Source organism: Myripristis murdjan, chromosome 19 (genome assembly GCF_902150065.1).
Source record: "Myripristis murdjan chromosome 19, fMyrMur1.1, whole genome shotgun sequence".
Classification (NCBI taxonomy): Eukaryota; Metazoa; Chordata; class Actinopteri; order Holocentriformes; family Holocentridae; genus Myripristis; species Myripristis murdjan.
The window spans coordinates 21,134,047-21,238,111 of NC_043998.1; the positions used below are offsets into that span (position 1 = coordinate 21,134,047).

The 104,065-nt window shown below is 40.2% G+C and overlaps 2 protein-coding genes across 5 annotated transcripts; both read right to left on the reverse strand.

Annotated features, from left to right (window-relative positions):
- Positions 1–2,322: 2,322 nt before the first annotated feature.
- cyp26a1 (cytochrome P450, family 26, subfamily A, polypeptide 1) lies at positions 2,323–9,136 on the reverse strand. The gene is made up of 7 exons (XM_030078565.1): positions 8,822–9,136; positions 7,864–8,088; positions 6,874–7,155; positions 6,058–6,207; positions 4,942–5,076; positions 4,040–4,186; positions 2,323–3,228 (listed from the first exon to the last, which is right to left on the reverse strand). The coding sequence occupies exons 1-7, from the start codon at positions 9,008–9,010 to the stop codon at positions 2,890–2,892; spliced, it is 1,467 nt and encodes a 488-aa protein (XP_029934425.1). The 5' UTR covers positions 9,011–9,136; the 3' UTR covers positions 2,323–2,889.
- A 14,302-nt stretch (positions 9,137–23,438) lies between these two features.
- exoc6 (exocyst complex component 6) lies at positions 23,439–87,899 on the reverse strand. 4 transcript variants are annotated; one of them, XM_030077154.1, is made up of 25 exons: positions 87,777–87,899; positions 76,043–76,214; positions 71,163–71,210; positions 70,865–70,955; positions 69,552–69,597; positions 67,643–67,696; positions 66,772–66,922; positions 66,132–66,290; positions 65,680–65,748; positions 62,963–63,046; positions 61,486–61,532; positions 61,230–61,350; positions 57,900–57,971; positions 57,651–57,748; positions 55,330–55,435; positions 54,291–54,400; positions 53,956–54,067; positions 51,924–52,058; positions 51,207–51,386; positions 48,989–49,018; positions 44,620–44,761; positions 39,024–39,097; positions 34,519–34,631; positions 33,466–33,477; positions 23,439–32,347 (listed from the first exon to the last, which is right to left on the reverse strand). In XM_030077154.1, exons 1-25 carry the CDS (start codon positions 87,872–87,874, stop codon positions 32,221–32,223), a joined length of 2,451 nt encoding a protein of 816 aa, XP_029933014.1. In that variant the 5' UTR covers positions 87,875–87,899; the 3' UTR covers positions 23,439–32,220. The 4 variants fall into 4 exon arrangements, with proteins under 4 accessions (XP_029933014.1, XP_029933016.1, XP_029933015.1 ...); XM_030077156.1 differs by lacking the exon at positions 48,989–49,018; XM_030077155.1 differs by lacking the exon at positions 33,466–33,477.
- Positions 87,900–104,065: the final 16,166 nt, after the last annotated feature.

A 104,065-nucleotide genomic window follows, 5' to 3' on the forward strand; every position in this document is an offset into this window, starting at 1 on the left:
GTGGTTCCACCAGCACGCAAAAAGCCGTGATGCATCATGTATGATGAAACAGTCTTTGTCTGGAACAAATAATATCTGTAGTATAATAACTGAATATCATTGTACTGTATATAATGTTGTGTTACAAAAGAACACAGCACTACCAGTAGCCCTCTTGCCTTGAATGGAATTGACCCACAGCAACATCACACAAACAACATATACTGTTCTTCTATTTAAGAGCATATTTCAGTATTTTGTTTGTTTGTTTTGTTTTTTAATTCCAGTCACAAAACCCAAATCTAAAAGTCTTTAAATGTTTAAGGCACTTTTTAATGAGCATTCCTGACTATGTTACTGATGCATATGCACCAGACTCCCAGTGATCATCTAACTGAGGCTGTGCAGGACGAGCCAGGACTTCCTCTCTGTGGCTGTGCAGCCTGACTGCTGCAGCCTCTGGCCACAGTTTCCAGCTGCTTTTCAGTCTGCGGCAGTTTTCTCTCTCTCTGCCTGGCACTCTGCAACCACAGGGGAGCTCAATACTAAAGCCACTCTTAAATGAGGTGAAAAAGCAATTCACGCACTATTTAAGGTCCTATTAGCTTTTGTACAAATTACTCTAAAATAATTTCTTAAGGATTTTTACATTTTTACTTGATTTCCAAATTGAGGTTATTATAGAATCACCTAAGCAAGGTACCTGTTCAGGTAGCTAGCTCCTTTACTCAGCACCCAGACTAAAATGTGACAGAGCTATCTATAAAAGCAGCTGCAGTGTGCAGATATTTCAGACATTTGTCTGTGGTAACTGGTGAAAGCTGACATTTTTCAGACAGTGAGCTGTGTCCCACCCTGCAGCAGGATGCAGGCTTACAGGTGGGAGCCCCTCTGACATCCCACCTGGACAGGTGGAATGTGTGTTTTTTGAAACTTTTGAGAAAACTGAAAATTGAAATTGATTTTTTTTTTTAGATAAAGGACATAATGTTTTTGCAATTAGATATTAAGGACTTTGACATTTTTAATTAAAAAAAACAAACAAAAAAACAAACAAACAAACAAAAAAAAAAAACAAGAATAATACTGCTGTGTTAGTTTTAACCCACCTGAATGTTACTTTCATACTGATCAGCAGGATTGAAAGCAACGGTGTGCAACCTCCATTCAAAGTCACATTGTAACAAAGTTGTTTTGTATTTGTGCTGGTACTGATACTGATGAATACACATGTAGGTTGTTCATCACAACACACAAACTCTAATGTTATCTTTTAAAATGATATTTTCTTAAGATTGTTACTTTCATACCAGCTTGTCCCTACCCTGAGGTATGGATTGTAAATATGTAAATATGAGTTCAAAGAAGAGTGTAAAAATAGGGTTATGTTCTGTCTACAACATTCACCTCTATCAAAAGAGGTGTTATAAATTTGTATGCCAAATTTATAACACCTAGTGCATTGATAGTGACTCTTACCTTAAACCTTAGGTAGAAAAGCCACAAGCTCTAATCATGTGCAGTGCACATGTATCCAGGCTACTGCCCCCTCCACTTTACTGTTGGAGGTCTGTATTGCTGAATGCCCTGAAACTGAACTTATCTGTCTGAACTCTGTTTCACCCTCTCTGTCTGCTCATCTGTCAGGGTCATCAGCCCTCCACTGCACTTTCTCTTCTTCTATGAATTCCAGATTTCTCTGCTATTTTCCTACCTTCCTATAACTTATCGATTCTGTAAGGATAATGGAATGTGTGTGTGTGTGTGTGTGTGTGTGTGTGTGTGTGCCAGGACCACCCAGCAGGACTGTGCAGAGTAAATACATTAAGTGTCATAAGCAAACATCTTAACTTGGTGTTGTCAAATGTCTCTGTCTCTCCCCTTTCTCCTCCACCCCAGTCTGACAGCTCTCTATCAACTGTGTTCAATTAAACCTCTTTATCACTTGAAGGCTGATAATACCACTGAGACTTCTTGATCATAAAAGCAATTATCTTCGCTAACAGTCAACAAATGGAGTGGTGTAACTTAAGTGACAGTTGATCCATCTTGAAAAAGATGTAGGACAGTAATAGTGCTATCTTCCTGTCATTGTGGATCCACCCTCTAAACAACTAATACACACTCCAGAGATTTTGGCCAGAAACACCTGGTAAGGCAGCAAGTTATGGAAAGACACTGGATTGCCTCCTTTAGCTTGCTGAAGTCTTGAGGCTCATCATTGGAGATTTTTAACCTTCATGTGCTGCATGAAGACAACCCAACAACTTGTTGCAGCAGTTGCTGCTGATATACGTCTGATATATTTAAACCCACTTTGTACTCCACTGACAAAACCAAGACTCGCCACAAAAAGATTTTTATTAAATAAAAAGGCCCACACAATATATCATATGTCACTTAAATAAGTTGGGGTAAGATACAAAAGCTATATTAACAGACTCTACAAATGTACATCCATACCTTAGATACAAAGTGTTCCATGTCCGTGTATAGTGCCTCTCGTTTTGCTTGTTTATCTTTTTAAAGAAGGATATATACAAATCCTGTGTATTAACATATCAAAATATAAAATGTAATATGTTTTATCGCAATCATCTACAACTGTTCATATGTACAAGTCATGTTATGAAAAAAACAAAACAAAACACTGATTTAACTGCATTCCCTCAAGCACAAAAGGTTTGTAGATGTTTGTAAGACATTTCTCTGTCCATGTGTAAATGCAGCTTCTGTGTCTGTCATGTATTTTAAGAGCACACTGGTGCTTCCCAAAAGGGCCTCTGACTATAGTTCACCCCTGAAACTGAAGTAAAAAAAAGTGAGGGCATCCTATCTAAAGTCATCTTTTGGGAAACCAAGCACTTAGCACTACACTGCTTTTAGGAAACAACTCCTCATCATTTTGCTTTAATTTCGCACATAACTGGTGAACTTGGTTGGCAGATTGTCCACAGGATAGACTGTAGGTCCCGTTTTCATGGTGGGCGGCCCATTTAGAAGAGTCCAGTTACATTGCATAGCTACTTCCACTAGGAAGATCTTCAGCAGGACCTTGGCAAACTCCTTCCCAACACACATCCTAGACCCCCCTCCAAATGGGATGTACTGAAATCTAGAAGAGTCAGCAGAGGGTTTGCTCATGAAGCGCTCTGGCTGGAAGTCTTCCTTGTTGGGGAAGATCTCAGCAACGTCATGGGTATCACAGATGCTGTAGATGACATTCCAGCCTTTCGGAATCTGGTAGCCCTAGGTGGCAAAGAGAATTCAGTGAATGACTTGGTATGGTGTGCTTTTGTGTAATTAAAAACTTTTCCTCTCGGTTGCAACCTTGTTTTTCAGATTAGCCAAGCCAATTTTGCATGCGACTGTGTGTCGGCTAGGCATCTTGTCTGCAGTATATTATTCTGATTGCTTTTTTGCCCAAAGACCATTGTATATCATCACAACTTGCTATCAACAGTTTTCATGGAAGACAAAAAGTGACCCTGCAAACTGAAACAAAACCCATTAGCCCTGAACCATGATCCTTTGCTTGGCTGTTGACTTCCAAAAAAGGTCCTGTGCTGCTCCACAGAAAAATATACATTCAAAAGTCAGCGAGACCTATGGTGAAAACACTACATTTGTACAAATACACTATGTATTTGTAGCACGTGAAAGTAGACAAATTAAGGATTACTAACATATTTGGGTAAGTGACATTCAAATAGTTTTTTTGCCACAGGCCTCTTTCTATGGAGCAACACAGGAACCTTTGGATTTGCCTTTAGGCTTCTCAATAATTGCAGAGAAAAACTTTGTGGATACATATAAATCCCATTGAAGGCCTTAAATATGTATCACTCTGATGATGGGCTATTCAGTGATATACATTTCTATTGTGCTGGCATTTCTATCCAGAGAATCTTTAATGACAAATCACCAAAACTGTTTAACTGCTTAATGGAATCAATCCTGTGACCTTTAGGTTGGGATGATCTTGGTAACCACTCACTGCCATGCTAGTCAGTATACCACTTGGATCTATAAATATCTTGTAGTGATAATTTAAACTTACATTGAGCTCAAAAGTCTTGAGGGCCACTCTAAATCCTCCAGGGACAGGGGGGTTGATCCTCAGGGTCTCTTTTATGACACAGCCAGTGTACTTTAACTGCTCCAAGGACCCAATGTCCAGATTCTGTAGGTCCATCCCCTGCTCCTCCTGAACACAACAAGAGAGAAAGGGTAGGGGTGAGACACAGAGAGACATTGCCATTCACTGGGCTGTTTCTTGAATCACTTGCCTAGTTCAAGTTGTTTTCCTGTTAGGCTTGAGGTGCTATACTGTTAAGCAGAACTGGCTTTGTGTTCTATAAATACAGCCTGCTCTGGCAACAGAATTAATGTCACTGGTATAGTTTAAGGTCAGTGGATGAAGCCAAAGAACCACCATTTTTTATAACCAAATAACAGACTGGAGCCCACTCGCCCAGTTTCAAAAACAAAGAGAAAAGGGCAGAGAATATTGTGAAACTTAATGCTCTTGTTTACGAGTTGTTAAAATGCTGTCTAGCCAAACTAAGTTAATTGCTAGGTAGTCTAGCTTTCCTTCCAAGTTCAAAGTAGCCTAGCTCCGGGGTTTTCAGACTTTATTATTACAAGATAACTTACATTAAAACAAGGACCCCCAGTTGAAGAGATTTTACCAAAGGGACTACGATATGAGAAGATGTTTTTTTAATTGCAACAACTATTGAATTATCATGCCTACTCTATTTGTCCATGTGTCTGTCTGCGGAAGGATGTGTCATTCTGTTCACTGTAAAGCAATCTTATTGGCTAGTGTGACAAATCAGCTCATTGTTCAACTCTATTAAGTGTATATCAGATATATTTGAAAATGATCCCAGGCAGCCAGAGGACATCAAGAGATCAGGAGGTGACAAGCTGGAATTAAAGGGGATCCTGTCTATTTACCTTGTCCATGAGTTCCTGCCTCAGACGATCCACTACGTCAGGATTTAGGCCCAAGAACATGACCAGAGAGGTGGCTGTGCTGGCAGTGGTTTCATGGCCTCCAAACAAAAGCTCTGTAGCAGATTCCTTTATGGCCTACAAAGACAGAAATTGGATACACAGAATGAGTCAATGGGCTCTAAACTTCCTGACACATTGGAAGAAACATGAATATTGACAAATTCAAAGCCATTTTTGAAGAGAAAAGAGGGAAGGCACTCAGGAGGGGTGTCTTGTTTCTGAATAACAAACAGAGAGGCTACTTCCTGGTTATCATGAATAGCTACAGACAAAAATAATGGTTCTAAGATTGTTCTTTGAAAGACTGGTCCCATAAAGAACCATCACCAAAGAAACACTTTATTTAGTGGATGGTTCTTCATTTGAACCAACTGGATCCACCAAGAACTACTTGCCCAATAATCTTCAGAGAATTTTGTTGTTGCCAATCTTCCTTGAAGAACTCTTTTTGATGAGTCTTGGAGGCACTACAGATTCTGTGATGAACCATTTGAAGAACTGGTTCTTGTGGCATCAAAGGTTCTTTGTGGAATCAGAAATGATTTTGACTCCACTATGAAGAACTACTTTTGGTTTCAGTTGGCACAGACTTCTCCTATAAGAAATGTTTCTCTTAAGTCCTCTTTGAAGAACCATTGCTGACACCTCAGAGAGCCCTTTATGGTTCTTTGAATTATCATTGAAACATTTCAAGAAGTGTTTCTTTAAAGAACTGAAAGGTTTGTGGAGCCAGAAAAGCTTCCCCTATGGCACACTCTTAGGAACCATTTGTTTACAGAGCACCTTTATTTTTCTGTGTGAAACAGCTGTTACAAATAGTGAATATTACTCTACACTGCTCAGATAGTAATACCAATACAAACTTGATGACTGTATTGCTAATAAGAGAAAAAAAAAAAAAAAAAAGAATCCTCAATTTAACTTTGACTTGGTCTTAAAAACTCACACATTATTGGGCACTGTACTTCGGCAAGAAATGTTAGTGTGATTCTACAGCACAAGATATGATCTATGAGGGTTAATATAACAGACGTAATGTGATAATCCCATCATTACCTGCATGCTGAAGGGCTCCTTGTTCTTCTTGCTGCTGTCTATGAGCTGCTGCAGGGCGTCTCTGTGTTTCAACTCTTTGTCAGAGTCATGCACCTTCTTCTTGATGTTCTCCTCGATCTTTGAGTGAATGAAGTTCCTTGCTTTCAGACCCTGCAGGACAGGAAACATGGAAGGACAAGGGAAGGATAGAAGCAAGAGAGTGGAGGATGGAAGGGCGCAAATGGCAGGTAGAAATAAAGGGGAGGATGGAAATAGGGTGGATAAAAGGGATGGAGAGACAGAGTGAGATGAGTCAAAACTCAAAACCAAATTGTGCCTTCATTCAGTGTTACTCTAAGGAACATTATGGATGGATAATGGTGCCACCCCAATAACCAACTACAGCATCTGAATCAACATTAAATTGCTTTCTAAGTTTATCTGATGACCAGTGAGAAAAATTGTCTTTTTGTTGATCCCTGAATTATATTTTAGTGATCAGTTCAATCGTGACATTTCTTTGATTAAAAAAAGAGGTAAAATGTGAGAAAAAAACTGTTGTAAAAGTATTAAGTTGCTACAGAGATGCCCTGGCCCACTAATTGTATTTTCCAGACGTAAGAAAGCAAGTTTATTTGGCACCACAGCAAAAATTAGAGTAATTTTAATAGCTTTCAGTGAAAATTACAATTATGATGCAAAAAATCTTAATCATATCAGTGTTTTTTTAAATCATCATTCAGCCCCATCTTAAACTCATGATAAAATTCTGTCATTAATCTATCCATCCAAACTTTTACACATCTTCATGATTCATTTTAAATTATGAGTGCTCACCCTGTACAGCCCACTGAAAGGCACGTCGATGGGAAGGGAAAACAGATTCTTGATCATCTCTTCGAACGCCTCCACCAGCTGCTGCTCGTCGGTCTTGATCTGCTCCGGGTTGAAGCCCAGCAGGATCCTCATGGCTATGCGGAACATCAGGCGCTTCATCTCTGGGTAGACCAGCACACAGGAGTCCCTCCTCAGCCACTCCCTGACTGCAGCCTGCACCTCGTCCTGGATGACCGGGATGTAGAGCTCCAGCGCCTCCCTGGAGAACGCCCGCATGATGGCCTGGACAGAGGAGAGGAATCCTAAGAAGATGTTTTTTCAAAGTGGGGTCTGGGGACCCTTGGGGATCCTTGAGGGGCTTTAAGGGGGTCTTCAGCAAAATGAGGAACTGCTTAATTTCACTGGAATTTAATTTACTAGAAATTCTTACAATGCAGAAAATGTATGAGGGATCATTTCAACATTTTCCTCTTTCTGATTTAATCTCACCAGGATTTATCAGTGCTCTAGTATGACATCAAAACAATTTAACCCTTTGAGAGGTACCTGATATCTAAAATCACTAGTAAAAGGCAACTGCAAAACTGGCAAAAAAGTAGCAGAACACTGATTTAAAAAAATAAAAATCACAAGAAAATCATCAGAAAATGGGTGATTTTGGATCTTTGCTCTCCATTATAACAATAAAACTATAAAATAAAATTTGGATTAGTTTAATCTAAGGAGAGAGCCACATCTTCATGATAACCACAGCACAGGAGGGTCCGCGGCTTAATGACAGTCACTTTGGCGGTCCAGAGCATGAAAAAGGTTGAAAACCTCTGATCTAAACAAGTGTTGGGTCTGTGCTCAAAGACACGATTCTGGTCAAGTCAGTTGCGTGTTTTTTTTTCCTCACGAGAAAATTAAAACCGGTCCAGAACCACTATATTCTGTTAACGTCATCACTTTCTGTCTGTATGGTGAAACAAGTCTCCGGAGCAGACCAACCTTCTTTTTGCTCTTGTGCTGGGCGCCGTGCACGTTGGAGAGGGTGTCCGAGCCCAGGATAGTGCGCACGGACGCGGGCCACTGCACGGACACCAGCCTGTGTTCACCCAGGAGAATCTGCCGGACGTTCTCCGCTCCGGTCACGCGCACTGTGGGGTTTCCAAAAAGGTGCGTGCGGTAAATGTAGCCGTACTTCTGCCGTTTCATCCGCAGGAACTTTCTCCTCTGAAACATCCCAGCACACGACAAACCAACACACATCAACATACAGTGCACACCAGAGACTGGCACAGTGCTTTGAAAGCGGGCTCCTGGTCTTGAGGGGCTACCAGGGTCCTCAGCAAAATGAGAAATACGATTTTTTTTCCCACTATAATTTAATTTGAATTTCGACACCAAAAATGCATGCGTGCTTATTTTAACATTTTATTTTAGTGTCACAATTTGAATCCGTTCATCAGTGTTCCAGTGCAAACAAACCTATCTTTTCACATCAAGGACCTTAAGGCAAAAATCAGATCATATGGGAGGGGGGCGTGTCTGAATCAAAGTCAATTTGAGGGTCCAAAATATTAAAAAAGTTTGAAAAACTATTGAGTAAGAAACTGAACAGGGAGCATGACACCTCTCTTCGGGCACTCTTTGAGACTGTATGCGTCTCCGGCTAAAAATGTTAAAAAATAAGTAAATAAAAAGTACCTGTGCTTGGTAATACAGTTAAATTTAAACATCCACCCCTAGAACAGCAACCTTCGTCTTATTACCCAAGTCTATTGAGCGCAGTTTAATTAACTATGGAACAAAGTTGCATGCAAGGTTATTTTGCATCAAAAGGTAGAAAAGCATCAGTTAGGAGTCATAAGGTTTCTGGTTGCTGTCCATTCTTATCCAGGTGGATCCTGTCAGCCGTGTACGGTTTAAAAACACTGGTGAAGGTGCAGCTGAGACATGCATTTACCTGGAGAATTAGCTGCAGCGTCTCTCCAATAAAGGGTAAGCCCATGGATCCAGGCGGCAGCGGGCTGGGGCAGCTCGGGTCTCTGCCTCGGATCATATACACCTCCCACAGCTTGACCGCCACTAGAAACAACAAGACGGGCAGCACGATGGTGCAGAGGAAGGTGGCCAGCAGTGTGCTCAGAGCCATTCTGCAGGGACTTGGTGTGGAAAAAGCTGGGCGCTGCGTCGGGGAGGCTCGGCTCGCTTCAGGTGGAGCTCGGTCAGCTACTGCGGCTGCAGACCGCTCATCCAGCGCTTTTATAGGCTGCCAGGCTTGTCGACAGCCTGTTACCTTTTCCCTCAGATAAATTAGTTCACACAAAGTTCATCTTTAATTGTGGGTGTCACTCGGCCCCGCCTCCGGCCTGTGCTGGCTGGCTTGCCTCACCGTTTGTTCCAAGGGCCGCATCTTTTAATCCCTACCTCCTGTTGCACGCGGACAATCTGTGGCAGATTTCACTGTGAAAAGGTGATGATCCCCCCCCCCCACACCCAACCTCCCCCACCTCCCCCGCACAATGGGAGCGCATCCCAAGGCTTCTTTGTTGGCCATACTCTGCAAGTTTACACACTCATTACCTCGGCTTAAGCCCCGCTTGTAGGCTGAGGAGATATGCCCGGAGCAGCGTGCATATCTCCTAAGGTTTTTTTTTTTTTTTTTTTAAATACTTCTTAAAGTCGGCGTTTTTTTTATGAATAAATTAACTAAAATGACCTATGCTCAAATTCTTAGACATTCATTTTGTTTTATTAAATAATGTAGGCTATTTGAATCTGCCCCCCACCCCTCAGATTTTGAGCCTGCATTGCCTCCACAACTCGTCCCCTTTGCCTTCATCACGCAGGCCGCTCAGTGGCGATGATGGAGCGTCAGTATGATTATGAGACATGACGATGAACACCTCGGCTTGACTGCGTTTCTGCCTATCTGTCTATCAGATTGGACCTCATTCTAATCTGGAAGACTTTAACCTGCCCCGTGCCTCTGTCTGTCTCTGTCTTTCTGTTATAAAAATGATATCTCCGCTCTCAGCGGGTTCAAACTTGGGTCAGTGGAGAGAGAGAGGGAGAGAGAGTGGCAGAAGGACACACACACACACACACACACACACACACACACACACACACACACACACACACACACACGCACGCACAAGGTTATCCCCGGGCTAACGCCGCATGAAAAGTAAACACAGGGAAGGTGCTTAGCTCTCTCACCACAACCTCCCTCTGCATTTGGACTCTTGTTTTTTACAACCTGCCATAACATCAGACCTTGTGTGTGTGTGTGTGTGTGTGTGTGTGTGTGTGTGTGTGTGTGTGTGTGTGTGTGTGTCAGACACAGGGCCATTCGGTCAGTCAAATTGAGACAGCTTGGCTCCTGCTTTTACAACGACACATTACATGGATGGATGTCTGCAACTGTGTGTGTTTCAGCGAGGTGCCCAGGAGGGCGCCCTGAGGTTCACCCCGCTGGAAAAACGGCATGGAGTGGCATGGCACGGCACACCACCAAGCAGCTTAGTCAGAGCTCCCACCATGGCCTGCTGGATGTAAACTCCCAATGACTTTCCAAGAGTTTCATTTTTCTTTTCTTTTTCTTTTCTGCTTTGTTTTTCTGTGTCCACTCCACACCTACTGCAATAAAGGTGCGAAACAAGCTTGGAAATACAATCATTCAATGATAATTCATTTAAAGAGGTAGTTCATCCATTTTGAAAAATTTGGTATTATTTTATTAACCCCTCTAGCAGTGGTATCCTCATCATTATGGAATAACCTTTTTTTGTCTGTATATGCTTTGAGAAAGTTTTTTTTTTTTTTTTTTAAACATTTTTGCAGATGTTGCTTTAATATTTTTTCAGGTTTATTTAAACAATGTTGTGACGTATGTTTTCCTTGATTGTGAAAACTGTTGTGCCTGAGGCACAAAAAAAAATCATGATCAATATTGGATGTGAGAGTACTATTAGTAAAGTACTAAAAGTACTACTGTAGTATCTATCTATCTATCTATCTATCTATCTAGCCTCATGTCACTTAAGTGGACTTCCCCCGGGTAACATTCTAAAAAATAACCACCTTAAGCCTCCGAAATTGTTAAATAAGAAAAAATTAAGTTTGATGATGTGGAGCAAAATTTTAAAGCCTGAAATAGCATAAAAATGTAAACAAATGTTATCAACAGTGGAACTGTTTTCTTGTGACGTGTAAGTTCTCTGGCTGGTCCCAGTTAAAGTGGTGCCTGGCAGGTGCCTGAAAGGTTCATGTGATAGGTGGGAGCGGAGGACAAGAAGCAGCTATAGCCACAACATGACTTGCCAGGTATCTCTCAGGGGGAAGTTGTTATTTTTGTCCTCCAACATGCACACACGTGTTCAGTGAGGAAAACAACAATAGCAAACTGAAACAATCTACTTGTGTCTCTGTGGAGGCTACTGCTGCATCAGTGGTACAGGAAGTGCAGAGCAAAACTCTCCTGCATGTGCACTTCAGTTTTGGAAAGAAACATGTAAAGTGATGATAAACCTTCTTTGAGAAGAAAAGGGAGAAATACTATCCTTAAAAAAAAAAAATGGACAAACTATCCCTTTAAAGTCCATGATATGCTCTGACCTCCCCAGAGAATTGACCCAATTTAGTAACTTTTCCTGTCCAGAATACAACTCTGAGAAATGTGTGAAATTCCGCCTCCGTCTGTCCCAGAAAAGCAGGAGAGGTTCCACTAAAAAAAGTGGAGCTGTCCTCCAAGGCTGATGTGTTCGAGTACACAAAATATGTTGGTGTAGCTGGTTGAATGCAGGCAGATCATTGACCCTGACAGCTGCACACATGACAATAGTGACTCCAGTAAAGCTGGGCTGTAAACCCAGTCTGATGGAGTGTGAGTCACATCCACTGGAAACTGACCTCTGCCAGCTACAGTAAACAGACACAGACGTAAAAATCCACACTGAGAGTTTACTGTAATTTTTGTGTAATTTAATTCTCTACAAATTATTACAATGCAGATAACGTTAGAGGAATCATGTAAGTATTTTCTTCTTTCTGGTTTAATCTCACCATCTTTTGTCAGTGTTCAAGTATGACATCAAAACAATTTAACGCTTTGATTAAAAAATATGGGGAAAACGCAATTATTAAATCAGCAAAATAAATGAATAAATAAATAAATAACTACAAGAACATTAGCCCCTCACAAAAAATGACAAGAAAATAGGAAAAGAGAACTATATTTCTAATTATTAAAAATATATATAGATCAGATCAGTGATGCTTTATCAGATTTCTTGTGTTTAAATGCATTTAATATTGAGCAAAAAACGAAATATTTCTGATTATAAAGGTCCCTACAGGGTGAAATTTCAAATGGGGGTGCGCAGCTTCTTGAACGTCAGCCTGGGGGTCCAGAACAGGAGCACGTGTGCGAAGCCCTGCCGTCAGCTCCCAGGTGAGTCAGCTGGGTTTGCGGCCGCTCATGCTGCATCTCTGTGTTTTTCACATCCCGTCGTGAACGTGTGAAACAGGATTCTGCTGCTCAGGTGTGATAAAAGAGGGTGAAGGGAAGTTCAAGTGTAGAGAATCATTCTCAGCTGTTTATAGGTTTACAGGTCTTGGCCCCGTTCCATACAGTAAACAGCGATCTCCTGGTGGACTGGGAGGCCTGTTCATTATTTATCTCTTGTCTCGTCACATGCAGCCTTCTGTGTCGTCACATGCACAGTTCACTGGGCATGGCAAAATGTGATCCTTAAGACATTCAAGTCTCCAGATAGTGATTGATCCCTCCAGTGTGACACACATCTGATGTTTTTAGGGAAGTGTAGATAGAAAAAAAACAACAGAAAAACATATATGTAGCACCTTCAGCGCCTACATTCCCTGCAGACATTGGGCTGAGTGATCCCAGACTTTTATAGGGGGCGTGCAGAACTTTCAGATGTTCAGTACATTTAATCTAATCCCAAACACATTCCCACAGCGATAATCCAACCTGTCACCAAATGATGAGCTCCCTCCAGTTTGCAGTACCACAGCCATCGCAAAACTGTGGTTTGTGGTGACATTTCCACCTCAGTGTGCCTTAAAGGGATACTTCACCGATTTGAAAAATATTATATTATTTCTCTTCCCCCTGGCTGTTACCTTAATCCACTCAAAGAAGGTTTAACATCACTTTACAAGTGTTGCTTTCCAAAACTAGATGCACATATGACTACCTCACACAGAGGATAGTTTTGGTCTGCTCGTCCTGTATAACTCGCACCAGAGCAGCGGCAGCCTCCACAGCAACAGAAGCAGATTGTTTGAGGTTGCTATCATTTGTTTCCTTCAATGAGCATATTCACATTTTGCTCAAATGACTGTTCATAATCCTGTTATCAACATCCGGAAAGATCTGGTAACTAATAACTGCCTTAATCCACACAAATTGTTAAATAAAAATTTTGCCATTTTGAAGTTTTACACTTCAAAACGGCATAAAAAGGTTGATCATTTAAAAAATTATATTTTCCTCTGTGTTCTATGATCTGTGCTGCTCCTCAGTTACAGGCTGGCAGGTGCCTTTAAGTTACTGCCAGGTTTAAGTCAAAATTAATGATTTTTTTGGGAAAATAACATTAGATGAAACTTTAGTGGGGTTTGCAGCAGGAGACAGTTATAGGATAGAGCAAAGACAAGCAGAATGTGCATTAGAGCAGATGGAGGGTCATATAAAGCTGGGAAACCTGACAAATGTATGAATGGAAAGCAGGAGAAGCAGAGAGTGCAGCTCCCTGTGAGCTCATGAAGCAGCAGCAGTGGAACAAAAAGAAGCAAAGAAAAACAGCTCAAAAATACATACAATACATCAATATACCAAAATATAACCGTGTCACTGATTTCTTGCTGAACACACATCTTGTTTCACCGGGTCCCTGCGGGTCTCCTCACACCTCCTGACATCAGAGCTCCTTCATGCCCTGACTGGTTGCTACGTGCCTTCATTTAATCATTTTCTATCACTCCTTTGTGTTCATTACAGCATGCTGCTGGTTTTATTAGACATATTTTTTTTAATCACAGTTCTCACTCTTATTTGATTTGATGAATTCTGTAGAGGGGTTTTATTATTGATTATTGTTATTTGACTCTGCGTTCATGTCCTTATTCTCAGTTTATCTGCCTCGCCTGGTTGGATTTCTTTTTCTCTGAAACACTGTGTAACTTTGTTCAATAGTTAATAAGGCTGAATAATAAAGTTTGTTGTTTTATTATTCTTATTGACGCCAGTGTCAGCTGTGTGGGTCTGTGTGGTGATTATTGGTCAGGCGCTCCCTCTTACCTGTTCAGCTCTGACGTCACGCTCTACTTGACCGCGTTGCTTTGTCCATAAAGCTCATTTGAATTGAATTCAATTGAAGTGAGTAGGACACGAGCGCGCGCGAATGCCAGAGAGCGCACAGTCAGCATTTACTGCTGGAAACCTAACGCTTGTCCCGTGTGTGTGTGTGGTGTGGTGTGTGTGTGTGTGTGTGGTGTGTGTGTGTGTGTGTGGTGTGTGTGTGGTGTGTGTGTGTGTGTGTGTGTGTTTCTCCTCCCCTGCCCCCGTTCGCGAGCGCTGACCTGCTTGTGACCCTGACATCTCGGTGAACTCTCGCGCGCAACCAAGTTCACTGTCCGTCAAACGTCCGCACACACACACATACACACACACACACACACACAGAGAGAGGAGAGAGAGAGAGAGAGAGAGAGAGAGAGAGAGAGAGCAGTTGAATGAAAATACACAACAGCAATTTGGAATGTTTAGACTGTTGGATTTTGATCCTGCATTAAATAGAACCATTTAATAATTACATGTATGGTTTTCTTGCAATTTTATTATTTTATTTCAAAATTTCAGGAACACTTGCTCATGTATTTCTGGTGTTTTTTGCTGATATATTTCTTGAATTTTTTTTTTAATTTAATTTTTTTAATTTAAAAAATTATTATTAAAACTTATTTCTTTTTCTTTTCTTTTTTTTTTCCCCCTAATTTGCTAATTGCCATTTCCCCCTTGGTTTTTGGAAAAAAAAAAAAAAAAAAATCAGTTGAATTTGCTCAGGTTTGGAGTTTGTTTTTTTTTTTTTTTTCTGTGTGTTCAGTGTCGAGCAGTGACCTTCCAGGTGGACTTGGTGCTGCTGCCTGGCTCTCAGGTGCCTCGGCCTGCAGCTGCACCTGGACCTGCAGCACACACACCACAATGAATCTGCCTGAATGCTGTGTGTGTGTGTGTGTGTGTGTGTGTGTGTGTGTGTGTGTGTGTGTGAGCTGGGGGGGATGCCTCTTCTGTCTTATTATTAGATGTGCAAGTATTATCATTGCAACAACAACAACAACAATGATATGTTTTGTGTGTTTTATGTATTTGTTTATTTATTGCTTTATGTTTTCATTGGAGAGAGTTATTTTGTTCATTATAGTGACTTTAATTCATTTTTAAAAAATCTTTGGCGGCATATTAAATGACAGGGTCATGACAATGAAACAGCGTTCAATTTGAAGTGTACAGAGCAGAAGAAAGAAAGAAAGAAAGAAAGGATGAAAGAGACAAAAAGAGACAGAGAAAGACAGAGAGAGACGGAGAGTGAGAGAGAGACAGAGAGAGAGAGGGGGACACTTGGTTGGAGCTGACCTCGTGCTGAACCAGGGGCCCCGGGCCCCCCTGCCCCGGCCCCAGCAGGAGTTCACCTCAGATGTCACAGCGCTGCAGATCCCGGCACTTCAACACGACCGGAGCTTTTCTCTGTCAGCTCAGATGTGGCACATCACTTTATCTCACATCACTTTACTTTCCCTGGTCCCAGTTCAATTCAATTCAATTCCGTTTTATTTATCTATATAGCCCTGAATCACAAATTACAAATTTGTCGCAAAGGGCTTTACAAGAAATACAACATCCTCTGTCCTTAGACCCTCACATCAGATGAGTAACAAAAACCCCTTTAACAGGAAGAAAAATAGGAAGAAACCTCAGGGGAGCAGCAGAGGAGGGATCCCTCCCCAGGACGGACAGACATGCAGTGGATGTTGTAAGCACACATAAAAACACAGGTTACATGATGCTAACACAGAATCACAAAACAAATTACAAGAGCAGTAATGGTCAGCGGCTGGTGTATGATGAGTGAGACGAGGACACCGGTGTGCCGGAGCAGCCTGGGACCTGAGCCACGCCACCACCAACTCCATGGAGACCTGGATGGAGGGAGGGCAGACTACACCGGCACACAGGGGAGACTCAAAGCAAACCATTCGCACACACGGGCGAGAGACAAGGGCACGTTAGTCATATGTGATAACAAGATAATAGATATTTGGATCTCAATAATCTATAATCTCGTCGGCAGGTGAGTTCTTGGGTTACTCCATCGAGACCGAGAAGCAGCCCACCGTACCGCTAACTGTCTAACTGTCTAACCGTAAGCTAAGCTGAAGAGATGAGTTTTGAGTTTAGATTGAAAGTACTCAGCAGACTCTGATTGCCTGGCGACAGCAGGGAGGTTATTCCACTCCCCGGCTCATGTAAGAGCTTCCATTTGGATTTTCCACAATCACATCACAGAAACCGCTCTGATCAGATTCTGCTGACTTGGGTTACTTGAGCACAGGACGTCTGAGAGATCTGCTGCGTCGGTCTGGGCTTTTTCCCTCCAACCAGCCTGATGTCTGCTGGGTTGCGATCACATTTTTACATCTTATTTATTATAGTTCAACATGCAAACTGATTCTAGATTAGTGTGCGTATTAGGTCGTTTGTTCCAACCCTATAAGTCGACCCACAGGAGGGTTTCCTGAGCGAATGGACTGTCATGGGCCACACCTACTTTTCATCAAGAAGTTCATAAATAAAGTTGAAGTCTGTTTCCAAGAAATGCAGATCCTGAGGGGAGCTGGTTAAGATTATTTTTGCTCAGTTATTGTGATGTGAGCTCTAACACCTTTAATTCATCAAGATCAAGTGCTTGTGAAAGCATTTAGATCCAAGGTTTTTTTTTTTTTTTTTGAAGATGATTTTTGGCATGTCTGCTGGATTTGACAATGACAGTAGAGAGAGACAGGAAGGGCAGGGGAGAGAGAGGGGATGACACGCAGCAAAGGGCCTGAGGTCGGATTCGATCCCAGGATGCTGCGATCAGCACTCGGACGTGATAAGTGGTACACACTCCACCAATGGCCCTTTTCCACTAGTACTCGGCTCGACTCTACTTGGTTTGTAGGCTTTTCCATTAGGTGGTAGTACCTGGTGGCAGATACTATTTTGGGACCTACTTGGCCGGGGTTCCAAGCGAGCTGAGTCGAGCTGAAATGTGACGTAAACGCCGTGCAGGCCACTGATTGGATGGGGAGCGATGACACATGAGAGCGACTCCTGCATGAAAACCAAACCCGGCATTAAAAAAAATAAATAAATAAAATAAAAAAACGGCAACAGCGACCATGCGCATTGATCATCGCTGAAGTTGGCAGAGTCGGAAAATGGCAAGCAAACTGGTACCGTGGTCAAATGAAGAGGTGGAGACTTTTCTGAGCTTGGTGGCGGCCCAAAGAATCCAGAGGGAGCTGGACGGCGCGCCGCCTTGCTATGACGACTCCACCCACGGCGCGGTGCTACTCAACTGTAATGGAAAACCACCTAAACCGTATCGAGGCGAGTAGAGTCGAGCCGAGTCGAGCCGAGTAGGCACTAGTGGAAAAGGGGCACAAGTGAACTACCAGGGTGCAAAACACAACAACTTTGATGTTGATGCAGCATGATTTAATAATTACCCCGCCAGTGAAGGTGGACAGAGGCTTGTGTTTCTGCCCCACTCCGGCGGTTTGTATGTTTTTGTTTGTTAGCAGGATATCTCATAAAGTTATGAATGCATATGCACAAAACTGTGTGGAAAGGTCAGTGATGCTGAGTAAGCTGTCATGTTGGCTGGTGAGGAGCGGGCGTGGCACAAGAACCTGTAGCCAAAAACTGATCCCAGGACGGCATACACCTTGTCCACAGACTGTTCCAGCTGGATTTGGTGGACTGTGTGATGTGGAGAGGGCACCGTGTGAGTGGCATCTGTTTAGTTAGAAATATAGTTGTGTCATTTTTCATTTTTAATTAATCAACTTATTTACTTTTACTAATGTTCTGGTAATTTTTCACTCGCTGAACTTGCCAACTGAACATGAACAGATCAATGCAGATCCAAATGTACAATTTAGACTACAGTTTAAAACTAGTATTTTTTGGCTGAATTTGTGACAGTTTTCTGCTAGTTTGGAGCTGGTTGTCTTCTAATTTTGTGGCTAATTTTCCAGTAATTTTCTTGTGATTCCTTACAGATTTTTTATTTTGCTTATTTGGTTTATGCTCAGTCTATTTATTTATTTATTTTGTTATTTTTTGAGGTCATTTCTTGCTAATTTGTCCATCATCTTTTTTGCCATTTGTTTGAAAAATATAACGAATTTGAACACAAGAAATGTTAAGTTTAACAAGAAAAGAAAAGAAAAAGGTTGGTTACAGGGGCCCTGTTTGCAGGCGGGCAGGTCGCTCATGTGTCTGCGGTTGGGTTTCAGCTGAGAGTGACCTGTGTCATGGTGCTTTGTATGTGCGTGCCACATATCCAGAGATAAAACCAGCTGAGCGCCTGCACTGGCTGGGCTGTCGGCTCCTTCCTCCGCCCCTGTCTGCCTGCTGTATTGTCCCAGTGAATGGAGAGCTGTTTACTGCCCCGTCACTCTGTTTGATCCCGGCACTAAAAAACTTGTCACCCCAATTGACATGCAGGAAGGAAACGTTGTCACCACCTCCTCCGACTGCATTTACACAGGAGCGCAAAATTGGATTCAGCCTTTGAACTAAATCACTTCCCTTCAAGTATTAACGGTCAGACAACAAATGAGCCATATTTATTGATCATTTAGGGAAAATTCAGATCTGGGCAGTTTCAAATGTAATGGATATGATGCAGTTTGAATGGTTCTGAATGGCTGAATGATCTGTGGAACTGATCAGTACCACATTTGTCTGTTGGAGGGCTTTAACCTGACTTGATCCTGAAGAGGAGCTGCAGAGTCCCGTGACGTCAGAGGCGCCTGCATCCTGATCTGAATAAAATCAAGGAGCAAAAGCAATGCTGAGGTTTTGTTTTGACATGAGAACAAACAATTTCAGATCTTCAATATCAGCAAAAACTCTTCCACCAGCCGAAACCTGAGCACATTCACTTGATTTCTTTCAAAAACATGGGAAAAAGATAAAGGCAAATCAACCAAAAATTACTGGAACATTAGCACAAATAAATAAATAAATGAATGAATAACCTTTTGTGTAATGTTTCTGTACCTTATTTTGTATGTTATGGGTACTTTTGTGGCAGTTTCACACTGATTTTGTGATCAAAGTAAACTTGTTGGGTTATTCTGTCTTAACCCCAGCCAGTTAGTGTGGCTGGATCTCACGACTGTTTGAAGACTCATTTTTACAGACCAGCCTTTCCACTGATGTCTACTGAAGATCTTTGGATAGATTTAGGATCCATATGTCTGTACTTTTCTTCTTTTTTTTAACATATATTTTTATGAAGCATTTTGTAACTGAGTGTTTTTAAAAAGCTATATGAATAAAGCTTTACATACTTACTTATCGACAATTAACTGTAAATGAACAATGTGTCTACAGGGATGGAGGTGCAGGCTGAGGACTGAGCACAGCACGGCCGTCGACATTTAAAATCCTGGCTAAACGATTATTGCGACAGAAAATATTGGGACAATGATAATACTGTGGTAACTATGTTGCAATCCTTAAACTAGAGATCTCACTCAAAATTCATCTTCACCTCTTGTTCACTTGACCAAAATATGAATAAATATACCAGGAAAACTAGAAAAGCAGCCAGTCTGTCAACAGGCATCTGGGCCTAATGTAGGCCTGATGAGCGTGACAGCCCTCTGCTTAACAATCCACTAAACCTACTAGGACGTTCTCTTCCTACACTGGTAAAGCCAGCAGGGCGGAGGCTGCGGCCGGGACTTGGAAGATTTTGTGGTGCTGCATGACTCCACGCAGCCAGACTCCACACTCCCTGCACACTCGGAGGCCCGGCTCTCCGTACAAAGGCTCCATCAACATGCGTCTCAGGTGATGGGGTGGTGGCCCAATCAGACTGACCACATGGAAATACATCCAAGGCACACTGAGGACAGACTGACAGACTGTGATCCAGAGGGGCTCAGGAGCATGTGTGTCTCTAGTCCACACCCAGGGCTTCCTGTTAATGTGCTCAACTGTGACAGGACGCTGCATTTTCATTTACATCACCACTCAAGCTGCTGCAGAAAACATTGTATTATTATTGTTATGATTTTTTTTTTAAATTTCTGCTTTATTTGATAGTCACAGTAGAGAGGGAGACAGGAAGTGCAGGGGAGAGATGGGACAACGTGCAGCGAGGGGCCTGAGGTCGGATTTGCACACAGGACGCTGCAGTCAGGACTCTTATCCAGTGAGCCACCAGGATGCCCCATCACTGTTATGAATGTTACAGTTGTATTTATTGCCTCAATTCATTTGCTCTCGTGTCACTGCCAATGTGTGTGTGTTGCATCAAGTACAACTGTATCAAGTACAAAACTGGTTGGAATGAGTCTCTTGCACTTCACTCCGTCCTGTCAGAGAGCAGTGCGCCTAAATATGAAAATGAAAGTCGAACTGAAACAGGAACGCTGCTCTAACAAGCAGGCAGGTCGTTTCCTCTGGACTCAGAGCTGCTGCTGTCGCCGCGTGGAGGGACAGTTCAGCCGCAAGCCCCGCCCCCGACCAGAGGACGCGCGAACACATCACAGCTGGATCTACACGTGCACACTGCAGAGGCAGATGAATACCAGGTGTAAATGCAATTTGTCTTAAAAATATCCAGATCAGGGCTGCGCCAGATCATATCCTTCATCATAATGCCAGTGTAAATTTGTACATGGAAAAAAGTGTCATATCAACAATATGGCAGCATGATGATATGCTGATGGCCTTTGTGGCCAGCGTCACCAACAGAACCAGCACTTTGGTTTGCCCAGACAGGAAAGATTGTAATATTACCAGATGCACTGTGGATATGAGATGCATCAGGAGTAGAGGGGCCACAGTCCTCCCACAGCACGGCTCCATGACGTGTCCTCATCCACAGACATGTTTGTTTGTTTGTTTGTTTGAAAGCTCTGTGGCTCTGTGAGATGCGATGTCACCCAGGGGGAGCGGTTTGTGTCATTGTATGCAAACCCATTTATTTGTGATGTTACTGTGGCCAGGTGGTTATGCAATATTGCTGCTGAAATGTTTTAGTATTGTGCTGATGGTGAATGTTGCAGGATCATGAGAGCTGTGGTGCAGCGGTCCATGTTTGCAGATGGACGCAGCCCCCGGAGCGGAGCGGAGCAGAGCATGGTGTGATGAGACAATGCGGCTCAAAGTACACAGTGAACCTCGGAGGGCAACAGGCATGTTTTTGTGTATGTGTGGCGTCGGCAGGGTGGCCGCTACCCACTGATAATGGAGTTCTCCAAACGTCTCTCGCCTCATTACATCCCCGGCGACAGGGATCCTGGTGTGACCCAGCATTCAAACACTGACCCAGGGCAAAGTTCACAGCTTGCTTTCCCAATCTCTGTGTGTGTGTGTGTGTGTGTGTGGTGCAAGGGAGAATGAGATGCAAGGTGACAGAGGACCTTTGCATCACACATGATGGTTTTTGTGTGTGTGTGTGTGTGTGTGTGTGTGTGTGTGAGAGAGAGAGAGAGACCTGTTATCTAGATTGTGACCTTGATTGTACAGTTCAGCAGTTCAGACTGCATAAAGATGGAGGCGCCATCTCTGGGCCCCTTTGTTTCCACACAACGACCAAAAGGCTTTGAAAATCCTGCATGGAGAATTTTCACAAAGTGTAAAACATGTCCTCCGCCCCTGTCACTGCACCCCCACCACCACCACCCCACCCCGGTCAATCAGTAACAAACACCTCACCCACTTATGACCTGGACTTTTAGCGCCCCACTTGGGTGAATCTCAACTCAAAGTCCAAATCTGTCCCTAAAAATCAGGGGTGGCTGACCGTCGTCACCAGCTCCACACCCACACACGCGGGAGATCGCATTTTCCCAGATGACATGTTCGACATCCGCCCTGCAAGCATTCCAGCTGCAGCACGCCACATGCAAACAGAAAACATGGCTGAACGGCTCAAAAGCTCTTTCTACTTTTGTGGTGTTTGAAACCGAACTCGTTCACAAACAACATTGTTGTATGCAAAAACAGATTTTGCAAAATATGTTGTACAACATGTCTTTCAATGCCATGTAGGAAAAAATTCACTTGATTTCTTTCAAAATCATGGCAAAAATAATTAGCAAAAAAAAAAAAAAAAAAACAGAAAAAACAAACAAAACAAACAAAAAAATGGTAAAATAGCAGCAAATGAAAGATTTCCAGAAAATTTGCAGAAAAAAACAGAGAGAGAAAGAGGACAAACAAAAACAAAATTTGGAAACATCTATTTTTTTTTTCTTATTATTAAAAATATATTCAAACATCAGACCAGTGATGCTGGATTTTTTGTTGTAATATTTTGTAGGATTAATGCACATATGTATCCATAATGAACACAACTTTTTTTTTTTTTTTTTTTACATGCACAAGTAGGGTTAATGTACATACTTTTTCTGGTTCCTGCTAGCTGAATCTCATTAAGCCCTGGATCCACCACTTGAAATATTTTGCCCTCAAGACCATAATACTTGGGTTTGTGTTAATTATGAAATCGTCCACATAAGCAAATATTAGAGATAATGTTGTAATAATCACAAAAACATAACCCAATACATAAGAAAATTACCATGAAATTACCACATAAAGAGGACAGCAACATTAGTAAAACATTTGCCGTAATAAATAAATGAATGATAAAGAAAATGTGCAAAAACATTTTATTAGAAGTAAAATCTACATTTAGAATAATAACACTTTACAATAAGAGTACAACAATTAACGTTAGTTAATGCCGTCATGGTTAATTAACGGTTAGTTAATGATTATTATGGCATTTACTAATGTTAATAATATCTACAATAACCCTTAAATAACATATAAATTAATACCTTAGCATGAACAGCATTAGTACATGATTCTTAGACACATTAGTTAACGGTTCGTTAACTGTTACTTAATATTTATTACCTGTTAATGTTTATTATGGCATTAACTAATGTTAATTGTTGTACTCTTATTGTAAAGTGTTACCGAATAATGCCAATTTAGAATATGAACATTATATTATATCTAAGTCAGATCAGTGATGTTTAAATGCTTGTGTGAGGCTTTTCACAAGCTCAAGCACTTCAACTCTTCCTGATTGGCTGAGGAGGTGCTGGCAGGCCGTTAGGAAGCGCTGCGGGTCCCAGCCGGCCTCAGCACAGCCCCTGCCTCGGTGCACAGCTGGCTCCACACACTCTTTCTGATGCCCTGCACTGTGTTTTGTGCACCACAACAAGCAGAAAACAAGACGAACAAATGATTACTGAATGAATTTTTTTTTATTATTACAGCACACAGAACAAAAACAAAGAATCAGGAGAACATTTCAGGTGTGTATTACTCAGAAACATGACAAAAGGAAAGCAGGGATTCACTCAAATTTCAAGATGCACTTCTGTTCCTCTATGGAAGGCAAGGAAAAAGAAAAAACAAACAAAAAAAAAAAACGATTCTTTTGGTTCACTTAAAGGATCCCCAGCATACAAGAACACAACAATACAAAATTTTAGTGCCATTTCACTAGAGACTGTTTTAAAGGCTTTAAGTGATTATGTGTTGATGAATATAGTTTTGACAGCAGATCCTCCACACAAACTCTGTCGCAAAGACACAGAAGTCACCACTTTGCCTCTTTGTTCGCTGTGGATCTGTGTGGATTACAGTCTCCTGCTCTTACTAACATTTTTTTTTTTCTTTTTTGAATTTCGTCTCATCTCATCAGATGTTATGATATGTCATGAATATTAAAATGAGCATCAGGTAAGCCCCATCCATATCTCCACACCACACCACTTCACATCAGCCCCCCCACTACACTCCTAAGAAACTCAAGTAAGTGTTGCTGTGCACAGAAAACCCTTTGGCTTGAGGGATATTTCACTTTGTCAGATCATTTGCACATCTCAGCGGTTCCACAGGACTCAGGAGCGGTCGGCCTCGAACACAAACCGTCCAGGAGTGTGCTCCATCACTAATGCCCGTATTCTTTTTCCCATGTTAATGCTGATCATAAAGGCTTTGCAGAAGCATCCTAAGCCCCCATGCTGTGAGACTACGATTAGAGTCAAGCATACAATCAGACACCACAAATGCTATGGTCAGTTTTTGCTGTCTAGTTGGCAATTCCATGGAACAAAAAAGGGTGAGGGAATAATTTTACAGACTTGCAAAAATAAGAGAAAACCCCTCAAAATTGAAGATTAGAAATCACCGCCATCAAACCCAAAGATGTCATGGCAGACAGAAATCACTCAGCAGCCTCCTCAGCTCAGTTAACATGTAAGATGTATTTTGACTAGATTTCCAAATAAAAGCCTTTGTAACATGTTATAGTTTGTGTTGTGTCTCATCAAAACACATCATGTCTGAAAAGGAAACCATGCTTGCTCTGTGGCAAATGATGGTGGAGCAGAGGGTAGAGAGCTCCACCAATCAGAGACGTCGCTGTTACTCACTAGAATTGTGGGTAGTGTAGTACTTCCGAATGACATCGCGAATAAAAGACGTTTTTCTTATAACAAAGCTGATCTCATATGGACTTTGCATGTACCATCATAGCTCACGATAAGTCTACGTTCCACAGTTACGACATTATGGGTAATGATCACTATCCTTGTTTCCGAACTGCCCTGTGGAGCTCTGCTGACTCAAAGAGTTTCATGACTTCAGTCAGTTCAGACAGTATTTAGAATGCCTCTTCAAAAGGTCTATTGCAATATTAGAATGCAAATTTTGTCCTCCTGGAAAGAATGACAGCAGACACTGAATGATCATATCACCTGGGTGTTTGTAAATGTGCATGAAATACTCCTGAACCCCCATTGAAGTGTGCACTGACATGTGAAAATGCTCTGTCAAAGTGAAATCTTGCTTTATCAGGCAGTTTTTAGGTTTTTCTGACAGCTAGGAGTCACGATGGTGGTCTATGGCCTGCATGCAATCAGAATTCATTGTCCCCATGGCTGCCATTCATTTAGCTTTAGTTGTTGCCATTAAAAAAAAAACAACAACAACAAAACACCTTGAACATAAGGTGAAATCACAGGGTCAAAGAACCATCTGCATAGCACATGAAAACACAAAACAAGCAAACCAAAAACAGGACCTGTCCTTGATTTTGGATGATGATCTTCAACAGTGAGGTTGAAATCTTAAGGACTGCTCTTGTTGGAGTCTATGCTAACACACAGCATTTCCATTTCAATGATGCAAGCAAGTAGAGGGAAGGTAACAAAAGTCACTCAGCTACTTGCATTGTACTGACGGTATTTGCTAAGTAAGCAACAAACTGAAATTCAAAGTCTTATTCTTAATTACATATTTATTTTAGGTGTCAAGGGAGGCGCATGTCACAATGTCAACCTCTCACTTTGTAGCAGACAAACTGCAGTAATATTTTCTTTACAAAATATGCAGTATGTACAATGGCATTTACAAGCAACTATTTAAAAAAGGAGAAAAAAAACACGATTACGAAAGAACAAAAACTTAAATAATATTCTTCAGTGCAAAATGCCCGCTGATAGCACAGCCCCCCTACCCCCCCACCCAAAAAAAACCAACAAAAACAAACAAAAAAAACCCAACAACAACAACAACAAAGATTAGAAACAGTCTGATTATAAAATGTTTTTCATCAAGAGTCATCTGTAGGTACTTGGTAAGCGTCAGCCCGCTAGCAAGGCTGTAAATGAACCAGTTCATTATTGCTGCATTTTGTGGAAACGTATGAGACTCTAAAGCTTCACTTCACCCTGAGAAACAAAAATACAGAATTTGGGAGGCAAATTATATATATGATACATGGATGAAATAGTTTGGGTGGGTTCTACATGATAAGACTTAACTTGGAGGGAGGCTATAATTTGTTGACCCTGCTCTTGACATGATTTAGAGAGGGAACTAGGAGCGTTCCATGCAGTGTCCATTTTCACATTTTTAACTAATTTCCGCAATCAAGTTTGTGTTGACCAACAGTAAAATCCTCTTCAGGTCTTTGGAGCTTTAAATTGAAAAAAACAAAACAAAACAAAACAGAAAAACAAAAAACAAACAAACCCACAATTCCACAGACATCTACCTAGATAAGGCTATGTCATTAAAACCAGCAAACCCAGTAGATCCCAATGCTTTTTGACATATTGTTGTAGAGGCTAATTATACCAACACTGCTCAAGTTCAGATCAGGCACATCTCAGTTTTTGCATGTTTCTGCAAGACACCAGGTAGGTGGTCCGCACATTTTTCTGATTATGAACTGGTTCCCACTGTGACATTCAAGTCCAGCAAAGGCTTTCTAACAGGATTCTTGTGGCGTTGTTTGAATTCAGGGATGAAGTTGCCCCAGACCGCTGACTTGAGGCCAGCTTCATGCTCTCTACCTGCCTAATTCTCTTCAGGCTCAGGAAGGTCAGCAGCCTACAGACTCGAGACTTTTGACGGGAAAAGACAAGGTGAACACAGGTGTTAGCAATGACATTAATTAAGATTCTGTTCATGACAGTGGATCCGAGCCTTTCGAGTGAGACAGCATGCACAAGAGCTAATGGAATGGAACCATAATTAATGTCATTGGTAACACCTGTATACCTGCTATTTCATGTCAAAATGGCTGCTGTGAAAATGGTCTACTACAAAATGCATTTCACGAAGGGCAGGGAGACACCCTAGAGAGGTTGCCAGGGCTGATGCTGCAATCCCATGATGGCAGATTCACCATATAAACGAGCTGCAAACTAAGAAAAAAAAACATTTATACGAGCCTCAGGCGGTCATTTTAAGTAGTAAATATATATATTTTTTGGTAGAGATCATTATCCTTCACTTGGCATCGAGAATTGCAGAGCTGTATCAACATGAGTAGCAAACACTACACTGAATCCACCTATATCATCACAAAACGAATCACTTCTACATGTGGGCAGCAGGCAGTGTCTGCTGCAGGTTAATCTGAAAGGAACGTGTCAAAAACAACAATAGTCTTTACAACTGCCATTTTGAATGCAGCCATTCCAGTAAGTAACAACGCATGTATGTTTGTAAGTTGTAACAATGAGATGCCATCCTATTCTTTGGCCTTGTCTGATATCATATGAATGGAGAGAGAACACAGATAGGCGGTCACTCACATTATACTAATGGAAAGTTTGGTGTCTCCAATCCACCTGAGGCAGGAAAACCAGGAGAACATACAACTCAACACAGAAGGCCGAAAATTAAAGCTGAAACATTCTGGCTGTGAGGCCAGTAGGACACTGTGCCAACCATAATCACATTTTTAATATTAGTGTTATTTTAGGCCATTGTCAACACAGGACGAAAACTGTATTGAAATGCATTTTACACTAGAAGTTCAGTTCACAGAAAAATGTCACATTACTATTGTTTGCAGCCTTCATTATAACAACAGTGAACAGCTAGCTGCGCACAAAAGATTCATGCCTCTTGTGGTCTGCGTGCTCTATGCGGCAATATTACATAAGTGCAGCATGCGCAACTGTGCACGTGCCGCAGAGGGTCTCGCGACGACTGTTGATAATGCCCGTTTCATCTCTGTGGTCAACTACACTTGTACTTAGCACCATCCACTTGTGACCTGATCACCTGAAACAAATGTTAAAACCAGGTGTAAACAGGGTCTAAGGCCTTGTTCAGACTGCAGGCAAATCAGATTTGTCTCTCAAATCAGATCTTTAAGACAGACTGTTATTTGCAAGTGATCAGATTGGATTTGTGTGTCCAGACATCACCAACCTATCTAAAATGTGGTTTGGAACTGATTTGCAAAACTGCATTCCATTCCATTCCACTTTCTAAAATAAGTCTGGATAAAATGTGGATATAAAACAAAACTTATTTGGTCTGGCAGTCTGAACAGGGTATAGGCGCCTCCTTAGGTCTGGGCCAGGGACAGTGTGAGCGAGCCTCACAGACAAACTCACGACTAGCAGTGTTCACTGAATCCTGAATGTGGACCGTCAACACCGCTAGCAAGCTGCTTAGAGTAACTAAAAGACAAATGTAGAATAATCATGTCTCATGATCCAACAAGTGCACGGTGAAGAAAAATGCCTAATTAAACCCTTTATTCTTGACCAAGACTTGGGAATCTAGGAATGTTAGAAAACAGACCCTGGATCAGCATTCAAAGGCAACCTCAGCCCCTTCCGGCTTGCTCAATTGAGATGTGACTCAATGCAGACCAGAACGAACCAGACTAGACCGCGACGTGGGTCACAGAGCTAAAATGAAAAGATCGGACATCCCCATTCAAATCTTCCTATGTGAAGCACTGGTTCTGTGGCGTGTGTTCCACAGACTTTTGATGAATAAACCAGACGATTCTATTCACATATCACGGACACACTGAGAACAGTTGCTCATCATGATTATACAGCATATCCTCTCTCTCTCTCTGCTGTGTTAGACCACAGGGTTCCAGACAGTGTGTCTATGCACGGTGAGTCAGCTCCAACCATTATTGCATTGTATGAACTCTCTCTAACAATCAACCACCCTTGGTGAGCTTTTTGACCCAAAGCCTTGGTGTGCTTGGTGGCTTGCCAATTCTCTCTCCAACTGAACACTGACTAGTCACTGAAAAGGTTAACAACCTCCCAACGACTGATGGGATAGGAATACCCACATTTCATAAAGATGCCACCCTTTGTGTTGAGAAGCACAGTGGTTAGGGAGGCTGTTCTTTAACAAGAGCGGTCACAGGTTTAATCTCCAGGACTGTCGTGTTCTGTTGCAGTGGCCTTGCCCAAGACCTGCTCAGCCACTGGGAATCTCTAAGGTGTGTCAGGTTGTCAGGCTTCATTATGAAATGTCCACTGTAAGGCAGAGAACAAAATGACAAACAGCAACCAAGCCACCAAGATGTTGGACAAAACCTCCACCTTTTTCCATGAACATCAGTCTTTCTAGACGTCATCGTCCATTTATCGAATCATCCATAAATCTGTTCATTATTCATTCATTCCAGCACAACTAGAACTCTGAACGGTGTGTTTTTGCATACATACTGTACATACATACACAGAGACAATAATGTTCGTAATGGGACAATGAGATTAGTTTGTCTATATTTCCATGCTGGCCAACCTGACAATTGTTTATACTCCAGTTAAAGTTGGACCTCCATTTCAGCGAGCGTCCAGTGGAATGAAAGCGAGAGTGCAAGGCTTTTCTAGTTGTAAACACCACGTTCAACAGAAACAGTACAAAGACTCTCACTTCTATCTTTTTAAACTAGGCTTGTCTACTATTATATACCATAAAAACTGTGGAGCCAAATGTTTGCTTTTATGATCAGCCAAGTTGAATCATATGGATCTGATGTTTCCAATATTTAGGTAACAAGTGCAAAAAATAATTGCTGTGATCCATTTTGTTCAAATGCAATGGGTACACCAAAGCATTACTAAATGTTGAGTATTGTTTTGCAGGCACCCATTAAAGGGATAGTTGAAAAATGCGATATTATTTCACTTCCCCCCTAGTTGTTATGTAGGACAGTAGTGGCGCTATCTTCCTCTCTTTGTTACTGGAGGCTAACGGTTAGCATTTGAAGCACCAATCAGAGAATAAAGCATTGATTCTAATTCAACTGTGACCAGCAGTGGAGCGTTTTCCGTGGCCAGTGTTTACATGGGAGCTACTCAGGTTCATCTATTTCCATAATTTCTTTGCTCCCCTGTGATCGAAAATAGCTGTCACCATGAATAAAGTTAACAGAACATTCCAGTTCTTGTGTAGACTGAGCAATAGCAGCGTACTTCTGATGCAGGGGAAACAAATGATGGTCCACTGCTGAAAGTAAATACTACTCACCATCATGTTTTTGATTGACATCACTTTGCACCCCACTGAGAATTAAAAGTGAGGGCACTAAGAAGTCTCAACAACTGCTGAATATGGGAGAAAGCCAGACATCTTAACTGGGTTTCTCACAATCACAGTATGAGCTCAATCAGGCTTCAAATGGACAGACCAAAAACGAGGATACTGGAGTAAATCAGGTTAACAATCGATTTCTTGCTGCATGGAAACATAGTCAAAAATTTTAACCATGGAGGTAAATTAACACATAAAACTTAAAGCTGAGAACGTGCTTTTTTTTTTCTTTTTTTAAACATCCTGTTCACCTTTCAATATGAGATCCATGTTAAGGTGAGGCACCACAAGTGAAAATGGCAATTTTTGCAGGAGTGATTCATTTGGACAGACAATGCAGTTTTCATAAAATCCACAAAACAATGAAAAACAAGCAACCATACTTAGTTTACACACTTCCCAAGAGCTACAAGCACAAATAAAAATTTGTTTAAAAATGCTTCATGGTCATTTTTTTTTTTTAGAATGATACAGAACTCCACATCCCTGTTTAACATGTAGAGATGACCACTAAATTTAATATGGGGCTTCATAACACAAAAGCTGGTAATTCAGAGAGACTTGTTTAATATCTTTTTTGGTAATTTTTATTTTATTGGAGTAGTTTTACATGAAGAAAAAAAATCACCATTTGCACAGAATCTGGAGACTCCATAAAAAAAAAAAAAAAAAAAAAAAAAAAAAACCATTCTGTACAATAGCTAAAAACGACTTAGTTGTTTCTTAGAATGAAGCAGGAAAAGGCTCTCTGCCTCCACAGACTGAAGATCAAATGTTCTCTTGATGCATTTTGATATGTCAATAAATATTGTTTGGGGAAGGGAAAGTGTTTCTCCTTGTCACCTGTGGTGCCCCAGCCACCTTTAACCTCAGTGTCCCACTACCTTGGACAGTCATCTCCTCTCCTGCACCCGCCTCCCTCTGCAGCGCTACAATCATTGCACCCTCACAAATGTACAAAACATACTTTTGTCTTGTCATAGCCATTAAAAATACAATAAAAACATTTTACTGTTCATTCCTTTTTAAGATTTCAGTAAACTGTTAAGTAAGTTTGTGTGTATGTGCATTATTTACATTGAATATTCAGTCATGTATGATGAAGATGTGAATGTGAGTGTGTGCATGTATGTGTGTGCTGTGTGTGCTAGGAGTGTGTTCCCTGCATGTCTTGTTCAGTGTGTGCACTGTTGTGCCTTCTTCTGGTGTGTGCCTGCTCTCTCTCTCTGTATGCTATCTTTCCCTTTTGTGTGTGTGTGTTTTCCCTGTGTGTTTGTCATTTTGTTATGGATCCCTCCTTTGTGTGTGGGTCTGTCCATACAGTCTGTGTGTGTGCACATGCATATCTTTCAGCCTAGATGTCCGTCCTTTACACGAGGGGTTTTCAAACTCATCATGTTCACCTTCAATAAGCTGCGGACCCCCATATGAAGCTATTTTGCCCTGCAGGGAGCCTTACATTTACGGATATTTTAAAAATAAATCTGACATTGATCCAGCATCTCTGATCTGATGTTTAAATAAATGATTCAAAATAAAATCATTAAATCATTAAAAAACAAACTGATGCAATTTTTTATTTTTTTTTATTTTTCAAGGGTTTTTTATTTGCTAATTTTCTGGTACTTTTCTTTTCTTCAATTCTTTCACTAAGTTCACATGTTTTGCCAGCAAATTCCAAATTCACTTGATTTCTTTCAAAAACATGAGGAAAAAAGGCAATGCGTAAATTTGCATGAAATGTCATGAAAATGATCAAGAAATCAGTAAAAATATACAAGAAAATGACCTGAAAATTTGCAAAAACTTACCAGAACTTACCACTTATTAACAAAATAGTTTTTAAAAAATGACAAGAAAACTACATTAACAATTATTAAAATGATATCCATCAAGGTCAGATCAGTGAGGCTGGATCAGATTTCTTGTGGTTAAATGCTTGTGGCTGCATTCAGACGACTTTCACAAGCTTTTAATCTTTTCCTCATGTTGCTGAGGACTGCTGGAGGACCCTCCTTGGCGTCCTTAGACCCCAGTTTGAAAATCACTGCTTTATGTGTGTGTGTGACATATCGTTATTCATACATTTCACTCCTCCATTTGTGTGTGTGTGTGTGTGTGTGTGTGTGTATGTGTGTGTGTGTCTAGGAGGACATGCCGTTGACGAGGCTCCTCAGCTGTTTGACCACAGTCTCAATCAGCTTCTGTTTATCTCTGTCGTTCTTCCTAAACTGAGAGAAGATGTTGTTCTTCTTACTGGTGTCCTTCATCCTTGAGAGAGAAAGAAAGAGAACATGAGAGAGAGAGAGAGAGAGAGGGAGAGAGAGAGAGAGAAAGAGAGAGAGAACAAGTAGATTTGTTGAGACAAACTCCAGACTCCAGCCTTGTATAGCTTAACAACGCTGCTTAAAGGGATAGTTCACCCATTTTGAAAATTTGGATATTAAACTATGAAATGTGACATATAAAAAAGCTAAATCCACTCGAATATAAGTTTGAGCTTCATGACCTGTGGCAGAATTTTTACAGCTTGAAATGGCATAAAAAATATTATGTGTTTAAAAAAAAAGATCAACAGTAGAACTATTTTCTTCTACAGTGTAAGCTCTATGTGCTGGTCTTCAGCTACAACGGCGGCTGGCAGGTGCCTGAAAGGTACAGTATGTGAAATGTGTGTGACAGAGTGGAGCACACGTGTGTTCAATGAAGAAAACAAAAAACTCAAAATCTGCTTCTGTCACTGTGGCTGCTGCTCCTCTGATGCAGAGTGATATGAAGTGCAAGAAGTTGCCTGATCTTTCTGGATGTTTATAATAGGAAAAATACCATAATAAAACAACAATTTGACCAAAACTACTGTCCATGTACACTTGGTATGAGCATTTTAGTTTAGGAATGCACCACTTCTCAAATAATGTTAAACCTTTCTTGAGTGGATTCAGGTCGTTATTTTTAGGAATGTTAGCTGGAGGCAAGTCCAGCTCAATGGCAGGAGGCTAACAGTTAGCATTTGGATCATCCAGCACTCAGTAACAATGAGAGCAAGATAGCACGACTACTGTCCTGGCAAGGGAGGAAGTGAAATAATATCAAAATATTTTCTCAAACTGGGTAAACTACCCCTTTGAGACTAAGAATTTAAAGCTGCACAAACAGACCCTTTTTGAAGCCCCAGAATGGTAGCATGGGTGTAACTGCTCACTAGCCAGACATCTTGCAAGGAGACATCAGCTAGTGTTTGTGCTGTATAATTAAAACGGTAGGACCTAACATTTTAATTACAAAAAAAAACCCAAAAACTATTCTTTCACCCTCCACTATATGCCCATAAATCGTCCACACATGCTTGTTAACAAACCAAAAGAAACGAGTGAGGAAGCAGCACCTACCCCCTGTAGACTCTGCATGGTAGCAGTTAGCAGAACAGATCAGCAGGCAGGAAAACACAAGAGAGAAGAAGAATCAGAAGGATGAAAAGAGGAAGTGGAGCAGAGGCAAGCAGCTAAAAAAGCAGCCATACTTACAGTCATTCGTGAGTTATATGCAGGAGGAGGCTAATGACTCCTATAGACTTCAAGTCTTTGTGCTAAGCTAACATGAAATGCTATCCATAGGATCTGAACCACTGGATGCACAGAGGTTAAAATGGTATCAAACATCTTGTCTCAGTCTGGGGAAGTCGGAAAAAGGGCATGAAATGTGTTAAAATTTTTGGTTGTTCATGCTTATATAACCCTAAAAATTCTAGTTTATACTTCATGTTAATGAGCTATTTTTCTGGTGTGTTCAGTTAGTTTTTAATACCCTACACAGCTCATTAAAAAGTGCAATCTTATCAGCTATATTTTGCTCCACAGCAAAAGTTGGAGAAACCACAAGGTTACCTGAGACTTTGTACATTAATATGTTCATACAGCCATGGCAGCATTGTGTGATTGATGCAAAAATTGAAGACTGCAGTCAGGCTTGCAAGACATAATGCAGTTAGTATTTTGGGGGCAGCAGGGAGGTCTCATGTTAAGGAAGATCATCCTTCAGCCAGATGACACGATTTCAAACCCTCACCCTGCTGAAATATCACTGAGCAAGACACCGAATTGCTACCAGCTTTGTGGGTTAGGCCTGATAAGGACTTTTTAGACTTTTATTTTTTTTTACTAAATTTATTTATTACCTCTGCAAAAGTTGTTTGGACAGGGTTATGTTTTCACCTTTTTCCATCTGTTTGTTAGCAGGATACCTAAAAATGTTATCAATGGAGTTGCACAGAACTGTGTGGACAGGGTTAGTCACAGGCTAAGAAAGAGCTGATTAACTTTTCATGCTGATTGGTCAAAATGGGGCTTAACGGTAAGTGTTATGTATCACAAAAAGGTTTATTATGTTTTTGGTGAAATACCTTGTCACGTCTCTCACAGTGTATACATATCAGATGCACTCACTTTTCCAGCAGAGCCAGGGCAGTGGCTGGGTTCACTCTCAGATATTTGGAGGTTGGTTGGCCGTAGTCTGCCAGGTAGGTTGACCAGTCCCACACCATAAACAGGTCCAGGAGCTGCGAACACACACACACACACACACACACACACGCACACAAACATACCAAAATGATCAGTATTTAACCTTTAGACACACAACGGAACCTGTTATAACTTGTATGGAGAGAGGGGGCGAGAGAGAGAAAGAAAGAAAGAAAGGAGAGAGAGAGAGAGAGAGAGAGAGAGAGAGAGAGAGAGCATAGCTCTTAAAATGACAAAACATTTCCATTGAGCCCCTTCCCCCAACAACCCCTTCTTAGCCTAATGGAGATTATCCCCTAAACACACACACACACACACACACACACACACACACACACGCTTCTCAGTATATGCTAATGTCACAGGGTGAAACAGCTGGGTGTATGGGTCATGTTGAGGCATAGTGAAAGAACAACTGAGCACTAATACTATTTATCAAGTGAGATTGAGAAGGAGGCAGCAAAGAGATTAGCACTAATGCCATTATTCTCACCTGGAGTTAAATGAAAGGCCATGAACAGGCATGTAGAGTACAGGCATCCCCTACAATAGTTATTAGCGCTCATGCTTACACACACTGATGGGGACAGCGGTTAACCCTTTGAAACTTGAGCAAATTCACTAAATTTCTGTCAAAAACGAAGCACTTGTGCCACTGATCTGAAATTTGGATACGTTTATCTGCAGAATGGGTGGTTTCAGAGAGGTTTCGGATGAAGATGCGTGGGTGAAGTGGAGGGCAGAGGAGGATCTTCTTCAGACCAATACAGAAAGCTAAAACCAGGAAATAACACCAGGGTGGCTGTAAATTGTATGGTGGAAAACATACCTACAGTGATGCAAGTGCTCATTTTACAGCAAAAATGCATGTAATATTGCTCAATGTAGCTTTAGAAGCATGTAAAGTAAGAACTGACATTCTGATTTGGTCAACTATGTGACGTGGAAGTGGCATATCTTGAGAAGTGCATGGTGTCGGCGGTGGTATGCGTTGTGCTCGGTGCCATCGGTCTAGCTGCTTTGAGTTATGTTGTGTTGTGAACCTCCCCAGTATCACCTTCACATTCAGACAATAAGGCAGGGCGGCATTCTGAAACTCTAGAAACCCCTCTCTATTCCTTCTCCTTTATCTACTTCGGAGGCTTCACTTTGAACATCTCCTCTTGTATTCTTTTGTCCCACTGCCTTGTATTGTGTGGTCTAAAAGGAGATGTATTGGCAGACCTGGCTCCTGAGCTCTGCTCCATTGACTCCTGTTCACTGTGAGTTTGACAACAGAGCATAGGTCCAGTGGTGAGGAAAGGTAAAGGCTAGGTCAGACTAGATGAGTTTTTACACCACTTCAAACCCTCTGTTCAAACTCTCAGAAACTTGGTTTTTGTTGTTCCATTCTGACCAATGAGGCACAGCTTGAGAGGCTGCAGCTGCATCTATGTACTGGTTCACAGCTACAATTTTTAAAAAAGGCATGAGCATAATTTTTGATTTACATTTATTCCTATAGTCTTTGATGAAAGAATGAAAGTTGTTGAGGACTAGAAAGCTCTGAAGGGCTGTGATCAATCACATCAGTAGGGAAACACTGGCCAAAGTCAGGTGTTGACAGATTGGCCGAGTTTCCCTGGTTCCCAAGAAGTTGTTTCTTAGTACACGGTTATAAAGACCAAAGGATTTAATGAAATTATAAAGTAATAACAGTTTATGATAAAGGGCTCTCTGTATCCCCTCTCTGTCGGTGTGTACAATACTGAGATTTTTTTTTTTTTTTTTAAAGCTTTTTAAAAAATATTTTACTGTTTTATATATTTGCAATAATTTAAACTATAGATGTTCTATGGTTTAATAAACAATTACAAATAATTTATTTTTCCTATGACTGTTCAAGTGATTTGCTGTTTTAGCTATTTAAGGGATGCCCATTTTGCGCTCTAAAAAAAAATTGGGGGATATGTTGGTAATGGTCATTTTCTCAAGCCAAAAATCACAATTGTCAGTGGACCTAAATATCCCATATGGGACAGACTGTATGTGCCGTCTGTTTAATCATTCTGAACAAGGTAAACAAAGTGCTTCCGAAGAACTATAGTCAGTGTGGTCAGGAGAATTCATATTTCTGCCTGGCTCCCCTTTTCTAGTCTATGTGCGGAGCAAAACTGGGAGAGACTTAGCAGACAATTTTATTGTCAAGCGCTTTTCAAATTACAAATTAAATTCCTGTATGATTCAAATGTAATACAGTACAGAATCAAAAATAATACAGTATACCGTAAACCTCACTCTTTTTCTGCCCCTATAGGCAGTTGTCTGCCCATGTTACCTGACATTTTTTATTCCCAGGGACTACTTTTCAAGGAATGTAAAGGTTCCTTCAGCTGGTTGTTGTCTGTATTTTCACTGAAAATATTAGGCAAATTAGTCCGCTGATGAATAAAAAAGCAACACTTGTTTTACATGTCATGAGAAAGGATAAAATGTAAAAACAAAAATCATCCCTAACACATTTTCTTCACTCTAACAATTTCTAGTAAACTAAATTACACTGCAATGAAACTATTTCTTCATTTTGCTAAGGACCTCTGGAAGCCCCTCAAGGACCTCCGGGGGTCGCCACACCCCACTTTGAAAACCACTGAACTAGAGCACGGACAATAGCCGGGTTACTCTGGTATGTAAGCGCAGACATTAAGAGCGACATCTACTCAATCTAAGTTGTAGTATATACTACATTTCTGGTACCATGTGTAGTTTCCGCCACAGGATAAAGGGAAAGCAAAAAGACGACCTCTGTGTAACCTCAGCCTGTTGATGCCTCATCACACTCGGACCTGAGGCTAGGATTAACCTGTCAACCAACCATGCTACACGAAAGGGAACATGGACATATCTCTGTCTAATGAATTGGGTTACACACCCGTCAACCTAACTGCAAATACCTCTTCTTCTCTCTCACTCATCTGTTTCCATACCTTCTCTTATGTTTCTATAATTCACCTCTAAGTTGGGACACTAAGACCGACCACAGCCAAACACTGGTGTATTTTTGATTGTGGCTAGTAATTTCATCTATTCTTCAGGTAACCTGTGCTGTAGGGATGCGAATCGGATTCACAATACTTGGATGCCAATTTGACTTGTATTGTAATTCTGAAATTATTGCAATTTTCTAAGTACTATGATTCAAAACTGTGCAGTTTTGGACAGTGTTACGGACTTTTTAATTTTACAATTATTGTAATTAATGTAATAAATGTAAAAAAGTTTGTTTGTTTCTTTATTATGCAATCAATCAGGATATGTGTGCAGTCAAAAAATAGATTTTAGACCATAACTACTGACGGTGTAATCAAACAATGTTTTATTGCAAGTAAAATACATTTCTGATTCAAATGCTAATTCAAATGCTAAATCAAAAAACCTGCGAACAAAACTTTTGGATTTGCAAATACAGGTTTTTAATTTGCTTTTGATTCACACATTTATTTTACTTGCAGTAAGATTTTTTGATTGCAAACTTATTCTGTTTGATAGCATTTAAAAAAAAAAAAATCACTCCATAGTTTTCCATCCATTCCACTATGATATAAAAATGAACTTTCGGAGGCTTGATACTGTCTTGACACCAGTCCTCCATCACTGTAATGAAGTCCTCCACATTAGTTTTCCTAAACACAGCAGCACTGTTGTGTTCTGATGACTTGAAACTGGATGGAGTGAAACTGCCTCTGCCAGAAAAAAGTTTGCTTTACACAGCCAATGATCAGTTCTGTGTTGTATGAATGACTTTGTTAGCCTTAGAAGCAGGACATTACAAGGTAGGTGTTTAAACCAAAAATTCAAATGTGAAGATCAAGGGATTTTGATTATATGTTGTAAAATCTTTAGTAGCCCCCCACATGATTTGCAAAATGGTTTGTTGCAATGTAAAATGTGGGTTAATTTTAGTAAATGGGCCAAACATGGGTATGGTCTTTTGAGGAGAAATGAAAAGTGATAAAGCAAAATATAAAGAAATGAGCGGTAAAATACACAATAAACAAAACATGAAACTGTATGGGATGTAAGATATGTAAATCAGAGACATGAGATATTAGGCAAGACATGCAGGGAAGATAAGTAGAAAACCAAGCTGAAGGAAAGTAAAAGAAAAGAGAAGAGACAAGTTTAATACAAGTGCACTAGGCAATGTAACAGTGGTGTCAAAGTCCAGATGAGAAGGAAGACAGGTAACATGATAAACACATGAGAAAAATGAGACAGGAGAGTCAAGAGCACGGGCCAGGTGAGAGGCAAGACATGTCAAATGTACAAACTGTCCGTCAGCAGGGAGACAGGTGAACACTAAAAGAGAGGTTACAGGTACGTTAAGTACATTCAGGTGTGAAAGAGGCCAAGTGAGACAGGTAAGTAAACTAGATGGCATAGCTTACTTGTCGCAGGTCGATGAAGGCCAGCTGGAGTGTGTCTCCCTGGAAGCCAGGGACCGGCTCTGAGCTGGCAAACACTGAGAATGAAAACATATTCAATGAGAAAACAGTCATCATTACTTTTTTATTGTAACTTCTAACACTGTCATGGTTCTGAATTGGCCTTTTGTGTTTGGACTCTTTGGACTTGTTCCCAGTGTTTTCCTTGTGTTTTGGTGTAGCTTCCTTTGCCCTGCTGTGTCACTCACGACTAGTGTTTTCCTGTGTTACTCCTCCACACCTGCTCTGAGAGTCTTGTTTGCCTAGCCCTGTTCCACACCTGTCCTGAGTTTGTGTAATCAGCCCTGATTGTTCTGTTCCCTCCCAGTGTTCTCCTCAGCCTATCCTCTGTGTTCTCCTGTCTTGTGTTCCGGCACCTTCTCCAGCCCTGCGGTCCAATACTCATACTACCATACTATTTAGTATGCAAGAAAAAGAATTAGTATGTCCCAATACATAGTATTTCAGATGCAGTATGCCAAGAGTACCAGGATGTTCTACTACACCCGGTCAGATTTCGCAGTATGCATGTCAGCATGATTCTCTGGCCATTCTGACCCACAATCCTTTGCGCAGCGGAAGTTACGTTGCACTGACTGAGCTGCGTGTACAACCCAAGTGTGATTTGATCAGTGATTTGATTTATTTTTTTTTAAAATACGTTTTTAGCTTGCGACCAATGCTTTAGTATCACCATCAGGATTTGCCACAAACTTTAGTGCACATTGTTAAGCATGAGGATAAAGCTATGTGCCAAACTTGGTGCATTTTCTTTCCTGGGGCATCGGTTTTAGTGAGAAAGAGGAAGAATAATACATACATATACAAAAGGGCCTGGCAGCATCGATGGCAAGCCCCTAGTGACCAGTGCTCAATCTTGTTGTTTGAACCATGCCTTTCAGTTAAAGTATCACTGCCTCAACGGTGGAAACTCAGTGAATTCCCTGAAGTCAGTGCTATGATGATATGATAAACAGACCCTCTATTGCTTTGTAGGAATTCGCTAGTGTCAATGTCACATTAGAACAGAACAGAATGGAAATTAGATATTGTTTTGTTGTGACATCCTTGTGGTTTCCTGGATCGTTGAAATCACAACTGAACTTGGGGTGACCCGGACACACACAAACATACACATTTGTTCACAGTCTTCACTTAAAAGGACTCAAGGGAAAAGGTGCATACTAATGCACACAGACATATGTGTATACACGCAAATATACAGATTCTGCCTGAGTGCTCATGGAAGGGCATGTTACCCCCCTGTATCTATGTGCTGCTCCTGCTGCTACTGCTACGACCACTATAGCCCTGATACAGGACCCACTAGTAGTCTTTGGTCATTTTTAAGTTTGAGTCTGTGGGTGTCCATTCAAAACCAAACAAGTTATTGAATATATACTACAGAAACACACACACCATTAATGAGATAAATGCTGTGTGGCATGGTCCTGATGGTCCCCTTTTTTGAAGAGGAATTATGAGGACCATTAAAGGCATACAATATTTCTCGAAGAATCCAAGGGTGGAGAGGATTCTTCATAGTCCTCTCCATAGTTGCCAAATGCCAAAGCAGGTGGATGTTCTCAATGGGATGTTAGTAGTGGAGTGATCTGACATTTACCTACAACTGACTTAACTTACAATATCACCATATTACCATGTTACACATGTGCCAAATGGGAGCTGCTGATGAACAACATTATTAATGTAAAGACCTGTTTTGATCTAATGTTAGAGAAAATGCTGCATTTCTGTTGGGTTGGAATATTGTGACACTAGTTAACCTGGATGAAATATCCAGTCTGAGACCTCTACTAATGTAAATGGTTTCACTTGCTTGTGTAAAACTTGCTTGATTGGTGTAAAACTGGTATTACGCTGAAGAGGAATTTTTCTCCTCTTTTCCTCCTCTGCCTGTCTTGTCTGACTTGATGAGACACAGAGAAGCCAACTGCTGTACAAGTAAGAGAAAAGGCCTGCAGGTAGGGCTTCAGCCCTAACAAGAAAGGGAAGGACACTGGCAACCTCTCTTTTTTTGCTAGTCTCAAGGACATGCGTCTACATGCAGACATGTCTAGGAGACTGTAGTCCTTATTAAAGGTCCTTCTTACACTGCCATGTCTGGAATGTCTTTGGTAGTTACATTTATAGAGCAGCTGATTACTGCTGATGCTAGTTTTAATTGTTTCCATTGGAAGCGTGATTTTTTCATTCAAATTCCTCAGGACGGTTTATTATAAGTGTCCTGTTTCTGTGATGGTGCAACTTGTGTCATTTTTCAACACTGTTTGATAAAGGTTTTTCATATTGTTTGTTGGCCTTCATCATTGGCAGCAGAGCGTCTAAAACTGGCCCCCGTCCACTGCCTCCTCCTCAACCCGCCACCGCCAAAATCTCACTCTGAACTCAAAACTTGAGAGCCCTGTTTTTATGCCATTCTATGTCATTGTGCTCGGTGATGTAAGGCTTGCATGCAACTGCTCGGCCATGGAAACCCATGAAGCTCCCAGTGCACAGTTTTTGTGCTGATGTTAATGCCAGAGGAGATTTGGAGCTCTGCAGTTACTGAGTCAACAGATCGTTGGCCACTTTTACGCATTATGCGCCTCAGCGCTCGGCGACCCCGCTCTGTAACTTTACATGGCCTGCCATATGTGGCTGAGTTGCTGTGGTTCCTAAATGCTTCCACTTTGCAGTAATCCCACCTACAGCTGATGGTGGATTATCTAGGAGGGAAGAAACTTCACCAACTGACTTGATGCATCAGTGGCATCCTATCACATTACTATTACAGCAGCACGCTGGAATTTAGTGACCTCTTTAGAAGGAGCCATTCTTTCACAAATGTTTGTAAAGGCAGACTGCACGGCTAGCTGTTGGAGTTTATACACCTGTGGCAATGGGACTGAATAAAACACCTGAATTCAACAATTAAAAGGCCCAGTACTTTTGTCAATATAGTGTATATGTGTCCCTGTGTTTTTTGTGTAAGCAAATAAATGTTGTGTATTTTAAGGCTGCAATTAAAGCGTTTTGTGTACACTGTAGTGGCTTCCCTCTCAATTTCTCCCAGTTTACTTTTTGCCTCCATGGGAACTCTGATTTTACATTTTATGTCTTGCTTTCATCCAGTACATAAAATGACATGAAGATAGATGAACTGGGTACATATGTGTAGTTTGAGCCTTGCATGACATTGTTCATAGGACAGTATTGAAGCCGTGTTCCAACACAGTGTTGCCAGCCAACATGTCCCTCAGGTGTTTGGATCCAAAAGCTCTTCTTTTCATTGCTACATACACCATAGCCACTGCCAGTTTCTATCACCACCACAATTGCTTAAGAGTCAAGCTGACTTTTAACAGGCGACAGCTGACCGTTCTGCACCCCCTCCCGGCATGGAGTGGCATAAAAAGAAGTACACTTCTCACAGAGTATACTGGTTTCCATGACTGTTTTGTCCACTGAGCTGTTCTTTGCTTCTCTTACGCGTTTCCAAGTATACTGACAGTTTTTTCACATGTTCTCTACAATGTCTTTCTTTCCCACTCTAAAGATCACCATCCCTCTTTCTCTTTCCTTGTCTCTGTCTTTCACTTGTCAGATTTCTTTGCTCCTTAAAAGTAAAAGAAAGTGAAAAAAGAGAGAAATGAGACTAAATGAGAGGAGATTCAACCCCAAACACATCCTTTTATCAGTATTATAAGGGGTTAAGAGGCAACTGCTTAATTTAGTGCCAGTTCATGCCTAACTCATACCTGAGATAGTTTGTGACATGAGTGGAGGAGGCTTGCCTCAGAATGATTGATAAAGGTCCCAAAACTTTTTTCATAATGGAACCCATGACTAGAGATGTACTTTTCTTTATGATCCACCAACAATTTTGTGAAGCAAAGAAAGTAAGTAATACTACTTAATAAATCCAATAAAGAAGTCATGTAGCTCTTGAAAATTGAACACTGTTTGATCCTCATTCTGTGACCCACCAGGCCTGTGAGTTGGATCCACCAGTGGGTTGCAACTACTAGGTTTATAAAGGGTAGCTCAATGCCTTTGCTTGAAAAAATTAAATAAAAGTACAAATCATAAGTAATTGTGCCAGGGACTGAGATATTCAATTTTCAGTTTAATTTGGGATAAATCAAAAACTATCTTGGTTAATCATTTTATATGTCCAAAAACCTCTTTGAACTGTATAAAACAACTATCCACCATTAAAGACTTAAAGCTTTTCTTTTACCCTGTGACCAAATTAATGTGAGTAAATTTATTCTCACCCTTTCCATGTCACACACACACCTACAAACTTACAAAGAGCAGTGAGTGCTATGAGGGAGTAAGCCTTCGGGGTTAAAATTAGGGTGTGGAAATGAAAAGCGCAGATTGTGTGTTGATGGTCATGTATCCTGACATCCCTTCTGTCTCGCTGACAGCTGTAGTTATGCTCAGAAACACCTGGAAGCATCTGACCAGGTGCATGCAGGAGACACAGGGAGTAAACTAGGAGTTAAATGATTATTGTCACAATGGCTGGTGCATTCCAAAAATATCTGCCACTAATACTATTTACCAGCCATCTTCATTTTTTGGTTACTTGCCAAAGTGACTGATAGATTTTAACATATCAGTCGAAATTTGCCAGCATTTGGCAGGTGATTGAATGCAGTCACTGTGCATTTTCTTCTTTTATTCTAGGGAGAATAAAAGCACTTTTTAAAGAAACTTTCTTTCAGTCCATTGTCCAACTTTCTAAGGTAAATTATGTTGTCATTAATCAAGGTGTCATGTTATCAACTGATCCGTTTCTTAGTTAATTTTCATTCATTCATTCACTCTGGTTTTGGTTGATGAGTGATCTAAAGATGGGTTAAGCCAACAATTGAAATCCCTGCCTAGAAAAAGATGGTTTGTGGTCAGGTCAGGTATTGAGGCGAGACCTGATCTAGGAAAACAAGATTTGTCCCAATTAGGGCAATAAATATTCAGTAGAACCACAGGGGTGCCATAGAGTTTTCCAGTTATTATCACAAATCTACTGTTTGGATCAGCAGAGATATCTGAGCAGATAAAATTAATTGACTTATAAATTAAAACTGCCACACCTCTTGATCTGCTCTGAAATGATGAGTGATACACTTAGCCAACCCACCTCGTCCACAGCCTAGTATGACTGGATGGTTTAAGATGGGTTTCTTGAAGAAAAGCAATATGAACTCCCAAATGTTGAAAATGTCCAAGCACCTTACTGAGTTTAATTGGCTGATTTAAGCCTTTACAATTCCAACTGGAAACTCTGATCACTCCTCCAATCTGTTGTGAAATCTTAGGTTGGTTCATAAACTGATGCTGGGTGTTAAATGAATAGTAACATTATAAAAGATGTCCTCAGAAAAATTTAGAAAACAGTGGCCTGGCTACATACAGAACAACACAAACAACATCACTCATAGACCCACCACCCTCCCTACCCTGCTTGTGCGTCAGATGGTATTTACAAATCTGTCTATGAATCCAGATCAAATAAGGAATATTAAAAATACATTAAATTAATACTCACATTCACATTGGATGACATCCAAGTTGAACTGCTGAATGGCCCCCATACTGATCTGTTTTAGCTCTGTGTCCAGCAGCATCTGCATCAATGATGTTGACAGATGCTTACAAGCTGACATACAAGCTGTCTGGGCCACTTTACCCTGCAGAGAGAGGGACAGAAAAAGGGAAAGAGGATAGAAAGGGCGACAGGGGGTAGAGAGGGTTGGAAGGAAAAATAAAGGATGCAAAATTATAGAAGAGGAAATATGAAAAAGAGAGTGGAAGAGAACATGCGGGTAAAATAGATATGGGGGATAAAAGGCAAGAGAGGAAAAACAAATAATAACTTGTTAGCTTGCACCTCAGATTATGGGTAAACGCAGCAGAATACAGGTACAAAGATATGCCAGTCAAAGCATTCAAGCATACCATACCTGATGATCTGTCACTAATCAAGCATGACACGCCTGTCTTAGCTGTCCTCTAGATTTGGGCTAACATGCATTGGAAATCCTCACAAATACCTTCAATTATCAACAATACTATAATTTGTAAAGTCCTAAAACCTGCTTTGCTGACCATAAGTGTTTTTTTTTTACTCTTACTATGTAGTTGGGCCAGTACATGTGTCTCCAAAAGGTATCTGAGAGGATTTAAAATAACATTTCCCAGGAGTGTGTTCTCCACACGTTATAGATGAAACATTGACCACAGAAGGCCTAACGCATGCAGGGAAGACAGAGCACAAGACCAACAAATAATCCTAAACCCATAAACATCTGCAGATTTCCATTGCATCATGATTACCGCCCCAACAAAAAGAATTCTGAAAATTTCAAATGTTTGGGGTGTGTTTAGTTTTACCCATTTTACAAACTCCCGAGTTTGAATTTCCACTGGCTCCATGAGGGATAAACAGCTAAATCAAACCTCACCCCAAGTATTTGAAAAACTTAGAATGACTTTGATGGAGTCTATAATTTGTAGTTAGTGTTTGTTGTACACAGAAACAGTGCAGCATATCACCAGTGACAACTCTGGAACACACATGCAACATTTTGAAAAATCCAGGGATGATGTGATTAATCTAATTTTAAGGATGAGGCAAAACCAGTGAACTTTTTGAAATACAATGTTAAGCACCAAAACCGTTTATACTAAAGCATCAGTGAAGATACAATAGGTGACTCTTGTAGTCAGGGAGTGATTTGTGAGTCAGAAATATATAAATCACTGATTAGATCTCTTGTGTTTATTCCCCCGCTGAACATGTTTGATATAAGAAAGTCAATGTGTACATTTATCTAATGAATAGGGATACACTGCTGATGCTGGGCTAAAAGGGACTATTAATTTTGGAGACTTTAGACCAGACTAATCTAATACAAAAAAGCCCTAAATATCATCTCATTGATACAGAAAACTGTCTTCATTTTCTCCATGTCTGGTACACAGAAGCCTGTTTTTAGGAAAAAGAAGGATTTTATATCAATTAATTGGTCCCGTGACTGCAAACAAATAATCCAAGCCTACACTGTTTAGTGAGAGCATCAGTATTAGTACATGGTATCGGTATTGAAAAGGTGGACTGTGAATCCCTACTCGCAGAACAATCAAGAATCCTTTTTTGGCTTTCTTTACTTGAGCCACACAACATCCCTGGTAACATCCAACTTCATGCTGACAGCTGACTGGTAGACAGACAGCAGTGATACACGGTGCTGCAGCAGTCTGGGCTTCCCACTGACTCCAAATTAATTTGTATCATTTCATTAACTCCAAATGTGATGGAACAAACAAAGCTGCTCTCTGACTCCAAGTGGATAGGTAGTCCACTCTGAGCTGCATGCTTACTCTAAGCAGTGTATCTAAGGGTTGCTTTCACTTGTGCCATTTTCCTTCACCAACTTCCCTTAGAGGGACACAAATGAGCTATTATAAGGTTTGCACTGTCCCAGCAAATGAAAGCAGAGGATGCAATAAAGACGATTTTATCAAAATAATTTATGCTGTTACAAAATCGCTTTTCAACATCGTGGAAGTCTCCATAAGAAAAAGTGAGTGATATTATGAATGAAATTGTAAATCAAAACAAAAAAAGGAAAGGGAAAGAAAATAATAAGCAGGAAGGATAAAAACCACAAAAAGTGAAAAGCAACAGATATGGTGGGATGTTGGGGATGACCTGTCAAAAAGTGACAGATAAAATATAGCTCTTCAGATGTTTAAGAGCTGGTAGCCACATGCTGCCTTAAGGCGTCTGCAGATTTCCAGCCAACTCACTCTTGCGACATCTTTCTACCTCGCAAAGACTGAAGACACAGCGGTAATTTGACCTGGATCAACTTTGTCATCATCTTTTCCAATTTGCAGACCACCACGTCAGCAACTGCAACGTGCAATTCTCCTGTTTGTGATGACAGCACGAGAAAACTGCGTGTAGTATGCTTCACAGGACATGTCTATAAAAAAAAAATACTGGAAAGCCTGAAAAAGCTCCAACACACTATCACCTGATTCTCAAAATATCTATACTTTTGCTGGCACTGGTGCACTGCATCTTAAGGGGTGTACTGTCAGGACGATCTTCAGCAGTGTCTCCCTGTGTTACAACAGTGACTTTGCTGGAAGTCTGCAGGCGCCTTTAGGCCTCAACGGAAGCACAGTGGTGAGGGGAGAGAAAGATGCGTAGGACACAGGCTCATGACAGATATCCCACTATGCAACTGGAGAACTGGTCACACCTGTGGTGAAACAAGGAGGTGGTGCAAAGTTGTTCCAAGGCCACTACTTTAACGCCTACAAACACTAATCTACAATATTTCACAGAACTCCTTACACCGACGGCATGCATTCAGCATCATTGGGAACTGAAAGAAAATAGCATGTTCCATCTTGCTACCTTGACTATATGAAGCTTCTGCTTTGGTGGAATACAGAAAGAGAAGTCCTGAACAAGTCCTTCACTCAGACCTGCGCATTACCTCAAATCCAATTTTTTATACATTCCACAGTCTAGTGGCATGCACTCTCATAGCTCCAAATCCAACAGAGCAAAGCACGAGGGCAGATAAAAATGCATCACAACTTTAATCTCAAAAGCAAGCCAAAGAGCCAGTGTATGCAAACAAACTCCACAAGACAGTAAGACATCATTTTCAAAATCTTAACTGCAAGCACAGTTGCAATTGCCTCGTTTCTGCCTGATTTTAAAACACTGTTTGAAACCAACAAGTACTCCAACTATATACTATCCTTTTCAACTATATACTATCCTTTTCAAAATGAAAACATAGGTTAAATTATCTAAACAGTTCTGTGATTGCACTGGTATTATAACAACATTAATTAATGAATTTAAAAAAATGAGTAAGGCCTGTAAATAGGTATCACCACAAAACAATTATTACAGTCTATCCCTAGAAAACAGAAACAGTGGAAAATGCACTTGTCATGAATAATCAATAATTCATTGTGGGTTAGTCTCTGGAGTAACTGTGACTGGAAATTGGCTGCTATTCTTTGAGTTTATGCAAACAGGCTCACACAGCAAATGTGCTTGACTTGGCATTGCAATGGACTTCACCTGATGGGCAGCAACTTCAACTTTGCTGTCCCTGAGGGGAAATTCTTTCAGGATGGTACAGTGATAAGAGTCACTCTTGTGTCCAAATAAATCACAGCTTTGATTCCAAAAGATCACAGAGCCAATAGCTTAATGGAATACTTCACCCATAATGTATAATTTCTGTACCAAGTACTCACCATGTGCTGCTTTCAATCCCTGATGAAGAAAGCTTCACTCACAAGCCTTCAAGGTAAACTTGTATTCCAAAAACAGCCGGCCATCTCTGATCCAACGGATGCAAGAATTATTAACGAATTAAAATTAAAAAGCTCACACTTGTCACGCTGTATATATGTCATATGTTCAGTGCTTCCCAAACACATGTACTTTCATTCAAATCTCTCTGCTTTTTAAACAGAACTTTTGATATCATTTTGCTGTAAAATTGTAAAATTGCAAACACAATTTTTTCCCATTGGATCAGACATGGTATTTTTGGAGTATGAGTTTACATGAAGGCTTGCGAATAAAACTTTAAGTGTCAGGGACTCAAGGCAGCACACGCTGAGTACTTTATGGGGTTTATTATGCTTCTTATGGATGAAGTAACAAATAACGTGTCAAGCTGCGACACAAGTGCATTGAAGTGCCCTTGAACAAGACAATGAACCACTGATGACAACGAGTTTTACTGAAAGTGCAGGAAGAAGTTACAAGCCTGGAGAAGTGGAGGTTCCTTCAGACATGAGCATGCTTTTCATCTCCCCTCTCCCTGAATTGTGGCAGCACAGTAGTGTGACGGCTAAGCAGACATACTTACCGACATCGACGCATGGTCATTGTTGTTATTCTGAGCAGAGACACCCCCAAACCAACCAAAAATGGAAGGAGGGGGGCGGAGGGAGGGAGGAAAGGAGGAGGAAAAAAGAAGTGTGGCAACAATAAATGGACAGGAGGAGGAAGATTTCATTGAGATCTAGCATGCTAGACAGACATCAAATTAATAAATCAAATCAAATTATCAAACAAATTGGTCAGAGCAGTTAACACAGTTGTAGTAGATGAGAGGAAGCAGACATTCTTGAAAAGAGTCAAAGAACAAAAAACGGCAGAACTCATTTTGGACAGGATAAGGGAGTAGGAAAGAGAGGCAAGCAAGCAGTCCACTCAGAGAAATTAAACAGATCCAGGCCAAAGCACAGTCAGATGGTTTGCAGGTAGTTTGATATTGTTTTGCATGCAACAAAGTGTTTTGTGTACTGGTTAAGTCCTACTCACTTTGCTCACACCAAATGTGTTTTACAACCTTCTGTGCCAGAAAACATTGACGACTCAGGGCCAGGACACACCAAGTCGACATCAAACAACTAGTGCCGACCCGAGCTGATGGTCAGATTGCTCTCTGTCACCTCATCACACCACAAAGGCTACAGCTGATGCCTGACACTGCTAGAACGCTTCCCCAGTTCCTATCAAGGCCTCTGACTCAGCTTAACACAAATGAGAGGCAATGTCCTCAAAAAGCTGACTCCTTCCTATCCAGAGCTCATCTATGAAGCTAAAGTTAGCTCTTCATACTGTGGGTAGCACTGTTAATTTATAAAATTTCAGTGAACGAAAATGTTATATACATATGGGGCATTGTCTTTATGACATGAAAATGACACAGAAGACAGTTTTGCATCCATAATTCATCTGTTCAGACACCGAAGGCCTACCTCACCAAGTTGTATCCAAAAGACTTTTTTTTTTTTCAATTTTGTTTAATCCCAGATATTGTATTTAGATTCCAATGAATAGTGAACACAGAAGAGAGTACCAGCACTCTGATACCTTTTGTTGGACTTGTACAGAAAGAAATTATCCTTCCATCATTCATCCATTTATGTATTCATCTTACTACTACAATAAACGGTTAAATGACTCCTGGATACCTGTTTGAATGTGAACCAGACCAGACATTCTGTGAACTAGCACCAGGCTAGTAGTTTCTTCAGACATGTAAAGACATTCTGCACCTGCAAGAGGAGAACTTTCCATACCAAAACGGAAGCCTCAGTATCATGGAAAGATAAACACATAAACTAGTGTTAGCCCATCATTTTCATGCCACTTAAATTTCATTACATGAATTGGGATTATGTTGAAGCTCTCGCATTGCCCACTTGAAGGTTTTTTTTTTTTGTGGGAGACGGTTTTCATTTCACTTCTTGTGCCTTCATCTGAAAGGCCAAATGATGGCCAGCCCTCAGCTTAGTGTGTCAGCGGCTTTAAGAAAATATGGGGAATAATGTTTAATTAAAGATCACTCTTTTACATAAACCAGATGAGTAAAAATTGGCACATTGGTTGAAACCACATCAGCTGTGAAAAATACTATTCACGATTTATTTGCTCTGTCTACCTAACTTGTCATCACTGGGTGTCACACAAGGCCTTGTTGTACCTTCTATCAGGTTTCACATTCATACCATTGTTTGTTAGTAGGGTTTTCATTTGAAGACATCACAGTATGCAAAACCACTTCAGGTATTAATACCCGTGCGAATACAAATACATATACACAGATCACCAACGCTCAACTTCAAATGATATCGTGTAAAAAAACAAAACAAAACAAACAAACAAACAAAAAATTACACTTTAAAAAAAAAACTGCTATAGTCACAATGCACAATGAAGCGCAATACATTTTCATAAAGTTTGCATGAATTTTTATGCAGTTTTTAATGAGGGATGTGATCAGGATAACGCAAAAAAAATGCTGAAAACAAATAATGGAAAACCCTCAGTAAAAACTCACAAAACCCATAGTATGCTTCCAAAAGATTTCAAAATTTGTAGTTAAAAATAAATAAATGAACAAAAGCTCATCCCTATTTTCATTAGTAACAACACCATTAAAACGGCCACCTATATTTAAAGCAACCATTTAAAAGCAAAAACATCTAAAAATAAATGCACAGGAACACAATTTTCCCACAGGTGCCATTAAGCGGGAGTGGAGCGAGAAAGCGTCAGTGGGCGGGCCAACTCACCGGCAGGTGTGTGAAGACCTGGAAGGTGGAACGCAGGAAGTTGATGAGGTCCATGAGGTATCCAGAGGCCCGGCCATCTGACTCAGCCATGCCCCACTCGTAGTCTGCTAGCTGGATGAACTCATCGATCTTCTGGTTCAGTTTGGTATAGATCTCCCCCTCTGCAGCATGACGAGCATCCTGCAAAATAAGTGAATACAAGATTAATAAGGACTAAATATAGATATTTCCAACATAGAGCCAGGGCCAGACTACATGATTTTTTCCCAATCATGAATGACAATAAGAGGATCGAGCAACACGCATTTAATGACTGTGTCCAGGGCCACATCAATTTACGCACAAACATAACTGCTATCTTTAAGGAAAACCAATCTTAAGACCAAGTACAGTTCAGCGACATCTCTGCAGTGCGATTACATTCAACTTCCCTGGACAACCCAGGACTCTGCTCCATCTCAAACCATTGCCGAATCAGCCTTGAAAACCAGGAAGTCTGGCCCTAACTTTAGACATTATAAACATCCACCACAATCGAACAAATTAGTGGAACTTTGAAAAATGAAAGAAAAAAAAAGAAAAATGTAAAAAAAGGTACATACATAAAAGTTATATAAAAATCTGGTATTTATTTAAGAGATGCGATTAGGATTGGAGGGAAGGGCAGATTTAAGAACAAGTGCTTGGAGAACGAGTCATAAACCATTAATGTGTTACCTTGAAGGTGGACAAGCCGTAGAGTCTTGTGGTATGTACTGTCTCAGGAGAAACATTGGTGATGTTTGTTATAAACTCCTCAAGATACCTGCAGGCCTGCTCCAGGTGGGTGGTGTTGATGATGATTTGCACCAGCTATGAAAACAGAGGGAGGTGAAGGTTTGTATGAATATTGGGGCTGTGGGAGAATGATGTCTTCATAATGTCTTCAAAGAGAAATTGTACTTGGCAGAGTGTTGGGTTGTATAGTTCCCTGGGTGAGATATGAATCCACATGGTGGTGAAATATCCTCATGCTCCATGTAGAGTTCTCATCGGGCCCGAAAATTAAGACCCGACCCGACCCGGACACGACTGGGCCAGCCCGAGGCCCGACCCGACCCGACTAATTAGCCGAACTTTAGGCCCGACAGCCCGATAAAGCCCGAAAAAAAGAAAAAAAAAAAAAAAAAAATCGCCAAATTCGCCATTATTTAGCAGAGCCGGTCGGCCGCGGCACCAGGGCACCATCAGTCGGTATCAGGCGGGCCCGCCGCGGCACCGGCCAGCATCAGGCAGCTCACCTGTCAGATCCGGCAGACCTGACCGATGGGCGCGGTATCGGACGGTGCCGCGGCCGGCCCGCCTGATGCCGACTGATGGTGCCGCGGCATGTGCGGGTCAATACGGTAGTCTAGAAAACTGGAGATTTTTTTTTTTTCCCGTGCGCCCCCAGTTGCACTGCCCATAGCAAAAACCGTCCCTGCGGCCGAGTCTGCCAGCACAGCGGGATACTGCTGCAACTCTCTCTCACTTGTTTGCGCTGCGCTCGCACAGCTGGTTGTCTGTCTGTCACTGAAAGTTTAGCCTCCAAATCCAATCCAGTCTCTCACTCTCTCCACCAGTCACATAAAAATGAAACGTCACAATCAATAACAGAACACATAATTCTATTTTTTTATTTAAAAAAAAAAAAAAAAAAAAAATCCTCCACAGAACCCGAAGCCCGACCCGACCCGCCCAATTCACGTAAATTTTAGGTTCGGGCAGAATATGAGAACTCTAGCTCCATGTTCTCCTGGGTTGCTAATCCTCAATATTGGATAACTGTATCTCTTCATTCACTTCCATTATGTGACAAAACCCCAAATAACACTTTAAGCACAAAAATGAACACAGAGAAAGTAGACTAAGCCAATAAAAAAACAAGAATTTTTGGTACCCATTTTTTAAAAGAAAGTTAAACAGTTCTTTTCTTGTTATTTTCCTATTTGAATTGGAAAGTAGATCAATCAGGCAGAGTTTACAGAAAATGTCCACAAGCTTGCCCCAGGAAGAAATGACCTGGTATTACTTTCACAAATAATTAATAATAAATAACAATTGTAATTAGATTAAAAAAAAGGGTACCAGGATTTGTTGTTTTTTGTATTGGCATAAAATGTTTTGTTTGTGTTCACTTGTGTGCTAAATGTGTTATTCTGCCATGCTATGGAAATGAATAGAGCAACAGAGCTACAGTATTGTGGATTAGCAGTCCAGGGGAGCACAGAGCAAATAATGAGGATATTTCTCCACCATGTGGACTCATATCACACCCAGGGAACTAGACAACCCAACACTCTACTAAAATTCAGTTTTGCTTGAAAAAACATATATGCTACTATGTCAAACAAGTGGCAATGGTTGTCAAGATTGCAGCCACATCAGCCACATCTTGTGTGGACCACTGGATAATTGAACATGCAGATAGTGTCTGAATGTACCAACAAAGCTAGAAAAACATTTGAAAAGCTGCAAGTCAAAATTAAAAGAGCTGAATTCTGAATATTAGCCCTGGTCAGGACCTGTAACTGGTCAATCCCTATTGGACCACAATAATTGAGATTACATCCTTTTTTTCCATTGGGGAGATCTAAGATCTTTTTATGTTGACTGCTGGTACGGTTGCGTTCCAAATTATTACTAACAGTATTAACTCAGTCAATCCATGTGATGTTACTAGACAGGGTTTGTAGAATTTGAGTAGTGGCAGTAATAATAGCGTTCTTACCTCAGTCAATCCTATGTGAGGTTTTTTGATGAGGTTTTGCAGACAGCCACTGAGTGTTCTGGTCAGTAGCAGATTGGTTGACTTTCGTAGCATGTCATCAATCTCTGTTGAACTGGATAAACAAACAAAAAAGATGTTTAAGAAGTCCACATTCTGCCCAGTTGTGTTTAACATTCATGCGACAGTTTACAGCGAAGAGGGATGGGAAATGTTGAGAGAGAGAAGGAGCTGTACCACAAGTCTTAGACCAGATCGGACCCAAAATGTTGTGGTTACATGGTAGATGCCAAGTCATTGGCATCTACCATGTAACCAAATGAGTGTGTGTTGCCTACCTGCGGTGAAGCGACTCTGAGAACTTGAGGCTGGCATAGATGAACTCTTTGACCTGAGTGTAGATCTGAGGGACAGACTGGGACATCGGCAGCTTCTTAGGAAAGTCCTGCTGCTCACATGTACATGTACATGTACACACACACACACACACACACACACACACACACACACACACACACACACACACAAAATACAAAAAAAAAAAAAAAACTATATTAGGTGAAAGCTTTATTGATTTATCTGGATTAAAGCTCCAATCTGCATTCTGTGTGACACTGTAACTAACACAAAATGGCTGAAGATTATGATTATGCATGGTCCATGCCTACAGGTTGGACTCAACTACAGTGAGCAATATAGGGATTCCCAGGGCCAGATCATATCATTGGCTGGCTGTGCCCGCAAATAGTTTAAAAAAAAGGTCAGTGAAAAAAGCCTGTGCTTTTATCCAAAGCGACGTGTATAAGAGATTTTTAAACACCTCCAAAAGCAAACATCTATTCAGGAGAGAAAAACATAGTCCAAAAGACGCAATGTATAAAATGCATTTTCCACGTGAAAATGACTTTGCTATGTCACTGTCAGGAAACACTTCTTGGAAAAGTTTACCCACATCCCCATGGGACTTTCAGCAATAATGTTGTGTAAGGGTTAACAAGAGGTAAACAGCAGTTTGATTTGATGTAAATTTTACCATGGAAGACAACTACATCCACTTTGAACCAAGCTTGGTAAGTGTGAACAGCTCATTTGAGACAGTTATAAAGAAAAAATAAAATAAAATTACTGTTGTCCAATTTTAAATAACTTTTAGCATAAAAAAATGATTCACTAACATGTTTTCTGTGACTTTTCAGCACATCATTTTTATTTTACCTATTTTCAGTAATATTCAAGTGCTGGAATTTTGCCATGTTGATTTTCTATGACTTTCCAGGTTTTCCAGGACTTATACAAACCCAGTTTAGCAGTATTGTGTGGCATACATACATGTGTGTGCATGTTTAAGTGTGTGTTTGTGGTAGTGTAAGGTCCTACCTTCTCTATCTCAGCATCATGGAAAGGGAAGCGGCTTATAACCTGCTTATATTCCTCCTCTGTTTCCACTGGGATAGGACTGTAGTTGTCCAACTCAAAGATCTCCCTGCAGGAAAATAATTGCATTTAGTCTCTGTGGAGATCTATGTTTCAGGCATTTGTATAAGAATATTGAAATACTGGTCTTTTTAAATGAACAATTCTTTTATTGATTTTTAAAGCAGCAGAAAGCCATAACAACTCATATCTTACCACAAATGGAATACATGTATCCATACATTTTCTCATTTCAGTTCTTTCTGTGTTAAGTTATACTCCTGTACAAGTTTCCTTGCCCTCCCTCCTTCCTGCTCTACTCCCACCCATTGCCATTGATCCCCCCACCCTAACCCTGCCATTCCCAATTAAATAAATAAATAAATAAATAAAATGATTCATAAAAAAATCAATGATACAGGAAAAGTAAAAAAAAAAAAAAAAAAAAAAAAACCTGAGCTCCTTCAAATTCAGGTCCTCTACCAGCACAATATCTTAGCTGTTATGAGGACAGAGATCTCAGATGTTGTTCCTGGAATCTGCTGGAGCCACCCTCCCAGTTTGGGGGTCACAGCCCTGAGAGCTCCAATTACCACCGGCACCACTGTTGCCTTCACTTCCCACATCTTCTCTAGCTCTTCTCTAAGCCTTTGGTATTTTTCAAATTTCTCGTGTTCCTTCCTGATGTTGCTGTCACTCTAGATCGCTACATCTATCACTTCTGCCTTCTTGTTTGTCGACCACCACAATGTCTGGTTGATTAGCCACCACCAGTTTATCTGTCTGGATTTAGAAGTCTTACAGGTTCTGGGCTCTGTTGTTCTCAACCACCTTTGGTAGTGTCTTTCATTTTGACCCTGGGACCTCCAGCACCAATTCGTCCCAGATGTTCCTGTATGCTATGCCAGCCACTTGGTTATGGCGCTCCATGCATGCCATACCTGCCAGCATCTTGCATTCTGCTGTAATATGCTTAGGGGTTCATGCTTAGGGCCTGTTCTTAGGATGCCATGATCAGTGCCTCTGTGCTGTCTTTCAGTCCAGCCTTTTCCAGCCACTGATATCTTTTCTCAATATCAGCCATTTCTGCTATCTGTTGGCAATACATGCCATGCAGGGGCTTATCCTTCCATGATAGTGCCTCTTCCTCTCCCTCCTCTTTGGGCTTCTGCTGCCTGAGGTGTTCACTTAGCAGGTCATCACTGGGGGCCATCTTCCTGATGCATTCCTGCATCTTTGTTGTTTCATCCTGGATGGTGGCTTTGATGCTCACCAGTCCTCAGCCTCCCTCCTTCCGCATACTGTACAGCCTTAAGGTGCTAGACTTGGGGTAAAACCCTCCATGCATTGTGAGAAGCTTCCTTGTCTTGATATCAGTAGCCTCTATCTCCTCCTGTGGCCAGGATATTATACCAGCAGGGTATCTGATCATTGGCACGGCCTAGGTGCTGATGGCTTGGATTTTGCTCTGTCCATTCAGCTGGCTCTTCAGGACCTGCCTCACTCTATGGAGGTACGTATGTTGATCACATGGCAAAGAAGAACCCATTCACTTTTTGCAAAGTGCGGTGGTCGATGGGCGTCACTAACTTTAACTTTATCCAGCATGTGGAACTGGCATATATTGACAATTACATAGTGTTGGTGGAGGCATTTGCTCTAATGAGTGCTTTCTAGTTTTTGTAATTTGAACACAATGAACAGTGCAATTTTGGTTGAGCCTCTCTCCATTTTGGTTTTGCTTTGGAGCTGCTATGGTGGGTAAATAGTTAGTGCTAGTGCCGGTAAAGTTGGAAAACTGATTATTGGCAGACTGATTGTTAGAGGTATTGTTTGGTTCATGAGTTAAAACCAAAATTCACCTATCCAGTGTGGGGTCTGAGAAATCAACTACTGACTTATTTGTCACACGAGGCTCTGACTAGAATCTCTGACTAGAAAACTGATATCATATGTTTTATTTTATTGGTTTATTTGTAAGGAACAAGTACAGAGGACATTGAGAGTTGCAGAAGCAGTGTCCAATATACTGTACATGTGTGTATAGCTGAGGCTAATTTCCAACACCAGTTCCTTGATTGCCATTGATAGTTCAAGCAATCATTAAAATTACATGTACATTATTTAATCTACACGTGTTTCTACAGCAAAATATAACCTCTTTATCTACATTTTTTTTTTGCTTTAAGAAAGAGAAGTGATATTTATTGCATTTTTTTCTAGCATTTCTAACCAGAGAGCTAGAAACAGCTGTTGACTAAGAAGTACATGCAAACAAAGCCCACCTGAAAACCAGTGCCCATTTCTTGAGCAGAGTTTCGTTGTATTGATCTCTGATCTCAAATAGCAGGTCAAACAGTCGGTTCACCGGGAAGCCATAACCCTGTGTACACACACACACACACACACACACACACACACACACACACACACAAAAAACATGGCTGTTACTTTCAGTGGTTCAAAAACCCTACATGACAAGGGCTTTTAAAATAAAATAATGTTTTGACAGGGACTGAGGTATCAGAACAAACCTGTAAAGTGTCAGCGAAGATTACGATGAGGTTCTTCAGCTCCAGAACCAGGTCTGGATCATCACAGTATGACTGCACAGAAAAGGGTTTACATTGATTTACAACAACAATAACATTATTGTGTATTGTTAACGTCTATAGTCTATTAGCAGAATAAATGTAAAATGCAGTTACTAGCTGCTGTAGAGGCAGGGAAGTAAGTCAGTTTCAAACAGTTAAAGATGACAGAGTAATGAATAAGGACATTTCACCACAATAACACTCTGGTAATTATACAACCCAACAAGTTACAAGATCGTCATTTAACTAGACATATATGCGTGCTTTCTCATTATTCATTTTCATTATTCTGAAAAATCTGTGCTGTAGCTCAAAATGGCTAGCAGTTAAAATCTTTTTGCAGTTGTCTTGATGATTAATGATTTTAATGATAAAATGTTTTTGATGACTCTTGAATTTGATTATGATTGTTCTGATTATTATTAACATGCATCAACACTGGAAGTTTTGCCAATGTCTTTTCAGACTGTCAAAAATTTGATGAATTACAAGCAGTGTAGGTAAAACTATTATTCACTACTAATTTATGATCCTCAAAGCAGCATGGTTGAGTTGCTTCACAGTGACAAAAAGGGCAAGCCACAACACACAAGAGTGTGTAAATCAGCACAGCCTGAGATGTGACGCAATGCAACATCCGCCTGCCCCTTTGTTCACACACACACACACACACACACACACACACACACACACACACACACACACACACACACACGACGACTGTATCAAGTAGCCCATGCTGTGCCTTGTGGTATCAAGCCATACTGTGCTCATTGTGATTCAAAATGTCATCATTAGGAGGCAGGAGATCTATGTAGAAAGAGTTGGATAGGGTTAAAAATAGGGATTGACCGATAGTGATTATTGGTAATCCTGGACCGACCTGTATTTAGGGCCAATATTTAGTTAAGATTATATTAGTGAAAAAAATTGTAAAAACAAAACATGAAAATAAAACTGAAATGAAAATTGAAACCCTTCTGTCTTTACGGCAGGTAAGTATGGGCAACACACTACAACTTAATGTTTTTGTCTTTCTGTAAAACCAACCTAGAACAAAAATTTCTTTTACCAAGTCAATCTTAGATGGTGATACATTTAATTTGTAATATTTTGCTCAATTATTGCTATGGTGTTCTGGGTAGATGTTACGGTGTTCCTGATGGTTGCTAGGGTGTTGCAATGAGGTTGCCATGGTTTTCCTGATGGTTGCTAGAGAGCTGCAATGTGGTTGTTAGGGTGCTCAAGGTGGTTGCTAGGTGGTTGCTAGGGTGTTCGGGTAGTGGCTAAGGAGTTTCAAGGTGGTTGCAAGGGTGCTCAAGCTGGTTGCCAGGTATTTGCTACAGTGTTCTGGGTGGTTGCCAGGGCATTGCTAGGCAGTTGCTATGGTATTCATGATGGTTGCTAAGGCAGTGCTGGTTGGTTGTTGTGGTGTCTCAGGGTGTTGCTATGTGGTTGTTTTGGTGTTCTGGGTGGTTGCTAGGGCATTGCTGGGCAGTTGCATGGTGTCTGGGGGTGTTGCTATGCAATTGCTATGGTGTTCTGGCTGGTTGCTAGGCTATTGCTTGGCTGCTGCTGAGGTGTTCCTGATGGTTGCTTAGGCATTGCTAGGTGGTTGCTATGGCATTCTGAGGGATTGAAAGGGCATTGCTATGGTGTTGGTAGTGGTTGCAAGGGCGTTGCTTGGCAGTTGCTATGGAGTTGTGGGTGGCTGCTAAGGTGTTTCTAGGCGATTGCTATAGCATTTGGGGTGGTTGCTAAGGGGTTCCTGGGGTGTCTGTGGTGGTTGTTAGGCAGTTGGTAAGGTGTGTGGGGTGAATGCTGGGATGTGGTGGCAGCAGCGCTAGTGGCCACAGACAGAACAGCAGAGATACAGAGCCGTGTGTGTATCCCTGGCCCTGCCTGTGTCAGTGAGAGGGGGCCTGCTCTCTAGCTCTCTCTTCTGAACGTTCTGCCATGATCATACTTAAACAGCAATTACAAGAAATTGGTAAATCGGATTGCTTAGAAAACTGGTATCCCACTTCTCCTCAACAAGATGCGCATTTTAAGTATTTTGTGACAGAGCCAGGCAAATATTTGCAAATTCATTTGTAATGAATCACAAAAATCACATTTTAACTGGCAATGTGAAAAATCAGTGAGCAAGGAAGCTTAGACAAGTAATAGCACACCTCTTGCAATCGGGCTGCACATTTTTTGTGATTGGTGTATGGGGGTAACGACATAACTGTGGGCGAAGTTACGCGCCAAAGTTAGTAGAATAATAATCATAGAAATAGAGAATAGGATGTGTTGCAAAAGGCAAGCACATAATTTAACACAAATCCAGTAAAAATGGAAATGTTGCCCAACCCACTCACTTTTGTTCCACTGTCTTTCACACAGAGAGGTGGCATCTGAATGGTTTTCATATCAGCAGTAATGTAAATCTAAACGATACCGATTATTAAAAAATGTGTCCCAGCTAATTAACTAGGATCCATAATTGGTTGATCCATAGTTAATAACTTGACTGTATATACAATGTTCTCCACTAGCTTACAGAAACCCTGTATCTCAAAAACTAGCATTTCAGGAATTAAGAAAGGTATTGTATTTTCACACTGCCTGACATGCATTTTGGGCATTTTTATGGAAATTTTGCTATTGTGTTGGGAATGGTTTGGCTTGTCTACAGGGTCATGAAATATACTTTCTATATGTGGGAGCAGCAGCAGCAGCAGTTAATTATAACTGTAGGACACCAGTGATGTGCAGCAGTGTTCCTAGAGAATGGTCCAAACCTGAGGAGCTGCCTGTGTCCTGGGCTAGCAGAGGGGGTGCTTATGGAGGCCAGGGGGAGAACGAGGGGCTTTGTTAGTCTCCTTACCCCAGGCTGTGCACACCATTCTGGGGCCTGTTAGCATAATCCTCAGAGTGATTTACAACTGACTGGAGTCAAGCGGTGGGGAATATGCGGTCTTAATCTGCTGTTATTGTTGTAATCTGTCCCTCATTAAGCCCCAGTGACCTCTTCTTTGGCCACATGCGTGTGTGTGTTTTGACCTCTCCTATGTGTGTGAGTGCGCGACCTCTTTAGTGTGTTTGAGGGTGCAATGACCTCAACAGTGTGTGTGGGTATCATCCAGCAAATAGAGGCTCTTCCTGGCTGAATAGTTCCTCAGCAGGCTCTTATCTCTATTAACTCTCTCAACAGTCTCTTTAGCATTCAGAGTCAACTCCCTGCCTGCTCTGTGTGTGTTTTTGTGTGTGTGTGTTTGTGCCTACAGAGAGTGTGCGAAGCACGGCGATGATCTTGGACAGGGCCATATTCCACAGTTCATCAGTGAAAGCTCTGGTCACCAGCCCCCTTGTGGCGTGGAGGATATGGTCTTCCACCACAAAGAACCTGAGAACACACAAACAAACATACATAGACACACACACACAAAAGAGTGGAGTACAGTAAAATTCAAAGTTAAAACTGTGTGTGATCATCATATATAGTTGAAGGGGAAATTAGATAGAGGGAGGAACATCTTACCCCACGATCTGATTGAAGTATCTTCTATAGCCCTCCACCGTTTCATGCTGAGGACAAAAACACAAAAAGCAGACATGACAGATTATTGATAAACTAATGTACATAAAAGGGCCTCGAGGCTGACAATGCCTCTTAAAAGGGTGATCAAGCCCATATTTCTTATGGCAGAAAGGCACTGTTGCACTGGCTTCCAGAAGTTGAAAGTGTAAGCCTTCCTGTGCTTCTGGCTACACCATACGTCACTGCTAGGTCTACTCAGAATGTGCTTTGTTGCTTTTCTGACCACAACCAGCAGTGTTGTAGAAATGCCAAACAAGGCACATCTCTGCACCAAGGTGAAATTTCAACCACTAGATGCTATGAGGCCACTTTATAATGACTGACCAAACCCCAGTAAAATGAATGAATGAATGAATGAATGAAAGCTTTATTTCGAACATGTGCAAGTAGTGCAAAAAGAAAAAAAAACAGTAAAACAGCAAAAGAACAGTTGAAAACAATATTAACTTAACATGTTTGAAAAGGAGTAGGAAAAATCTCTGTGAAGACTGACATCTGATGGTCGACGGTAAAAGTAGGGAACTGAACTGGCAATCTGCCACTGGCTGGTTTTTGGTGCCAGGTGATGTCACCTTATGTAGTCCTCTTTTCAAGCTCTTTTCTTGAAATGGTTCCGTTCAGGATTCTTGATGTGCTAACAGGTGCTAACAGTATGTGTTTACATTAGTTTATAGAGGAATCACTGCGATGAAGGTGTCGCTGTGCCACTGGTCGCTGACTCCATCATTGCTGTGGCTGAATTCAGCCTCATTCTGGTTGTCAAGGAGTTCATAATCATTCTTTACACTTTACACTCCTTTCTTTATACTCTTCATACTCCTTTAATTTGTTGAACTTGCTAATAATTTGGTCTTACGTTCAAATCAACCCAGCCTTTGCCAACTCTTCAGCAATTTCGATGTATAATTCATTTTTTCCAGTACTCCCTGACATCTTTTTTATCAAAATGCTAAGAATAGTTCAAAATTAGGTTCACAACCAGGAAACAGACCCAGTTCCTTGTTGGTCAAAAAGGCCTTGAGGCGGTGACATCACCTGTCACCTAAATCCAGCCAACAGCACATGGCCATTACAGTAGCCTTCTTTTCACTGATTTCATCAGTGAATCATTCATTTCAATCATATGAAATATTGATTGGATTTCCACCTACCACCAACATGCTGGAGTTTTCACTATTTTGAGTTTCATCAAAAATTGCTTCCTCCCCAAGAGTTTTTCATTTATCAACTGATTGTCATATGGAGTGCTCACATAATTTATACAACAAGTCATTTTATCTCATTAATTTTACTGGCTGAGAGCGAGCGAGAGAGAGAGAGAGAGAGAGAGAGAGAGAGAGAGAGTGTGTGTGTGTGTGTGTGTGTGTGTGTGTGTGTGTGTGTGTGTGTGTGAGTGCGGCGCGTGTGTGTAACTCACCATGTTAGCCTGTGGCTGCAGTACCAGCCTGGCCTGTTTTTTCCTCTGTTTCCTATAGTAGTTCTCAAATGTTTCTCGGTCACCCTGCAGATACAGAAATAAAAGATAATGTCATCACATAATTCATTTTTCAATCAAAACCTTCTGCATACTTTCTTAGAACACAGCCACACTTTGTATACTCTTCAAATATCAGGATAACTTAGAAGAGCACAGATCCTTGACCAATCTGGAAAACCTGAATGAGGAGGATGAAAGAAGACTGTGGCTGTACTTGGCAGCTCCTAGCACAAGTATGTTTAATTGCATGAATTTGAAGCAAGTAGATGAAGAAAACAGTTGAGTGCTCATTCGTTCATCTCTGGCTTTTAAAAAGTGACATAAAATAATATCATGGTAAGAAAGAAGAAGAGACTAAAATGATAATATCAGCAAGAAGCTATCATGTATTATTGTGTTTTGGCTGTGCATGATCATGACATCTCACTTCTATAATTGAAGAGAGGTCTTTTCGTCTATTTATCTGTGTATCCAAACACATTAGCCAGGCGCGGCATTTCTCCGACATGTCTCTTATCTTACAGTATCAAATAATTCATAATGACTTCAGAATCAATCTAAGATACTTCATTTTTGGCATTTTTGCATAGTTCTCTCTATTTCTGTAATTTCCCGCATATCCCAGACAGTGGCGAACTGACTGACCATATTTCCCAAGAATCCTGTCAGTCCACTTCCGCAAAATGTGCTTCTGTTTCCCGGGTAGCAGGATTAAGCTAATGTTCCAGTGAAAGCTGTGGCTGTGATTGCTTTGTTTTTACCAATGCACCATGCCTAAAAAGAAGCTATCTCTGTCATACAAAATTTGCACAGCAAAACGCATCAGATTGGTGAAAGCTAATGATTCTTCACAAAAACCAGGTGAGAATTCTTAAGTTGTCTATATTGCCCTTTTGTGCTTTAACACGATTTTACAATACCTACTGTTCACAATGCCACTATCACCAGTTATAACTCATAATGCATAATATCAGTTTTCCCAGACACAACTGTGTATACTATCCACCCAAGCAAAACAGATCTCAATCAAAATGAATCTTCGCATTCATGGCAGTCGTATGTGTTTGTCAAGGCAGTGGGGTTGGGGTGGGGGCTTCACAATTTACATGTTGTAGTGTGACACAAAACCATCTGTTGAAGTTAAACACCAATACAGCAGTCAAAGCTGACTGCAGTTCTTGCTGGTGTTTATCATCCAGTTATGAAAACAAGCCGAGCTTTTTAGCTTAGCTCCCTTCTTGGAATACCCCCCCTTGAGTGTCTATAGTACTAAAGGCTCTTTTTCATTTGGGTTTGGTGGTGGTTTACCACCACCTACTGGGCTACAGTGTGAACCTGATTCTGCCAACTGGTAACAACTTAACAAACAACAGTGCATCCACAGTCTGTCCACCCTTAACACACACAAAGGATGTGATTGTTGTTCTCATGAGATCTATCAGCTAAATAACATGTTAGCAAATCACTGATTTTAGTATTAACTGCAGATACTAGCCTACGACTATGAAGAAAGACTGACTGATAGTCAATATATCATTACAGTAATCTTCAATGCACATAATCTCAAACAATCACATTTTTCAGGTGAGCACTGAGATTATGAGAAAGAGAAAGAGGCAGAACAAGTCATTGGAGCTGCCGAGGCCACTGGTAAATTTACAGCTACATCCACAGACTCCTTTACAGTGCTGTGAGTGCTATGAAGAGAGTGGGTCACAGAAGTGGCACCACAGATAAAAAATATATATATATATATATATTCTAAAATCTGGAGATGTCTTCTTATAATTATGACTTCAGTATTTCATAACAGTGATGCAGTGTCTCTAAATTATGAGAATACTCTCACACAATTATGGTAAAATTGTGATAATTATGAGCAATTATGAAACACTTATGAAATACTTAAAAAATCTCACAATAATTAGAAATATGGTTGGACTAGGATGAATGTGTGGCTCCAGCCATTTAGAGATGGATTGTGTGCTCTCAAATGTAAATAAAAAAAAATCCAGTTATACATTTCTGGAGATGAACTCATAATGTATTCTGTGTGTGCATGCGTGTGTGTGTGTGTGTGTGTGTGTGTGTGTGTGTGTGTGTGTGTGTGTGTGTGCGTGTGTGTGGGCTTGTTTAGCTATGTGAGCATCAATTATTGAGAAGCCACAGTTCTTGTGAGGACAATTCAGATTGTGAGGACATTTTGAGTAGCCCTAAAACTAAAACTAGTGTTTGTGTGGGTGTGTGTGTGTGTATGTGTGGGTGTGTGTGTATATGTGTGCATGCTCGTCCCCTGAGTTACTCTTGGCTCAGTCAGAAGTCTATGTTCTCTCATTAGAGGGGGCTCTATTTGTTGCAGAGACGTGTGTGTGCGTGAATGTTTCTCAATCAGCTACCAGCTCTATGATGGTGGGCTGTTCGTGCCCAACATGAATGCAGGGACCTCGTTGCCCAATAAGGCCCCCTTTAAAAAAAAAAAAAAAAAGACAAACAAAACAAAACAAAAACAAAAGGAAAAGGAAAAAAACACAACAAGGTTACTGCTCGGTCAATCTTAGATTGGCCTGGACTGTGTATCTTCACAAATCCATTGTGCTGAATGTGATGATGTGAAAATACACAGATGCACACTGCGATGGCATGTATGTGTCACCTACCAGTACAGTGTAGATGTGTAAACACCTGTAGACAGGTGAGAAGTCCACAAGGTCCTGAGCTGTAAGAACCTGCCGAACAGAGATGAACAAACATTATTACATGGTAATGGTTATGGCTATTAACGGGAATATATGGGAATTAACAGGAATATATGGGAATTAACGGGAATAAATTGATTTAGTCTATAACAAGCAACTTAAATCTAGGTGAAAAAAACATCTTGCAGCATAATCTATTATATACACAGTTCTGTGGCAACAGAAGCAGACCTAAATAAGGAGGGTGTCTCAACAGAACTGACATTTGAAAATCAAACTATTTTGATTGTATGTTGTGAATTTTTTTTGCTGACAGTGCTTGCGGTCTGCACTGTTAGTTTGACCACTCTGGCTGAAACTCCATTTCCCTCTTGGCTAGGACACACTCAAAAACAAATACACAGTTTCGTCACCTCTTCATCTCCTTCTTCTTCCTCTCCTGTGTCATCTATCATCAGCCCGTTGTGTGGGTGAGTGTGTGCTTGTCCGTTGAGGGAGTACACAGGCTTGGTGTAGTGGCCCATACTGGCCTGCTTGGCTACGGCACTGTTAAAAGTCCTATGCTGCTGCGCCTGGAGGGACATCAAACACACGCACGTGCGCACACACACACATACGCATTCTAAAGTCATATTTTTCCATATCACAACTACTGCTGAAGAAACTACTAAAGCCTATTGAGAGAAAAGGCCCAACCATCTATATAAACATATATATATACATATATTTGTACCCAAGCACGTTTGGGGTCAAACGTGCTTGGGTACGGTACGGATTGCCTCGTGTGAGCGCACCCTAAGTGCACCCTCAGACATTCTTGCAGGTGGAATATATCTCTATATCTCTGAAACTACGGTTTTATTTTTTCATTGGCCAGTTAAGTCTGCTTAAGGCTAGTTATAGAATATTCATATACTGTATATTACTCAATGACACTTATGAGAAAACTGAATGACAACAGCACTGGGTGAATCATAGGTAGAATCACAGTAGAATGCTGTAGTATAACATTAAAAAGTTAGAACTGAGGTTTTGTGTCCTCCACTCACAAACCTGTCTCATGGCGGTCTCTCCAACCCTGTCTGAGTGTTTTCTGATACTCTCCAGGAAGTCCTTAAGGTCTGACATGGAGATTTCCTTGATTTCCTCTCTCAGTCTAGGAAGGTTTTCTGCCATGATTTGACAGAACCTGTAGTGACTGACCCTACAGGGGACACAGCAAAATAATCCAAGTGGACCTACTTTAAACATTTATACCAAGCATTATCCAGTTTTATACATACTAAAACACATGACAATACAACAAAATAGCTGCCATATTAGGCGGTCCAATACTGTTACTGTTTGCTATGATGAATGCTGGTGACAGCCAGAAAATACGACAGTCAAAGCAGAGCAGATTAATTTGAAACCTGAATGGAATTCCCTTTTTTCTTTTGTAAAATACCTCTAAAAAAATGCAGTTATTTTTAAGGAGGAGGGATAGATACGTTTTAAAAATTGGATTGTTTTTTTTTATGTATACATAATGTGTAACTTTTAAAAAATAAATTATTTAAAATTTTCATAATTACTGAATTTTCCTTTGACCTTTTCTTACTCTTATCTAACATTTTTTTTAAACTTTCTTTCTTTTTTCTTCCTCTTCTTCTCCTTCTTCTTCTTCTTCTTTTTTTTTTTTTTTTAAATAAAAGACAGGAACTACACCCTGTCTCCACAGGCACAATAAACAATGTTTTGAATATTTTTCAGCCCACCTCTGGGTTTCAAAGGCTAATATTACTTACGATTACTCTGCAAAACATCATGACTCTTCATGACTGTGCAGTCCCAAAAATCACAAAGCCAGTGCACTGTGCAATTAATTTTTCATACTTTTCATTTGATCCAGACCTGTATAAGAACCTTGTAGCTATAGACCTACCGTGGGATATAGACTTTCTCCAGTTGCTCCATGGTTTTCAATGCAGCATAATATCTAGAGACAGACAAGCCACAAAAAACATAATTTAGGGGTGCAATCCCTCCAATAGTTGTTAAGTCTTATCCATCACCACCAATTTTAGCAACAGATGATGATTTCAATTAATTCCATGCATTAACTTTGACTACCTCCTTCATTGTTGCTGCAAGCTGCGATATCACGATAGAGAGACGCACCAGGCAGCAGCTGCTGCTTTTGTCACCATGTAAGTTTCGATAAAGTTATGCAAACAAACTCTACTGAATGTCATGGTGTCTGCCGACGCCATGACATCACTTAAACGTTTGCAGCTGTTGCCATGGCAAGGTGAACCAGCCGGAAATACTGTGAACCAAAGGCCTAAAAAGGTCCATGCCATTTCTACCCATTCAATTTCTATGCCTTATGCATACATACCAAGAATTTTATTTATCTTCCACAGTTACCCATAATAATCTTTTGCGCATCTTATGGTGGTGTATAAAGGACAGTGCAGAATCAACGTCGCCACTCTGTTCTGTACTATCTGAAGTTTCATAAGATGAGCTACTGAGCGACTGGATGCTTAAATTCCCTCTGAGAAAGATATTTCTGAAATATTTCTGTCACTTGACCAGGTGATTGGGCAACACTCAAGATAAGACTAAATGAATGCAGAGTAAAATTTAAATTTAAAATGCCGGCTTTGCATTCATTGTGATCAAGATATTGTGGTCTTTCATCGTGTGCACGCATCACCGAGGGTTCAGCTGTGGGTCAATGTGCTGAGCTCCCATCATTAGGCTGATGGGCAGGCTGTGGAGGGATCTAATTGGTCGGTCAATGAGTGTAAAATGTGTTGGATACACAGGAACAGAAGACGGCTTCATAAAATCTACAGTGGAAAGGTCTGTCAATGTGCAGAGTTCCCGGACGGCAGTCACAAAAGCCACAAAACTAGCAAGTGGCATGACTTCAAACAGAATGTGAGCCAAGCATCAGCGCATACATCCTCTGTATGATAATGGTGTGTGTGCGCTACATGTGAACTCATCCTGACTCACAGCATTTAGGCCATGTCATTAGTGCTTTAAGAAGACACCACATACACATATACATGCACACACACTCATATACATATACTCAAACCGCTGCCTCGAACATAGACACACACACACACACACACACACACAAGAATCCCTTTTCAAACACACAGGGTGGCTAGCGAAGTCTAATTGCCTTCATTTGGCTGTGAGCCGTGACAGGGCTACAGTGAAGGGGCCTTGCTGTGAACAAGGGCACATTGAGGGTCAATTGTCCTGCCAGTGAATGGCCCCTTCCTTTATGGAGGCCCTGGCAGACAGTAATGAACAAGGAAGGGTCATTATTTTCCCGTCCTAAGTGAACTTGGCTCCCCTCTTTTTACAGATCAACGTGTAAATACGACCCGCTGCATCGGCCAAGCATGAAGTTCATGGGGTAAAACAGAGGTTCAACCAAACCTGCATCATATTACATGAGATGAAATTTAGATAAAATGGTAGCAATTGTTGAATTCATCCCCAAATCTTCAACTTTCTTTCATGAAGGTACTTCAAATGCACATGATACAATGTGTAAATAAAACAGTTTTGGAGCTGCTGTGAGGTTTATGTTTTCACTTTGACAGACCCAGACTAACAACTCCCACAGACTTCGAGTATTTATGCTAAGCTAACAGGAAATGCTATGTATAAGAACTGCACCACCACCAAAAATCTCAATCTAGGGAAGTCAGGAAAAGGGAATTTTGCCCACAACATTGGAGTCCTTTCAATAAGGGTAGCAACTATTGTATGATTCAGTGTATACGTCAACCATACTATAATGGCATGATGTGTGAGATGGATACCTTTTGGATTCCAGCTGCTCCTTTAGTTTGCTGTACATTTCCAGAACTGAAAAGGAAAGAAGGTAAACAAAGAATTGTACATTAGTGATGCCCTGTAACAAAATTCAACATACACACATCACAGATCATATTGGTTTACAGTTAAGGTATATATGGTTCCAGAAAGAGCTGTTAAGATGCTGCTGTAACTTCTTTGGCTTTTCTTGGATCTTAAATCAAAATACATCTCAAAAACTTGAAGGAAATCTTGAAGGAAAGTAAGAAGTAACTGGTTAAAGATGGGTTTTTGTGCTATGGCATTCTACAATCATCATATACAAAACAGATTGGTGTGTAAAGATCAGGTTTCTCCTGGAGAAATCCAAGTGCCCCTCTCTTAATCCCTTACCCCGATTATGAAGGCCGGCTTTCATGTTTACATGGCATTTAAGAAATCAGATAACTGCACATATGTGGTGAATGATCAAATCATTAAAGTGCATGTTAACACAGTGGCTGAGGGACGCAAAAGACACGGCAAGTTTATTTTTATAGTACCTTGCAGACACAAGGCAATTCATGTGTTTCACACAACAGTAAGATTTAAAAAGAAATTAAGGCAAGGTGTTAAAGACACACAAACTAGAAAAAAGAATGAATTCATTGAGATAAAATAAAGATAAACTAGAATAAAAATGGAAATAAACAGAGTGGTCAAAATGCAGGAATAAGTACATTTCTTCATTCTTTTACTACAATTAACACTTGATCATGTTCCACAAAATTTATTTATTTATTTATTTATTTTTTTTTTTTTACAAATACAAGGTCCCATACCAAGTGCTAACTAAAGAACCATATCGGCTAGAGATGTGAAACCAAGTCCCCTGGGACAAATAGGTTTATAATCAGTTTATAATCTGCAGTTGCATCACTTTTCTGTAAATTTCTGGAATTGGCCTAAAATAGTAATAATACAACAGCAATAATAGTAGAAAAAATAACAGCATCAACAGTGGTTAAACCAGAGGAAATAGCTGGAATGGTTTGTAATGGTAACAGAAATAGTGGTACAGCAGCAATACAGTAATATTACTAATAGTAGTAACTGTAACATGCATTCGCAGTAGTTGCACAGTTTATTTTCTATAATTCATTTATGATTTTGTGATACATATATTTTGTGAATTTTATGTGAATTTTGATACAGTGCTATCACACTTTACAAAAAAGTGTGATAGCAGCTCCTGCGAGTTGGATGTTGCACATGCTAACACTAGACCAGATGTATAAATGAAAAAACCATCACACTGACAAACAACCAGCTATGCTACCTGGAATACAGAGCTGTAGCTTCTCCACAGTTGTGGCCATATTCCTCTGCTGGATCCGACAGCGAATCACCTCCTCCGTCTGAGCTGTGACCTGATGAAGAAAGAAAGAAAGACAGAAAGACAGAAAGAAAGATAAAAACCACACTATGGTTAAAAAATACTTCACATTTGACTGGCATACATATATGCTGACGGCATAACAGAAACTCGTGTGTGCGCACGTGCGCGCGCGCATGTGTGCGTGTGTGTGTGTGTGCATGTGTGTTGGTGCATTTTACACGTGCATTCATGTCCTTACCTCCCTCCCAGCTTCCTGTAGTCTTCGATTAGTGTCTGTCACTTGGCCCTTTGAAAACAGACACAGCATCAAGCATATTTTCCATCTCAAAACGCCAGGTCATCTATCTCACTAGTTACACTGAGTTAGTCGTGTTAGTAAACTCGATGTGGTCTTAGTTTGTCGCAGGGTGGAGGTGTGACATTGTTTTCAGGCTGGTGAACAATAATTACCTAGCTAATAGCTTTGGCAATGAACAATAACAGGGGTGAACAAGCTCTTCCACACTTTTTGGAACTGCTCACAAACATTAACATTTCAGTAAATTAATGGTAATTTATGGCAATTTTATTGTCATTTAATTTTAAATCGATAATAGACAAAACAATTATAAATAATATTCCTGTATTTTTCATGCTATATACAGTATATATCTATCTATCTATCTATCTATATTTATCTATTTATGTGTGTGTGTGTGTCTGTGTGTGTGGCTGATGCTCTTATACACACACACACACACAAACACATACATTAGGGGTGTATCGAACCATTAAATAGACAACACACCCTGCAAAGTGTACTGTTACACAAAAATCCACTGTATGATTCATCTAACCACACACTGAGCTGGTGAATTAAGGAATATACTGAAAGAATTATTTTGTTATGTTTGAAAGAATATTTGCTGATTCCATATTGCTATCCCAACTCTCTGATTGAAAAAAGGATGTTGTTCATGAGACAAGATACAGACAACAATGCAAATGGAAAGAATGTACAAAACAAACCAAACTGGAACAGAAACTGTGACCCAAAAACAGCAATACAAACAAAACCATGGGTTTATTGAACTGTTACACCCCTTAATGAAAATTATATATATCCTTTTTTTTAGTGCTAACTTTCTGATCATTTTTACTAATTTTCTGTTGTTGATGTTGTTTTTAAGGAGGTCACATGACTCGATACTTCGGAAACAAGTCGATCCCAATAGCCAAAAAATACAACGGTACCTGTTTTTCGATGGCACCACATCACATTTATTTAGATTTAATATTTATTTAGCTTTAGCCTTCAGCCTTCAATATATTCTTCCAAAACTGATAGGGGCAGTAAACATACTATTTACGTTTGTTCAAGTGTGCGCCAAAGAAGAGACACACACATGAAAGATGGAGCAGCAGCTCTGCCATGGCTTGTCCAGAAGAAATGCAGCAAAAGTCGTGCATGAAAGGATTTCACATTCGAGGCCAATGCTCAGGGGATAACAATAAATCGGCAAAATCATCATTCATCAAAGTTTCCAGATGAAAGGAAGAAACACTTTTTTTTGGCAAAGCACCTCAAAGACAGCCATGTAATGTTAAATAGTCGTTGCTTTTTTAAATTATGTATAAGCCTACTTATTATTTCCATGTTTTTCTCGTGTCTCTGCTATATATTTGTGTTGCTATTTTCTGGCCATTTTCTAGTAAGTTTCTTGTAACTTTTTTGTAATCTGCATAGATTTCAAAGAGCTAACTAAATGTCACTGAATGTAAAGAAACCACTATCTCATTTTATGGTTGCACCAAAAACAACAACAACAACAACAACAACAACAAAAAAACCTGCCCTCGTATGACAGACATTTTGCTGATTTTTATGGCTTTAAGTACAGGTCACTTGTGAGATTTTCAGACTTCTCAACAACATGTGTTTACCCTGGTGTCCCTCAATTCATGTAGTCATGCATCCTACCGCCATCTACATCCATTCATCACTTAGGCTACTTCCACTCTCAATCCACTACCACTCCCTCCATGCTAGCTCTTCTCCCTCCCTCCCTCACTGCAACTGCTCAGCCTTGTAATCAGCTCATTGTCCATGATGGGGCAGGGACAAAGGCAGGCAAATTTAGATTAACTGGGCAGAGAGGACCTGAACCCAGCGTCGGTACGCTGGGCCTTTCATGGGGTTTAATGGCTTGTGACAGGCCCTTTCTCACAGATTCAGTGACAAACTTCTCGATTCTGGATGAAGATTTTTGAACTCTCGGCTCTTGTCAAGCGGCTGAGAGCCATGACCCAATTGACCACTGGGCTTTCTGATCACAATCCTTTCCACGGTGGAGCTTCCAAACAAGGGTCTTGCCAAGACTGGGGATCAACTACATAATCACTGATTTTCTGTATTCATTCAACAGTGGTGCAGCACCAGAGCAAGAAAATGCTCCACTCCAAAATTTGAGTGGAAAAGAGTTTGAAATTTGAAAAAACGCATTAGCCTATATCTGGCTTATGTCTTAATTCACCTTTTTAATTCTAGTTAGCCAACTTAAATTTAACCAACAAAGCGAACCGTAGCTAACAAGCGAGGTGTTTCACTGTTTTAATGACACAACCATAATAAATGGGACTAAATGGATTTATTTTACACAATGTTTTAGCTGTGGCTCATTGAAGTGCATACGTGCAGTAATGTTACTGATCCGGGAGGAGGTAAAGATGAGGTAGTGACAAACAAAAAGCTTCCTGAGTGCAAGTGAGCTTACCTGGAGGTTTCCAGTATTCTGTCTCACGCTACTTTCTTGTCCTGAAAACTGCCAGTAAAGGCTATGTAAACTGACCCTCATCTCCAAAACCACAACCACGGCCTGGGAGGCAGCCAGTGGGGGCAAACAGGAAGAAAGTGGCCACTGGAAATGACACTTCTGTGCTCCCTCATGTCGTCCTCTGATTAGCTTTCATGATTTAACTTGTGTCCATCTTTTTCTGTGGACACGGTGCGCTAACGTTACAACATAAATCCCTGGTATTAATGCAATTAATAGTAAAATATAATTTCTTTTATAGTGTATAGCAGGACTCATGAAACACCTCTTGTCAACTTGAACTGCACCACTGGAACTAACTGTTATATCTATCTATCTATCTATCTATCTATCTATCTCACTATCTATATATATATATATGAGCAAATTACAAGAAAATTTTCATACGTTTGCTTTTTTTTTTTTTTTCAAATTTAGAAAATTACAAAAATCCCTCCTTGAAAATGTTTATAAAGACATAAAGTGAATTTAATTCAAAGGCTTACATGAGAAACATTCTGCACCACCCTGTGCATGCAAAATGATATTTTACAGTTTTAGACTTTTCCAGGTTGTGGCTGAAGCTCTTATTCTCAATGACTCATGACTGCACAGGTTCACCAGACATGTGGCTGTCAATGGGCACAAATTGGCTGCTGCAGGAATGGAACCTATGACCCTTCCATTATGGCACCGTGTCTGTAGTCATTAGCTACCCTGTCGCCTGAGAGAACAAACCCTGGTTAGCTCTATTTGGCCCTGTAGTGGAAAGTGGGCTGGTGAACTCTATAGATGGGCTATTGTTTCAAACACTAATTTCTGCCAACTCAACTTTCTGCCACTCTATCTGTCCCTCTGTGGGATTACCATTTGAATGTGTCTGTCTCTGAATGTACAGCGATTCATTAAGGTCTTATTTTTTCATTTTTAACTTCCTCCATTTGGTCTTTGTTTCATGCTCATCCATTTGAAATAAAGTGCTGATTTGCATCACTGACATTAACTGTTACAGTTGGATGGATGGATGGAAGTGCAGGTGCAGTCAATTGGAGTGAGCCACTGATCTCAACAGTTTCCCACATGCTAGCTGTCTCTCATTAGGTCATGGCAGTAATATAATGTGGTCATTTTGTGTAAAACTCTCATTACTTCCTGGAGGACAATGGCTAGGGCCACTGACCTGAATGGCCTCTTGGCTATTAATCTGAATATGCTGCATTTATATAATTGGGGGACTGTGTGGTTGGGTTATTTGCTGAATAATAAGCTATCTTTATGTAATGTGACAGCTGTATGGCTACAGTGCAAACAAGTTTTTTCCTCCCACTTCCAATTATAGAAAGTAGGGTGGTGTAGTGAGTGACCCAGGTTCAAGACCCTGTGTCAGCAAGCATTACCCCTGCTGAAGTGTCCTTGAGCAAGATACAGAATCCTAGACATGCCCCAAACTGACAGGATTTTGGTTTGAGATATTAATTGCCTTTAAACACGCTTTTCAGAGGGCCCTATTTGGAATTTCAGTCTAGCTCAATTTAACAAATGCAAATCAGTCTATCTTGGCTTTCACCACCTTGTCAGCCAGATGCCTCATTCTTTTTAAATGCAAGCACATCTCCCCTCCCACCTTCAATATGTGGCTCAGGGATATTTTTCACTGCATTAAACCTGAAAAATGAGATGTTTCCTTGAGGCCCCTTCAAGTCTTTCAATTAACTTTGGAGATTAGGGTTCGACCAATATCAATATCAGGGGTGATACTCCGAATTGTTCATTAATCGGTATCACAATTTGGATTTACATGATTGGATTTACGCCTCTCTACCTGAAAAACAGCAGAATAAAAGTGAGTGGGTGGGGTGATGTTTCTTATGATATGGTTAGGTATTATCTTTTTCCACTGGATTTGTCTTTCATTTGGTGTTACACAAAGACAAAAACACTAAGTTGTAGCATTGTACCAAGTAAGTAATAGTTGCTGTAATGACATAAGGTTACAATTTTTGTTTCACTTCCAGCATCACTGATCAAACCTTTAAACATATAATTTTAATAATTTTAAATATAGTTTTCTTGTGATTATTTTCTGCAAACTACAAGCAAATTTTTATCTATGTTTCTTGTATTTTGTATGTTAAACATTTGTTAATTCAGAGATTTGCGTTGGTGTTTCTAATGCTATAACTGATTGACGGGACTGGACTGATTAGCCTTTATAATATGACTGATTAGCCTTTATAAAAATATGTTGAAATCTGGGCAAGTGGCTATATTTGCTCAGTAGATGGTCTCCTGCCCTGTTATCAGCTCTTCAAGATCAATTTCTCACCATCAATTTCTCTGCATCAGCACGGACTTTGAGGAGTTCTGTGATGGCGTCGACAAAGCCCTGGTGGTGGAAATTGCACATCTTCTCAATCTCACGATCATGATTCCTTATCCTGGCATCCAGCTTCTCCATGAAGCGCTTGTGGGCATTGGGCTGGTCATCATAAACAGACCTGAGACAGAGAAATGGATGAGGAAAAATGGGGATTGAAGAGAGGGGAACACAGCAAACAGTCAAGTAAATGTTTCAAAATAAATTAAGTATAACATGTGTAAAAATGATTTTGTTTAGTTTGTTTAGTTATTGATGTCAGTTCTAAAATACAACTGCTTGCTTTGGGAAAAGATTAGCAGAAGCATGAAGTGTATAGATATTACACTAGATGTGTGAAATCACTTGCATGCATGCAAGCACTATCAGCCTGGTACTCTAATGCTTGCGTGTCAGAAATACTGCAAATGAATTGCAAAAATATTGAAAAACAACAGTGCACTGTGGCTATGGGCAGGCCCAGGTGGCCAGTTGTTAGCACAGTACTGTAAAGAACCATGCTATGAATAGCTGCTCCTCTCACACACACACGCATACTTAGTTCCGTCTCTATCTGTCACATCCTGGCCTAGCTTCAACAGGAGCAGATGGTTGTGTCTATGTGTACCTGACTGAGTCTCTGTGATACTGAGAGCAACTGTACAGTATGAGGTGCTGGTTGTTTGCATGTGTATGTGAGTGTGTGCAAAGACTGTCAGCAGAGTATGTGTGGGAGGTCATTTGCATGTCTATATACAGAGAATTTGTTTGTGAGTAAAGGCAGGCAGTAGGAACCAATGTTGGCAGGCTACAGTAACAGGCCTAAATGGAAACCAATATGGGTTAGAGAACTAAGACACAGCCTTGAAACACACTGATGAAACAGGCTGAAAAAATATGCCCCTAGACTGTAGACCATGTGTTGAGCAAGTTAGTTCATTTTTGTACTAAAAGACCCAAAATGTGTTGAGTTAAAACTCCTCATGGTCTGATTATTACAACAGCGTATTTAGGCCATTGTAGCGGGGAAAAACATTCTGGAGCCAGGGAAAGGGGGATAATATTCAGAGAAAAAAAACAGAATTTCTGAGATTAAAGTAAAAAAATTTACATGAAACACACACACACACATACACACACAGACAGGCACACTAAAATAAACAAAAACTGGCTAGCTAACTAGCTCCCAGTTTTTTTCTTGTAAAACTTTTCTTGTAAATTTGCGATTCTATCGTGTCCGAATTTTCAAGTTTTTTTTTCTCATAAATACATACGTTTTTTTTCTGATAAATTAATGATTTTTTTGCTTGCAAGTTTGTGACTGATTTATGAATTTTTGGCATTTCTCCCATTAATTTCCATTTTACTGACACATATCCACATTTGTGTGAAATAAATGTTGCCAGATAAAACAGAGAGACAGTCTAATCCAGAACTTTCACCTTTTCAATAAGCGATTTTGCCCTATAGAGACCCTAATGTCCTTACATAGAGATTGTGGTTTGTGTTCATTGTGTGACCTGTCAACACCCATTCAATGCTTATACACATTTAAACACAAGAAATCTGATCCAGCATCACTGACCACTGATCAGAAATCAGATTTTCTGGTGATTTTTAAAAAATATTTTTACTGTATATTTCATATTTATTTATATTTTATTATTTTATTTTTTTTACTATTAATAACTGTTAATAAATCTTAAGATTCAAGTTTGTTTGTATTTTTTAAACAAATGTTTTGGTAAATTTTTCATAAATTGTTAAACTGTCTGTTTCATCAAGTTTTTGAAAGAAATCAAGGATGTTCAGCAGTTTATGCTCCATAAAATCTCCCTTTTGTCCACAGCATAATGTTGACAGATCAGAATCCAAATCCGTATCAGAAACATTTTATTGATCCCTGTGGGTCAGCTGCAGTTGCTAAAATTCTCAAGACAAGAATATATTAGAATATATTATAAGCATAAGTGAAATGAGTGTGTCTTAGCTATAAATATGTGCATGAATCCTACTTCTGCATTAATCCTTGTTGTATAAAATATGTGCGTTATGTCAGAAAGAGAGATGACATAGGCCTTCAGATGGCAGTGAAAGGGATGAATTTTTCCTTCAGCTGATGAGAAAAAAAAGCACATTAAGCAGACAGTTCAGGGCTTAACATGCTGAGAATCCCCTGGATTAAAATTATTGTTCATCAACAGCTAAACCAGTTCATTCTGCAAAACAAGCACAAGGAATACACAATGCTGTTAATAACTGTGATGCCCATAGCCTGCAGATGATAGCACACTATGTCTTAGGACCAAAAGTAGGTGACAGGTTTAGTTCTGGTGAGTCCCGGCACATCACTTATGAGAATTCCAGGATAGAAAATCTCCAACTTAAGGTCTACTCGCCTTGCAACCACCAGTCGTGAGCCAAGCGCTCCATCTAGTGATGGAGCCTTGACATTACAATTTAAACCTTCTGATTTCTGGCTGAAAAGTCACATTTGTAAAACATTTCTGTGAGTTGAAAGCTAACCAAAAAATCATGGTTTAGGTCAAAACTTTGTTCTGGCTTCACATTGCGTCAGCTTCAGCTTGACACCTCAATTCCTTTTTATCAGCCATGGTGAGCTTGTCACAAAGGAACTCGTGAAATAGATCCACAACCAATGCTGGCCTCTGGCCTAACCATCTTTTACAGCCTAATGAAATATTAGGCTGTCAGGTCAGATTTTATTTATGCAACACAATTCATACCAAAGCAGGTCAAAGTGTTTTAAAAGTAAGTCAATTAAAACCAATGCCATCCCTAGAAATTTGGGGCAATAGGCAAAATGGTTCATTTGAAAAATCATATTTTCATCCTGTCTAATTGTCAGATTATTTCTTACTTATTTGCTTGTCACACACTGGTTGGATGGTATGTGCAAATGTTGCCCAAGAATTTTGACCCCAATCAGCCTGATGGGGGTGCTATGATAAAAGGTGAACATTTTTCAACTTAAGTCCTATGTCACAAGTCCAATTTACATGAAACTTAGCACTGATGTTCATTGGTCCTCACTATACAAATCTGTCCCAAGAACCCATAAATTCTGTCATATTGGATTTTCCACTATTTTTTGAAAAACACATTTTTGACATCTCATCCTAGGCTGTAGGACCAGTTGCTTCGAAATTTGCTGTGGATCATCATTGGATCAAGCTAATCAAAAGTTGCATAAGGCTTGTTGGTATCTTATGTTGTTTTCAAAATATTGACCAATCAACTTCAAAAGGGATGTGGCTTAGCACATAAAAGGATTAAAGTCTATAAATCAGAAATGGTTTGTCCTATCACCCTGAAACTCGCAGGATGTTTCCACATAAATACCTGAAATATACTCATAAAGTTACACTGAAATCGACCACTGGGGGCGCTACAAGTGCAAAAAAAAAAAAAAAAAAAAAATAGCTACATGGTATAATACAAATGAGACAATAAATCAGAAATACTTTTTCTAGTCATTACTAAACTTGCAGGATATGTCCACATCAATACCTGAACATACCCTGAGAGTTTGGCATAACACAAATCAGACTATAAATAAAAATTTAAAATAGACCAGTAGGAGGCGCTACAAACACACAAAATAGGTGTTGCGTAACACAAATCGAACTATTAATCAGAAGTTGGATATGCCCACACCAATACCTGAAACAGAGTCTGACAGTTATTTTTAATGAAGCTGTTGAAACTTTCAACTTCTAATGGTCTTTGTTGGCTTGAACCTGACTATACTTTTCTGACAATTTCTTCTTTTTCCCTATTTTCTTAACTTAAGTTTCAGCAATATTTTTTTCTAATTTGCTCACTGCCTTTTTGGCTGGTAATTTTTCAGTTTATCTGTCATAAGCAGATGAGCCAAAAATTTTGGACCCTGGTTAACTGCTTCCAGATTGAAGTCTTTTGTCCTTTTGTCTTTTGTTGCATTGTCATATTTTGTTCTTTTTCCCTCTCATCCTTTCACCACCTTTAATTAATCTTCTCTTCTTAAATAATCTTCTTCGTTTTCATTCTTTACTGTTTTTGTAGCTTCAGCGGCCTTTTCACCCCACAGAACTGCAGGCTATTTCATTTACCCCACCACCATGTCTGCTGGGCAAAAACAAATCTACTTGCCAGGTGCTAATTTGCCATCCTGGTTATGTCTGTCAAACAAAATCTGAATTAATATCACAAACAAACAAACAAACAAATAATAAATTAGCACAAAATATGATATCATACCAGAGCTGGCCTCAAAATGAAGTGGTAACTTGTATAACATAAATAAAAGGTAGGAATCAGAATTGTATTCTCTGCTTGTTATAATAAAACTGCATTTGTATTTGCAATTGCCAGGTGCAAACTGGAAACTTCCACACCTCTATATGACCTTGAAAACTGCCATATTCAAATGAGTTCACTGGAAGCACAAGGAAGCAGTCATTTATAATGTCCAGATAGCTATCACAACACAGTAATTATTTTCTATGTAAACAATATCTGATTAGAGGCCTGTTTAATCTATATATCATGTAAAGTACTTCATATGCAAACATATAAACCTTGTTTTTCAGTCCCTCATTTTTCATTTCAGAGAAAAAGTTTTCTGTTCACTGGAAAAGCCATGTGTGAACAGTACTACTGAAGCATCCTGCATAACATAAGATCATCAGTGATGATCATCAGTGATGATCTTATGTTATGAAATGAAAAATGAGGGACTGAAAAACAAATGGGAAATAAAAGAGACTTTGAATCACTTGACTTTTGGCCATTCAACCAACAGAGGGCGCATGTTAATAACACAAACACTGGTTACATTGCTTAAGAAATCCTGCCAGTCATGCAGGTCCACACTCGATATGGATCAAGACAGTTCTTTAGTTTTCATTTCAGTGGCAAAACGGTCTCAGATTTCACTCCAAGTGACATTAAAAAGGCCTTGGAAATTCTTACATGTAATCTCGAAATTCCCAGAATTCCCTGATGACAGATGTTGATTTAAGCAAATCAAAATCTAAAATATCAAGGTGCATATCAGCTTACCCTGATTTTCACTTTAGCAAGGACATGAGCTAATATACAGAATAGTGTGTGCATGTAAACTCATTGTAAAGAAACAGGATCATGTGTATTGTTTATGAGTATGTATCAACAAGAAATCATTTTTTTTTTTTTTTTAGTAATTCTTTATATTATGATTGAAAGCATTTTTAGCCTTACAACCTCAATTTGAGTCATACTTTCAGCCCCAACAGCAACAGATTTAGGACAGATGTATATTTGTCACTCAAAGCACCACAGCTACACTACAGTCCCAGCAGTAGCAGTAGTGGGCTAGATGACAAAATGTCTTTTCAGGCTTTTGTTTTTAGCTTTTAGCCTATTTCACTCACTCAGTGATGTTCACTTTGTTTAGTTTCTTTTTATTTCAATTTTTTGTCTTTCTTTTCTTTCTCTTCTCTTTTACTTACAATTTATTTATTTATTGTAATTTTATGGTAATTTATGGTAAACTGCAAATTTCAGGTCATTTTCTGGTCACTTACTTGCAACTTTTTACACATATCTTGCTAATTATCAGGTAACTTCTTGCTAATAAGCTCACCACTGTTTTCCCATGTTTTTAAAATGAGGTGATGTGAATTTGCTTAGGCTTCAAAGGGAACACAGCACACACGCCATCTCAAACCACAAAAAACGAAGCTTGGTGCTTTGTTCAACCCACGTATTCAGTATTCCGTTAAAACCATGGCAGAACTGTTGGACTGCATATCTACTCATTATGTTAGCCAGAAAAAAAAAAAAAAAAAAAAAAACTCCAGCTGCAAACCTTTTTATTAAGATATCAAAAAAGATGATAACCAAGAGAGAAACAACAGAGGCAGACTTCATGGTATTCAAATGGTATTCAAATTCAAACTGTCATTAGACTACCTTTGCAGTAAAGAGTGGATTAAAGAGCCAGAGAAGCACAGTGCTTTCAAGCACACAGAGTCAAGTCCCATAACAAGCATTTTAAAACTTTTCATGTTCCAGATAGGGATGCTAACTGGTGGCCGTTTGACCGGTTGTTGACCGTTTGAACTTTAACCGAATAATCTTGTCGGTTAAAAACCCTTTCAGCCCGAACTAGAGTGCCTGTAGAGAGAGGGTCTCCTTACGCCGCCATTGCTGTGAAAAAAGGGAACCGTTGGAGTGAACGGAGTTGTCGCCATTCTCTCTCTAAAGGCACTCTAGTCCGAACGTGTCGTCGCCGACACAAATGCGCATGTCAGATTGTAAATACCGTAACTACCGTAAGGTTTTATCGATCGAAAAATTCCAACTGTTCCTGAAGGCGGAGAAGTTTCTCTTGCGCTTACATACAGTTTAATACGGTAAACATGGCGACGGGACGCTCTGCCGGGTTTCCATGACGTCATTACGCACAGAGCTCAGCTTGGCAGAGACAGACCGGAGAAACCATAGATATCGATAATAATTACATTATAGTATATTATAATTATATTATAGATATTATAGATATCTACGGGAGAAACGAGCCAAGCTTATGTTTGTCGCGGACGTAGTGGTATGCGTCCGGGGCAAGACAATGGCGCCGGTGCTAGCGCTGCTAGCTTCTATTTGTTGCGGTTATTCTTTTATGGTTTACAGACAGTAAAATAATATTCTCGGTTAACCGAAATAAACGATTAATGAGGCCCGGTGGTCGACCAAGAAAATTTTCCATTTTCGCCATCCCTAGTTCCAGACCCCCAAGTTGACTTTACGTAAGCAACAGACCACCATTTAAGGTGATTGTGTATATTATATATTATATCCTTTGAAAAATGAACAAAAATGATCACCTGAAAAAACAGCATTTATTACAAGGAAACAATATTTAAATGATACAATATAATTAAATATAATTCAATTATTGTCAGACTTATTCCGCTTAATTTTCTTGACTTTAAGAATCTGTACACAGTTTGAAACCTGAGCAAATTCACTTGATTTCTTTCAAAAACATAGGAAAGAAGGGGATGAGCAAATCAACAAGAATTCAAGCCTAACCAAGCTACCAAAGCAATTTGGTCCTACAGCTGTGGAATTTATCAAGTTTGGACAATGTGAATAAAATATTTTGGCTAACAGGATTAATTCATTATCCTCGTAAGGGTCGTGGGGGTTGCTGGAGCCTTTCCAATACTAATTAAGCGGACGGCAGGGGAAACACCCTGGACAGGTTGCTGGTCCATCACAGGGCAGACAGACCAATGAGCACAATCACACCTAGGGGCAATTAAATATCTCCAATTCACCTAACTTGCATGTCTTTGGATGGCAGGAGGAAATGACACTGACCAGCCGGCCAGGAATCGCACCCAAGACCTTCTTGCAGTGAGGTGACAGTGCTGAACACTGCATTACTGTGCTCCCCCTAACACACCCTGCACATGTTAGCTAACAGGATACAAGTCACCTAACCTACCAGAGCAAAGCAATACCATGGAGCAGATATATTAATGACAATATATTGGGTTAATCATGTTACAATTTTCCAGGGCTATAGTAATTTCAACTACAGTAACAGTATATATATGTAGTATAATTTCACACTACAAATCAGTGGAGTGGAGCAGCCCTCCTTTGTGTAGAGAGTCAGTCCTGTACATTTTGCAATTACAGTTAGGTCCATAAGTATTAGGACAGTGACAACAATTATAATTTTGCCCTTGTACACCACCACAGTGGATTTGAAATGGAGTAATCAAGATGTGACTGGAGTGCAGACTTTCAACTGTAATTTAAGGGGTCGAACAAAAATATGGCATTAACCGTTTAGGAATTACAGCCAGTTTTATACATCATCAACCCTTTTTCAGAGGCTCAAAAGTAATTGGCCACACTATACATGACATATATAACTATAATTATAAGGATTATATTCAGTGGAGGAAAATCCTTTGCAGTCTATGACTGCCTGAAGTCTGGAACCCATGGGCCACATCACCAAATTCTGAGTTCCCTCCCTTGAGATGCTCTGAAGCCTTTACTGCAGCTGCCTTCAGGTGCTGCTTGTTTGTGGGTCTTTTGGCCTTCAGTTTGGTCTTCAGCAGGTGAAAAGCAGCTCAGTTTTGTTGAGGTCTGGGAACTGACTTGGCCATTGAGGAATATTCCACTTCTTTGCTTTCAGTAACTGTTCGGTTGCTTTCACAGTATGTTTTGGGTCACTGTCCATCTGCACTGTGAAGCGCCGTCCTATCAGTTTTGTGGCGTTTGGCTGAATCTCAGCAGATATTATAGCCCTATAAACATCAGAATTCATCCTGCTGCTTCCATCAGCAGTCACATCATCAATAAACACTAGACCCAGCTCCACTGGCAGCCATACATGCCCATGCCATAACACTGCCTCCTCCATGCTGGACAGATGATGTGCTCTGCTTTGGGTCATGAGCTGCTCCTTTCATTCTCCACACTTTTCTCCTCCCATCATTCTGGTACAAGTTCATCTTCATTTCATCTGTCCAAAGAACCTGGTTCCAGAATTGGACAGTCTGTTTTAGATGATTTTTTGGAAAGTCTAATCTGGCCTTCCTGTTCTTGAGTGAAACCAGTGGTTTGCACCTCGCTGTATACTCTCTGTATTTATATTCTCACAAACGTCTCTTCACTGTAGATTTGGACAATCATACGCCTCCCTCCTCTTGAGTGTTTTTGGCTTCCCTAGATGTTGTGAATGGGTTTTTCTTCACCAGGGAAAGAATTCTTTGGTCATCCACTTTAGATGTCTTCTGCTGTCTACCAGGTCTTTTGGTGCTGCTGAGCTTACCAGTGCATTTCTTCTATTTCAGGATATACCAAACTGTTGATTTGGCTACTCCTTAAGTTGCTGCTATCTGTCTGATAGATTTTTTTTTCTTTTTGAGCCTAATGATGGCCTCCTTCACCTGCATAGACACCTCTTTCGATCGCATGTTGAGGGTTCTGATAAACTGCTACCAAATGCAAATGCAAACACTTAGAATAAACTCAAGGCCCTTTATTTTCATAATCTGTCATGGAAACACAAGGGAAAAGGCCACACCTGGCCATGGAAGTGCTTTTTAGTCAAGTGTCCAATTCCTTTTGTGCCTCTGAAAATGGGGTGACAATGTATAAAATTGGCTGTAATTCCTAAACTGTTAATGCCATATTTTTGTTCAACCCCTTAAATTAAAGCTGAAAGTCTGCACTTCAATCACATCTTGATTACTCCATTTCAAATCCACGGTGGTGGTGTAAAAGGGCAAAATTATGAACACTGTGTCACTGTCCAAATACTGACGGACCTAACTGTAAGTGTAACAAGTAAAACACACACTGATGATATCCACAGTAACACACTGAATAAATCTAGTTTCACAGCAAGTCTTTTTTCTACTGTCACTACACTATACTATCAATTAACAACTGCAGAGAATGATATACTGAGGTAAATACTCTAAGCACAGGGGTTTTAAAGCGCTGTTGAAAAAAGCACATCTCTCGAGCCACATGTCCTGATTTCTCACCGACTGTGGCAATACTGACTGTAAGCAACTGCAATTTACATCAAGAAGTTCCTTGTTCCAGGACAGCTACTATGCTGAAGCAAATATAGCCCACCATTAATGATTGACAGCCTGACTTTGACAGAGCTGCTCACAGCCTGCAGATAAAAGCGGTCATAACAATACCAAGCTGATAGCAGTCCTCTTACAGCTGCATTTAGGAAGTGGAAGGGAGCAAACCAGGCCTGCTAATAACCAAGCTAAACTAAAGAAACTGGGTGTTTGATGCCTCAAGTGAAAGGCCTGCCTGACACACAACTTCCATAATAGGAAGGTAATCAATAGCTAACCAGTTTTCTAATAGAACTAGAAACCATAGAGTCATGGCGAGACCATGTAATATTCTCAAACAGACAAAACCTGGATTTGCTTGACAGACAACAAAAACGGCATTTGTAGACAAAAATATTGACTTAACTCTATAAATTAGGGTTGTACGTTATGGACAAAATTTCATGACTTGATATTTATGCCAAGTATCTTTATAGTGATATGTGATATGACTATGGGTATACACTTATTTGAAATTTTATGTGTAGCAAGAGCGAAAATTAAGCATTCTTGAAAAAACAGAACAATACAAATGGACATACAAAATGCAGTTACTTCACAAAGTATTTCATTGATCAGAGCAGACCAACCACTGTATTAGGCTGCATTAAAATAAATTTAAAAAATCAAAACCAAACATTTTGCTGCAACTTCTGCTTCAACACAATGCTTCAACAATATTTTAAGTGCAGCAACAGAGAAAATTGAGCATTCTTCAAATAACAGCGTGATTATACCAACTGCCTTTTGATATATGAATATTGCGAATGTTCATATCTAGATCCAATCCAATCCAATCCACTTTATTTATATAGCACAATTTAACAAACACAAGGTTTTCCAAAGTGCTGCACAGCAAGATAAAACACCACAAAATAACACAACAAAAGCAGAATAAAAAGGTAAAAAAAAAAAAAAAAAACACAGTAGGATAACATGATAAAATAAGATAAGATCAATTAAAATAAAATCAGATAAAGTAAATAATAATAATAATAATAATAATAATAATAATAAAACAAAATAGGATAGAATAAATAAAATATATAAAAATATTAAAATTAAAAAAAAATAAATAAATAAATAAAAATAAAATAAAGTAATAATACAATTATAATTTTAATAGAATAAAATAATGTAAAATGCACTGCCCGCACAGCATAAAAGAAAAAATGACGATATGATAACGGTAACTATATATTGTTCAGCCCTAGTATGAATGTGTCTATTAATAAATGGGAGCCAGTGCCACACAGAAGTGGCTGAAGGGGCGGAACTGCCCTTCCTGGTGCTGAGACAGACAGCAGCAGCCTCGGGGCACACATTCAGTGCTTCCTCCTGCTATGTTGAAAGATAACCATGGCCTAGAGACAGCTCGACACGAATAAGCTTGCTGCCTCGGGCAATTCACACACACACACACCAATTTCTTGTTTAGATAAATAACGTTACAGTGTCTGCTCAACCACGGGCCTTGGGATCCAGGGCTAACTGCTAACCCAGGAAACGTAGCTACCTAGCTTCCTCGGCTAACATTGCAATCAGCGATTATCCATCCCAGTGCGCCGCTATCAAGTTGTTCGCCTGACACAGCACAGCACCAACGGTCAAGATGAGTCATGCAACGGTGATATAACAAATTGACTCCAGCTTAACAACTAACACCAGCTAAAATTGCTAGCCTCGTTAGCTAGCGTTATATGGTCACAACAATATTACAGACCCCCACTACCACACCCACCAATGATGTTTACATGTCATACAGGTGAGCGGGGTCGGCCGTTAGACCCACACCGGGAGACCACGGACAAACACGGTTTCAGTAATGCACAATATAAACTGATGGCTAATATGTGTCTGTTAGCTAGCCAAACACCTAGCCGCATGTCTCCATTCAGTATAGCTCACCGTGTAGCTTGCAGGCTAATTTTTCGAACGATAGCCGATTAGCAAATGCTAGGGTAGGTAACGAACAGATGTGTTGCAATGTAATGATCACAGCCAATGACACGGATATACGATACATAGAGACTTCAAAAATCATATTTCCGTACCGGAGAGTGGGGCCGACACAAGCCGTGTCGGTGCTCTCAATTTCCTGTAAAATCCGTTCGTGCTCCGTTATACACTCCAGGGTTTCATTCTCCGCCATGATGTTTTGTGTATATGTATTATGGTCAAGCACATACACTGCAGCGCGGAAGGCAGGCCGTAACGAGGACTTGCCGGTTGGGGGCGCACTTCAATTTCAGGGACAGCAAGTGGCTTCCACACCGCACAGGTTGTTGGCCTCTCGGTCATGAGGAAAGTCGGGCCCTGACACTTCCTGTGAGGAGGCCCTGAGGCTGTCAGACCATACAGTGAGACTGATAGTCCAGTCATTTTATGAAAAAACCTAGGACAAATTGCAAGAGAACCAAACTCAGCTGATTTTGTATCCTCAGTTTGTCCTGAGTGAGGGAAAAAAAGACCCAAGAAATCCCATTGGTGGAAAGTTTTGAAAATCACCTATTTATGACCACATATTACCAAAAAACACTGTTTTTGAACACACAGGGGAAAGGGGATCAAAATTTTACTTTCAGATATCACTATAAAAATTCACAAGTTGATTACACACACAAAGACAAGAAAAAAAGTCAATTACCAGTTCTTTGAATTATTCTGTTTACACATGCATATCACACATTATCTGATTTGATATGCGCTAATAAGGAATATGAGGAATAAATGCCAGAAGAGACATTTAAACAGTGAATTAAAAGGTTATTATATATATAGTAACCTTGAATTAAAAGGTTACTATATAACAGTGAATTAAAAGGTTACTGTATATATAGTAACCTTTTAATTCACTGTTTAAATATCTGTTCTGGCATTTATTCCTTATATTACAATTAGCGCATATCAAATCAGATAATGTGTGATATGCATGTGTAAACAGAATAATTCAAAGAACTTGTAATTTACTTTTTTTCTTGTCTTTGTGTGTGTAATCAACTTGTGAATTTTTATAGTGATATCTGAAAGTAAAATTTTGAACCCCTTTCCCCTGTGTGTTAAAAACAGTGTTTTTTGGTATTATATGGTCATAAATAGGTGATTTTCAAAACTTTCCACCAAAGGGATTTCTTGGGACTTTTTTTCCCTCACTCAGGACAAACTGAGGATACAAAATCAGTTGAGTTTGCTTCTCTTGCAATTTGTCCTAGGTTGACCCCAATTTTGGCCTAAAATTACTGGACTATGATGGAAAACCTCTCTCCTCTCCTAACTGTAACCCCTCTCTGACAGAAGGACTGGGGACAGGGTTGCCAGGTCTCTGAGACAAAAGCAGCCAAACAGCAACTCAAAACCAGCCCAAAACCCGCCCAACCTGGTATAAAAAGGGCCCAAAAATCAGCCCAATACCAGAACTCAAAATATACCCATAAAAATCCATATATGTTGCTTTTAAAGTCCAACAGCATTGCTATAATTGCAAAATGCACTATAATATCTATAAAATAACACCATAAACATTAAAGGCAATTTCCCAAAACAGTTCTTTCACCTATTTAATTTAGAGTATATCAGAACTTACAATATAATATGGGATACCTTACTTCAGCTGACAGGCACTGGGCGCGAGTGGTGCTGATGATGTGATTGGTCATGTGCTGAGTGGCCTCACACAGCATTGGCATATTATTTGTCTGTGAAGCATGTGACATATGTGGATAGTTTATATGCTGATCTGGCCTGGAGTCAGTTTGACAGGATTTGGGTATAAACATTGGTCATTCAAAATATGAATCTTTATTCATGTCTGCCCAAGCCCAACCCGCGGACAAAATTTGTTACCCGCGGCAACACCTAAAAAGTAGCCCAATTTGGCGGAAAAAACGCGGACTTGGCAACCCTGACTGGGGAGCATGTTGTACAGCTGAGCTGGGATTCACAGCAGCACAACACTCAATTTACTTAGCTTTTTCAATGCTAGAATAAGTTAGGTAGAAATACATTGGTGAATGTATGAAAAGTAGGATACTATCACGATATTTGGGTGCCAATTCAATATGTATTGGAATTCTACAAGTATTGTGATTTGATATTATGATTTATTGCAATTTTTGTTTTTGAATTCTCCTCTAGTTTGTGGATGTAAAGATTAATAAAGCTGTGATTATCTTAAAGGTCTCAATGAGTCATTTTACAAAGTGAAGTCTAGTTTCCAAAAATGGTGTGACTCCAGTGAAATGGTTGCTATGGGGGCGAACATCATCACACATTAATCAAATGTGGCTCATTGAATCCACAGGAGTCTCAGCTTTCCAGTCAAAGCCAACTGATGCAACTCCAAGACTGTTTAGGCCCCAGTCTGCACAAACACACCATTTTACAACAGGCCACAAGAACACATTTGGACTGCAGGGTTTGTGGCCCAAACTGCATGGGATCAACATGAGCTGGGCATGTCTGCAAAGGGGAGAGCCCTGGCTGCTGAGAGATACCATTTTCATTCAGAGAGCTGGAGGTCAGAGGGCAAGACACCCCTTTGAAAATTATTGTTTCCCTCACCAAAATTTAGCCGAATTTTGGAGCGATAGTTAGCCTAGCATGACATGCTTATACCAAGATTCATATGGGACTGATATCTTTACTTTAAATTGACTCAGTAATTTTAAAATAAATCAATCAAAAATCATTTTTAAAAATCATTAAAAAAAAAAAACAAACAAAAAAAAAACAATTGCAATACTTAAGTGAACAGATTTTTTCCCCACCCCTAATGAAAAGCAATGAATTGCATTATTACAAGGACATGAAAACTAGCAGCAAATGGGGGTACAAAGAGAGTGGAAATATGTACAGTATAAGATTATAGCAAAAATTCAAAACTTAAAAGACATAAAATTAGTTTGTGACTGCTCACCATATAGCCTAACATTGGTATGTGTTTTCTGAAGATTCCACTGAGAGGTAATGATCATCTACCAACCAGTGACCCAGTTATACTACTGTTTTCACCCAGCCGGCTCTCCTCTTTCACCTTATTAAAGCTCTCCCTGTCACTCGCACCTCATCCAAAAGTCACTGCATAATGGTGCACTAGCTGAAGGGAAGCATTTCCCTCCTGCATTCTGAACCCTGCCACTTGGTGTGTGGGAACAAATTTTCCATTGAGAGGGCAGTTGGGCACTTGGGTGTGTATGTCTGCTAGCTTGGTGTGAAAGTGGTATTATTAATTTAATAAACTGTCCACCTCTCAAAGCAAAACTGACAGTAACCTGGTCATGATATGAGTCCACATGGTGAAGAAATATCTTCATTAGTTGCTTTGTGCGCCCCTGGACTGCCAATCCACTATCCTGTATTTCTGTCTCTCCATTCACTTACACTACTCACAAAAAGGATATTCGGCTTTCGGGTGAAATTTCAGGATGAACCTAAAATGCATTATAACCTTTACAGGTGAACTTAATGTGACCTTCTGTAAACTTTTGAATGCACATGTCCAACTGTTCAATGTTTCAGTACTTTTTGCACAAGTTGCTGTTCTCTAACAAGGAGTTTAACGGCAAAATTCACATCAGGTGTTTGATGCTCCAGCTCATCGAGGTCGTATCATTAGGGAACGGCTGCTGGAGACTGGGGTACCTCAAATGGAGTGGCCTGCACTTTCTCAGACCTGAATCCCATAGAAAACCTATGGGATCAGCTGAGTCGCCGTGTAGAGGCTCGGAGCTCTGTACCCCAGAACGTCAATGTCCTGAGGGCCGCCCTTCAAGAAGAGTGGGATGCCATGCCTCAGCAGACAATAAGTCGACTTGTGAACAGCATGAGACGTCGTTGTCAAGCTGTAATTGATGCTCAAGGGCACATGACAAGTTATTGACACTGACATTTTTTGTTGTGGTATATCCACCACTGTTGCTGGCTTTTGTTTCAAGAAATTGTTTGAGATGAGGAAATCACCAGTGTATGCTTCTACTTAAATGCCCTACTTTCATGATATAATATCACTGTAGCGTGAACATTTTACATTTTCCATAAATTTCACCCAAAGCCAAATATCCCTAACTTTTTGTGAGTAGTGTATATAGCAAGATTTAAAAAAAAAAAAAAAAAAAAAAAAGAACAGTCCAAAAACAACACCTTTAGCACATAAATCAACACAAAGAAAGTCAAATACGCCAGTAAGTACAATAACAAGTCGCAGTGCCCATTTTATGACGAAAATTAAACAGCACTTTTATTGTTATTGTCCTATCTCAAATGGAGAGTAGATCCATCAGGTCATGTCTGCAGGAAACCTGCACATAGTAGCCTTGCACCAGGAAGGAATAACCTGATCATGTTTTTTTTTATAAACTATTATAGTATATATCAAGTAATTATACCAATAACATGAGTAATAAGTAAATAAGTAATAAGTAGTAAAATATGGGTACTAGGACTTGATTTTTATATGTGCATAATCCACTTTGTTCACGTTCATTTATGTGCTAAAAGTGTCATTTTGGGAGCTGTTTTGCCATGCTGTGGAAGTGAATGGAGAGATAGAAATACATTCCATGTCCACTTTCTCAGGTCCACCTGTCCAGTCTAATGCAGCTCAGTGCAGCAGCTCTGCCATAAATTCTACCTTTTAACAAAGTTTATAATGTTCAGTTTGTGTTGACATTGTGGAGAAAATGAAAATTTTATTTCTATGTTTATTATTGAGGTTGTAGTTTGTAGAGGTCTTGTGCTGGACCACATTATATTGAGAGGTGTTTCCATGTTTTTTGGCCTCCCAATTTATATACCCAAGGGGGACAGAATAGTAGAAACAGCTCTCAATAAAATATAGCAGCAGCACTAACTATGAGCTCAATGCCAAACATGGAAGTGAATGAACACCTCTATTACTGTGACAAAAAGAAAAGCTGACCATTATATGCAGCAGAAAAGGAAACTTTATGGTAGAACAGTTTGATTGTACTGTATTGTACCTAATAAAATGGCCACTTAGTGTATTTCGACTTGAATTCCCCTCATGGTAAAAACATGGAGCCAGCCAAAGAGAGACTAGCTGAGAATGTTCATGAATATAAACATCGCACAAAAAGTAAGGAAATTTGTGTTTGGTAGATTATTTCTTTGTTGTAACAATGCTTCTTGGCAATAAATCTTATGCCGTTGGAAAGCCTGTTTATTTCCCTTTTTAATGGTGCCACATTTGTAAGGAACATGCATTTATGCGTGTGATAGGGCAACTTCAAGCTGGTGTTCCGCAAAACCAAGTTGCCCAGACAATCCGGAACAGACTGCACGCAGCCAATCTCCGGTCTCACAGGGCTGCCAGGAGGCCTGCCATGACTGCCCTTCACCGCCAGGCCCATTTGCGCTGATCTCGGCAACACGTGCACTGGAACCTGAACATGTGGAGGAACGTTATGTTCAGCGATGAGTCCAGATTCTGCCTATGGCATTTGGATCGTAGGGTCAAAGTGTGGAGAAGACGCAGAGAACGCTATGCTGATTGCTGCACCAATAGAGTATCATCTTTTGGTGGAGGCAGTGTGATGGTGTGGGGTGGCATCTCCCTCACTGGAAAAATGAGGCTTGTCATCATGGGAGGCAATCTCAATGCAGAGAGATATCGAGATGAGATTCTGCAACCAGTGGCAATCCCATATCTCCACTTTCTGGGACCGAGTGGGATCAGCTTGGGCGTGCTGTTCATGCCAGAGTGACCAACACAACCACGTTGGCTGACTTGCCACAGATGCTGGTTGAAGAATGGGATGCCATCCCACAGCAGAGTGTGAGCAGGCTGGTGACCAGCATGTGGAGGAGGTGACTGGCTGTTGCGGCTGTGTATGGTTCTTCCACACACTACTGAGGCTCCTGTTTGTTAAATGAATCAATTGTTAAATTGCCAATATGTCTTGTTACTTCAAACTTCAATCATCCAATCCACCAAACACCAAACAAGAGTCAGTGGCAGAATAAGCTGTTTGGCATTGGCAGAGAAGATTTGGCACATGTTTCATGGGCGCAACCCACATACTCAGCTCTGCTGTTCCTTACAAATGTGGCACCATTTAAAAGGGAAATAAACAGGCTTTCCAACGGTATAAGATTTATTGCCAAGAGGCATTGTTACAACAAAGAAATAATCTACCAAACACAAATTTCCTTACTTTTTGTGCGAAGTTTATTAATTTTTATATCATTCCCAAGTTATAGAAACTTGGCACTTCCATCTGACATTTCATTTCAAAATTGTGTGGGATTTTAACAGTCCTGTAGTGTGTCTCCAGTCTAAGGGAGCTGCAGGCCATAGTCCAGCACTACACTGTGGATCATGCTCTTTGCTCTTGGTGCTACAGCAACTTGGTTACTCAATGATTAAACTACAGTTAAGACAATGGAGATATCAGTCTTTCTCCTCCATGATAACCTGAAAACTAATTTCTTCAAGAAATGTTACAATATCCCTGAATCACATTCCCTTTAGATAAATGGGTACAGTATCTGCTGAATAACTACCTCTAGACTGTATCTTCTTCCCCTTCTTACACTATAAAATGGGCGTACACCTCCGTTTCCTTAATTAGCCCTTGTCAATTATATGCAGCCATTCTAAGGACACATGAATATTTATTGCATCTCTTGATAGTGTTAAAGCAGCATACAATTGGTTGCTTGTACTGCTGGTGAACAAGGAATATATTGTTATTACTATGTTGGCATCAAACTGGATAAGAGTATCTACCTGACCATTTTCCAAAAAAGAAAAATAAATAAATAAATAAATAAATAAAATGAATGAATGAATTAATTAATTAATTAATAACTGTAGAACTATTTTCTTGTGTCGTGTAACCTCTCTGTGTTGGTCTCTAGTTAGAACAGTGGCTGGTAAGTGCCTGAAAGATACATGAAATGTGTGCGATAGAGGGGAGTGGAGGAAAAGAAGAAGCTGGTCCAGGTCCGGCACCAGGAAGAAACCACTAAATAGCCTATAAATTGTCTTTGAGGAAAAAAAAACTTTCCAGTTTGTCTTTAGGAATATTAGCCGTAGGGAAGTGCATTTCCATACGATGATAACAACAGCAGGCTATCAGTTAGCATCTGGAGCATCCAGCCAGTATCCAGCACTCGGTAACAATGAGAGGAAGAGAGCACCACTACTGTCCTACAGAACAGCTGGGGGAAGTGAAATCATTAAAAAAAATTTGAAAGGGGTGAGCTGTCCCTTTAAGTAGTTTAGTGCAGTAGCATTATCTTATATGCTATAAATGTCTGTGTAAGCTCAGCTGTAATAATTTATCTTCTCTATTCAAATATTACTTTGTGAGTCGGATCATACCATTGTGGCCAATGGATCAAATTTTAAATTTTGCACCCCGAAATATGATACACGTTTACCTTAAGGTGGTTCCTAAGGGCAAATCCACTGATTCCAGCTCAGCAAAAATATTTCCATAGACCTCTTTGTTCTCCTCTTCACTGGGAGGATCAGGAAAAGCAGCATTCACTCTGTCAGTGGCCATTTCTCCATTTAGCACGTTTGTAGTGGGGAAAAAGGAGTACAAAACCTCAGGTTGTGAGACAGAATGAGAGACAGAATGTGTGTGTGTGTGTGTATGGGTGGGTGAATTCCAGGGCACCTGCTATGGTCAGCAGAAAAAGTGAGAGCAACAGGAAACAGAGACCTTGTGATTCAGAGAACTTTGAATCCAACAAAACTAACTTCAACAGTTCTCCGTGTTAAAGACTGCCTCATTTAAAAGCAGATGAACATGTACACAGTGAAGAGGCTCAGTCTGCTAGACTTGCTTCATTCGTTGCTCCAGAGTCATCATACAGTCAACATTCAGCCATTTTGATCCACTTTATGAGGTCTTATATCATGTTTTAGTACCAGAGGCTGACAGTGACCAGTGCAAGCACTGCCTTCTACTGTAAACCAGTGGGAGTGGACCAGTTGGCAATATCACAACATCAGGCAAATTATTCAGATGTACTGAATTTAACAACTTGCCACTGGTGTAGTAAACCAGTTAATGGCGTAGCTAGGAGGTGGCATGGGCTGGCAGCTGCCACCCCAGAAAAAGACTTTGCCACCCCAATTTTTACATTACTTGCAACAGGAACTCTGTATGTTTTTGAAGAATTATTTTATTTGTTATTATTTTAAATCTAACAGGGACCGATACAGAACACATAGGACACTTACAACAATTTTCAAATATCACACATCACAGCAATTAGTGTCAGCTAGTGCTGATTTCCAGCACTCTACTACTGGTTTTACATCTATTTGTATTATATTCTAAATCGTCCATCTTTTTTCTGTTCCTCCCAAACAGGGCCTGGGCGAGTTTGGAGCTCATCCCAGCATGCACTGGGTGCAAGGCATGGAAACACCTTGCCTTCAAGAGTCATCAGTTCACCAGACCACATGTGTTTGGACTGTGGGAGGAAACCCATGCAAACTGCACACAGAAAGAACCAGGGCCAGTCCAAACCCAAGAACTTGTTGCTGTGAGACAACAGTGCTAACCACTGAGCTACTGTGCAGCCCTTTAAATAAGAATACCTTCCTAAAATGTGTTGCACCACAATATACTTTGTCTATGTGTTTTTATACTAGTAAGTTATGTATGGCTTGCATAGGCAGAAGATTATCACAGGTAGCTCCTTATATATCCCACCTGTGCAATAAGTCCTGGGGTCTTTCAACAAAGCAAATGTGATACAGCCAGGATTCCAGATGCTTTGTTCATTACTTTGATTTTACTTGCTGAAAGAATTAAATAAGAAGCAAACCATGGCAAACCTACAAGTTTTTAGTGTGTGGCTAATCTTTTATGCACTGTGCTTCTCCTTTATTTTGTCATCACCTGCAAGATGCAAAGGCTGTACACAGGCCCTTTCAAATTCTTTTGTAAGAAAGTTCACATCAGTGTAAAAACTAACAGTACCTACTACTGACTTGACAGGTTTTTAGTGGGTAACATAATAATTCTGTTATAGGGTTTAATTAAATCAATGGGAAGCTTAAAAATTTTAGCTTTATAAAAATGTGAGGCCTCAATAATGTAACAAGAAAAATTTTGATGAGCACCATATAAATATGCTGTTGTTGAGGTGTTTTTCATTCATGTAACATAGTGTGAGAAGAACAGACAAACAGATGAATGAATGAAAGCCAGTAGAGCCAAAGGCTCTGGTCCAGAATCTTTAATCAAGAGCACAACCAGAGGTGGGCATGGCTGTGTGTCAACCAAGAGCAAGAAGTGGCCTGAGAATTATGAAGACATATTTAAAAAGATACAAGAACATTTAAAGAAAAGTTTAAAATGACTAAAATTGGCCTAAAACCTAATATCCATCCTCCAGTAAAAGTCAGCAGATCAATAACAGATACCGATGAGTCTACACATAGTAAGAGGACATTATTAAAATGAGTCTTGAGTGCTGTAATATTTTCTTGTCTTTCTGCCAGTAAACCTCTTTGCAGTGTTACATAAACCACAGCCAGTGTTATCTGACATAGTTGTGAAATGATTTCAATATTATAATTCCTTATACTCGTGAGAGACTTTTCTTGCAACAGGTACCGTCACTTGGTGAACAAAAAAAGGTCTCACTAGATAAAGGTTGACACATGATCTGAGTGTATGTTTTGGGTAAGGCAGCAGGCCCTGGCCAGCTTATCCAAACCACTTTCTATTTCCTGCCATTCTTCTCCAGATGGATTGGCCCATTAGGAGTATGGATGTAGGAGGTGACAATAAACCCTTAACAAAAGCCCTGAGTATGAGTTTCCTTATTACCCCACCAAAAACAAGAAGTGAGTCACACGCACACACACATGCATGCACACTACCAGTATAGGAAATGTGTCAGAGTTACAAGAACAGACACACAGATGGCTTGATGATACACAATGGGGACAGAGAGAGGCTCACAGGCAGAAGAATAGAAAAGTCAGATAAGTGGACGGAGAGCACACCCACACAAAAACAGCTCGGCCTCACATTCTCTCAAGGTCTCCTTTCCTCTGCTGTCTCTCTCTCTCTCTCTCACACATAAACACATGCCTGTCTTCTCTGTCTTCCTCTCTCTGTATGCTCACTCTTTCTCTCTCTAGCAAACAGGCTCTTCAACATGGCAAGTGAACTTTTCTGCTCCACCAACTCCGATATTTTACCAGATTTTTTTTTTAAGGCAACTACATATACATTACAGCCTTTGCGTATTGGACAACTCATGGTCCTTAAATGCTTTTATATGCCATTTAGAGATGGGACCTTTCTTTCTTTCTTTCTTTCTTTCTTTCTTTCTTTCTTTCTTTCTTTCTTTCTTTAACAGGGATGTTAAGGTACAAATTGATCAATACCACAGTTCCATGGCATAAATGTGCCAGATTTAAGTTCCATCTGTTGTCCCTCGGCAGGCTGATGTTCACAAAAGGCAAGTAAACAAACACAATACAACAATAAGCATAATTGATCTGACTTTTAAATAAATAGCTTTAATAACTGTTTTCTTACAATATTTTCTACTATTTTTAGGTTATATTTTTGGCTGATTTCCAGGTATTTTGGGGTACATTTTCTTGTGATTTTCTTTTCTTATTTATTTATTTATTTATTCATTGCTAAAATTCTGGAAAATTGTTTCTAATTTCCTCACCAGGAATTTGCTCTTGTTTTTTTTCCCCCCCATGACAAATGAGGCCATCTGGCACAACCTTGGCAAAGTGAACAGAACATTACATTGTCATATTTTGTTCTTTTCCCCTCTCATCCTTTCACCAACCTCTCATTAAATAATCTTCTTTTCTTAGGTATTTCTACTTTGGTTTCATTGTTTGCTGTTTTTGCATTTCATCTGAATTTCATCTAGCCCACCACAATGTCTGACTAAAAAATGTCTACCCTAATTTACCACACTGGTGTTCACATTTTGTCTCTCACTTTGATTCTTTCAACACCATTCTCCCTTCTAGACACCAGTAAAGACATCTTTTGATGTTCCAAAGATCCAAAACATCATGGTGACTTTAGCTCAAGAGCAACCCCAAGAGCATTCATATCGGCCGCCTCAGTACTCACAGACTTAGGTTTGGGGTTTATCTAGTGAGTGCATTCCTGGTGGAAAAGGATATATGGATCAGGATCATGGGGCTCCGCTGCTGAACTGGTCACTCTAGCCATTCTGTGCTCTTCCTGTCCACACTCTGTCAGCTTCCTGCCAGCTTCCTGTGTCTGCCCAAACGGCAGGCTCTACATACAGCTGCTGACCTCAATTGTAAGTCATGCTCAAACAAAACAGCACAGAGGGACATCCTGGAATGGAGACACAGCACCTAGATAAAACCAAGGCTGTTCTCCACCTTTCTACGTTCTCAGACAAAAACTTAGCTTGACTCAGTTTTCTGTACTTTACACTTCGACAGAAAACTGAGTAAAACAAATTACTTTTGTTTTGAAAATGCAACCTTGTCTCAGCCTTCTGTGCACATGAAAAATGTGTTTTTGGTAACCAAAAAAACCACAACTTTTAGAAAACACACCAGTGTGAGAGTTTTTGAAAATGCTGTTTTTCTTTTGTCATATGCACGGTGAAAACCACCGAACTTGAATTGAGTAGAAAGGACTTTCCCATTCATATCAGCATACTGGGGTGGTGCTGGTGGGGTTTTACACGGTGGCTCATGGTGTAGAGCACATACTGCATAATACCTAGAATAAGCCGAAGTAGCCTGGGTTTGATCCCAGCCTAGACCCTTTCCTGCATGTCATCCCCTCCCTCTGCCCTGTCTTTACCAATACATTTTTTTTTTTAATTTTTAAAAAATTAACTTCTTGGCCAAAGTTGTGCTAAACTAGTTGTTATTTTAAAACTTTGTCTTACTTTTGTCCTGTAAAAATCATTAATTCGATTTATTTATTTATTTAAACAAAATTTTTATTTTCAGATTTTCAGATGGCACAGTGATGTAGTAGGGTAGCAGATTACAACAAACAAGCCACTAGCACAGTGGCCTGCAGACACATTTGTACAGCCTTGACAATGCAGACTCCTGTCCCGTCACCAAACCACCCAGCTGGTTAAGTGGACTAACTTAATCAATAGAGCGATCAATCCATCCATCTAACAAATCTTGCTGTCATAGATGAAAGCCAACATGCTTATAGGAAGTGGAGATAAGGCTGACCTAGGATCAAAGAACAGGCTGAGATCTTGCTCAGAGCCAGGCCAAGACAAATCATGTCAAATTGGTTTGAAAACAGCGTTATCACAGAAGGGCTCACCTATACAAAAGAGCCTGGAGACAGATAGAAATAAGAGACAAAGACAAGAAAGAACATGAGCTTGTGTGATGTGGTGTCTGGACTGGAGTTTCTTTGGTTTAGTACAGTCTGATGTCCCACTCACATGTACTCACATATACAAGAAAAATGATCACAAATTATTTATCATTTGGTCTATAATTCTTGCAACAGTTTTGTTGTTAAAAAAATAATGAGCCCTGTTTTTTGAATTTTGAATTCCCCAGCTGGCTTAATGGTAATTGTATAGACTGTTCCCAATTTTCCCCAAATCCCAAAGGTTAAATCTGACCATAAAATGTCAATCCTGCAGTAAGACACTGGCCAAACAAAGACCAAAGTCAGTGACTTTGTCAGAAACGAATTAAGTCATTTGTGTTTTCCTATCACTTGCAAGATTAGATTAGCTTGGCTGAAGTGTGTGTGTGTGTGTGTGTGTGTGTGTGTGTGTGCATGTGCATAGTTCCTCAGAAGCAGTTCTTGTATGTTTTAGCGAAGCAGTGTGGCCATGGGCTGCCAGGTTTGCTCGGCTTGGTTTCTTCATTGGTGAATGCACAGTTGCTTGTGCTGTATGAACAGGCCAGCTGGGAATGAGACACACTCTTGCTCTGTTCACAGCTCGAGCTTCAAGAAACTTGTATTGCCACACAACCATGTTGACGGTATTTGTTTTCAGTACAGCATGGAGGCTTCGAGGGCAAACAGCCAACCAACCACCTGACCCCATCAATCTGCATGAAAATACCACGAATGCACACTCTGTGAGCTGCATGCAGTGCATTCACCAAATTTGCATACAGGTGATACGCCAATCCTTCCCATTAATTTCGGTGGAGGGAGATGTGTTCAAATACCATGCATCACTTTGAATGATCATGACATCACAAGTGAGGCTTTGCAATGCTTGTGCATGCACCAATGTTATGTAACATTAGCTTGTTAGCTCGTAAGCTCATCATTAATTTGTTTGGTAATGTTAGCATGTTACCTAACATTAGCCATCAAAACCCCTTGGTTAAGGTTAGGCAAAAGTTAGGGATAGGACAAGGTTATGCTTAAGGTTAGGAAATGTCAATGTTAGCTCAGCTACCTAACATTAGCTAGGACACTATTAGCTTGCTAGCTAATGTTATAAGACAACACTGTTTTCACTTAGCAGGGAGCGTGAACTCAGGGCTCTGGCAGGAAAAGCAGAGTTTTCACACAACCACCACCCCAGCCTTCCTCCTTATGTGGCTTTGGTCACTCCCTTTATACCACATTCTGTTACAACTGCACTCAATTTGAAAGTTGTTAAGGCATGCTATTTGTACACAGATTGCAGAGACCAGGATGATCACCACACAGATAACACAGACCTAAGATTAAAACAGACAAGCTCAGTATTTTGAGAAGACAGAAGCCTCACTGGGCCTGCTGGCGGCTTCACAGGGAAGGTCAAGGGTTCACCTCAAGGCAACATGAATCTTGCCACCAATTTCATGGTAACCCCTTGAGTAGATTTTGAGTTGGATATGTGCTCCATAAGTCCTCACTGAATAAATGATGTAACAATACTAATTCAAAGGCATTTTTCTCAGGCAATGGAGATTGGCTATATTGCTTATTCTGCCAAATCATAAGACATCACTGTAGAAAACATTGCATGCTGCTGTGCTTTATGACTGAATGAAAAAATGTAGTCCTTAATAGTCTTATTATTTATTTTGTCAACCAAGGACAAACCAAGTTACAGTTTGTCAGGATTAGTTATTGCTTCTGCACTGACGATGTTCTACCTGCAGAGGGAGCCACAGAAAACCTGTAGAGGCCATTGGCTGGCTCTTTCATACCTCATTCTGAGTATTCCCACTTATCGATGGGTGTTTTTGATAAGGTGTTTGTTCCTGAAAAAAAGTTTTTTCCCCTGAAAACCCTGACATACATAGACATAAAATCTATAATTTGTATATTGGAATGCATGCAGTAAAGAGTGACAGGCATGATGGAAGAGAAAATATTACAAGGACTGGAACCCTATGTATGGCAAATGGCATGTTCTTCAAGCAGAAACCAAGCATAAATATACCTCACTGGTGTGCATACCAAATAAAATTTGGCCCAATCCATACCATTTCAATCAACTATAATATATGGCATCAATAATTTGTTATGAATCTTACATAACTGTTTTGAGATTGTTACTATTTATGAAGCTGTTACAGTATTTCACCTTTACTGTTACTGCTCATTGTCTAAAAAGCTGATATCACATTGTTCAAAATGGGTGAACTATCCCTTAAAAGTACAATGGATTAAGCGTGAACAATTATTGCGTGCACAGCTGTGGCTCCAGCACTCTACAAAATGTGACCTTTCAAAAACAAGCAGAAATTCCATCAATGCATCCTTTTTCCATACCTCCTTACTCTTATTCTGGGTGATGGGGAACCTATCTGTGCATCTGCACACTGCATCCAGACCAACACCCAACACCCAACACAGTCTAGAATGATTAATATTATTAGAAATAATCATAGCTTCTCCATTAAAACTGTATTGAGATTATTCAAATGTAGTTTGAAAACATGAACTATGCGATGATAAACAGCCATATTAATGTAGAGCAGCGAGTGTAGTAGTCATTCAAAAACCAGTAAATGGTACTTTGGTAACATGGTGTGTCATCGCTTCTCAGCTAGCCTCAAGATCAAGTGTATGTGTGTGTGTGTGTGTGTGTGTGTGTGTGTGTGTGTGTGTGTGTGTGTGGCTGGGTAAACTAGTCTCTAAGAGAGGTACTCAAAGACCCATTTGAGCTCTTTGCATTGCTGAGCAGAGCCCTTTAAGGAAACAAACACACTCTATCCCACACACACTCTTTGTCTTACTCTCTCTCTCTCTCTCTCTCTCTCACACACACACACACACACACACACACACACATTATTGCTCAGTAGACAAAAACCTCTCAGGTCTTGTCAGTTCTCTCCCCTGTCTCCTTCAAGTGGGGAGATTTAACAAGAACAAGTAGGAATGTTAAGGTATTTGCACACTTTCTTAACCCCCCCCCCTCCCTCCACGCACCACAAAACTGGACTGGTGTTGTAAGAGATTTATTCCTATGAAGACTTACCTGAGGATAGTTTTACTCAAACTATCTCAAGTGCTGGCAGAGAATTAAACAAGTATATCTATCTATCTATCTATCTATCTATCTATCTATCTATCTATGTATTATCAGGACAGTTAATGTTATATATGGTTACATGGACATACATACATATACATATAGATACATGTAGACAGATAGATATACATATACATATACATATACTGTATATATAGGCCCGTTTCCACCGCCGGAACTTCGGGGTAATTTTACGGGGCCGTGGCCGTTGTCGCGTGTCTCCACCGCCGGAACTACCCCGAAAGAGAGAGTTCAGGAACCTTTACAGGGGCTAAAAAACGGCCCTGCCTCGGGGTAGGGACTCTGGGCGGCCCCGAAAAAACTCCTGGGTTTACTCACGGCGCGATGTGATGTCAACAGAAAGCAGGCGTCCCTAGCAACACAGCCAACACTACCAAGCTAACGCTAACGTGCTAGCTAACGTTAAAAACACACTTTTTAGCCGGCATTTTTAGGGGCGCTAACGTTAGCTATAGCGGACGTTAGCTAACGCTAACAACAGGCTTTTTTAACAACATGCATTTTGATGCCCCGGTCATGGTCGTGCAGCCGCCCGGTAACTTTACAGGAACCTTCCTCCTCGGCCCTCTCAGTGGAGACACGGCAGGTGAGAGGGCTGAGGGAGAGGACGTTCCTGTAGCAGCCCCTGCCCCCCAAATACTACCAGGAACATTCTGGTGGAAACGGGCCTTATGACATTGAGAGTACTTACAATCTGCCCCACCCCATCAGAGCTGCTGTCTCTGCTGAGTCTTTTTATTATTATTATTTCTTTTAAATTGTTTCTAGTAAATGTGCTTTTATGATGGCGTTTTTTGATGTTTTACATTAATCACTGGTTTTAACTTATGCCTGT

Bases quoted from the DNA above. Each gene is read 5' to 3' on its own strand.
- exoc6 (XM_030077154.1), bottom strand. From the start codon at position 87,874: ATGGCGGAGAATGAAACCCTGGAGTGTATAACGGAGCACGAACGGATT. The intron at 55,436-57,650 runs GTGGGCTTTGTT...ATTTTCCTGCAG, and splicing joins AAATGGGCACTGGTTTTCAG to GGAGATCTTTGAGTTGGACA. The intron at 52,059-53,955 runs GTAAGAACGCTA...CTGTTTTCATAG, and splicing joins CTCACATAGGATTGACTGAG to CTGGTGCAAATCATCATCAA.
- cyp26a1 (XM_030078565.1), bottom strand. From the start codon at position 9,010: ATGGCTCTGAGCACACTGCTGGCCACCTTCCTCTGCACCATCGTGCTG. The intron at 8,089-8,821 runs GTAAATGCATGT...GGGATGTTTCAG, and splicing joins CGCTGCAGCTAATTCTCCAG to AGGAGAAAGTTCCTGCGGAT. The intron at 3,229-4,039 runs GTAAGTTTAAAT...TTTGCCACCTAG, and splicing joins TCAAGACTTTTGAGCTCAAT to GGCTACCAGATTCCGAAAGG.